This window comes from Mercenaria mercenaria, chromosome 15 (assembly GCF_021730395.1).
Source record: "Mercenaria mercenaria strain notata chromosome 15, MADL_Memer_1, whole genome shotgun sequence".
NCBI classification, from domain to species: Eukaryota; Metazoa; Mollusca; class Bivalvia; order Venerida; family Veneridae; genus Mercenaria; species Mercenaria mercenaria.
The window spans coordinates 43513160-43633263 of NC_069375.1; the positions used below are offsets into that span (position 1 = coordinate 43513160).

General features: G+C 34.1%; 4 protein-coding genes across 4 annotated transcripts; 1 reads left to right on the forward strand and 3 right to left on the reverse strand.

Moving 5' to 3' along the window:
* The first annotated feature begins 5789 nt into the window (after nt 1-5789).
* LOC123552988 (complement C1q tumor necrosis factor-related protein 3-like) lies at nt 5790-10033 on the forward strand. The gene is made up of 3 exons (XM_053525120.1): nt 5790-6114; nt 8145-8347; nt 8590-10033. Exons 1-3 carry the CDS (start codon nt 5907-5909, stop codon nt 8797-8799), a joined length of 621 nt encoding a protein of 206 aa, XP_053381095.1. The 5' UTR covers nt 5790-5906; the 3' UTR covers nt 8800-10033.
* A 192-nt stretch (nt 10034-10225) lies between these two features.
* Nucleotides 10226-38758, reverse strand: LOC123560333 (atrial natriuretic peptide receptor 1-like). Its single transcript, XM_053525119.1, has 24 exons — nt 37037-38758; nt 36675-36925; nt 30742-30862; nt 29657-29823; nt 28659-28796; nt 28156-28291; nt 27918-28009; nt 26451-26586; nt 26048-26129; nt 25658-25760; nt 25210-25272; nt 24340-24417; nt 23770-23874; nt 23051-23122; nt 22616-22760; nt 22175-22339; nt 21860-22031; nt 21429-21581; nt 21025-21148; nt 19489-19557; nt 19088-19262; nt 18643-18741; nt 17085-17176; nt 10226-11264 (listed from the first exon to the last, which is right to left on the reverse strand). Exons 1-24 carry the CDS (start codon nt 37338-37340, stop codon nt 11199-11201), a joined length of 3108 nt encoding a protein of 1035 aa, XP_053381094.1. The 5' UTR covers nt 37341-38758; the 3' UTR covers nt 10226-11198.
* Nucleotides 38759-48473: 9715 nt separating this feature from the next.
* LOC123561604 (macrophage mannose receptor 1-like) lies at nt 48474-57783 on the reverse strand. The gene is made up of 9 exons (XM_045354094.2): nt 57651-57783; nt 55265-55435; nt 54166-54387; nt 53183-53296; nt 52797-52879; nt 50633-50723; nt 49097-49184; nt 48820-48939; nt 48474-48564 (listed from the first exon to the last, which is right to left on the reverse strand). Exons 1-9 carry the CDS (start codon nt 57730-57732, stop codon nt 48534-48536), a joined length of 1002 nt encoding a protein of 333 aa, XP_045210029.2. The 5' UTR covers nt 57733-57783; the 3' UTR covers nt 48474-48533.
* A 3331-nt stretch (nt 57784-61114) lies between these two features.
* On the reverse strand, nt 61115-110176 carry LOC123560219 (atrial natriuretic peptide receptor 1-like). The gene is made up of 24 exons (XM_053524214.1): nt 109912-110176; nt 97979-98229; nt 95195-95315; nt 94814-94896; nt 92086-92223; nt 91480-91615; nt 90852-90943; nt 89604-89739; nt 85848-85923; nt 84697-84799; nt 82842-82916; nt 81854-81931; nt 79627-79731; nt 79085-79156; nt 78599-78758; nt 76091-76258; nt 73659-73824; nt 71662-71814; nt 70423-70546; nt 68907-68975; nt 68153-68327; nt 66618-66716; nt 63683-63774; nt 61115-61618 (listed from the first exon to the last, which is right to left on the reverse strand). The coding sequence occupies exons 1-24, from the start codon at nt 110174-110176 to the stop codon at nt 61547-61549; spliced, it is 3009 nt and encodes a 1002-aa protein (XP_053380189.1). The 3' UTR covers nt 61115-61546.
* Nucleotides 110177-120104: the final 9928 nt, after the last annotated feature.

A 120104-nucleotide genomic window follows, 5' to 3' on the forward strand; every position in this document is an offset into this window, starting at 1 on the left:
GGGGCGTAGTTGGCATTTTATAAATAGCAGGCCCGATGCGCCGAAGAAGCGACCTTGGTAGTGGGGTATTGGGGTATCCTCCCCACGAAAATTTGAAAAAACTAAGAGTGTCTATGGTGCGTTCTGAGCCATTCTGGCGGAATAATACCAATGCTAAGCGGGGGAGTTTAGTTCAATAAAACACACACAAAAAACGATCAAAGTTCAGTTTATGACTAAGTAATCATAACTAAGTATAACTGACCCAACATCAGTATTATCAGTTCCATATCAGTCACACTGTGAGTGATATAGTTTTTCTATTTCTTTTATTAGCATTCAGCAAAACAAAAAAAAAAACAGAATTTGTTTGTTTTGATTGGATATGGAATATATATCACATTGACAGTTGATGCAATTGATATTTTCATGAGCAGGTAGCGCGAGTTATTTATCAGTTCTCGATGTGATATTCCATATACATTCACAACAAACAAATTCTGTTTATTTTTTGCTGAATGCTAATAAAAGAAATAGCAAACCTATATCACTCACAGTGTGACTGATAAAAAATATGTTCCTGTATTTTGTTGATGGATAAAATGATGCGAATAATTAAATCACTCATGCTACGCACTCCTGATTTAATTACTAAGCATCCGAAGTTCTGATTATATTTATTCACCGATAAAATGTAGTAAATCATTATTTATTAAACAGATGCACATTTCAATAATTATTCAACTGAAAAATAAGCTGTATACGCACTTAAAGATATGCATTTTGTACTATGAAACAGATTTTACAGCACAGTCTAGACTTCTTTAATCAAAAACAATACTTTCAAACTTTAATAAACTTGAAATAGTTTATGTTTTCAATATGCATTAGATTCACGGATTATTGAAAGGCACCGAGGTGTAGGGGTAGAATTAAATCAGGTTTTTTTCCCCTTCATAATAGGGGCCGCTGATAGGCCCCTTCCCCTCAGTAAATTTCTTTTAAATCATGCAGTTTTCCACAAAAATTGACTTTACATCAGGTTTTTATTCCCCTTTGCTCAAATACCTAGCTATTCCCCCCCCCCCCCCCCCCTCCCCAACACCCCTCAAATAACCGGCCTTGGCCCCTTCCCCTCTTGGTAAAAAAATCCGTAATTACCGTCGGACTCCTAACCCGGAGGTCGCGGGTTCGAATCCCGACATTCGCAACCCCTTTTTTCGGCTCAAGTACTGTCTATTTGTCAACATTAATAAAGTTGTGGGGCGATAATTGGCGGGGCGGTGGTATACGAGCGAGAAAATAATTAAAACTACTGGTATCGGTTTTATCTTTTTAATCAAGGAATATGTAATAAATACGCTCTTATTACATGTTCAATATTGGTCAGGCGCGTATCTGGGCATACGCCTATAAGCCTGTGCGTACAATTCAAATTCGACACAAACTGTCAGCGAGAACATAACGAGCATATAAAGGAATACAGTGGGAACCGCACAGGAACGGCCGGTGGCAACACCTTCGAACGATAAATGTGTATTTTTCTTCTTTCTAAATTACACATTGCTTACAAAGCTGGGCATACTGATACTGCTTCATTTCTGTATATCATACTTATCTTCTTTGCAGTTTGCAGTTCATATGATCAGTGGCATCTGGATTATTGTGATCTATAGCGTAAAAGTGAACAAACCTTATATAGGGAGTACGGACATATCATTTGATGTTGAACATATATTGTGAATCGTTTTAAGTTTCGTATATTTTAAATGAATTCGTAATGTCATATGATCTTAATTACATATGTGTATATTGTGCATCCGTTTAGCTGAAGTTTTCTATACATGTAGAAGACATTTCGCATAGATATGTCTCACAAGAACTAAAACTTCTGTCTGCCTAAGTGACAAACTTAAGTAGAAACAAGCAAAAAATGAAAGTAAAGCAAGTGTTTTAATGCCATGGAAAACAATTATGAAGGTAAACCCTAAACAGTTTCAGAGGTTTAGTATAAAATCATCAACTGTAATTTTTACAAGTATGTGTTTATGTCTCAAAAGAACTGTCCAGCTTTTAACAGTGTTTAATGTTGGGAGGAAGACCCCGGATGTCTCCTTCGGACATAACTTTAGGCCATGAACTGATACCTGGATAAAGCCATAAATTGTTCAGAAAGCCAACCTGTAGTATGAACTGATACCTGGATAAAGCCATAAATTGTTCAGAAAGCCAACCTGATGGTTTCCTGACAATGAAAAATGAAAAAATAGACACCTCGTGCGAGGTTTCGAACATACAAAGATACAAGCGGATACAAGCTAAAGACTTTATATAAACAGTTACTTCATATAGTTGAGGTAAACATAAAGTAACAGGTTTATCTGTATTAACAGTACTATATATATAGCTAAACACAGTATAAATATTTGCTGCTATTACAAAAAATGTAGCCAATGATTTATATTTAATTGACACTAAATCTCAACATACCGGTACATGTATATTAACTAGATGTTTGGATGTTTTAGATTTAGACCACCGCTTCAGGCGGAACATTTTGCCACAAACCCCTAGTTGCGATACTCAGTCAAAAGCGAGATTCCGTTGTGCATGCAAGTTTCTACGGCAACTACCGAGCGCTCGTTTCTACAAACATACCTATATATCACTTTGCCCATTGAACCTCGGTATACTCAATTTGGGCATGTCGGAAGCTGTTTGCACAAAGGATCACCCGCCTGACTGCTATTCAAGTATCAATAAGATGTAATAAAACAGAGCAGTAGGAGAATAAAACTGATAGTCTTCCGTTATCTCGAGTTAGAAAAACGTGATTGCTTACGTGATATCGAAGACTTTATTAATGGTTGCATTAACATCTATCAATCTATATCCAGATCTGAATACAGAAGTACTTTTAGCAATTTGCGCTGTTTAAATTTGCATTTTGCCAAAATTAAATGTTTAATGACTAAAAAATGTCAAGTTTCCCGTGAGAAAACTTGAAACGTTTGCAATGTGTGCATAGATACATTAATCAAAAACTTGCCAAAATGTTGATGCAGACGCAATGCATTAAATTAAACACTGACGAAGATTTCAAATACGATTACAACAAAAGTTAAAAAAAACAAACTAGTATACCTTTAAAGTGCGAGGTATCATAAAACTTACCAAAATGCGGATGCAGACGCAATGCATTAATTAACGACGAAGATTTCAATTATGATAAAACCAAAAAAAACTAGTATACCTTTAATGTGCTAGGTAACGTTCCATTCATTGCCTATGTAATCTTGATGTTGTGGAGGATATTAAATGAATAATAAATAAATAAATAAATAAATAATCATAGTGACAGCTTTGCACACGGTTCGAATATTCGATGTTTTCACGTGTGTAGCAGTTAGATGCAGTTACCCAAACTGCCATAGTGTTAGGCCCCTTTGGCGTGAGCGGGTCTTGGCAGTTGTACAATAAAATATATCATAGAATGACACAGTGTTTCAGTGACACAAATATTTTGAAACATAACCATTTATCTACTGTTACTATTGATGTCAAATGTACGAAAACAGGGAGTATATTGTGTAGAGCAATTCACAGAACTCTGATTCTTCAACGTTCTAAGTCTCAGCCGTGGTAGAGTGATATACAATTTCATGGTCAAGTTAATTAGAACTCTTCATTATAAATAAAGTATATGAAAAATGGTTGTATTCCTCAAAATATCCTGGGCTGCTCGAGTTGCAGTTTTTGTTTTTAGACAATGTCACGATCCCTGCCATTAAGCATGAGCGGTGTGCTAATCTTTGATTTTAAATGATTATCTCCGTAATATGTAGTTAAAATGTGACAAACAAAATAGATCAACGCTGGAATATAGCAAGAGAACGCATCTCTTGCCTAAAACATTCACTAAATCTCAATTTTCTGGGAGATGGAGACCCCTCCCTCACCTACATCATACTCGCAGCATCGTAACTGTGCTGCTCATATCTAGCGTACAGTTCAAAACCATCCAGGTACGCTCCCGTTAGTGACTGATTCATTACCTCCTACAGCCTAACCCCCTTACCCTTCGATTTTTATTGCATATTTGGCATTTTTATCTTTTCACTTTCTCGGATAATCTGCAGGCCCGGGCCTGCAGTGCCTTATAGAAGCTACGCCACTGCATAGTGCTCAATAAAATCAAGCGTAACTATACTTACATTTCAACACTTACTGATGGAAGGCGAATCCAATTCTTGGCGATGTAGAATTTCAATGTCGCCGCTTTGATATGCAGTGGAACTGCCGTCTTTTTATGACGTAGACAACATTGACGTCTACTAGATCCTGTCTACACTACTTTCCGGGTATACCGTTTACAAAAAAGTCTTTACGGAAATGATCAAAATGTTAAATTTCAAATCAAAAATAAAATTTGAAAGAAATATCATCTTTCAATCTAGAACCGTAAGACGATGAATCCATATACTTTTTAAAACGCTTAAATCCGTTGCACGTTGAGCATGCGCATTTAACCTGCTCGGTTTTGCACGCTGGGCATGCGCATTTAACCTTCTCGGTTTGGCACCCTGGGCATGCGCAGGAGAACATTTATTTGCGCGGCAGCGCACGCTGCACGCTGAGCATGCGCAATAACTATTTCTCGTTTATGCACGCGTTTTTAACCGTGCAACACGTTTCACGTTTCGCCTTCAACACGCGTGTTGCTCGCGTTATCACGCAGACTCGAGGAACAAACACGCAGGCGCCAATGTACATATAATTAAACTTGTGCTATAATTGTTTATTTTGCCATTCCATTTAACAAGTAAGTGCTTTCAAATAGTAGTAAAATTACATGTGCTGATAAGCCTGAACCGCTCCCTTCATCCGTTTATACTATTTTGTTTACATGTTGTTGTTTTTTATTCTCGTTTAAAATCTAAAGCCCACTTCTTTTTATGAACAATACGACAAAAAAACAGAAAATGATGGACAATAGATGTCAACGTTAAAGCCAAGATTAACCTGTTCATCTTATCAGGCAACCTGAAACTACTTATTATTGTATTATTATGGTTGGCCTATAGTCTTCTGAAAACTGTGTTATCAGTAAATGTCAGATCAAACCTTCAATCCAATCTGGTCATCTTGACACCTGTTAAATTGTCTTAGTTATATGACATTAAGACACTTTAAAGAGTGTTAATATTCCGCATGTTTTGTTATATTGCGAAATAAAGTTCAATGAGATATACGAAACTACGATGACCCCTTCATATTTAACATCATGTAGACTATGGAACGAATGAACAGTTTCAAGACAAATACATGATTTTTATAGATAAAAGAATAAAATAAATAAAATTATATATTTAATTGATTAAGCTATGAATTATTTCAACGCAAGTCAAATCAAGCAATAAACATTCACAGTTACCATAAAGACTACATGTTTTGTGTCGCTTAAAATTGTTGCATTTCATCAAACTTTATTTAACCATGAACATCTCAACCGAAATAATGAACTATACTAAGTTTTATTGAACATATATTTTCATATCAATCCAACTCTGTTGTTCAATGAATTCACACGTAGGATTTTGAAATATTTACACGCGTTGAAATTTATGTCACATGTCTCTATATTTTTCTTGAATACTTGAAAAGAACATATGAACACTTATCAAGAAACAGCTATATTTACTTCGATGTTACTGCAAAGACATTCTTGTTGACGATTTAGATTGCTGATGCGGCGTTCCATAGTTTAACATCCGGGAAATTATATCTATATGAAGTTCAATACGCAACAACATACCCTCAGCAAATTCGGTGCAGTTCGGTTTAAATTTTGAGGCTAAAACTACAAATTTGGTAGTAAAGTGATTTAAAGTTAATATCAATCAAATTAAATTATTTCTTTAAACAAAATGTTTACTTGGGAAAAAGTTTTAGGAAAGTATTACTTAGCTTTGTATGTTGTGATACTTTTTCTGATCAATAAAGGAATATGTAATCTTGAAAATTTTGAACCTGGCCAGTGCCTCTCCAAATTCGACTACGATTATAACGTGATGCAGAAATTATGGCAATTTGTGAGAGACATTCAGGAATTGAAACAGAGGGATACATGTAGAGGTAGGTAAAATATATCCGGCTGCTTAATTACCGTGAGTGGAGCTTGGCAAATATTGTATAAAGCCTCTCTGTTTTAGACTTAAGCAAATTGTGTACATACTAAAGTTAAAACACCTTTTACATTTTACGCTCTATGAAAGCGTGCCGAACTAAGTCATATAATGCTTATTCTGTCACCTGGGTATAAGATTCTGTCCCGTTTTTATGCTAAAAGTGGTCAAATTTAATTACATTTCCTCTTTTTATTTAGTATCTTAGAGATTAATCTAAATAACAAAATACTCAAGAAAAGACCAAGATGCCTATCAGCAATGAATGTACTGTATTGTTATCAATTACTTATTTTTCAACTTTCTCCTTTTTAAATTAGTAAAAGGACATACCTTTCTAGTCATGTCCACTGGCACCAGATCAGAAAGAAAATGCCTCCGTACGTGTTATACCCTACCCCTAGGTATTCTATAAGAACCATGGTCGTGAACGGGAAAATATACTAACCCATTTCAATCGCGTATTTCATACCTAAAACACGCAGTTCAGTAAATGTGTACTATTGATATTAAACAAGCGGTAATTTATCTTCCGTTGTGTACCGGTCACATTTCTTCAATACTTCTTATCTTAGAAAAACAACGTGTAGTTTACAGTTTTTTCAAAGTACACAAAAAACTTGCTTGAACTTCCCTGGTGAAGTTCCGTTCTAGATTACAGACACACTCTGATTGGCTGATGTGAAGATGTATGTCAGTCGTCATTTTACTACACGTGTACGCTAAAATGTTTATACGCAGCATAAATGTGCAAAATGAATTAAATAAACAGAATAGATGTATACCAATGTATGATTTCAAGTTCAAAATCATATACAAGATGAATTCCATTCATCATTTCGAGTCTTATCGTAAAACTGTGAATATATTGCATTCTGTTTTAGTTTGTTTACATTTCGTTTAACATGTGCACACTGCCGTGACCTCTAGACCGGATGTTCATTAGGGGAGTTCACGCAAGTTTTTTCTGTAACGTTGACTAAAGCATAAAATATATGGAGCATCTCTGCAATATGGAATATTGAGACAATGTGACTGGTGCACGATGGAAGATAAATTATCGCTTGTTTAATATCAATAGTACACATTTACTGAACTGCGTGTTTTAGGTATGAAATACGCGATTGAAATGGGTTAGTATATTTTCCCGTTCATGACCATGGTTCTTATAGAATACCTAGGGGTAGGGTATAACACGTACGGAGGCATTTTCTTTCTGATCTGGTGCCAGTGGTCATGTCAGTACAATTTTATGTTCACTCTTGCTACTAATAGCTATCCGCATTTAACATTAATTTAATTTCAACATTTAGGCAAACTTACAAAAAAACTTTCAAAATCTGAATCTTTTCTATACCTTCAATATAGACTTTGCTGCACAAGTACGTTAGAATCTAACATGTATCAAGTCTGCTACAATAGCAGTTTATCTTGTCTAATCTTTGAATGAAACAAATAAATCCAGTGTAATTACCAAGTAAAACTTGCCCAAATTCGCCTTACAATATTAAACACTCAAACCAACTGAGACTATTATAAGTTTACTTCCAAAATAATTTGCAGAGTTTGTTTGATTCCGCAACACTCCATATACATTGTTTTTACATGTCCTATTTTTGTGTGTATTGAAGCCAAAACATCAACCACATATTTTTCAACTTCATGACAATAAACATAGAGTAGAGAGGTTAACAGAATTTATTTCTTACAGTACGCGAAGGATTTAAGCTATTGTTTATAATATACACTTATTTAAAGGCTTGCAAAAAGTGTAAAAATGTAAAAACATGGCCAGGAAACTACAAGCACATAGTTACACAGATTCGCTCACATTCAAATATTATTGTACAATTACACAAGTGTCTAATATTTGTTCTCAAAATGGGGAAGTTTGAATTGCGTTCAGCTTCTGATATGATTAAGTCAAGTATAACAACGATTTTTGTGTAAAATCTGATAATTGTGTTTCATGCATTTTAGATACCAGGCATGTAGCTTTCATGGCAGAACTGTCGGCAGATCTAGTTAATCCCTCTATCGGTACAACAATTGTTTTTGATACCGTTCATACAAATGTCGGCGATGGTTACAAACCTGGACCAGGGATATTTGTTGCTCCAGTGAATGGCACATACAATATCAATCTTGTAGCGTCTTCTAGTACAAAAGCTTCATCATCAGCTGCTGTAAGATAACAAACAAATCAAATGAAATAGTTCAAGTTAAGATTTACATTTCTGCAATGTTGAAGGTTTTCAATGGTGTAATATTTTAATTAGACTATAACCTAAATTAAAAGCATGTTCCCATTATTTTGTTTTATATGCTTAGTCAATATGATTACTAACGTATGTCTTATGTTTAGCAGTCATATCTGGCATTACCTCTTTTTGATATTCTAAACAAAAGTTTCTTTGGCTTTCAGCTTCATCTGTACATCATGCACAACGAGGTACAAATAGGCTATGTCTTCCTGGATTATAACTCTGACAAATGGCTTTTTAGATCTACCACAGCTGTTGTAGAACTAATTGCTGATGATACAGTTTTTGTTAAAGTCGGGTATAGAGAAGGAGCAGGAACAGTAAATGGCGCAGGTTTTCATACACACATCAGTGGTTTTCTGATTAATTAGGACTGTTAAAGAGCATGCGGAAGTTATTTGTTGCAACTATTAATCGCAAAATGCCATAGCATATAACTTGTATATTTACGTTTATTTACTATGTTTTTGCTTTGTTTTATACCCATATAAATCACACACTACTGAAGATTGGTTAAGAGTTGCGATGGTCTTATGTTCGCGAATATTTGCTTACGATGCCACTCGCGGATTCAAGATATTCGCCAAAATTGATCTGTATCACGTCCTAAATCACAGACACTCACGGAAACAGGATCCCGTATATTTTAGATCTGCGATCAACAGTTCACGTGAAGAAATTCAACTTAATGAAAATACAGTTTATATTGAGGTACTTCATGTTTAAAATATTTGATCTTCTTATAAATGTAGGAAGATAACTTGACACTTGTATACATAACAATATATTAATGACATACGCGGCTAAAATTTCCTTATTTAATGACAGAAATATATCTTATAAACACGGCTTAAAAGTTATTATTATATTTCTAATTAAATTTTTCTTTTCTCTGCGAATTTTCTATGTACTCATAATTATCTAATTACCATCCTATATGTATTCGTACTGTCGATGTATCCATTCTTGAATAGACAAATGAGCCGCGCGATGAGAAAAACAACATAGTGCGTTTGCGACCAGCATGAATCCTGACCAGACTGGTCTGGATCCATGCTGGTCGCAAACTCACTATGTTGGTTTTCTCATGGCGCGGCTCAGGTATAAACGGACATATAGACGTTTATGCCGAAACATTTTGTCAATGGTAGTGGTAGTTACTAGCATATAATCGGTTTGTAAACAGTATGGAATTAATTTTTATAAACTACAAAAGTGATTTTGAACAACAATATATCTGTAATTTTGCACTTGCATTCGGATGTTTGGATTTAATTTTATTTAAGAAGCTACATAAACTCGTGAGCCTTCAAGTTTGAAAATAATTTTAGAAAATTGATATTTCTAAAAAAATGAATGTGGAAAGTCTTCGGAAGTCTAGAACGCAACCAAGCGAAATAACTCGATCTGACACTCGATTTGATTGGGTCTGTTATTGTCGTATCATTTTACACCTGCCAGCCGCCGTGTTTTGTACATACACTTAAGCCAGGCGTTATTTTATAAACGTGTTTATATGAGTTTCTGTTTATCTGAGTTTCATATATTCAATTTTCATTTTTTGCTCAATATTCACATTAAACACAACAAATTGCAAGTACATTCTTTCTTTCTTTGAGATGATATTATCTAAACCTGCTTTAAAACTGAATGCTAATGACACGGTATTCTTAAAGTTAAACGCAGTTACAGAGCAGGAACGCTGGATGAGTGCAGTTTCCATACACACTTCAGCGGTTTTCTGATAAACTAAATCTAGGTTTGGCATATTAGAATGCATTCTTGTATTATTTGTCTTTGCGTGTGTTAACATCGGGGTAACATTGTATTGGTATGCTCATTACATTGGAGATATACGAGAACATCACAAAAAGGACTAATTACAGAAGTGGTTTCGTAATTATCTGGTAACTGTATTCAAGGTGCGAATAAGGAAGTATAAAACGATCCTCTGATGACCCCCTTACGATAATATCATATGCAATGTTTATACATTTAAATCTGAATCAGACAAATACTGATTTTTTACTTATTTTAATTTCTTAAATGAAATTTTCTTCTTATAATTAGGCAGCTAACAATTTAACACTATCTTAAGTGTAGTTAATCTATTTTCAACATTGTGTGTGTAGTTCATATCCACATGTACGACAGCAAATATTTTTATTGAACTCGTGACGGAAAGTAGACCTCGAATTATCACAACCAATAAATACCTCCTACTTTTCTCGGACGGTCATATTTTGTTGTAGCACTGAGATCTTCTTTGGACGGAGAGTGCATTTCTATGTACTAAATATGATCAAAATTGATCAAAGATATCAATCTAGATCAAGACTGCATCGGCCACAGAAAAAAAAAGAATTACATTATTATATCTCATGCTATTTAACTCTTTTATTGATACAAATTTAAGGATGGTGAGAAACCCTTCTTCGATTCCTTATCAATTTTTTAACTAATTGGAATAGATATTCAGATGTAAAATATCTTATTGACCTCATTTAAAAGTTTTACTATATTTAAAATAACAGATTATTAAACTCCTCAGTTTTTTAATATTTTGAAGCAGAATTAAAATTCGTCACTGATTAAAATGTTTTTATTACACAATGCCATGTATACACAAAATATATAGGTGTCATGTTTCAGAAGCGAAGATTTTACATTAATAAATAATGAAACATCGAGCTGTCAAGTTTATAAAACATATTGAGTTAAAAACTTTACTAAATATTAGTCAAAGTTCATTGTTCAGCAATTACAAGGACTAAACGTAAGCTTCGTCTATAAATTGTTCCTCCAGTAGCCAGAACGTTTGTGTTAATCCTTTTCCCTGTAAAGAGAAATATTGACGGATGAATTCACATATAAGTGCAATTACAATTAATTTCAGATCACACTATTTTGAAACATATCAAAAGTATGCTTTTTTGTATACCTTTCTCCACGCCGTTACATCACTAAAATACTGTTAAAAAGGCGTTAAACCCAAACAAATACCTTTTTTAATTGCTTATTAAATGAATGGAAAATGGTGCCAATGACTTTCTAGTGCTCGTCCGTACACAACAGGTTTTATATACGCTCTTATTGGTAATAATCATTCGGAATAGCCAAAGGTAGGGTTAGAGGTGTTATAGATGTATGAACCACCACAGAGTTCTGACAAATCCATGACTTAATACATTTGCAATATTACTGCAATAACACACGCTTTTATGACTGCCAGAGACGTTAGGTTATTAAGATGTAAGTCGTAGAACAGATATCATACATTTGATATTATATTAAGCAATGGTGGTAAACCCTCAGTCCAATTCCCGCTGGGAATACGCTTAAAATGGGTTATGGTATGTTCGGTGCTGGTGTTGCGCTAGCAATAGACGACATCGCGGTAGATGAAGTTATAGTTTTAATCAATATGACAAAATTATAAATGTTCTCAAAAAAAAGGTAAAATCCTAACGTGATTTCGGGATAACAGAGCCGATTCTTACATGACAATGCAGATATTTTACACATATGGTGTGTATACAATTTTGTGTAGAAAAACATTGATTTCTTTGCCATACCCGTTCGTAAATGTGTCATTATCAACGAAAATAAAATCAAATATACCTCGATATTATATATTCTGAAGCCCAACACTAGTACCGGAAGACACGCAACCCATTTTAAGCGTATTTCCAGCGGGAACTGGAATGCGCGTTTCCCATCCGTGTTAATGATATTTCAGGATTGATAAGATCACGCATTATCGCTCACTTTAGTTTAACCGCTTGCTTGGGCATAGTTGGAAGGGAATTACGAGAGAAAATACACTTGTAAAACCATGTTTTGAAATATGAACACATTTTTCTCTGCAAAGACGATTTTTAAAGTTTCCACTGAATACAGGTGGAAAATGTATGTGTGTTGGGGTTTGAGGGTTGGGTTGAAAGACAGTATCAAGATATGCAAGAAACTAAAAGGAATTTTGGGAGACGATGGGGGAAGCATGGGCGGAGGGGTGTAAATTAAACAAAATTGATAGATGGTCACCTGGCAGTTTTGGAGGATATATTGTTTAAAGTTTACTAAATAGCCATATACACGGTGGGGAAACCACGTGACTAACTCGGATAACGTGCACGCAAAAGTGCTAAAAATAGGCCCGCTTCAGGTATGTTTTTTTACTATAACTTTTTTGATCCGCAATTGTTTTAAACGAGATAACGTGCATAAACCTCGCAATAAAAAGCTCTTTCAGCGGATATATGTAACTTGATGAAACTCCCTCCCGTTTTTACGTAATCCTTGCCCAACCGATTCGAAAGATGCAAAATATTTTGGTAACGAACACGTCTGATCACAAGTTACGCACCTAGCACAGATTCTGCAGAGAATTTTCGCTGGAATTTAAGTTTAAAATAAAGCTTGTCATTGTCCAAAGTCCTGTACCAAATATTTAACCTGACTATTCAGGAATATTAAAGATATCGTAAGACAAAGGGTGCGGTAACGTACACGTTGCGGTTTTTCAGGAGGTGACGTACGCGTCATTTTTCCCCAGAGGGTAACGTACACGTCGATATTGTTAAAAAAGATGCAGATGCTGGGAATAGGCTGTTTTTCTTTCGGTAGGTTAGTATATACAGAAATGCTACAGTGAAAATGAATAGCAGTTGGAATTTTATGGTCTAAACGTGTATGTTATTTTGACAAGAAGACATTGTTAGCAGTTGCCATTTTAAATGTCAACTTTTCTCTCCAAATATCAAAAGTTAATTAGGTTCTGGGAATAAACCATGTAGTTCTGTCTGTCAGTAGGGTTTAATCAAATCCATATGTTCAAATCTTCTTGATGACCCGTTGAACTGTAAACATTTTTATATTGTTAAAAAGATGCTGGAATTAGTATAAATTCTAAACTATAACTCGAACGATAGCATGTTTGGTAACCATAATTTTTCTTCATTAAAACGTTACAATACAGAAAATCTTTTTGTTTAATATGACAGCATGCACTTTATTTGTATCATTGACAAACTTTTTGACCAATACAATCAACCAATAATATAAACATATTGTCGTTTAAATTATCGTGCGGGAGTAATAATTATGTTATTCTTTCTGTAGGTTAGTGACAGTTTGTTGGTCAGCTAGTTATTCATTTAGACCTCCTTACTGAAACAACATATCAGTATTGACCTACATTTTGCATATCTGAGGACTATAGCCATTCCATGGTTGATTAAATTATAAATGCTGACATATTCTGATAATATAGATCTATATAAATGCGTCAATTACATCCAAGGCTTTAAAATAACAGCCTCGGTTAAGTTTAGGTTGTTCACGCACAAAATCAAATACCTTATATATTTTGATAATTATTTCATTATTATATAATTTATTGTACAATACATGTATAAGCATTAACGAGATTATAATTAACTATTAAACTAAACTAAGCTATATTGGATTGCGATTTTACATTTGCCATTTTAAAATTAGAAAATGTCGCAAAAAATGTGAGTTTTTTTTAAAACAAGTACAGTTGACTTAGACAGTTTTTGTGTCGCCTACTACAAAGCAGCTGCGACATATAGGGATCACTTTTCCGTCGTCTGTCTGTCTGTCCGTCTGGCGACCGGCTGGCGTTCGTCACGCTTCTTGTCCGGAGTATAACTCAAGAAGTAATAAAGGTGCTAATTTGTTACTTCACACAATGATTTAACACAGTGTGAGGATGTGCAGTATCAAAGAACCATAACTCTAGGTGGTCTCATTTTTCAATTATCTCCCCTTATCTTTATAAAAAAAGACTTGCCCAGAGCCTAATTCATAACTATTTGAAGAATTGACTTTACACATTGACAGAGGAAGTGCAGTGCAGTGTGATGGTCACATTTTTAAATAATCTCCCCTTATCGTTATATAGAAAGCTTGTCTGAAGCCCAAGCCAAAATTATATAAAGGATTGACTTGATACTTTGCACATAAATAGAGGTCCAATGAAAAGAAGTACACTGACCTTATTTTTGAATACTCTCTCTTTATGTATGAAAAAAAAAACCAATGTCAAAACCACACAAAGGAGTGTCTTGATACTTGATACATTGATAGAGGTCAGTGAAGCAAAGTGCAGTGTCAAAGAACCATTACTTCAGCTGACCCCATTTTTTAATCACCTCCCTTTATGCATGAAAAGGAAAAGCAAGAAGCTTGACTGAAGCCCAAGCCAAAAACTATATGAAGGATTGATTTGATACTTTGCACATTAATACAGGTCAAAGAAAGGAAGTGCAGTGATAAGGAATCATAACTCTTACTAATTCCATTTTTAATTACCTCTCTGTATGTATAAGAAACTTGTCTGGAATCCAAGTAAAAACAATATAAAGGATTGACTGGATACTTTGCACATTAACAGAGGTCATTCTTCTTCTCTTATGTGTATTACTCTAACATTCGTCCACAGCAGGTGACATGTGCGATCTTGTTATTCATATTGAAGCGCAATAATTTTTGGACAATAAATTTACACTGCTACTATAGATCTATATATAGATACAAAGATCTATTATACTGACTTTTATTTGACATGATATACAAAATATAAACATGTCAAAAAGAAAAGTAACAAGTTTTTTTCTGTTGTTATTTTTAGACAATGGGTCGTCCAAAAAAGTTTTTCCCACAACAGGTGTAGGTTCACGCTCCACTATGTCTCTTCTCGTGCGCCTTTAAATTACTTTTTCTCCGAAAAGACATTCCGCACTCCTGGCACATATATTCATTCTCCGTGCTATAAATAGATAATAGTTTTACTGCTGTTACTCTCGGTGCAACAATGATACCTATATGCCTATTTAATACTTCTTTTTGTTTGTCTTTGATTTACGTCCTCTTTCAAAAGTCAGAATCATATGGTGCGGACAACTAAACTAACTACCGTTACTGGAAAGAACAAGTACTAGGCTTCCATCCCGCGTAAGCAACTGTCAACTTTTTCACTCAAAGATACATGGTCGGTTGCGCAAATGATGGATTTAGAGCAAAATAATTTCAAAATTTTATCATTTTACCTATTTATGTCAAATATACAAGAGCAGTAAACGTGTAATTATTTCCAAGCTAGGATGAGGACGAGTCGACGCTACTCATTTTCACTGTAGCATTTTTGTATATACTAACCTACCGAAAAAAAAGCAGTCTACTCCCAGCATCTGCATCTTTTTTAACAATATCAAAATGTATACAGTTCAGTCATTTAAAGACAAAGATGTTCTACATGCATGATAAATAGTCTTTGACGTGTACGTTACCCTCTGGGGAAAAATGACGTGAACGTCACCTCCCGAAAAACTGCAACGTGTACGTTACCGCACCCTTTGTCTTACGATATCTTTAATATTCCTGAATAGTCATATTAAATGTTTGGTACAGGACTTTGGACAATGACAATCTTTATTTTAAACCTAAATTCCAGCGAAAATTCTCTGCAGAATCTGTGCTAGGTGCGTAACTTGTGAACAGACGTGTTCGTTACCAAAATATTTTGCATCTTTCGAATCGGTTGGGCAAGGATTACGTAAAAACGGGAGGGAGTTTCATCAAGTTACATATATCCGCTGAAAGAGCTTTTTATTGCAGGGTTTATGCACGTTATCTCGTTTAAAACAATTGCGGATCAAAAAAGTTATAGTAAAAAAACATACCTGAAGCGGGCCTATTTTTAGCACTTTGCGTGCACGTTATCCGAGTTAGTCACGTGGTTTCCCCACCGTGATATAGAATACTAAAATTTAGCCCAGTCCTTAGGCAGCAATGTTTGTTAGTTTAACATGACTAGAAGGAACCCAAATGTCAGATTATTTTGAAATCGTGAAATATTTCAGACAGATTTTCAGAAGTTTCCATATTGCCTTTTCCTGCCACTTGGGGCCTTGTTTTACGAAACAAACGTATTTGAGGGAATATGGCAGACGTTTACCAAAGTAACATTTCTGTGAACTTATTTAAATATCGGGCCAGAGATATGCAGAAGACTTTTAAGTGTTTCTTTTGAATGCTATAGTAACCAGAATTCATCATGGATGACCAATATTTGAGGAAACTACAGGCACGAGAGCTGCTTTTTAGAAAAGAGCATTTCTCCCACAACTGCCTAATCATCTGAATAGTAGTATATGAGTCAACTATGCATCAAGAACTCAACTGAATTATCAGACTTTCGGCGCTTTAATTATCAAAAACAAGTTTCAAGGACAATAATGTGGAAGTGCTTGGGCCAATTTGGCTAGTTATCGAACTTGGCTGAGGAGTTATTGGAAAACTTATTTTGTTCAAGTTTGGAAAAGAACGGATGAGAAATGTTCGACAAGATTTGTGACCGACAGACAAACAGACAGATACACACGCACACACACACACACACAGAAGTAAATTAATATGTCTTCCACACCACTGTTTGGTGGGAGACATAGATATCCAAAGGAACGTTTCTGCGAAGTTTGGTAGAAGTAGCTGAGTGGTCTAGTAGAAGATTTTGTTTGAACACATTTGTGACTACGGATGACGGACGGATGGGTAAATGACAACAGAGATCTAAGCTGATGTAAACTAAAAAGATACAGGCTGACGAAACCTTCTAAAATAATATACTAACCTTCACGTTTATTGTGCCTCTCTTCTCTATTATGAAACGGCCTTGCATTTCTAAAAGATTTTTTGACTGCTCACTCATCTGAATTTTCATCGCTGTTATGTTTGAAATTTAGAAAAAAGAAACATAAAGTTACGTATTAACATTAAAAGTTATCAACAAAATGCTTGCCCACATATGTTTAAACTTAGAAGACATTATTGTAAAACCCGCCAAATTATCTATAAAACTAGCAATATTTTTCTTAATTAAAGTCTACAAGTGTGCAAAATGTTGATTTGTGAAGTCATATATGTGTATTTTGTGGGTTTTTAACATCGCACCGACACAATTATAGGTCATATGGCGACTTTCCAGCTTTGATGGTGGAGGAAGACCCCAGGTACCCCTCCGTGCATTATCTTATCACAAGCGGGCACCTGCTTAGAACCCCCGACCTTCCATGAAGAATTCAACGCCCCGGATGAAGCTCGAAGTGATTGGAAGTCAGCGACCTTAACCACCCGGCCACGTAGGCCCCGTCATATATATGTATTAATAAGCAAATATTAGTGTAAATGCAGTACTATTCATGGAAATGACAAATACATTCACTGAGATACATACAGATTAGTCAATGGGCTAGAAAAGTTTAGCATTAAACAGCGTTTTATTGTTGTCTTCCGCCTGCTGGTTGAGATCTCCGAGGGCTTATATATGTGTGCGTAAGAACGTTCGTGCGTTCATTTGTCTCAATGATAACCTGACATGCGCTGACCAAGCAAACTATCGGAAATGTTGTCACATCCCATGCAAGAGAAGTACCACAAACAATAAGGTCATAGTTTTAAGTTTAAATCAATGTCTAGTCTTGCCTGTACTGTAACTTTGACATGTTTAATACAATCTCCTTTTGTTATTTTGCAGACTTATTGCCTCCGTAAGAGACAGCCCCGGATGCAATAACTGAATACCACATTTGGGGATAAAATGTTATGACCTATCCGGACGGGACTGTTAGTATATAATACAAGCATCAATCGTTTAAATTATCAGGATTATATAGTTGATTCAATGCAACGATCATCCGCATTTCCCTTTCCAAACTGGGCGCCATAATTCATCGCTACCTGCTTTGATTTAACATAATATTGCATCCATATTGTTCGTTATAAAAGCCAGCTGATTTGTAAAAACAATTATACTCTAAGTAACAAAGGGTATAACGGGAATAAATTTAACACCACATTTAACGTTCAACCTCAAGAATTATGTCTCTTTTTAAAACTGAAACTCCTACTCATAGGAGTAAATATAATATGTAATCTGTATATCAATATTCTTTCAGCAGTCCTGGAAATATTTTTTTTTTTTTTGCATAAAGTGAACATTGTAGGTTTAACTCCCTTCCTTAGAGGAAATTAACAACATAACCTTATATTAGTCTATCACCAATTAATCTGGCTCTACAGTTCCCAAGTGCTGGTAAATATTACCATTCAATTGATATAGTAACGTTTGAAAGCCATGTTTTGCATTAAACTTAAGGGTTGTACAAACATAAAGAGAGACATTGGCAAACCTTCCCCGTTAGATTCCATCCGACTTGCAGTATTGACAGTATCGCCAAATAAACAGTATCGTGGCATCTTTCTTCCAACAACACCGGCACACACAGGTCCTGTTTTAAATATATAGTTTCTTTGCCATTTGAGTAAGAAAAAATTTCGTCTATGTGACATACTTTCTACATTGTCTCTCATTGTACTCTCTGCAATTACTCTGGCGTATCGCACATCAATAGTCAACACCTACTTCGACGATTATATCAGCACTATACAACAGTATCAGTCAATTTAAAATCGTCTTAAATTAAGTATTATTACGTTTAATAGAAACTATATTGTATTGTCATATTGTAATATCATTTGCTCTGAAAAATTAACATGAATCTGCTTTTCTTGAGTTCACACACTACATGTATAAGAAAACACATTTCTATATATTTACTTCTGACAACAACGAACCTGAATGGATGCCAATTCTCGCTTGAAGTGGTGTATCTGGCTGGTGACGAATCGTAAACTTGCGAACACTACTGAGGATATTTAATGCCATTCTAGCTATTTGACCTGCATGTTCGATACCATTCCTTTCAGGAAGCCCAGATACAACCATGTACGCGTCTCCAATCGTTTCGACCTTAATTGTAAATAAAATGTGCTTATTTATAACATTCTTTTTACTATTTACCCGTGTAAAGTTAATCGTTAACTAGTTCGTTTTTGTTTATAGAAACAATAGGACTTTTTATCAAAATGTAATATTATTTATTTCTATTATATAAAAAGCCCAGAAATTGCGTTTATTTTTTATCATTTATTGTATTTATACCAGTCTGACAGAAATATTAATGAAATACACCTACCTTGTAAACGTCATAGTGGTCAATAATCGCGTCAAAACACGTGTATAAATCATTCAAAAGGTCAACAACCTACAAATTATGCTGATCGTTTTTTACACTGGCACCAGAACAGAAAGAAAATGCCGATGTGCATGTTATACCAACCCCTAGGTATTCTATAAGAACCATGGTCATGAACGGGATAATATACTAACCAGTTTCAATCGCGCATTTCATACCTAAAACACGCAGTTCGGTAAATGTGTACTATTGATATCAAACAAGTGGTAATTTATCTTCCATTGTGTACCGGTCATATTTCTTCAATACATCTTATCTTAGAAAAACAATGCGTAGTTTATAGTTATTTTAACGTTACACAAAACACTTGCTTGAACTTCCCTGTTAAAGTTCCGTTCTAGATAACAAAACCATTCTGATTAACTAATATGAAAATGTATGTCAATCGTCATTTTACTATACGTATCCGCTAAAATGTGAAAATGCAGCATAAATGTGCAAAATGAATAAAAACCAGAACAGATGCAGACCAATGTACGCTTTCAAATTAAAGATTATATAAAAATGAATTTCATTCATCATTTCGAGTTTTATTGTAAAAATGTGATTTTGTAAGTTCTCGTTTTGTTTGTTTACATTTCGCCAAACATGTGCACACTGCCGTGACCTCTAGGCCGGATGTTCATTAGGGAAGGTCAAGCAAGTTTTTTCTGTAACGTTGACGAAAGCATAAAATATGTTGATAATCTCAGCAATATGCAATATTGAGACAATGTGACTGGTGCACGATGGAAATAAATTATCGCTAGTCCAATATACTAGGTACCCATTCACCGAACTGTGCGTTTAAGTTGTGAAATTTACGATTGAAACGGGTTAGTATATTTTCCCGTTCATGACCATGGTTCTTATAAAATACCTAGGGATAGGGTATAACATGTGCAGAGGCATTTTCTTTCTGGTCTGGCGCCAGTGGTTTTTTACACATTTTAATGAACGTATTCATTACAACATATTGTATCCATTTAATTCAACACATATCTTATCAAAGTGTACCAGCTTTACATTTGAATTTTGAAAGACGAAACAATCATTTTCAGGAAGGAAACGGCAGCAAAATCATTGAAGCCAATCTGACCAATACATAAAGGATATTACATGAGTGTCTTTTCATATTGAATTTATTAAACTAGTTGAATAAAATAATAAAATGCGAGGTTCTGTCGAGTATTTTAACAATTGTATTCAATGAGTTTAATAAATTCAATGTGGAAATACATAAATGTAGTATTCTTTTAATCACATGTAATATTTTCCTGTTGAAACATCAAACTTTCTTCTTTCTTCACCTATTATTGACTAAAATTCGCCCAACGTCTCCTATAGATAAACGACGTCAGTGTCAAAGCTTTATTACACTTAGTCCAGTGTATTTTCAAATTAATGCAATGGCTTTATTTAACTTCCACGACATCAAACATCAAACATGTGATAAAACTTATTCACAGAAAAGACATGTTAAATTTAACACTATACCTCAAAGGGTGAACTTCGTGAAGAAATTGAAGTGAACCCGACAATATCAGAGAAATAAATGGTGACAGATTCAAATGCTTCTGGACTGACAGTATTTCCTACACGTAGCTGGTTGGCTACGCTCCTGAAATACAACAATTTATAAACAAGAAATTTATTATTCCCTTTACATTGAAAATTTTATCAATGCCTAAGAAAAGTACCGACCATCCAATAAATTACTAAAATTCAAATGAATTTCTTTCTGCAAAGCCTGAAGTCATACTTAAAAGAGAATGTGTTAAAATATATCTGAATATATCCCAATAAACTTTTAAGAATTGAATCGGCCTTTATTCATGAACACATATTGTATTCAGTTCAAATTCAGTTTACAAATACGAAACACATTAATCGGGTAATACTTCGGCAAAACTTGATAAAGTAGTTCCTCTGACTTTTTCTTCTCATCAAGAAAAGCTTGAGTTCTTTCTTCTACAAGACCTTCCAGATTGTTAGCATACTGTTCCATGCGCTTCAACAAAACATCTAGAACATTTTCTGCTGGATTGATATTCCTGCCAGACATTGATGTAGTAACGAGATGTAGAGAAAACATTAATAAAAGAATAAAGGACAGATAAGAACTGATACTGGCAATAACTATTACAATCAACTGCTTACTCTTAAACGACATCTGTCTCGTTTGTTAATTACAATTTAGCGTAAGCTTTTATAATGTTATTCTTTTGTTTAACATTTGAAATTGAGAGCGTGTGTGGACCAATGAGTTGTTTCAAGAAAATGCACGATCTAATTTTATATATTAAATTGTTACTTTCCATTTCCCTGTTACCTTTTGATTTTAGCAATCTTGATAAACTTCTTGATTTCATTGAAAAGCGGACGATCTGATTGAACCTCGCTCCAACATAACTTCGCTAATACCGCTATGTCTTCGCATAGATCATATTCAGTAAACGTTGGTCTCGTCGTGTGATCGCTATTTATTATTCTTTTTATCGCATCTGTAAATTGGAAAGGTCTTTTATACGTTTTAACTTTCTTTTTATATCAAAACAATTTAAATCTAACACTGTACAAATAAACAATGATAAAGACAGAATGTAGTAAAAACTAAAATAAATGCAATATGACTTTAAAAAAGTACCGTTACATGAGGAATACCATTCCTCGTTGACATACGGCTCATTTCTTGTACACATTTCATACAGGATTATGCCAAAGCTATATACATCTCCTAACTGTGAGGACTTTCTCGGAGGGTATGCACGTACGTGCTCTGGTGCCATCCACAACATACTTGGGGAATATCCTGTCATTAAAAATGACAAATGTAAGATGATTGTTTGGTTTGGTTTTCTTTCCTTTTCTATTTCGTTTATTCCGTATTTGTTATTTTTATTCCATGTACATAAACGGAAACAATTCATCAACGATAAACTTATACTGTACTATATATTCAGTTTCAATAGTAATCGCTAACTGACTGCTTTGTAAATGTGGTGAAGTTATTAAAGCAAATATCATTTTCGTAATTAAAACTAAACCTACAAATATCTGATTTTTCGGTATAAATCAAATAATATACCGTGCTCCATTTGGCTCTCTCTATAACTGATACTCTTCAAACCAAACCCTGTGATTTTTAGAACGAAGCGACTGTCAATTACACAGTTTGAGCTTGTTAACCGTCCATGTACAACAAGTGGACTTGTATGCAAATAATGCATACCCTGAAATACGTCTAACGGCTTATAATGTCAGTACTACAAGTAATCGTAAAACATGCTCCTAAACACACCATTTATGCAAAACGGCATAAGAAGGTTTCCCAAACACAATTTTGTTAGACAAATATAAGTACATGTGTACAAATATGCATAAATATTCACAATGTTTTCATACGCTAATTTTGATATTCTTTGTAAGGACGGCAACTGTTTAGAAATGCATTGTTATTGTTCTACCGAAGGGTTTTAACGAATTTAAAAAATATAATTTTAAATTAAGACATGTGATTTACCTCTACTATATCGTTTATGAGCGAAATTCGAAAATTCCAATCCAGTTTTATGGAATCGCTTTGCAACATCTCCTGTAACGAAAAAGAATTCTAATATTTGTGATTCGTAAGGAACGTTTGTAAACATTTAATTCAGTTGCAATCAAGTCCAATTTAACTGCTTGAATACTGCCCTTCTATTTCATTGAACTAAGTATGCAAGCTGCAAAGCTATTTGATAAAAATATTGTCAAATTTGATATGAAGAAGACTAACGGATGTATAATAAAATCTCGTTTCACAAAAACTGTTCAGAAGTACAGGTTTTGAGAGTATATAGATTTTAATAACGTTAGAGTAAACGTATGGTACCATACTCTTACGAAAGACGAAAAACATTACACTATTAAAAATCAATAACCTAATTCCGTACTTTTGGTAAAACTGCTTACGATTTGGAACAGATTTCAATTCTGTGCTGTGAGCGCTGTACATGTTGTAAGGCACCATTTTTCTAAATCAATCGTCCATCAAAAAAGACAATTCTACAGCACAAAGCATTCTAACAATTGCTCTTTTGCCATTGCTATTTACTATGTAAATAACGTTAATATCAAAAATTAAAATGTTCAGATGATTTCTTGTTTACCAAATTGAACGAGTATGAATCACTTTAAGGAGCTTAGCTCTGGGTGTTTTAATTGCCATTGTACAACTTAATAAGCAACTGGACGTATTACCTGAAGACTACCTCTTGCACAATGTTCAGTTATTATGCTGATGTTGTTGATATCGGGACATATCCCAATGAGACGTGTTAGATTTGGACTTGTTACGTCACGCATCTGTAGTCAATTTAATATGAAAGGAATATGTTTTATGAACAATATATACTGTGATATATCGTATTTCAATATCAGAATTAATAAATAACTAGTATTTAATAGAACCTTGAATGCCTTCTAACTAACAACGTTTAAGGTCAGCAAAGTTGTTAAATTTACGAACATTCCTTTGAGTATTTTAAGAAGGTAAATTGATTGATGTTAAACAAAAATAACTGTTATTTCAATGGCATTTCCTTCACATTTTAATTCGATAGATACTTATAATAATGAAGAATAAAATCTGTAAAACGATCTCTTGGAAGCATAGAATGCAAACCAAAAAAAGAATAGTTATAGCAGATTCGGTTTGATTGAGTCAATTCATAAGAGGTAATAAAATGTGAAACACCTCTCACGCCCCCTAGCACCGGCCTAAATTTGTAGCATTTTTATTGTATACTTCTGGGCAAGAAATTCACTAACCTGTTTCAATTCCAACAACAGGACACGGTCCACAGTCAATGTCTTTAATTTTGGTTTTGTTATATGGACACGTGTGCCCTAAAAAGCAGCAACATGCACTCAGTGGGAAAAAAGTCCGAATACAAGCATGAAAGGCAACAAAGATACATATGTAAACAAAGCAATATTTTCTGCATCAATAGCCTTACACGTACTTAGCTGAAGCTCTCTTGTATATACATAAAAACCACAGAAGATAAACACTGAGTATAGATGTTTAATACCATTTTAGGCATTGATGACATCAGTTTGCGTACGATCAATTTTACATAAAACCCCCTTCATATCAATATTAAAACAAATCTGCGACAAGTGGTGTGCAATCACGTCCAGTGGGAATACAAATAACCTGTTGGAAAACAGCATTTTCAAACCTGATAGAATGTTGTCTAGCATAAAGGAGATAAACTATGCCATAAATCCGCAATTTGCAATGTTTAACGCTATTGCTAGTGAAAATGCTGTCAGTATTTCAGAAAAGGTAAGAATAGTCTTTATAGGAATGAGCATAGCCACCCCAGCCATAGCCACACATCGCAAAGTATGTCAACAACAGACAGGCGCTATAGTCGGAAGCAGATAGCAGACGGGCTGCTTCAAATATCCATCAACAAATATATTTATTATTCCTAAAATACGCATTTCTTTTGAGCTAACTTTTTTGATAAAAACAGTAAGTTTGTATCCAACAGAATTTGTGTAAGAATAGAATTAAAGTGGAAAAATTCATAACAGCTGACAGTCATGCCATAGCTGAGCAGAGAACATACGCCACAATGTATAATTTCGCCGCATTAAGATTCAAATAACGTCTATGTATGATAAACACACCTTATATATGCCGGTCTTCTGAATGTTTGCATCGCGGACCGAAATTGATGAGGAACCAGTCCTCTGAAAAAAAAACGTATTTCTTATATTAATCAAAACAGTCTAGCAATTGTTTAAAAATACATATCAAGCAGATACGCGATTTCAGTTGTAATATGTGAAACCTAATTCATATCAACTTGGTATGGTTACGTAGGACATTGGTTTTTAACTCACGTTAATAACTTCAATAATCTCCAGAGGTGAACAACAATACAATATAATATTAATGAAGTAAAGTCGACCAAAACTCTACTCTTATGGTTTTTCATCCATCACGTTTAACAAAATGGATTTAGTTAGAAGAATCTGTACAATATCTTCTTGCGTTTATGATAAGACAGTTTCAAGAGAAAAACTTTTTAACATATATTAAGCGATGGCGATATATTTAAAAAGAACCGTATACCTTGCTTCCAAAAGACAGGAATGACGTTAGTGTGTAAACTCTGATGTCCTCTGCCTTTATCCGCCACCACTGACTATGTAGAGCTGCTTCAATTTTTTGACGCCTGGTTATATTTGAATTATAGTTCAACACATTTTTTAAAGATAAATAGTTTGCATGTAAAACAAAAAGTGTGGAATAACTGTTTAAATTATTTATAGTTTTAAGCGAAGTAACATGAAACAGCGAGCCATAGAATCGAAGACGTAAAATGTAACGCTGAACTACCTCTTTACCAGTATATTGACTCACCGATTGACTCATTGTACATTGTAATGCAGGTCAAAATCAAGATGATCAATGTAATAAAAGCTTAAGTAATGGTGTTAAATATGAAAATGAAAAACTAACCTGTACATGACAAAACCAACCACTACAGCTATAACTATTCCGCAGCTGAGACAAATTGCCAAGACAGCAGACTCTTTCAAACCTGTTCGTAGAAATAGGGTGTCTTGTGTGAATTGACTAGATAATACTAAGTCTTATTCATATATTTGCTTCTTTATCAGAACAATCTAGCAATTAAATGAAAATGCAGTTCTTTAATTTGCTTTCTGCTATATGTACATTACATTGCCAAGATTAAACAGAAAACGCGAGGGAAGAAAAGTCACTTCTCGAAGTTAAAACATATCTAAGAACGTAGTACTCAGATATATACATATATATAATAATTAGTAGATTTGTTCTTTAACGACGATATCGAAGAGAAAAACTAGAAAACAGTTCATATACTGTCGTTTGTACTGACGGAAAGAAAGACAAAGCTCCCCCGTAAAACCGCATTCAGGCATATTTTTCGGAGGCAGACCAGACCCTGGCCAGTGTATTGAAACATTAGGGATAAACTCCAAGTTTCCTTTCCAACCTAGATATTGGCACACGACCTGAAAATAGTAAATTATTTACAAACATACTCCTTACTTTCAAAACCAATACGCATTACAAATGTCTAGTGGCCATATAGTATCTAGTAACATGTCCTCTCCTTTAAATAGCCAGTCCATAGTTTGTGTTGTATGACCAGTTTGACTGGCGGCTAATAAGCCAAAAATTATGAAAACTAATTATCGAAGCAATGTAAGACAACACTTATTGAATGGAAATATTTTTGCTATTGACCGGCAAGCCATTCAATGTTATTGCGACAATGACTTAAACAGATGTACTGTACAAATTATAGAGCTTTGCCAGTCAATATGAATATTTTTAGTATAAGGTTAAAGTATTCCTTATAAAAATGCCGATCATGTATGGATTTTATAATCAAAATTCTATAATTTTATAATATCAAAAATGGTATTAAAGTAATAAATATTTGATTCTTCGAATTAACAAAGTGCCCTAATAAATGGAAGCCGGAATTCTTCCTTTAAGCAAAGAGTTTCCGTCAAAGCCAGCAAACACAGAAATTGAGTTTCATTATTGTACGCACGTTGGCTAACGGATACATCAAAATGATATCAAAGCAATATCTATAGTCGTTTACGAATTTTATCTTAGAAATGTCTCATTAAAGATATATTTTTAGAATTATCTTCCTTATCGTTCTTATACCATGCGTGATAAGTAAAGATATTTGATTTGATTTCCACCTTTTTCTGTAGTTGTGTTAATCAGTTTTATGAGATACATCGGCTGCCTTAAGCTAATGGAAATCTCATGTATTGGGAGTGTTGCATTCCCTGTACAGCTATTACATTTGTAGACTTTGGGAGTGTTGCATTCCCTGTACAGTTATTACATTCGTAGACTGACGTAGCGTTTTATTGCCTACAGATGTATTTCATGCATGATTAGAATATATTTCATTTCAATAATGCTTAATCGTTAAATGTGCTTTTCTGTATTCGCCTTTTTAAGAGTACAGTGACTTAAACGTTGAAGGTCTTTGATTCAAAAAACGTTTTTCATTTGACATTGTCTGCCTGCAACTATTCACACATACGTTTAGAAGGATAGTGCCAATCTGTTTAACGTGTTTAACAGAACCATTCATGATAGGGTCTTTTCTACTTATTTATCAACTACTCACATGAGTTAGAGTTTACAGAAATCGATACTATCGAGGGTATCTTAACATTATCGTTGGCGTCATGATGTAAATTGTGTATAAGAGTTTCTACTCCTAATACAGAAAAATACCTTGAACGTCTTACACGTCCAATCTATACGTCTTTTAACGTCAGTAATAATTATATTTCAAGACATGACTCACGTTGAAGTCTCCTGTTTTAGGGTCCAGATCTAGAATAGAGTAATCGACAACTCTGTCACCGTTACTGTTTATAAAGAAGGGCCCACCGATACCTGCGAATGTAAAAACAAATGAACAAATATAAGAGAAACAAGAACAAATTTTTATAAAATTGCAATTTTGAAATGATACGTAGCCATAACGTTGAGGCCAGTTTCAGAACGGATTTTCGAGTCATTTTTGTGCAAAAGTACTATACCCGGAAACGTTCTGTTCCACATTCTGTTAACAATTGCTTTTCCGTCACGCGGGTCTCCATTGGCTGCCAAAGTCTCACGTAAAGCATTTGTGTAAATGATAAACGAGTCATACATACCGTATGTATACATCATCACCTAGAGGAGATAAAATTCAAAATCTACTTTCAGTTTTATTATTTTGTTTATTAGGCAAAGAATATCTGCTAAAATTGAGTAAAATAATATTTCTGTGGAATGGCAATGGAAAACAAATATAGATTTTTCGGCATATGTGTAGCTTTTATACAGATATATATATATTACTAACTAGTTAATATGTTTGTTGTTTTATTTTTACCATAATAATTCAATCATAAATTCCAACAACGCATCTGTAATTTCAAACTTGTTTCCAAGACATATTTCATGCTTAAAAGAACTGACAATTATGTAATTACAAATGTAGTAGACGAAGATAAAATATTTTTACAAACTTATGCGCTCTCAAACAATCATACTTGACCTCGTAACCTTCTTGCCATGTATAGTTATACTCAGTGTAAGCTTTTCTTTTGATTTCGTCTTCAAATCTGGTGAATTCTTTGTTTGTTGGTTTCCTAGGTCTTATCACAAGCACAGACTCATAACCTTTCCGAACTTCCTACAAATGAAAAAATGCGCATTGTAAAAGACAACAGATGTTACAAATGTTTTTTATTATGTTTTCATATTGTAAACGTCGTTTAAGATCTAGATACTTACCCTAAGCCCTCTTTTCAGAGGAGAAACAATCTGTTTATACAGTGAAATTGTTGAGTTAACACCGTTTGTCGATCAGAATCCTTTCCATATTATGTACGTGCAAATGGAAAAGTAATTTTTCTATAATTTTAGCTATACAGAATAATACAGTCATGCCCTTAACAGTTGTGAAATTTTGTTTATTGATTTTCCAATATATTTAGATATTAAGTTTCTCATACTTCGACGCACATATATAGGTAGCAGAGATTCCAGCAGTAGATATTTTGCCATATGAAATTCTATGGGTTTTAATATATATCGAATCATCTGTTCGTTGAAAATTTCACAACGAAATATCCCTCAGTGCATTTCTTGATTTGATCTTTACAGATTGTTCCTTACAAATAACTAACCACTGAAGTAATTCTATATGCCTTTTTTCATACTTAGAGGTGAAAAGCGCAAGGATTGCAGGAGATAATAGGGACCCAGTCATCGTCATCTAAGCCTACAATAAAGTTGTAGCGGAATTGTCCCCATTTATTCCATTTTTTTTTTTACACAGGATAATATTTTTTTGGCTCAAGTAACTCTTTTCCAGGGCACAATACTTTTATTATTTTTCCAGACTATCCGTTTTGACGCAGTTAACAACATGTATATCTAATATAAGAAGTGCCTTCTTTGAAGTTTGCATTTCAAGTTCCTCTGCGTATTACATGTATCAATATATTTCTCTGAACAAATACAAACCTAATACTATTTATTGTGTTTTACCTGATTTATGGTCGAAGTTTCTCTATACCAAGTGTAATCTCCAAAAGTACGAGACCCGTGTCCTTCAAACATATAAATTAAGACATACTCCCCTTCCTTAAGACCAGATCTCTGAGCAACCATGACAATTTCTCTCAAAACATCACCATGACAAAACACCAGAAACACTGCACGTAAATAAATGCATGCAGTAATTGTATATGCAATATATTCAACATTATTTAAAGATGGAAATCTTCCTACTTTAAAACTGAATTCCGATTTTCAAATTAAATGGTGGAAAACATCAGTTTTAACAGGAAATTTATCTTTTTTTTTTTTCTTAACCTCGCAGAAAAAAAAACTGTGTTCATATACGTAGTTCATGTGTAAACAAAAAGACTCCATGACTTATCCTATGGTATGTTGCACAAAACTAGGTTGACAGTTTGAAAACCAGAAGTGAAAATCAAATTATAAATGACTTATATTCCAGTTAGTAAACACTTTAATCATTTTCATGTTACTTAAATAGATGGGTGTTTATACTTTTTTTCTCTTTCTAACATTGTATCGAGATATGATTCAATGCGTTGTTTTATTTACACAAAATTTGATATATCAGGTGTTGATAAAGTTAAGGGTAAAATAAAATAAGTGTAAAATAAACAACGTTTCATATATATTATACCTACGCTGGGTATCAACGAATGCTGAACAAACATTTTGAAACCAGACTGTGACGATTATGTGTTAAATGTTCGTTTGATGAACAGAACGCAACACACAGGATAAAATAGGATCTAATACAATTCGAAGTTACAAGCTTTAACACAACTGCATACAAAATCATCAATGTGTTAATCGTTTTGAAAAAAAAAAAGTGTTATTGTGTGCAAGCCTTTATTTTAGCCATTAACATTCCATACATGTCAGAACTGTAATGAATTGGATTGTGACGGATTTAAACACAAAATCAAAATATACTTCCCAGTCTATAATGATAAATACGTAGATATAGATTACAATATAGAGCAATGCGAAAAATCATAATAAAACGTTTACTGTAAAGTTTTGTTACGAACTTGTGTATCATAGTCATTTACCTCTAGCCTGTTTTGCAGCTTTCTTGAATGCTCTTTCTAATTCTTTTCTCTGTACAGCAGCATTTGGATTAAATGAAACCGCACAGGATTTGATAAATGGGGTCTTTTGTTCAAATGTTTCCTTTAAAGAAAAAACAAATACCTGTTCTTAATCTATATCAGTTTTATTTATCCAATCGTTAACGTTTATTTGCAACACGTGACCGTACAATATATTACCATACTGGACGCACGTGCGTAAAAGAAAACCCTGTATTTTTCCGTATTTGGACGGTTCAACAGTCCCATGTTAAACATACGATAAAGCCCGAAACGCGTGAAATTGTTCCGAATGTAAATCATGTGAAGTAGGCGCTCTATGTATAGAGTTTGATTAATATACGTCTTGAAAATACAGAAAAGGCAGAAATACAAGTTTCAGTGAATTATTTCTAATTTAAACTAAAATAAAATTGATATAGAATAAAAAGATTATTTAACATTGTACTGTACAATACGAGATATATTTGGACTCATACTTTAAGTTAGCGGCCCGTCCCATATCTTTTTCTCAGGTGGGTACTCGTCCAAATATATCTCCGTATTGTACAGAACAATGTAAAAAACCAATTAATATTATTAAAATATACCAAATGCAAAAACTTTTACTAAATAGTATATATTTAGAGAATAATTATTTAATAAATTAAATTCAAATGCAGAACATCCACATCAATAATATTTCACTTAACTTAATATACTGAGCAATACAAATAATCCGCCATTTCCTATTTTGGCAATATCTTACAAAACATAATTATTAAAAGCTTTCTCTTTACGTTGTAGATTGCATGTCAACATTTCAACACCGTCAAACAATGACATTATAATATATGCATTATATGTATTTTCTGATTTAAAAACTTCAGGCCATTTTTGAAAAGTAAAAAAAAAACAACATTAGATGGCTACATTTTTCAAAATAGTGACACACATTTTGAGGAGAGAACAGCTCGTACCCCTTAAAAGAAATCGTTTCATATTTTAACTACTTTCTAGTTAAAAACATCTACAACTCTGTATCCTTATATATGATATTCATCCGTTTCTAAAAGTACTATAATTGTGCGCATTTTTTGTGACGTACGTGTATGCGCTGCTGTTGTGTACGGTGTTTGGGGTGTTTGGGGACTGTGTGTAAAGAACGTGGCTTTCCCTGTTGAATATTCAACATTGCTCCATTTCCACCCCCCCCCCCCCCCCCCCCCCCCACCAACACTCGGCCCTTTTATCTGCCCCTTACCCCTCACCTCTCTCTATATATCTCTATCTCACTTTTTGTTGTTGTGGGCCTACTTTGTGATGCATGGCTGTACGGCTGTGTTTGGGGTGCCTGCTTCCCGTCAATCTACCTTTACTTTTTTTTTTAAAGTGGGATTTGACGTAAAATAAATAAACATTAATAGTAATGAACATTTACACAGTGTTTAGCTTTACATGCATTAAGTGAATATTTTTACACAGACCATACACACTTATTTTACATCATTGAAAATATAAAATTAGTGTATCATATATCTTTAAGTAGAAAATGTTAGTAACATATTAACTGAAATACCGTTGGGAAAGGGCATTAAGCCGAAAACTAAACAAACATGTATGCAATAGTGCAGGTTTTCATATACTGCGCGATTCTGATTACCAATAATGAATCGTTATTTCAAGAAATATTGCATTGAATATTTGTCCTATATATAACATTATTCTATCATACTTAATTTAGAAAATGTGATGCATACTTGCGGTACACTTTCAGAATAAATATTATGCGCGGGTCCAGCCAATTTCACACTGGGAGGATGTCCGACCGAACCCTTACTATGACAAACTTTTGTCTTTATACACTAAATAATTTGATGTATGTTTTGTGGATGTTAGCCGTTTACAAGTACAGGGTTGTCAAAAGGATCCTTTTGGATAAGCGCATAAATATATATAGCAGCAACAGTTTGTTGAATATTTGAATAAACTAATTCTTGGACTTCGGTCGTAAACCAAATTACAGATAATGGAAATCCCAAAAGATTTCCCAAACAAGGCTGCGAATAATTATACTCTCAAACACATTTTCCAAGTAAAGCCATTTATTGCCATGTCTGAAAAACCCTTAACAAACCTTTGTAAGTTAAGTTAAATGAGCAATACTTGGGCGCAATCAGATGTATTCAGATTTTAACTATCTGCCATTTATTATCGTTCCCTTGTCTCTTTTATTACAGACACGATAGTCAAATATCACTTAGACAGTTCCTAAATAATCCAAGTGAGAAATTAAATGCTGTCTGCGTTTTATTGAATCAGATTTAATTCGCTATTCCTCCGGAGATAACCCGCTAATAGAATTTGTGTTTGCCATGTAGTAATAGGCATTCTGAAAATGCATGAACAATACTTTTACATTAGTGAAATTAATACCATATTCGTTGCTTTTAACATAAGCGGCTATCTGAAAGATCAATTTTGAACGTCATTATACTTCAAAGGAAACAAAGAATTTGTTTTAATTTTGAATAATGATATTAACCAGTAATCTAAATGTTGTATAAATCATTTTTTACGATGTTAATTCTGTAACATTTATCATTTCTTCGGTAAATATGAAAGGTCACTAAGCACATAGTAATGGATCATTTAAAAAGTGATTGATAATAAATCATACAGCACTTACAGAATGTTGGGAAAATTAGTTTCAAGCGTCAGAGCTTTGAATTTTACATAATGTTTTATGTTTATATATCATTTTATGTGATACTTATATAGTCAGATTTCAAACCACAGAATGACATTAAGTATTATAAAATAGTACTTTTGATATAAAATGTATGTATTACTACTAAATGACGATGTCTTTGAGATTTTATTATAAATCTAACAAGTTGGCTAGGGTTACGTTCAAATGGTTCTATATCAATTTCGTTATCGGTAACGTCACTTATGCTGCAAATGGTGTAGGTCGTGAGAGGTGTTGCACATTTCATTACCTTAATACCACAGTCACACATACGGCGCGGATAGCTACGTCTAGCTACGGAAAGAAACGTAGTAATCCGTATCGATCCGTACCTGAACCGTACCTTAACGTAGTAATCCGTACCAATCCGTATCAGTCCGTACAAATCCGTGCGGCTCAGGTACGGGTCGATACGGATTACTACGTTTCTATCCGTGACTAGACGTAGCTATCCACGCCGTTTGTGTGACTGGGGTATTAAATACTGAGTTTACCCAAACATACTTTTTACAGGTTTTAATTATCAATAATATTAGCAGTGGTTAAGTGATTTGTTTCGGTCGTAAAAAGTATTAAAATCCGTGTTAATTTTTTTTTCTTGTCATTTATAATATTGGGTACATTCAATTCATCCTAGTACATCGGTTAAATAGAAAGAAACCTGGAAACTTAACAGATCGCCAAACACTACAAAAATGAAAATGTTGCAGACCCGCTTTTGTTGAGCCTGTTTATAGACAGTAGTGGAAATGCATATTGTTGTCCAAGCTACCGCTGCTAGGGAGCTTGGGGGATTTTTACATTGATTATCGCGAATGTTCAACAATACTTGTGCGCAAAATCAAATGTATTTCAATTTAACAATCTGCCCTTAAATTATCACGATGGCCAAATGTCTTTGAAAAGTTTTTCCTTAATTATTAACAAGCGAATTATTAGATAGCTATTTGCTTTTTACTGAATCAGATTTAATTTGCAATTCCTCTAGAGAAAATCACTCTAATAGAAACTGTTTGCTGTGAAGTGATAAGTATCTTGAAAACCCACATAAACTAAACATTTTACATTAATGTGTTAAATGTATTGTAGATTTAAGAGAAGCATGTGTGTGAATGATGATTGAATTTCTAATCATATTATAAAACTTCTATATATTCAAGTATTACGCAGACACTGACTGTATATCCGTTGCAGATGGACAGTTTCAAGCGAAAAGGGGAAAGTGGACCTCTAATAACAACTCAAAAGAAGAACAATATCTTGCCAAGCCTTTTTCTCCGATGGGATTGATTTAAATGTAAACAATTATCCCACTGAAGGCAAGTTCTACAACAGGTGCACATACTCCTCCAAAATACCGTCACTCAAAAAGGGTATAATATGTTCACCGATCAAAAAATAGGTCATAAAACTAAAATCATATTAGAAATAAAACAAAACTTTTGACAAGTCAGTCACTTTCAAATCAAGAAACACTTTAAGATATGAGGCGATTCTAATCATGACAATGAATTATATGGGGAAGTACTTAGAAATATTTGGAAATGGAGGAATGTGACACTTAATTGTATTAATTTGGTGCACGTCAACACTCTGTCATTAATTAGGCCGATAAGTCGTTTTAACAGAAAAACATTTCAGAAATATTAATAGATGTTCTGGAAATATTTGAAAAAGAAAATGTAAAAATTGAGTTTCTGTTATTTTAGCCAGGAAAATTCCACATGCTGATGTTACATGTATGTTGTTTCTAGATGTAATAAAATGATTCAATGCAGATGGTGTTCAGCAGGTTAGATATGTATAACGATACATGTCTCGTGGGAAAATGGCCATAGGAAATATAATGTGGTGGACACTTTATTTCGGAAATGCTAAGCTACGAACTGTTGTCTTTTCTGCGAGTTTTATTGATTGGAGATCTGTTCGTTATATGAGAAATAAAATGTTCGGTTTGTTCAGATCTTAACCAAGGTAGACGTGTAAGTTTGTAGGGAGATTTTATAACTGCTACTGTTTTGCCTGTGTAAGTATCATACATATTGAGACCATTTGCATGCGCGATAATTTTCATATAGTGTGTCTATGCATCAAATTACAGCTGGAATACAGAGAGATTAGTTCGATAAATTATCCTTCACAATTTTTATAATATCTTAATGAAATTACAGTCATCTTGTAGTAAAAGTGCTCTTACACGGCACATCATTCTCCGAGTTTTGAAATATTTTTGTCAATAAAAATACAATACAGAATGTAAACATTTACAGTTTGAAACTATTGATAGCTGCACCACGGAAATGTCAATAGCTCTTTTCCTTATCATCAATTTTTGGTGATGGTGCTATATGGTCGTGTATTGTGGAATAGATGTTTCAGAAATATCTACTGACATGCTTGATTAAATTTAGATTGAATTCTATAGATGAACAATAACAACTGAGTGTCCCTTTAACGATTCTCTTTTCTATATCCCCAAGAATTAACTTGCACCACAGTAACATTTAGTTTGTCTGTCTCTCAATAGGTGTCTTCAGATTATGCCCGGATATTGAAATTTCATTTCTCCCACGATTTGTAAATGAGATCGTGTGGGGAGAGATGTGTTTTGAAAGGTTATCCCAAGATTTTCAAATCGTGGAACAAAACTTCTATGTAAAGTAGCACAGATTTCCGTGTTTGAGTGATAGCTAAAATAACACGAAATATGAATGACATTTTTAAATGTATTAAATTTCTGGACTGCTATTTTGGTGATTGTCTTTAAACCAGTGTACTTACAAAATAATTTGGAAGAGAATGTATTTTCTTCTTTTCTATATTTGCTTCATACTTTATTTATTGACAAGAGAGGCATGACATCCTTGAACTTCTTCGGAAAGTCATGCATTGTAGCCATTTCTGTACCTTTTGCCCATTTTTAGAAATTTAGCAAGCTAACGGTTAATGATGTTTTGGCTGTCAATCCTTTTAGGAGATGACCCCTGATGTTTTCTAGTTTGTTTGGACAAATGTTAAGGTCACAGCTTACATAATAACATGCCACCAAGGGGGCAAATATGTCTTAAAAACAGCTCTCGTTACTTGTGTAATGAAATGACTTTAGACTTATAAGATATTAAATGGAATGAAATATCTTATAAAATCTAAAAGAAGACATTACCTGCATGTTGTTCCCCATCATATTGTGTACAACCCTAGATTTATCGTAAATAATTGCAACATTTGTCCATCCATATTCTGTTATTAGATGAATGTATACATCCGTATGCGCGTTTACGGTCAAACCAGTTCTGGTCAGCATAGAGAACACTTGTTTGTTGCTAAGTAACTCATCGGAACCACTATAAGTAATGTGTGGAATGTTCCATGACACTGCCATTCGAGACACTGGTTCGACGGAAACCGAACAACCTGTTAACAATGTAAAAAAAGGAATATCAAATTGTTTAAATGTCAAACTAGAAAAAAATCTTGATTTTAATTAAGATGCATCAAATGTTATTGAAAAAATGTGATATTCACCTGGTCCTATAAGAACGTGAGGTTTGTATGCGCAATACATCTCAGAAAATGCTGCTCCCCACTCCATAGCAGTACAAGTGGAGACGTCAACTGGCATTATGATATAGTCAAACTTTACGTTCGTCATAAGAGTCCGCGTATGATTAATAGCAACACTTATAAGTCCATATGTACGGTTAATAGAAAAAGGAAAGTCTGCATCCACTGATCTTTCCAACAAAAGCCCAATGGTTATGTTAGTACTACATGATGGTGCTATTTTGGATACAAACAACACAACCAGTAGCTTATTCAGCATATTCATGTTTTGGTTCTATCAATTTTTCAGTCGGCATAAAATAGTTTTGATTGCAACTGAACGTCACTAACAGTTATTACTACTGATTATATGTATTGACTTCATTGAACTCTCTAACGCAATTGTCTGATTGACATCTTTGCCCACAGACATCTCATCGGAACATATGCTATACTGTAAACCTAGAAATGTTCGCGGATACTATATTTCGCGTTTTTCAAAACATGAACATTTTCGCGGATACAAATCTTCGCGGAATCATATCCATCGCGAATACCGCGAATATGAAGTCGCAAGTGAACATATTTAGTATAATAAGGTAAGTATCACTGCATAGTTGCATTTATAGTATTCTCGAAAACATTCAGTTTACCGTTCAATTATAAATGCACCCTAATCCTTTTCATCCATATAAACGGTTATTCACACCTCCAATTATTGACAGTCAGTAAATTGCTGTTATTGCACTGTCATTTGTTTGCCATTTAAATGGGCGATTAATCACACTTAGCAGAAACAAACACAATATTTTACTTACAAATAATATATCGTATTGGCTGCCGACTGCACATTGCATATATATGTCGTTCGATAGATGCATATTGTTTTTGTTTTCATCCTCTGTTTGCCTTACGGATCGATTGAAAGTGCTGTTGCTTCATAAATAAATATATTGTTAATCAATTGAAATAATGTGGATTTGTGCACTCATGTTATTCAATTACGGTACTAGAATATAAATTATTAATATCCAGGTATGTGTAAGCACAGAACCATTTTATAGCGATCTATATAAGATGAAGCTAGAATCTTTCGCGTTTTTGTTAGAACAGAGTTTTTCGCGGCTATTAAATTTCACGGAAATATACTACCCGCGAAAGGCGCTAATTTAAGAAGCGCGAAAACAATTCTAGGTTTACAGTATAATTGATAGATTTCGTCATCAGATTAAAAGCCAAGAGCAAAATTCCCTTTCAATTCTTCACTTTAATTATTCATTGAAACACTTCGTTAACAATAATAACATGGTACCTGTTGACGATAATAAATCTGATAGATCTTCGTATAGGATATTAGTGAGATTATGTAACCATTTTCGTTTTATTTCACTATCAGATTAAAACTTCCAAGTACGATAAATAGAAGCAAATGTCTTAAAAATAACACAACTAATTACACATAAATATTAACCCTGTTTTGTAATGATGTTGTATTTTAATTAATGCATCACATAGTATTTTTTACTTATTTTCTTGGCAAACGTTCAATGTGTATATGTTGATAATACTGCCTCCAAGGTCGCCATATCCAGTCAAATATGCAGTTTTATATGAGGTATTTTTAAACTGGCTAGGTTTTCTATTATTCTATTAACCTTTAGCCTGCTGGCGGCTGTTTCTGCCTTTGCGACCAGTGCTGACCAAAATTATCTGTACTGTTCGCTATTCAGTCAGTAAATATTTAGTGAACACCCCTTCGAATAACAAATAGTACTGCTCAAATTGAATGAAAGACCAGCCCATTATACAAATTTAGCAGGATAACGGTTAAACTCAGCAAAGCTACTTGAATATTGAAACAATTCGTTTAATCGCAAGTACATTTTCACTGATGTACATTCGTGTTTGTATATATTTTTATTCATATCTTTCCATTTATTTGCTTTTGATTTGTATTAGTGAAAAGTGTTTTTAACAAAAATGCTCAGTTGAAAAAATAGTAAAATAACGTTACTAAGTGTCGATGATATAAATTCTGGACACTTCTATCTGATATGATTCTTGTATTAGAAAAAAAAAACAGCAGCACGTCTTTCGTACCTTCGGTGGAATTACTATAAACCAAACAAAATATATTAACCGTTCAATTCCGTAACGATCATTCTAAATGATATCCAAATACATGTAGGCTACATGACATTGTACAGTTATTGCTCTACGTACATTTAAACTCTAGGTGATAGTCTTTTGTCTCTCGTTGTTCTGGTCAGATTTTGACAGACAATTTTTTGAAAATATCGAATCGCATATATAACAAGGCTAAAAAGAAGTTTCAAAGTTTTTAATGTATTTGCTTGTGCATTTCTTGTAGATATTACTTTGTCGGATGTGGGTATTGCATTAAAATGTTACGCTGAGGGCATTGGAATAGAATGTTACGCTGGGGGCATTTCGTAACAATATAAGGCTGGGTTCATTGCATTAAAATGTTATGCTGAAGACAAACGCAAATTTTATCAGACAGAAAACTATTGTATTTAAGAATGTTTATACGATACGCGGTCGGCACTTCTACTTGCCCGCATCATTTACATTACATTATTATACCTTAGAGGGCGCTGACGTTCATAAGGATGACTGATTTGCGCTGTTTTGAAAGTCCACCTCTGAAAATGAATTACATTGTATCCATTTAGCTTTTCCAACATTAGGACTTAAATAGTTCAATCTAATTTTGGACTAATACCGTTAGCAGGGGATATCATTTTCTTCAATTACCCTGATTCTTTGTTGTTTTAGTTGTTGTTGTTTTTTTTTTTTTTTCTTTTTTTATAAAAAACATTTATTATTTTACTCGTTGGAGTACTCGAGACAAATAAACAAACAAAAAATATAATCATAACATTGGAAATATATAAATATTAATATTTTTGTATTTAAATGTACGTAAAACACGCTTACTGAAAGAGAAGTACATACAAAAAAGAACTCATTTACACTATCATATGTTGTTTAATGACTTTTCTATTCAATAGAAGTATTCTCATATTGTATAAAATATCAGTTCAATAGATTATCCTTTATTATTACTTTTGTCAAATACAGAAATAATGTTTGTCTCTTAAGACGTTAACAGATCAGCAGGTAATTTCTGCCCAGCATCAAGATCTTCAATTCTTATATTTTACCTTGGAAAATCAATATTCAAATATGTACCATACGTAGTTGCTAAATAGTTTTCATAATTATTCCTTTAATATCGGTTACCATTTTCTGCAATTATTCGAGCAGAAAATAGTAATGCATTTTCAATTTGAAAAATATAATAATAATGATAATATTATCTATAATATCATTATTGTCATTACTATTATTACTACTGTTAACGATAATCATGAAAATAACATAGTTTGCAATAGGCAGTCTGACAAATGATTTCAACCACCTCTTCCGTGATTGTAATCATGACCGATGTGGTTACGTAGAATCGCAACGCAATAATTCAAGTTATTTCCCAGCCGCTGCAGTGTTTATATATCCTGTGTTCATTTTTCTGAAAACATTTTACCAATAAATAACATATTCTAGATATATCTTTTTTTTTATTTCCTGAAACATTTCTAGCGCAAAATTTTGCATTAAGGCTTGAAACTGCAACGAAATGCTGGGTAGCTATCACGATAATGTTTTAAACTTTCCAGCAAAGTTTTGTATTTTTCTGAAATCATAATCGCAATATATTGTTTTCCTAGACTATGCTTTTTATTTCCAGGAAATCATTAGGCTATTGAGGGAAAAAAAAATCAGAAAAGTTGGAAATATCAAGATAATTTCTGATAATATCGAAATAACTCCATTGTATCTAACTAGTAGATAGCAGTTGTGGGCACATACATAAATGTTATCGAGATAATAATGTTAACTATTGCAATAATGTTTCCTGAAAATCTTCGACTCTTTATATAATCTTTTCAGACAACTTCGGTTTATCAAGATGAAATTTTTAAGTATCGCAATAGCTACCTAGATATCTCCTGGCAGAAATATGCCACCATAGTAGTTGTCTAACATTTTTTCCTTGAAAAGCTCTGGTGTCATATATGTGCCATGATATAGCGTGGTAGCTAACGCGATTCCTCAAATATTTATTTTGATAAAACGATGTTTTCTGAATATGTTTTCAGAGAAAAATGCACAAATTTCTTGTAACGTTTACAATATTATCGTGATACATACCTAGCTATCTCATGATAGAAATTGCTATCTGTATGAAGCTCTAATAAAGCAAGAAAATATGCAATATTAACCTTTAACCTGCTGGCGGCATGTGATTTTGCCTTTGCGACCAGTGCAGACCAAGCTCAGCCTGCACATCCGTGTACTAGCCCAAATTAAATGATGGGCCAGTCCATTTTAGAAATTAAGCAGGCTAAAGGTCAATTATGAAAACATTTCACTTTCAATCACAAAGAAGTATATTGGGGATTTTCTCTCTCTTCATTTCACCTTACTGGTGATTTTAATCCGTTGACTTCAAATAAAAGTGTATTGTGTGCATAGGGGATAACGGTCTTTACCCGAATTCGGGACACGGAATATTTCTTTGCAATCAGCACTGGGATATATCCTTAACATGCATTGCCTGTGAAATTTTTAAACATATTTTAGTTTCTAACATCACGTCCTAGTTTGACAGAAATGATCTGTTCAGTCATAACCAATATTATTTCAGTTCAGATCTTATCTGTGAATCAAAATTTATAACTTTTACAAAAAAGGTCTTTGAGGATCTAGAGAATGGCCAGCACACTGACAATTATGGTAATGCACTTTGCTAACGCTTTCAAAATGTTGACCACCATATAATGATACATAAACTCCATTGGGAGACCATTTGTTAGCATCACAGAGCACAAAGTCATTGCTCAAAGACAGATCCCAAGAGTCGTTGTTGACCGCTGTCCGTCATGCACCCTACCTGTTCTCGCTGCAGTTCCTCAGGGTTCAGAAATAGGCCCTGCCACTTCCTGTTTTACCTTAACCATTTACCGACTCCATTTAAAGTACCAGTAGATTATTTGTATAAAAACACCATTGTGTGTCTTATGCACAAATTCTGCAAAACGATCTCCATTCCCTTAAAACATAGGAAAAGGACTGGTCAATAAAGTTCAACCCAGATAAATATTTGGTACTAGAGACTACTGAAAGAAACAGAAAACAAGTACTTACAGTAACATGGTTATTTCTTAACATAATTAATAAGTTAATGCAATGAACAAAATACATCGACGCAATTTTATGTATATATCTCAGTCGATCAAAGCACAAAAATATTATAACTGCTAAAGTAAAGAACTCACAAAGAATCAGCAAGAGAAATGTTAAAACAACAATCAGAAAAGTCTACGAAACAGCATATAACACCTTTATGTCCGACCAAAACTTGAATGCTGCGCTACCATCTGACATTCATCACATAAAATTCAACTAGTATAACTATCAGCAGATCGACTTGTATGGATAACTATAATCAAACAAGCAGTATCACACAAAAGAACTTAACTGGCGAACCCTTCAATATCGCAGTTTTCAAACCTCTCTCTTTCATAATATTTTATGAAATAAAGTATTATCTTGTTGAATTTTAACATAATAATATCAGACCCAAAAGGAATTTAATATATTTGCCATAATGAATCTAATATATCTGATCCCGCAATGTCCCATCCAGTATGCAAACTCTTTATTCCAACAACTACTAGTATACGTTCTTTAAATAATACAGTTTCACAAACTAGAGGACCACATTTAGCCCTAATTCGATCTGCTTGGTATTAAATTACGACATGACAATACAAAGTCACTGTTTCGGGTGCTCCAATTTTTTCGGGGAGTTGTGATCGGCAGAAATAGGACAGGATGGAATCATACTGTAGCTGGGCAAATACACTTTGCACCGATAGTATGACTTTTGAAATGACACATTGAATTGGGGAGCAGCAGTACGATTAATAAAGTGCCAAAACGGGCATTTCTAATAAATAATTATAGACATACGAGCATAGAAAATAACGGCTTTTTACCAGCATTCGGAACATGGAATTTTTATTTGCAATCAAGACTTGGATGGTCCTAGAAGACAAACAAACGATTTACTTACATTGCGATATATCAATATTAAACCCCATCCCCGGGTCTTCTCTCCCTCCGACTTCATTTATCTTTGGGTAAATTTCATGTTATCTAGAACAAAGTGCGTAATCCCATCTTAAGGAACAATAGAAGGAAATAGCATGGTTAAGTTATTGAATGAAGGGATGAAATCCTAATAAAGCCTCTGCAAGACTACTCAAGGAAATTCACCAATGTACAGCTCTAGTCATAAAAAGATATATTCAAACTATCGCTTAAAGTGGTCAAGTGCTAGTAGATGAAAGAAAGCAGTTGCTTCAATCCAGTATACAAGGAAGGCCAAAAATCCGACACTAGCAGTTATATGCCTATATCCTTAACATGCATTGCCTGTGAAATTTTTAAACATATTTTAGTTTCTAACATCACGTCCTAGTTTGACAGAAATTATCTCTTCAGTCATAACCAATATTGTTTCAGTTCAGAGCTTATCTGGAAAACAAAATTATTAACTTTTACACAAGAGGTCTTCGAGAATCTAGAGAATGGACAGTTCACTGAAAATTACGATAGAGCATTTTGCTGACGCTTTTGAAAATGTTGATAATACATAAGCTCTATTGGGAGTCCATCCGTGAGCATCAGAGAGCACAAAGTCATTGCTCAAAGGCAGGTCCCAAAGTGTCGTTGTTGACGGCTTTCCTTCATGCACTCTACCTGTTCTCGCTGCAGTTCCTAAGGGTTAAGCAATAGGCCTCTGTCTCTTCCTAATACACCTTAACCATTTACCGACTCCATTAAAAGTATCAGTAGATTATTTTCATATAACACCATTGTGTGTCTTATGCGGATATCCTAACTTGTTATACAAATTCTGCAAAATGATCTCCATTTCCTAGAAACACAGGAAAATGACTTGTCAATGAAGTTCAATCCGGGTACTAGAGACTACGTGAAGAAACAAAAAACAAATATTTACAATTACAGTTATTTCATAACATTATTATCAACTTAATACAATGAATATGATACACCGGCGAAACTTTAAGTAAAGATCCCAGTTGGTCAAAGTACTAAAATATCGTAACTGCAAAGTTAAAGAACTCATCCAGAATCAGCACGAAAAATGTCAAAACAACAATCAGAAAAGTCAAAGAAACAACATATAACACCTTTATATCCGACCAAAATTTGAATGCTGCGCTATCATCTGACATTCATCACATAAAATTCAACCAGTATAACTTTCAACAGATCGATACGTATGCAACAACTACAATCAAACAAGCAGTATCACCCAAACGAAGTTAACAGACAATCCCTTCAAAATCGCAGTTTCCAAACATCTCTCTCGTAAAATTCTACAAAAGAAAAAATTATCTTGTTGAAACTTATCATAATAATCTCATTCTCATTAGTAATTGAATATTTTTGCCATAATAAGGAATCTTACATATTTGATCCCGCAATGTCACATCCAGTATGCAAATTCTTTGTTCCAGCAATTATAGGTTCTTTCTTAGAAAAACACAGTTTCACAAACTAGAGGACCATTTTAGCCCTTATTCTTTCTCCTTGGTATCAAATTACGACATAATAATACGAAGCCACTGTCTCGGGTGCTCATATTTTATCTTGTTCAATTCAATCCGTGCTTGTATAATAAGGTTCTCATGGGCCTTCGGATCGGCAGAAATATGATAGAAAGGTATCATACTGTAGCTGGGCACATACACTTTGCACCGATCGTAAGACTTTTGAAATCACACATTGAATTGGGAAGCGCCAGTACGTTAAATATAGTGCCAAAACGGGCATTTCTGATACATAATTACATGTTCTCGTTTGCAAGGGGTTTTAATTTGTAAGTGTTAGTAATCGTTTCTTATAGCTTTGATCAATGTTTCCTATTTGTACAGTCAAGAAAATTAAAATCGCAAATTCCATTTATGTCAAATTTTTATTTTTTATACGCGAATTTTCTGTACTTTTATCATTATTCACCAAATCTGATCTAACGTGGCATTTTTGTGACATTTGAAGCATGGCCAGTGACACGTGTACATGTGAAGCTTCTTCTTAAATCCATGCCATTCAAATTCCATTGAATGCGTCTACAAAAGTCAAATGTTAAAATTTTGCATATCATGAATTACCTTTCATCGAAGCTTAATTACGACACAAGATAAATACACATTCAGATATTTCGGTATAATGATGCGTTACCAAAAATATTCCGGACAGACTGTGATATAAGGGAATTATTGCGTTACCTCAATAAATAAATGAGTCACCTACGAATGCAGGTACTTTGCAACGTAAATATCGACTCAAAGTTGTAAATTTTACGGTGTCACGACTGTAACCAATATTATTTGCATATAACAACATTGTGTGTTTAAACTTGTTACACAAATTCTGCAAAATGATCTCCATTCCTTAGATTTTTTTTGTTTTGGGTTTAACGCCGTTTTTCAACAGTATTTCAGTCATGTAACGGCGGGCAGTTAACCTAACCAGTATTCCTGGATTCTGTACCAGTACAAACCTGTTCTCCGTAAGTAACTGCCAAAATTGTCGATTAGAAATCATATTTACTTTTTAGTAACTGTGATCAGTGGTCCTAAGTTATACACCAAACAATGCCTTTATTTAAATTTGTTTTACACACAAACTGTGGAAATATATAAATACCACCTGAAACTGTATTTCCCTTTCAAGTAAATATTATGCTCAAGCGTTACACGGTTGATTTGAATATAACCGACTTTTCCAGGATTTGAATAGTTACAAATCCGTTACCATTTAATCTTCCTTCATTCAAAAAGTATTTAACGATTAACCCATACCATGCTTGACATGATAGATTCTGCCTTTGCGGCAAGTGTAGACCATGATCAGCCTGCACATCCGTGCAATCTGATCATGACCTGCACTATTCGCTATTCAGTCAATATCTTTTTGTTATGCACCCCTTTTAACAGTAATGGTACTGTCCTAATTGGAAGATGGACAAGTCCATCATAGAAATTTATCAAGGTAAGGATCAACGCCTTAGTTCGCTCAGTAATGGTGAATATTTTCATGGGGAAATGTAAAATTCAAAATTGTTGTAGTAAGAAAGATAATAAAAATGTATTGTTTGACAGTAATGGTTCTTGCACACTGTAATATTTTATTGCCACCAGATGAAATAATGTTTTATTAGTGAAAAATAACCCAGGTCAATCACTATGAGTGATAAAACTTTAACGATCTACATGTTCTTTGTGCATCAATATCTTGCATTAAAGAGGCGGAAACTGTAATGGCGCTTTCGGCTTTGTTCTTCATATTGTTTTTCTTGATTTAAATAACATTTCTCGACAAGAGTTGTAAAACGTTATGCTGCAAATAATAAAATAAAATGGAACGATATGTCGTGTGCGTCTTTGTAACGTCAGAAGACGTCTAACATAATTTTCGATCGCGTGTGTCTATTTCCAGAAGATAAGTGAAAATATCAAAATGTCTTGTAGTCTTGTAGTCTTTATTCAACTTAATTTGTGTGCGCGATAGTGCTTGTGTGTCCGTGTGTCTTGGGCGGTGTCTTACAGTGTTGTTATTTATTCTTGTCTGTTTGTTTATCTATGTGAGTTAGTTATGCCTGTGTGTATGTGCGTGCATGCGTTTGCGTATACGTATGCGTGTGCGTGTGTTTTATTTTCTTTTTTACGTGAGTGTCTGCGCTGCCGTGGTTTACTTTGTTGGGTAACTGTGATTATGGAACGTAGCATTCCCTTCTGAATATTCATCCTTATTCCATGATTCCACTTCCCGTTCACATCCCCCTTTTTACCCCTGCCTCTTCCTCTCACTTGTTCTATATTTGGCATGGAATCAGAATGTACTTTTTGGATTTTTTGAAGCAACCCGTCTATAATATGTTTTCGTTACAGCTTCTTTTTTTGAAGGCCTATTTTGCAAATGCATGGCTCTGTGACTGTGTTTGTGGTGCTCTGTGCTTCCAAGAAATCTATCCGTATCTATTATCATTTGCTTCTCGATGTGATATGTTCTATATTCACTCAAAGCAAAAATGTCTTCAAGTATTTATCAAAATATTATTTGGATAAATGAAACTGCGAAAATCTCAAAAATTCTAAAGATAGAATTATGTATTGCGCTCATTACTGCTCCTTATCGCAATCAATCTATATTCTAAGCTTGAATGCTCAGACAAGTACAGTACAAGAAGGAAATGGAGTTTTAAGTCAATGCCTTGTACAATTCGTCTTATGTTCTGCTGCGGACAAAGCGTGGAACTAATGGAAGTAGGAAACGGTGCTTAAATAAAAATATCAATGTTAGATTTATGGTTTTAGTGCTCTGCACTCCTATCCGTTAAGGCTGAACACCACTAAATCTTGTTGTTCTCTATTTCATATAAAATCCACTTACTGCATAACGGTCTTACGACATTTTCTAGCATATCAGATTTTCAGAGACTTATATTCCCATAAAGAACTATATCGCTACTTTAGAAAAACAAAAAGAAAAGGGGTTGTTAACTTTTATATAAGAAAACTACAGTTCGTTAAAATACAACCCGCTGAATTTACTACTATTCGCCTCTTTCCTATTTTTTTTACTATCATGTGATAGAAACATGCCGATTTCGATACAATGCAATGTAATACGTACTGAAACGCGGTGGAATAAAAGTAAAGACGTTGCTTTGAGAAAAGGCACTAGAAAAGGAAAAAAAATATCACTATTTATATTTGGACTTCTTGTGACCAGACCATCGGAGGCTTACATTTGTTTTGGTTGTGATCAGCCTTAATGTAAATATATTCCTTTTGTATTTGAAAGTTAAGCTGTGTACATACAAAGGGGACACTTACGGACAGAAGACTGACAGACGGTTCCATTAATTTATGTTCGGGGAGAGGGTATGGGGGGCTATGTGGAGGCTATGTGGAGAGGTGTCAGTGTTTTATAAAAATTAATTCGATGATCAGAAAGATAAGAAATAATTTAGCGTTAAAACATTTCAATTATTGCTAGGAAAATATGCAACACAAAACTTTGTTTAGTTCTGGCTTTCTATGAATAAATATTTACGATGTTTTTAGTATACCGATAATTCCATCTTAAGTTTTCTCTAAGATTTATAACCAAGCCAATGTCTCTAATTTTTTTGCAATGAAAATAACAGGTGTCGATCTAGAAGATCTTCGGGTCGCATAAATCTATTGTCTAACATAATCATTCCCTTAGATAAATTACAAATTACAGCTCATTTTAAAGTTAAGTCGTATATTCATTTTCAACAAATTGTCAGACCATAACTAAACAGTATTCATCCAACCGGACTTGGACTATATAAAGTCCTGAAAAATATAAAAAGGTAAGAAATATCACAAATTTCAACCAAACACAACGTTAATGCTGATACTATACCTATTTGTTATTATCTTTTTCATAAAAGAAATTTGCAGTTTTATCATATAAATATTACTTAACAGCTCGCCAAACAAGGCAACAGGTACTTTATAAATACATATTATTTTAACATAAAGAAAAGCTCCAACGTCTAATACTGTAAAACATAATACAATTATGCAACAAACTGTAAATATATCTACTTTTCTTGACAGATAAAGGAGAAGGCCTGGTCGCATGAAGCTGCTGTAAGTCGGTATTTGTCATATGACTTCATAGCAATACATTTGTCTTCATTCAAACTAGCAGGCATATTGTCCCATCTAGTAAAGAAAATAGAAAAATGATAATTATATGTATTGGGGTTTAATTAATCAGGGTTAAAAAAGCATTATTTTTGGCCAAGGCTTTTAAATAACAATTTACTAACAGTTTACAAAACTCATTTTCTTTATGATATAACTTTTTTTAAAGTCTCACCTCTCAAGTGACTTTGGAACTTCACTCAACCACTGTGCCTTTAATGTTTGTAACAACTTTCCACCAATCCAAAACTGGTCGACATGCCCTGAAAGGGAGAGAGACAGAGAGATATCTTTAAATGACTGACATTCGGGAAATATTTAATGGAGTAATTACAATTATTCGCCTTTGAATGTAAAATTTAACACTTTGCAGTAATTAAACACATGAGTGCTTTTTCTGATTATAATAAACATATAAACTTGTTGTTAATAAAACATTCCATTTTACCAGATCTATATAACAAATACTTCTATGAAGCTAACAAGTGCAAAACCAATACGATATGAGGAGAGATTCAAAACTGTAAGATTGCCATATGTTAGTTTTCAATAAGTTAAAAAAAAACTTGAAATTTAGCGTTAGTTTAGTACAATTATTTTGTCAATATATAATTTAAGTTAATGTCAACAAAAGACATCGTCTCATCATATTCACTCTGCATAAAAAGACATAAAAATACAAATGAGTTTCCATATTTTACAAGCGATGGATACAATATTTGAGGGAGGAAAATGACTATAAAAACAATGTAACGTTGTTATCTAGTCCTTTCGAAAGAGAGCATTTACATGATTTTGTTTTACCAACATAATTATCCTAGTACTGAAAGTAAACCGAATCTAGGAAATAAAATGTCTAGTAATTCTTAAGAAAATGAAAAAAATATATAGCTAAATGTTGCTTAAATTTTTCGAAGTAAATGCAGTAAATAAATTTATGTAAAAAAGCTTTCTAAACTACCTGCCGAATGATTATTCTAATCACATAATTATCACATAATTTCCGTAGTATCATATACGTTTAGAGTGTGTATAACATTCGGTGGACATTTATTCGGATTTATATTTGTATTATATTCGAAAAGTGCACAAAATCAATATATTTTCGAAAAGGTATTCAAACCTCTTTAAATATCAACTTGACAAAATTTACACAGTACATATCACTACAAAAATAAATAGGTAACTAACAGTTTGAAACTTGTATTACATTTAGAAGGGATCGAGTGTTTCACTTCGAGATATCCAAACTTCGAATTAAAAGGATGATTTGTTCTCGTTTATTAACGGGGCGGACTTAAAATGTTTTTGAGATAGCCAGAAGTTCGAGATAAGCAGATTCGAGATATCGTGTTTCAACTGTATAGAAAACCTATACAATCGCGAAAATGTGTTTTAAATAACAAAAGTTTACATACTAGTAGTGCTTATGGCCACAAAACCTAAAGGTCATTTATTAAGATAATAAAATGTTTTACTCATCAACATTTTGGACAAAGCTTACAGTGTAATGCATCTTATACAGTAATACGGAGGTATTTACCCTCTCAGCCATATAAAAATGCCATCAAATTGAACCACATCAATTCTTAATAATGTTTAGCATGGTTCCCTCAAACATTGAATGGTGATCCAATTTTGTAAAGTTTTGCACAGTACAAAAGGGAGTTTCAAAGATAAGACAAGAAACATTTTTAAAGTCAGTACTTACCGACAACCGCATCAAGATAATTTCGTAAAAACTGGTCTTCATTTGATGTCGTTGGAACATATAATCGACCACCTCTCGATTTGCATATGTCCTTAAAATACAGAAACTCAATGTTATTTTAGCTAAAGGTATATTAATAGAGAAGTATATTGGTCTGTGTTTGAAACAAAGCTTCCTCGGTTGATCATCAAGAAGGAATCAGTTTAAAAACCAAGATCTACAAAACACCAACATTATTATCCAGTACAAAAGGCCAACATCCAAGATTGCAAAGCTTCCACCACCTTCACCTCAGACCGTGATTGTATGACTGAAACATGAAAAACATATGCACACAATCTAACATTTATCTTTTCATATTTTAATATCTTACGAATTTGTATAATTTTCAATTTTTGTTACAGATTTTTAATACGAAAATGATAAAAGTCAATAAAAATCACCCGAACAGACCAAACAGAAATCGTCCGAAGACCGGCAGCGCGTTGGGTTGTATCTGACTTTTGGCTGCTCTTCCAGTGTCGCTGACCTACTAAACAGTCTAAATGGCGCAGGCTAGATCTCCGGCGCATTGACTCCCGACTCTTTCTTATGTATAAAAATCTCAAATCCCCACGGTAGATTACTTCATCCTCCAAACAAGGCAATTAACCCTTTATCATCCACTGTCTTACAGGTTAATCTCTGCAAGCACTGACTACTACAGATACACATTTCTAACCCAGGACTATAATCCTATGGAATATTCTTCCACCTGACATTCCATTCCTTCAAACTCTGAGCACTTAAATGTCGCTATTTGCAACATTGAACACTTCTCACCATAAACTTGCATTTCTCCCCTGTTATTATCTTTTAAATCACTAACAAATTTTTCTTTCTCTTTTATTTTGGTCCGGGTTTCTTTTGTTTTCCACTAACAATCTTTGTGGCTTAACACGCATGGAAGTGTCTACGTCCCTGTTAAGGGTTAGACAGTATTTTAAGATAGCTACCTATCATGTAGCCTTTTTGTGCCTTTATTGAAATTACAAAATCTGAGAAAAGTCTTTTCTTGCATTGAAACTGCTGGTTTTTGATATTTTCAATCTGCATATTAAGTACAACCTTTTAACGCCAAACAGTTATGGCTATCCACTGATAAATAGAAACATACGTGTTAAAGACGTTAGGCTTTAAAACAGCTTTATCGGTGCCCGGTATTTGGCTAAAATTGCCTATATGAGAATACTTTCGTGTTACTGTACGGTATAAAGGTCGGAGCAATTATGGTTTCACAAAGTGTGAATTTCTAATTAATGAAGTTGTAATAATAACAAGGCAGTCTGAAAAACAACTATATCCCCCGCCTGGATGTGTTATGGATAGTGAAATGGGTAAATAGTATTGGTTGGAAGCACTGACGTTCTTAAGTATATATTCATGTAGGACGACATCAGTGAATTTGAAAATCCTTCAATGGGTTAAGGAAATAAAGAGCAGACACAAATTTAAGGCTCGAACTTTTGACCTTGTGTTGTGACATTGAGCTTGAGCCAACATGATTGACTTTAAGTTATGCACATTGTCTTGATGAGGTTATCATTTGACCCAAGTTTCATGAAAATCCTTCGTGGGGGGGGGGGGGGGGGGGGGGGGGGGTGTTAGGAGGTGCAGAGCGGACAATAAATGGAAGGCTCAGACATTTTACCGGGAGTTGTGACCTTGACCTTGGGCCGTCATGGCTGACACATGAGTTCTGCACATCGTCTTCATGAGGTTATCATTTGACCCGTGTTTCATGAAAATCCTTTAATGTGTTTAGAATATAAAGAGCGGACACAAAGTTTTACGGACGGGCGACAGAAGGACGGACGGAAGGATGAACGGAAACCATTCCTATACCCCCTGCACCACAACCACCACCACTTGTGGCTGGTGAATACAGATGTGTATTGAATGAAGCAAATTTTTACTTTTTTGAAAAACGTTGACGTGTAAAGTATAACCTCTCTAGAGCGGCCTTCTCTTTAGCAAAAAACTCTCTATAACAACATCATCAAAATTTCCCTAAGGTGAAATATACTATAAAATTTACTTCTCCAGAACAACAACCTCTACATAACAATCAATATTTGTATCTCCCAAAGGTTGTTGCTCTACAGAGGTTCTATTTAAAACTTACGTTTGCACTGCTCCAGGATTGTCTTTCCGTAAAAACAGCAAGACAAGATTGGTAGCATTTCAGGTGTGTTGATGACGTCATATCTAGTATGAAAAATATATTATAAGCTAAATGAATTTAATGATAAAACATGATCTAAGAATCACTGTTAATGGTGATCATGCATTTTTTCAGTCAAATATCAAGGTAAAACATGAAAATGATTAAAAAATGCAACATTCAGAAGTGGTTGCTGTTACATGACACATACTATGCAAGATGCATAAATCTCAATGACAGTGGTCTGAACCTTAGCACAAAGTAGCACAAAGGATCTATAAAATGTATTTCATCTTACACATAACCCATTTATAGAGAAAGTCTTGTACTATAATTTTATATTGTACCGAAACAGAATGATCCATTTTCAACAGGTGTATAACCATGTTCACATTCTGTGCATGTCGAAAGCTGGTTATGCAAGCAAGTGTGTGTCCGACAGTTTTGAATGGTGGGGCACCCTGGAAATGGTAATATAGTCATATAAATGAAACAATGATCATGTTTACTCTTTGGCATCTGTTTAACTGTATAAGTAATAGAAAGAGCATTGAAACTCGAGGGTAAACGATTTGTACGAGGGGGCGTAGCCCCCCGAGTATAAATTGTTTACCCGAGAGTTTTAATGTTCTTTCTGTTTTGTATCATAGCCCTCTATATATGGTAGTTGTAGGCGGTCCACATTGCAATATACAGCAGTTCAGTGAGTACTAAAAATCCTTGCTTTACAAATGTGTAAACCCCAGGTAAAATAAACCAATGCTAGAGCAAAAAATCAATAAAATACACTTTGCTGTCTACTTTTCCAGACACGCTGGCATATTTTCCTATCTAACGGTGCGGTAACTAGCGTGCGGGTATTAAATACCTGCACACTTTTAGTTACCGCACCCTGTACTCGGAGTATACAAATTATCTGCACCAAATTTAATAAGAAAAAACACCGAGCTATGATACAAGTAATGCAATTCTTTGTAAATTCATGTCATTCTGTTTCAGAAGAAATAATCTTTCGACTGATTTACAATTACGCCCGCAAATTTCCTGTCCGGTTTTGTTTCCACTGCAAATCACACAGAGCTTAGTGTTCGACTAATAAAGTGTACTACATTTTGTGCGTTTTCTCTGCAGATAATTTGATAAAGTGTTGCAGGAGACAAGATGCATGGAATTTATTCTTTCTTTTCGTTACCAAAAAATATTCGTCTTGTTATATTCATGTTTAATATAAAAATGATGCAAAATATTTTAACTACTCTCGAAACTGCATAAGTGAGAAATTTGAAGATATTTTAATGCAATGTTTAGAGACTTTCCAAAATTAACAAACCTTCAGACTGACAAACAAATACAGCTTTTGTGTCACATGTTCCGTCGTCAAACCCTGCCAAACCTTTCTTGTCCCGCCACAGGCTTAAGCATCTTTGATTACCTCCGCCATTATTAGGTTCTCCAGGGTGCCACCAATTGGGACAACAATGGGCCCCGTTAACCCATTGGTAAACTCCATTATGATCATCATCACCAGCTCCTAACCAAGTGTAGTCTGCATCTATTTTCAGATGGTCTTTTTAGACGGAGTAAAATCGGTTGTCGTGATTTTACAACATTGGTATGTATACGATAATAACATCAACAACAGATGTGATACAATCATCACTGAATACTAATAATGTTTTAAATTTTCAACAAGTTTAATCTCGAAAAGTTGTCAGGAAAACAAAAAAAAAAGATGTATGCAGTCTAGATACAAATAGTTACATAATCTTTTCTATGAACTATTTTCGCTAACGCGGAATACTAGGAGTGTATGTCTCTGTAATCTTTGATGACGAAGAAGTAAATGCATAACGGTTTAATATTAGGAAAAAAGAACGACATAGATGAGATTTTAGACAAATTTAAGCAAAAGGTGTGCTATGACCATGCGTTTTACATACGAATGTGTATAAAACTTTATTGCATAATAACTGCTGCAGCAATCTCAAATATACTTGCTAAATTTCTATATATGAGCCGCGCCAAGAAAAAAAGACATGGACAGAGGCGAATAGGTATTGTCATCAAGTGGATGGTGGACACCTTGCAATAGGTGAAAAATATGAGAAAACCAACATAGTGGGTTTGCGACCAGCATGGATCCAGACCAGCCTGCGCATCCGCGCAGTCTAGTCAGGATCCATGCTGTTCGCTAATGGTTTCTCTAATTGTAGTAGGCTTTAAAAGCGAACAGCATGGATCCTGTCCAGATTGCGCGGATGCGCAGGCTGGTCTGGATCCATGCTGGTCGCAAACCCACTATGTTGGTTTTCTCATGGCACGGCTCATAAATATACTAGTAGTTTGCAATAAGAAGTTGCATTCGAAATTTTAGATAATAATGAAATGCATACTAGTTACAAATAAATTGGTTTCATATGCGAACGTACTATGTTGAATTGTGACAGATTTTATCTTATTGAACACAACTGAGGTATCAGCTATTGCAAGGTGTCCACCATCCACTTGATGACAATACCTATTCGCCTCTGTCCATGTCTTTTTTTCTTGATAAAACTTATAACAGGATCCTTCAAGACTGACAGCTCCATTCGTACAAACTACAACACAATGTTTTATTTCACTGGATATTTTTGATTTATATTTAACAATCCTATCAAACTATTGGTACTTTTATAAGACATATCGCATTATTGTTTAAACCAGCCTTCGTTGCGTTATGGGATAGCGTTAACAGTGTTTCAATATATGAAATATCAAAACATATTTCCTTTGTCATGAACCGCATATAATTCTATTAATGTATGATTTTATTCAGCAATTAATAACGCTCTATTTCTATAACTCATTGAAACAGAAATATTCTGATACACAAAGTATTATAAAGTAACGTTATTTCAAGTCCTTTTCATTTGTATGCATTTCTGAATCCGCATCTAAATCTACATCAAAATCCACGCCTGCATCAACATCTGATTCCAATTCTACTGTAACATATAAAAGTACATTTGTATCTACATCTGAATCTACATTTGAACCAACATATGTATGTACATCTTTTGTTTGTTTGTTTGTTTTGGGTTTAACGCCGTTTTTCAACAGTATTTCAGCCATTTGACGCCGGGCAGTTAACTTTACCAGTGTTCCTTGATTCTGTACCAGTACATGCCTGTTCTCCGCAAGTAACTGCCAACTTCACCAAATGAATCAGAGGTGGAGGACTAATGATTTCAGACACAATGTAGTTTATCAACTAGTCACGGAAAACATATGCCCCGCCCGAGGATCGAACTCACGACCCCGCGATCCGTAGACCAACGTTCTTACCTACTGAGCTAGGCGTGCGGGCTATGCGAATCTATGTCTGAATCTACATCTTAACACACATCTAAATCTACATCTGAATGTACATCTAAATCAAGAAGGGTGTCTTTCGAAACCTAACAAGTACAAGTAGGCCGGTTATATTACTTGAAATAATGTCTAAACCTTAAAATAATTCCAACATAAAGTTTTTATTGATGTTTTATAATCTTTAGTTACTTATGCATTACAGGGAAAAAAGTCCTCAATAGAAATCCTAGCCAAACTCTGAAAATTAGGCCTTGTCGTAAGGCAACTTACTTTAGACTTTAACTAAAGAACTGCGAATTTATCTAAAATAAAATCAATTAAACGAAATATTAGTTTAATTTCTTTATTCACGTGCATGCAATACAAAATAAGGAGTTCAAGCATTTTTATAAATAATTGCTTTAGGTGTTTAAGAATTCCGAGCTAATATTGGTGTTATCAAGTACCCACCCATCTGCAGTAACATTATGAATACATTTTTTATTTATTTGTGAATGCCTTTGAGTGTTGTATTCCTTGTTTTTGACTTTGCGATACACATGTTTAGTGTTCAATCCATTTTATCTCCGATGTGGCCGATTTAGAAATACCGTACAACCTCTCAAGCGCAGCCCTCTCTTAAGTCTCTTAACACTTCTCCATAACAACATCATCAAATTTTCCCTAAGCTGAAATATACAATTAGATTTACCTCTCCAGAACAATAACCTCTACATAACATTCAATACTTGTATTTCCCAAAGTTTGTTACTTTACAGAGGTTCGACTGTACTTATTGTATAAAGATGGTTAGAGAACTTTACAGCTGACGCTCTTCTGCTTCTTGAAAAGATTGTAAAATACCAAACGTGGCCTACCAGTACTTGCTAGAATTCTTAAAATACTATTTTTTCTGATATGAAAAGCAATCATTTACGCTACAGTTTATCAGTTGTAGAACAATACAGCATATGGAACACAGTAACGACCAAAATACATATATGAGCCGCGCCATGGGAAAACCAATATAGTGGGTATGCGACAAGCATGGATCCAGACCAGCCTGCGCATCCGCGCAGTCTTATCAGGATCCATGCTGTTCGCTAATAGTTTCTCCAATTCCAATAGGTTTTAAAGCGAACAGCATGGAGCCTGACCAGACTGCGCGGATGCGCAGGCTGGTCTGGATCCATGCTGGTCGTTAAGCCACTACGTTGGTTTTCCCATGGCACGGCTCATATGTATGTTACTGAAGAATTCTAGATGTAGATCTCAAAAATGTGACATGATATTTTTAAGGGCTTTTTTTCTGTGTTACATTTTCTTTCGTACTACTTATTCCACAACAATATGTTTTATGTTGGAACTAGTTTAATCAGAAAAGTTATAATCACCAGCCTAAAGTTACGAGATGTTAGATAATAAATAATTATTTTTAGGCTTATTTCATTATTTCAGTAACAACAATTTCATATGAAATACCTGTGACATCTCTCGATAACTTTTCTCCATAACAGGTAAAAAGAATTGACAAACTACACATAAAGTAGAATTTCTGCCACATTTTTTCTTGACCTAATATTCTTATCTCCAAATAAGTTCAACTCCATTTGGCAAATGAATGAACAAATGTTTATCTTGTTACCGGTAACATGACTGATAGATTAACATTTATAGAATATAACATGAAAGGCTGTCACACAGTTTAATTACAAAGTTCCGCAGAAATTGACAATATCTGTGGTTAAATATGTTCTGCTGTGGTTACTGGATTCATCTGGCGGGAAGTTATTTTAATTTCATCGTCACATTAAAGGGGTAAACGAGTTAGATTTAGTTCCTGTAAATCAGTTTAAACTGACCCTAGTCGTACTAAGCCACTGACCAAAGCGATATCCTTCTGTGATTCTTCTTCGTGCACGTTTTTGTATGTTTGTTACTTCTATGTTGTTATTGTTTCATTCCATAGTGTAAATGTGTATATGTGCTCATCCGCTAATACGTTTATAAATTTACACTAGCCATGTTTCCATTTGTTGTGTTGCATGAGCGATTAAATTCTTCGGACATTTCTTTTAATGTTGGATGTTAATTCTTGTTCTAGTCCTTTTTGGTATTTTCGCAAATTAAACAACGCTTTTCCTGTATTTAGCAAACTTATAAGATATCTTTCTCAGCTATGTTGTGCAGGTTAATAAATACTGTTAATTAATATGTTTACACAAGATTTGTGTAACATTCAGCAACAATGTTTATAATATTTTCATAAATGCATATAAAAATGTTTCTTCGCAGAAACCTGTGATTTGATCAATCAAGGGATGGGGATGGCGGCATGTAGCAAGTAAGGACTAAGCAGCCGGTGTAATGAAGTATTTCGACCCCCATAGAATAATGACCCTCGGTCATTATTCTATAGAAAAAGTGACCCCCCGGTCATAGTATTATGACCTCCAGATCATAGTACTATGACTCCCCCACGTGAAGTAAACTGAACCTCACGAAAAATATTGACTCCCATAAAAAAACCGACCCCCGGTCATTTGGTCAAATTTAGTGATAACTCATGTATCTAAGGCCTAATTGCTACATTTTATGCCCCCACTCGGGGGAGGGGGGCATATAGATTTGCGCTTGTCCGTCCGTCCGTCCTTCCGTTTGACCATTAGCCACAGATACCATCACTTGACACAGAAATCAGAGCATTCCGCAACGGGAAAAGGGATTCTATTTCTAGACGCTGTATCTTGGTGTATACATTTTTTTCAGGAAAATAACAATTCACAATACGTTCACAAAACACACCAGTGTCAATAATCCCTGCAAACTTCGGTATGAAGTAATTTTTCAGAAGAAAACTGCACAAGAACTGCTAGCATAGAACTTATTATTAATAGAAGTTGCAATACTTAGCATAGGCAGTAAAGTACGGTAGCGGCAACAATAGAAAGTAGTAGTAGTAGTAGTAGTAGTAAGAGGAGGAGTAGTGGCAGTGGTAGTGGCAGTTGCAGTAGCAGCAGCAGCAGCAGCAGCAGAGGAATAAGTGACAGGTGATGTACAAGACGTATTAGTGAAAGCAGGTATAGTAGTATCAGTAGTAGCAGTTGTAGTTGTAGTAGAAGAAGAAGAAGTACATGTAGTAATAGCAATAGAAGTAGCGGCACCAGTAGTAGAAGTACAATCAAAATGTTAACTATTGGCAATGGAGGGTATTAGAGTTGTAGATCTAGTAAAATTGTCCGTTAGGTTTGGTGGGGATCACTTTTTAATAGATATTATCGTCAAAAGTCTTTTTAGGAGCCGGTGTTTTATAGGGAAAGAGTAACTTTTTTAAATAGAATAATGTCCGGGAATCGATATTGTATGAGAGTTCGAATGTAGTAATTTCGGCAGTGAGTATTTTACATGGAAGAAGTCACTTTTTCTACAGAATAATAACCGGGGTCGTTATTCTATGAGATTCGAAGGGAGTCATCTTTAGGGAGTCAGTATTTTACTTGGAGGGGTCAGTTTTTCTATAGAATAATGATCGGGGGTCGTTATTCTATAGAGTTTTCAAAGGGAGTCAGTTTTTTTATAAGGGGAGTCAATATTTTACAGGAAAGGAGTCACATTTTCTATAGAATAATGACCGGGGGGTCGTTATTCTATGGGGGTCGAAATACTTCATTACACCGGCTCAAACATTTTTAGATTTCTTGCAAACTTTCTCAGCATTGTCTTGCATGTTAATCTTTTAAATTAGTACGATATATTGGATTTTTACACCATAACATGATTGAAACAATACTAATGTAGTTACTGTGTTTTTTGTTGTCCAACTTTCTGTCATTTCCCTTTTATATTTTTCTAAATTGAAGTTTGATACTTGTTATTTGAGCCGCGCCATGAGAAAATCAACATAGTGGCTTTGCGACCAGCATGGATTCAGACCAGCCTGCGCATCCGCGCAGTCTGGTCAGGATCCATGCTGTTCGCTTTCAAAGCCTATTGCAATTAGAGAAACTGTTAGCGAACAGCATGGATCCTGACCAGACTGCGCCGATGCGCAGGCTGGTCTGGATCCATGCTGGTCGCAAAGCCACTATGTTGGTTTTTTCATGGCGCGGCTCATTTATTATTTAAAAAATAAGCATGTTTGACATTGCGCGACATTGTCAAACAACTGCAAAGACCATATCAGTATAAACAGTAGATTGACAATGTATTTGATACTAAATAAATCCGAAAGATAATATAAACCTAAACAGTCTTTCCATAAAAAAGACTCCGTTTATCAGTATTTGTAGCTTGAAGAGTGTATGTGTGTGTGCGTGTGTGTTTGTGTGTGTGGGGGGGGGGGGGGTGTGCATGTGTGTGTGTGTGTGTGTGTGTGTGTTCGGGTTTAACGTCTTTTTCAACAATTTTTCAGTCATATAAACGACGGTGTCTACTTGTAGCAATGAGCACAATGCCCAACTTTATAGTGCAGCCTCACTGGAATATCGCCGTAGACACGTGGCATGAAACCCCACCCAGTCGCATTATACTGACACCGGGCTGACCAGTCCTAGCACTATCCTCTTAATGCTGAACGCCAAGCGAGAAAGCTACTAGTACCATTTTTACGTCTTTGGTATGACCCGGCCGGGGATCGAACCCACGACTTCCCGCTCTCAAAGCGGACGCTCTACCACTAGGCTACCGAGGCGGTTGTGTAGCTTGAAGAGCTAATAATTTTAGTTAACTGATCACTGTCTTGACGCTTCACCAGTTGACACAGGTAGTAACAGTAAATCTAACCATATTTATACTATAATAATGCATTATTCTAACTTAATAGTCTTACGATGTTGCATGATAGTCGGAAAAAACAATGCACTGACACAAATACAAAACATTCATTTATTGATATACGAAACAAAGGCAGTATCTTAAACAACTTGTATTTCATTCACTGAGTTGAAAAACATATAAAACGTGGGTATATTAAAACTGAAAATGCAAAACATCTATTTTACTGAATTCCGGCAACTATTTCTTGACGTATTTCACGGAAAAAATATTACTTTAAGTCACAGTGAAATGGACTTTTACCAAAAACATAAATTTAAAACAAAAACAGCTTTTTCTTTCTCTATTTCGACAATAGAAGTCACCCCGGATTTGTTTTACACGCCATTTGTGCCATGTGACGATCGAACTGTGGATAAAATGCATGTACTTTATCTGGTATTCGTTTCCTCAGGCATGTACAGAAGGGAATGGTAATTGATTTGTTTTTGTTTGTTTGTTGTTTTTGGGGTTTTTTATGTGTTTTTTTGCTACCCGCGTGAGGTACAAATTTTAACGAGAAATCCCGTACAGTGTTTTGTGTCATGCAACACGGTTTTACGTTTTCATAACATTATTGTTTCCAAATTGCTTGATATTTCGTCTATCAGCCAGAATGTTTTTGTCAATCCCTTTCCCTGAAAAAAGAATGATAAATGAACGTTATTTTCAGAACGTTCGACAAGAAAGGGTTTAGGTATGAAACAAGTTGGCATGCTAGTGCCAAAGACATGCGTTAAGAGTATTATACCTAGAATATCTTGATAGCCTTTACATTGTATTACGTTTAACATGGATGAGATATATTAAGAGACAGCTGGATTGTGTATTCATTTTACAAAATAATTAATTAATTCTATTTGCATAGTACATTCTGACTTTTTACGCTCCCTCGACATTTTTGGCGATATATTTCATACTTCTTAATACATGTTTTTTTTTAATTTCGTATGTGTTTGGACAATGTAAATAACATAAAATAGCAGCAAAATCAATTTGTGCAAAAACATCATTTTATTCATTTTTGTGAAATCTAACCAATTAAAACAAAACAAAAGTTTTTCTTTTTTTTTGTGTGTGTTTTTTTTTTAATTTGTCAAATGTCATACGTATATTTAGATATTGACTTTCAGTGATATATCATAGATATCAAAATAAATAAAAATATATTCCCAAAATATGACAGAATAAAAAAAAATATTATCTTCCTATGAAATTCGCTCGATTATAAATTGTTGACATTTTTGCTGTTGTTTTTTTTTTTGTGACTTTTCAGATCTGGATTGAGACCATAGACAAAATAAGAAAAAGACATGTCATCACTCTATATTAAAATCTTCTATGCACTACCTTTAAACTACGTGAAAAAAAAATTTAAAAAAGCAGTACTAGTAATACGTAAGATATTGTTAAATGTATTTAGGTGGTATTTGAAGTTTCGTTAAAATGCAAATGAAGAAGCGTTTGATATTTGAAATAAAATAGTTTATTTTTGAATGATAACATGGTGTAATAGCCATATTTCATATCTTGTAGCTGGATGGTAATATTTAAATAAAACTTGGTCACTTTAAAGACATTCAAAATCAAAAACTTTTCGCCCAGAGATTTTTCAGATTTTATCATTGTTTGGGGAGATAATCGGTATTGAAGTTACCATTGATGTCTATGGGAAATATATAATTTCTTTGATTATAAGAACCTGAACTTGAGTTTCGAGAAAATTTTGCGGTAGAAAGCTGCATTATATGATTTTGATACAAATATCAAAAGAAGTCTAAAATTCCCTGTAGCGAAAAGGAGAAAATCTTTTTTTAAGTTTTCAGGGGAGATAACTCATGAAATACCAAAATTATCAGGAGAGGTAATTTAAAAGAAATATTTGAGAACTTCTGTCACTATATAACTTCTCAATATGCACCTTATTTCTATCGTTTGACATTTTTTAAAGCTTACATTATCAAGTTGTATGTGCGCTTTTGGTGAAATTGAGGCCTATTACACCATGTTATCCTTAACACTCTGCAGTGCTTACATTAAAAGGAAAAAAAAATCCGTTATAATAACTCCATACCAGTCAAATCAATTCTGTACTTGATGCAGAAAACCTACCGTCTAGTCCTTTTTGCAATAATGTTCATTTATATTAATTACGCCTCTGTATCGATTTTCAAATATACATAATTTTGATACATTAATTTGAAAGATTTCCTTCGAATAACGTCATTTAATTTTGGTTTTGAAATCATCAGAATTATTGAACAGACCAGGCCGTGAGTGGTTTATCCCCTGATTAATCATTGTTCAAGTTTCAGAAGCGCAGGAATTTGACCACAAACCCGTTTGCCTGAATGGTTAAATTTCCAAGTAGTTGAACGATGAAAGGTGGTAAATCAGACGATACATCACTGGAAAGGACATCGGTTTCCATTCTTACATGCTGGTTGAAATAATTCTATATCCAAGTGTTAATGAATCTGACGTCATGCGAAAATATAATATAATAATTGGCGTAATAATGATCTCTTACAGGTCCGCGCTTCAACTGTAGTTTATCGCAAAATATACATAGTTTGGCTTTCTTCTTTATTTAACTGGCAACCCGACCGAGTCATGCTAGAATACTCAATACAATGAGTTCATCCTACATAAAATATTTAAGCGCAATTTCAATGTTTGTCTTAAACAACTAGTACTTTCACCTTTATATCAATGACACCTCTCTCTTCAGTGATGAAATTCTTGCCCAGTTCTAACAATTGTTTCGTCTGTTCGCTGATATGTATTTTCATAGCTGAAAAAAATGCAAGTGTTGATAAAACAATCGATGAATAACAATACAGAATCAAAAAAAAAATATGATAAAGGAGGAAAATGAAACGATGGTTTTATCATTGGACGTTATAAAATATCACATGTGCAGGAAGTTTCGTAAATTTATCGGTTACCTTAATTTACAGTTATAAAAACATAGCCAAACTGATCTAAATAATTACCCATTACTATTTAAAAATCAAACAGAGATGGAATTACGACTTCAAACAATTGTGTACACATGCAACAACACTCAACTGAATGGGCAAAATATGTGCATTCTAAATAATTAGCATCGGTAAATTATTAATTTAAGTCATTTCAGTATAGGAACTTACTTGAAAATACGATTCATTTGAGTTTTTCATTTAAATAAATATATTTTATGCCTTGATAATCAAATATATACGAAGAGCCTCTAGAACGCATCCATAGAAAATAAAAGAAGACTCGTTTTGACAGAGTCTGTTCATGCTCCTTTTAAGCAAGTTTACAAAAAGCCCGTCCAATTGCTTTACATGAATCGAAAACTAAGAAAAGCATTCTAAAATAAGAAAATGTTTCATACAAAGTTTGTGAAAAATAAAAATGTAAAAGATGGGAAGAATATAGGGGTAAAAAAAGAAAGTATTTAAACAAACCTAAACGCATTTCAATTAATAATATTTCATGAAAGATGCATAGATGGTTGTAAGAATAAAGAGTTTTTGTCAATGATCAAACCCTTTATGTCAAATAAATCTAAAAACAATCAGTCTTAAATACGTAGTGTTAAATGATGATGATAAAATAGTATCGGACAGTACTGATGTTGCAGAATGTTTTAATAATTGTGTGCAAATGTCGCCAAAATTTTAGTAAAGACGTCACGTTTGACAAGGGTGATCATCCAAGTATTAATAAAATCTAACTCCTTAAGTCAGTCCACAGTCCCTAAAATTATAAACAATTATAAAATATGGTTATAAACAATTGATCTCATTACATATTTTATTATTGCAACGAAAGCCACAGGTGTTGACAAAATTTCAATAAAATCACTTCAATAAGACTCACAGTCACTGGTTCCATTTTATAGAAAGTTTATAAATAGCTCTATTGATAATGGCATTTTCCCAGATCGCATAAACAAGCTAAAGGTACTCCCATTTTCAAGAAAGACGATCCCTTACAAAAATCTAGTTACAGGCCATTCAGCATTTTACAAGCACCTTCAAACATCTTTGAAACATTTTAGCTGTGCAAATGTCAGATTACTTTGAACCAATATCTAAAACAGTCTGTGTGCCTTTAGAAAAAGCCATGACTGTCAGACCTTCCTTTTGAAACTAGTTGAGAACTTGATATCTGCAATGGACACACACATGTTTGTTGCTGCTATTCTTATGGACCTGTCAAAGGCCTTTGACTGTCTTATAATATTTTACTTTGCAAACTTAAATCATATGGTCTGTCTGAAAATTCCCTTATTCTGCTAACATCCTATCCTACAAGAAGAAAATAACATGTGGCTAGGCTGAGATATTTTAAGGAGTGCACAAGGGTTTGATCCTTGGTCCCTACTTTTTACCTCATTTCAATGACATATTCTATTTCATCCAACAAGGATCCTTACATAACTACACAGACGGCAGCACCCTTTCATTTAGCGCAAGATATTTTCATACTATGATAACAGTCCTTCAAGTAATGCTCTTATTAACTGGTTTTCAATTAAATGTATGCAAGCCAGTCATGACAAGTTTCAAGCTAGAGGCCATTGGTATCAAAACACACTCTACGAAGCCTAAGCTCAGTATAAAAATGCAAATATTGAATGTGAAGACGTCGTTAAATTACTCTGTGTTAAATTTGACTTTGCTCTCACTTTACGAAATCGCATTGATAATATTAAATTTTGTGGTAAAGCAGCACAACAACTAAAAGAATAGGCAGAATTCTATGTAGATTAAGAAAACTTCAGGAAAACATCAAGCTTTATTCAATTCAAAAGCTTGATTGCACACTGGAATGGCCAGTATTGCAAATGTTGTTCAATGTGTAATCATACCTAGCAGTTTGTTCTGCTGGACCGGACGGCATTTTGCTCAACACCCTACCAGTTACTATTATGCTTGTTCTTTTATTTTGACCTTTTACATTTTGCTTTGCTTGGAAGTTTACTTTGTTTAGTTGTATACATAGATTTCCTTGTTTAGTTTTATTAGCTGTATACCATGCTTACTATTATTTAATATGTAGTATCCTGCTTGCTATAATCTGCTTTGAATGTGCTATTGACATTATTACATCTTATTTGTATGGTATGTTTTGTGTGCTACTGTGAAGGACCTGCTGTTCAGTTAACTTCGGATCTGATCTGAGGAGTTGTCTTTATTTAGCAAACTGTTATTCAGCTTTTTGCGACTGTTTCGCCCATCAGTTTATTTATTCCTGTTCATCTTAAGCTTTTCTTAGACATCTGGTCAAGAGCAGCATATCTTTCACAGGTTTAACCACATTATTTGTGTTGCTACATGCTATGTGCTATAACATTGTCTCTAATCTTACAGCTTTCTAATGATATTATCGACTGTATATCTTTGTTAATATATATATAGTCGGTTCAAAAGCGCTTGCCGCCTAGGTTGTACTGTTTCCCTGTCTTGCCGACTTGAAATTGTTTTATCTTATCTTATCATATGAGAGATAAAGAAAAGTGCTAACGCAGGACTCTACATAATAGACTCCATTACTCCAAACCAGCAAAACTAAATTACTGAGTCCAGCTTTCTTATGGTATCAACAATGATCTAGAAATATGTAGGTGTCACTGCAGCATACCTTCTCCATTAGATTCCATTCGACTCGCAGTATTTACAGTGTCGCCAAAAAGGCAATAACGAGGCATTTTCCTTCCCACAACACCGGCGCACACAGGTCCTGTAAACAATTTCAACTTCAATTTCATACTGCCATAAAATCAATACTGATTACACATAGGTGCTTGTCAGGAGCAGTTATTAGTTTAAAAGATATGTTATGTGCAGGGGGTTAAAACTATTTATAGCGTATACATATGTTGCAAAGATAAAAGATCTACAGATCTAAATTAAAACAGTAAGCATCTGTCTGCAGAGAGCATGAGTCAAGTCTACCAACAAAAATTGGTAGACTCGGACTTGAATGGACATATATTGGAAGATTGTTCCATAGCCTGATGGTCCTTGGGAAGAAGAATGTAGCATGGTAGTTGGTTTAAGAATGTTGGATTAGATAATTAAGATTTCTAGTTGGGAGGAGATGATGGTTATCCACTACTACAAGGTTGGATCTTATTTTATAGAACATAATCAGGGAGGAATGGTTTTTACGTTGTTCGAGCGTTTCCCAGTTGAGGGTATTGATCATGTCTGTGACACTACTGGTGTAACTGTAGTCATTTTTACATAACCGGCAGCTGACCTTTGGAACATTTCTACTTTATTTATTAAATATTTCTGCCAAGGACACCAGACTGTAGAACAGTACTCAACCTGGGGACGGACGTTTGTTTTACAAGCAGTTTTTGACCTGTGTGTTATTGGTTTTGACATTTCTTTTAATGAAGCGGAGGGTATTATTGGCCTTGGCTTGGAGGCGATACTTTTAATGTGTGTGGGGTGACAGTTGAGATCCTTGCTTATAGTAACACCTAAGTATTTGGACTGGTCTGCTGATTTAAGTGGGGGTATTGTGTAACCTGTAGGGGTAAAGGATAGGTTTTCTCTTCCCATGTATTCTAAGGATCTCACACTTTTCAGGATCGAACTCCATGGTCCAATCCTGTTCGCATAACTCGACCATGCTGTAAGCTTTCTGCTGAAGACTGAGATGAGATGGTGTAGTAGACGATAATGTCATCAGCGAAAAGGCGGACCCTACATTTGATACTATCGGGCAGGTCATTTATGTATGCAAGAAAGAGGCAGAGCATTGGACCGAACCCTGGGGAACCTCTGACAGAACTGGTAACCTATCTGAAGACTTGCCTTCGACAAGAACTTGTTGTGACCTTACTTAAAAATGTCAAGGTGTTTGGTCGTATACTTAATGTCATATAGAACATAAAATATGAATCTTCTAACGACACCATTACTAAGTACTATAAAACCCTATATGATTGCTAACTATTCGAGAAAGCTGAAAAGGAATATGACCAACACCTTATTGTAACTACAGATGAAACACGGTGTCTCGAATTCCATGGGATATAGTGTTTTCCCTTCGAGTTTTCGAAACGAGATTTGAAACTGTCTGCGAGATAGCCGGAATGTTGAGATAAACGGATTCAATATCGAGTTTAAACTGTAAATGTCTTACCAGAGAGGTATAACTACCTGTGTGTATCCCAATACGAGCTTTCAAACGTGTTTCAGGCTGGTGCCGTATCGTAAACTGGCGCACGTTGTGTAGTATATCAAACGACATGCGAGCTATTTGCCGTACGTGCTCGTTTCCGTTCCTTTCCGGAAGTCCAGACACCACCATGTAAGCATCACCGATCGTTTCAACCTTAATAAAGATTAAACATCTTTGTGCAGAATACTAATTTGGTTATGCAAGAAGTACGACTATATTTCATTTTTGTCTTAGATATTGATTTAATGGTAAAATATATGAAATTCTTATTACCGAGTCAAATGCAAAATGTTATTATTTTGCATGTAGCGTATTTCTAGATTAATAAAACTCAAAATTTGCAAGAAAATTATGAACACTCCGTGTCTCTGCAAAACGCAGCTTACAATAAATTCCGTCCTGATGATAACATTGTACCCTGAAGTTTTCTCCATGAGGTTTAAGTTACGCCTAACAATTTAGGTCAGGCTGTGAAGCTTAAATTAAACAAAGCTTTCACTGGGGGTAGAAGCAAGACAGGAGGGTAACCTTTTCACATGAAACGAATCTACTTCTCTTTTTAGTGATATGAGTCTAGAATGGATAGAGGCGACGTCATGTTTATAGTTAAATACATTAAGTTAGAGTAAATACATGTGACCGATACAAGTATATAAACAAACAGCAATAAAGTAGTGTTTGCGGTAGAAATTGTGCAACAAGAAATTAAATAAATAAAATCATTTTATTTACCTTATACACATTGTAATTTTCAATGATTGAGTCAAAACATGTGTACAGGTCGTTCAAAAAATCCACTATCTAAAAGAAAATACTAATATGATATTATATGCTACTTGATCACGAAAATGTTCTTATTTTTGTGTTAATTAATTGTCTATGTACATAAGGATGTAAATTTTATTATTACATGACTGTATTCTATTGTTTCTTTGATTGGCTGAAAACGGTTCGAAAAGTAATGAGTACATATCATATCAACATATCTTTGGTTATAAATAGTACGAAAATAAAAATAGATCGAAGTAGGTGCGTGGAAAACCAATATCAACCTGATTTGGTCTAAATTTATTCCTTATTTCTTTATTAAAGATACAATTGTAATAACAAGACTGACTATACATTTATTTATGTAATAAAACAATAATTTTGATTTTTTCATAGGTTGATATCAGGATTTATCAACCCTCAAAAAGTTATATTCACCGAGCCGAAGGCGACGGTGAATATAACTCTTTTTCGGGTTGATAAATCCTGATATCAACCTATGAAAAAGTCGACAATTGTATAATATTAACTTAATAAAAATACAATTTTATTTGCTATCATTATCAAATGGGACATTTTCAAATTAGTATTGCCGAAACAAAGGCATCTTAAATAAGTTAAGAAAATAAAAAATAAACTTACACCATACATTAAACAAAAGAAAAAGCAATTGACTTAAACACACACATATTTATAGTGTGACCAAACCGTGAAGGCATGTGTGAAAAAAAACATTACCGACATAAAAAATAATGAAATGTGATTAAAACAGATCTGGTGCGCCAATTATACAAATGTATATTACATTCTCCGGTATATAAGCGATTTGATTTTTTTACCTTCAGTGTATATAATTTGTAACGAAGGTTATCCTAACCATAACATTTAGTCAGTATATTATACATATTATACACTAAATGCGTGCGGACGCGCAAAAATTTGCGTATTTTTTCGCTCTGATGAAAATGGTTTTGTGACATGCGCAGAACGACTGCACCAGATCTGTAATTTCTTCTAGTTTATTCATTATTATTTGATTACGCTGCGCCGCGTAGTTTTGGCCGTTTCCGGCCAGACTAATCGATAATAGAACCAGCGAAGTTTGAATTTTTAGACCTGATATCAAATATAGGTCGATGTCTTCGTTAAGAGCTACGGAATGTCTAGGTTTTGTTTTTGACAATTAGCGCACTATACGCGTATTCGCAAAACAGATTTAGCCTTTAGCCTACTAAATTTCTAAAATGGACTGGTCAGTTTTAACATTTCGATCATTCCTACTACTGAGAGTGGTGTTCAAAGCTGATTTACTGACTGAATAGCGAATAGTGCAGACCATGATAAGGGTTTGCAGGCTGATCTTGATTTGCACTGGTCGTAAAAGAAAAATCATTTGTCTTCAGCAGGCTAAAGGTTAAATTTACATTACAAGCATTTAAATACAGGCGTTCTGATCACAACCCTTGCAAAAATGTAATACCTGAAATGGTGAACTTTTAGCGGATATTTCTGTAAACCCGACGATATCGGAGAAATATATTGTAACAGAGCTGTATGACTCGGGGCTAACAGCATTTCCTATACGCAACTGATCAGCAACACTCCTAAATGTAAAATAAGTTAAAGTTATTGTAATACTCAAAAGATGGAACGATTATGAAGATAATATTCCGGGACATGATACCTGACCTTAAAGGCGGTCAATCACACTTGTGCAACATATTCTAACATTTTTTACTTTCATTATATTATATAAAAGTTTTATTTCAGGAACAAAAGTCTGTTTCCATGTAGCTAGTTATGGTTTTTGCAATTTTTTATCATTCATAGAAGTATCCAAAAGGCTGAGTATTTCATAAACTTGCATTTCTAGTGATTTTCTGCTAAAAATACATATTTCTAAATGCAATTCCATGACAAATATGATATAACAATTATTGAAGATATCATTCATATTATTTAATTTATTAAGATGCTTATTAACACAGTTAAGAAAATCAATTTTTAATTTCTAACATGAATTAGGAACTCAGTGAACATTAATAAATGTAACGTTTTTAACACATACATAACATCAACCACCTTTAGAATGATCGATGAAATAAAAGAAAACCATAAAAGATAATAGGTAAGGGTAAATTTCTCGGCAGCACAGAGCACCACAAAGCCAGCCTCAGAGCCACGCATTTCCAAAGTAGGCCAACAACAAAAAGAAACTGCAACGGAAAAATAAAACTTGTATCTTAGTGATTAAATTAATGAAGTGGTCGTATAAAAAGCTTTTAGTAATTTGTAGATTTCCCTATACAATGTTTCTAGTGAGAAATTGTTTCAAATATTGAAAATTAATTTTTAGACAGCTTCAAAGGAATATTCACAGCTTTATTAATTATCGCCACAGCCTTCTCTACTTTTGAAGTGAACTTTGGAGGCTAAAAAGTCTATTGACCTTCTGATTCTTTGGAATCATGGAGTCCTTTCGTTATACAACGGTGCTAGTGGCTTAATGGGATCTGCAATCTTCATTACCCCTCTTGAACTGACCCGAGTCTGCTATATTTCCAATTTGGTTGAAATATAAGTTTTAAGAATCATAAATCTGTCTAAAGTTACCGGTACTAATTTAGAATGAGTTAGTTTTATATCAATCCTTTGATCTGCTGAAAGTTAAGATGATGCACAGTGTAGAAATTATTCAGAAAATGGGCAACATTATTACTTAGGCAAGACTTGGTACAATAAATCTTCGGACTTTTTCTTCTCATCGAGGAACGCTTGAGTTCTGTCTTCAACCAAGCCCTCCAAGTTGTTGGCATACTGCTCCATTCGATTTAACAACACGTCTAGAACATTTTCCGCCGGGTTCATATTTCTACAAAAAAGTAATTATGTGTACTGTACTGAAAAACCAGTAATGTATGCTAACTAGTACGCTATTAAAGATGTACATAATCTAGAGATAGATCCTTAAATTTTCAACAATAGAAAAACGTTGAATAAAGTCTAGAAATTGATTTCTAAGTCCTTGAAATAACCAAAAATAATTTTACAAATGTGAAATTATGATAGTTTTGTTGATATCAATAAGAGAAGTTTTAATATTCAATTTAAGTTTTGATTCAAAAAGAATGAAAACTCTTGCCTAAGGCTTGTATTTATGAGCAGAGATATCTGTTAAGTTTACTTCACTTGCTAGTACAAAATTGAGTGGTTTAAGACACAATATCATACATTTTTGCACAACAAAAACATTTAGGATTCATGCATATGTGTTACTTTACCCTTTAAAGCCAATTTCGTATGATTTTGGCAGCTTACTTACGGTAAAAAGTTAACTTTTAACAAGTCATTAATAAAATGAAATACCAGTAAGTATTTCATAGTGCAAATAATACAATTTTGCTTGTATGAACATGTCTCAATAGAAGCACTTTTGTAATGCAGAACAGGTAGGATTAGTAAAGTTGCAATCATATTGATCTTTATTTCCTATGCTTATATATTCACCTTTTAATCTCATAGTACGTTATTGTTGTTTTCGTGAGTTAAAAGTCATTGCGACACCGTTTGAGATAATATCATGCCTTCCAAGATTTTGATCGTCATTACCATAAATATACAGGTACAAGGGTAGAACCAACGGTTTTCCGAAAGCCAGCCGGATAGCCTGCTCACAAAAGATAATGTTTTTTCTCAAAAGCGGGATTTTGAATCTAGAGCGCTGAGATGACTTAACAGTAATGACAATTTAAAAATAACCGGAAGCTAGAGCTAAAATGTATACTGATAGACTTCAATTTATTTGTAATTTTTCAGTGTAGAGCTACATCAAAATCAGCAATGGAGCTCATGGGGGCGGCAATCTTAAGCTTATAAAGCTTCTTGTCCAATCCTATATTGTATATTTGTATACATAATTCAAAAATAAAATATATTTAAATGGAGCTCAGCATTACAATCAACGTAATCCACGAAATGAAATGACAGTTAACTTAATACACAACTAAAGTTACAGTTGATAGACTGACAATAATTTAGTCCGTGATGGAACAATTATATTTATCCGGAATGGAAATTACAATTAATAGAATAAAGTTAACTGAATCCGCAATCGAATAAGATAATGACAATCAACTTAATCCGCAATGGAAGTTACATTTAATAGAAAGAAAATTACAATTAACTTAATCCGCAACGGAAATTACAGTTAATAGAAAGACTATTAACTTAATCCGCAACGGAAATTATGACAATTAATTTTCCCACAATGGAAATTCAGTAAACAAAACGAATTAATAAACACAACTAATTGTTCGACGGTATAGATCAGTCGAACTGACACGACTTTATGACTTTCCTGTATTTATACACATTTTAAATAAATTTCAGGAACTGTATCTTTATCGAAAGGCGAATTTAACATGGGCGAACGTTTTGGCTGTTCTATTTTGGTGTTAAAAAGATCGGTTTTCTAACATTTGATTTGATTTTCTGGTACTCACAGAAAGCAAACCTTTTATTTCAATAGCCATCAACTGCAAAATGTTAATATGATAATTTGATTCAAATGTTGTTTTTATGCGTTTAGATGGGCATAAACCAAAACTGGAGTTATTACAAATCAATGCGCGGTTCATGGATTTTCAAGAAGAAAACAACATTTGATTCTTTAGACAAGTTGCACCTTCTTCCGATTCTGTTTATGAATATACCTACCTTTTCATTTTCACAGTTTTGATAACTCTTCTTATATTTGAGAATGAAGGTCTGTCTTCGGGCATTTCTAGCCAAGAGCATTTGGTCAATCTGACAACATCCGGAAGTGATTCAGACTCATCTAATGTTGGCCGAGTTCCTCCACGTTTTATTTTTTCAAGGGTATCTGTAATCAAAGAAATTTTGGATTATAAGGATCTTAAATGACTAACAATGTAAGACAGGGTTTCCAACTACCCGACTGGCCGCGTGGAATGGAACACCGACCGCTAGCGAGGTATGATATTCACGCTGTCCCGAGGGTTGGGAAAAAGCAGTCATGTAAGGTCATTTTTCTTGCCTCCCATTGATATCCTTACAGATAGCTACTGAAATATGTTTTAAAGTTAAACTGGTGGTCGAAATTTCTTTGCTGTAGCTCCAAAAGCAAGAAAGTAGGTCAGTATTTTAGGGTTAAGAATATGAAAGATGAGTATTGTAATCAGTATCAAAAGTTATAAACATGGTCCATATTTATATGCAGTACTTTCAAGAAAGTAGGTCAGTAGGTCATGACTGTGTACCAAATATAAAAGCCCTATGACCTGTGGTTTTGGACAAGAAGATTTTAAAGTTTTTCCTTTCGGTTGCGTTGGCAACCATTGGTCTGCACGGAATTCAATTCTTTGAAACTCTTTTAAAGAAGGCCACCCAAGAACCATATCTGTGAAGTTACATCAAAATTAGCCTGGTGGTTTAGGAGGAGATGTTGTTTAAAGAAAAGTGTGGACGGACGATGGACGCCGGACGACAAACTTCATGCTCAGGTGAGCTAAAATTCCCCCTAATACAATATGCGCACGTGTAGCTTATCTTCCCTAGGTACTCTCCTACCCGAATATCCCTGCCTTTCCCCGCTGTGTAGGCAATGATAGGTAGTTCTGCACTTCCGATTAATCGAAAATAACAGCAAAAACATCATTTATTATATAATACCTAGAACAAAGTCCTGTCGCTGTCATAAATGTTGCTGAGAATCTATTGACATCTAGTGTATTAGTTTAAAACAGTCAGCCTTGCTGACTTTCTTCAGGCTTATTTTCACAAAAGATATGTTTAGACGTAAAAAAAATCAAAATGATATGATATCATATCAGCTATGCAAGGACACCAACTGATATTTTGCGAATTGCGAAAAACAAAACACAATGACCTAGACATTTTACTTGGCGGCTATATTACTAAAACTAAAACCAGCTGAATGTTCAAACAGTTTCATGATACAAAACGTTTTCAAACGTGCACTATTTCCAAATAAGCCCATGATAAAAATGTCGGAAGAACCAATATTTTTTAGTCGGCCTATCACTACCCTATCTCTTTATTGTATTGGACAAAATGATGCTTTGAAAACAAAATATTGATTAATAAAATTCTCCGTTGTAGAACAAGGTTTGTTTGTATAAATATATTATTAGGTTTATTGAAATCCTCTAGAGCACAATAATATAATGTGCAAAAGCCCTTTAATTTATATTACAAAACAACAGCTCCTAAACTATATGACATTGACACGCATTCAGTTTTTCCTATACTGTATGTTTCAATACGAGTGTATTGTCCATAGTTTATATTCATGTTATAGTAGGTGTTAGAGATGTAATTTCTCGTAAACAAATTTTGTCTATACCAGCTTATAGATAATAATATATGAGCCGTTCCATGAGAAAACCAGCATAGTGGGTTTGCGACCAGCATGGATCCAGACCAGCCTGCACATCCGCGCAGTCTGGTCAGGCTCCATGCTGTTTGCTTTTAAAGCCTATTTGAATTGGAGAAACTGTTAGCGAACAGCATGGATCCTGACCAGACTGCGCGGATCCATGCTGTTCGCAAACCCACTATGTTGATTTTCTCATGGCGCGGCTCAATTATGATATATACTTCTTACGACTTCACTTTAGTGTTGCACATAATTATTTAGGACAACTTCAAAAATCCTGGTAATGGCTGTTAGTCGGTAGTCTAAGAGTTGATTCTTCATGCTTCATGATCGTTTTGATCTAATAGCGTTGTTTTTATTAGAGTTATTTTCTAGAAATGATCGCTTCTCCCTGATCAATTTCAAAAAGCTAATAGCAATGTTAACAAAATACTGAAAAAGCACCTTTTCATTGGGTCAGAATTTCGCGAATTTGAACTTTTGAGAAATTTGCGGGGGTTAATATTCGCGAAATTTTAAAAAATGGTATGCTACTTAAATTAGAATTATACTTACGGTAAATATTTACACGAGGTTTAATTTTCGCTATATTCGCTAGGCCTTAACTTTAAACCCTCGTAAAACTTTCGTCTTTTACTGTATCTATTTATCTAATCGATCTGTAAAAGATATGCTATTTAACCGGCCCTGTCAACTGAAAATATATCATGTTCAAAATAAGGTCACTTACCGTCTAACGACATATACCAGCTTTCATTGACGTAAGGCTCGTTTCTTGTGCACATTTCATACAAAATAATGGCAAAACTATAGACGTCGCCAGGTTGTGAAGATCTTCTTGGTGGATATATACGTAGATGCTCAGGAGCCATCCAGAGCAGCTCAGGCAGTGAAGAAGCTAGAAGTTAATGGTTTACATTCTAGAATTATATAAACATTTCCGATTTAACACGATTTAAGGTAATATGCGCCATCTAACGATTTTCAACGGACTGATATGAAATTTTGCCAAATTAAAATTGACGATATTTCCGATTGATTGTTTTTTTTTTTTTTTTTTTTTTTTTTTTTTTTTTTTTCAGTTTTGTGTTATTCTCCACTTTGCAGCTGTAAATCTCCAAACATGACCACTAACGTCAGTCAGTTTTTCGGCAGAGCGCAAAATGACGTACTGGACAGGTTTTTTAAATAGCGTTTTTATATACAACAAAAAACAGCATTTTCAAGTTTGTATTAAAATTAACTCACCAATGGTATATAATTTGTCAAGTTTATTTCAACGTCACATCGTAGGCAAACGATTTATGAACGCAAAACACGCAAAACTGACGTCGAGTTTCACCCAAAATTTTGCGTAAAGACGCCCATATTTAGGAAACTTTGGTAGTTTGGTATTCACGTGCTGGTGTTCCATTGAATTAAATATGCATGCATTTCAAAAACTAACACGGCGAATAAACAAATTAGACAAACTTCGAAAAAAATTACAACGTAACATTCTTTCATTTCAGAAAGAACTGTTCATACACTTTGCACAGACACTTAGGAAAAGTTGTTGTCTATAATAATAAAATCTGTCTGTTTGTTATGTATAGAACATTTCTCAAAAACATTCATCCATGAAAATAACGTCTTCGTTTTAGCATTATTGTGATATTATTTTATTATATCCACCAACAGAAACTGAATTTAAACTAATGGAAATTTACGAAATAAGTATAAAAACGTCGTCTAAAACAGTGACCCCCATTTTTCTTTTACGGAATCGATAGCGACTGAAATTTTGCACGTTTGTTCAAATTTATTAAAAAAAAACTATCCGGCAGTTTCCTAAATATGGGCGTCTTTACGCAAAATTTTGGGTGAAACTCGACGTCAGTTTTGCGTGTAACGGTGGGAAGTAAGCCTAACAAGTGTTTTAGAATTCTGTCCCAGTACAAACCTGTTCTCCGGAAGTAACTGCCAATTCTTCCACATGAAACAGACGAATGATTTTAGACACAATATCTTTTATCAAATCGTTACGGAGTAAATATCAAGGATCGAACTCACTACCCGCGATCTATGGATCTGTGCTCTCCCTGTTGATTTATGAGCTATGTGTGTGTGGGTTGGGTTAACATTTTTTATAAACAATTTAGTCGTATAAACGACGTTATCTACTTCTAGCAGTCACTGGATTCAGACTAGAAGGAAAAAATACTGTTTATGTTATAATGTATACCACAAGAACCGCGGCTATGAAGAGGTAACTGTACTAGCCCATTTCAGTAGTACGCGAAAGCTAGAATGTGTATATGTAACATAAACAAACAAATAAAACAATACGAACGTGTTCCTCATATGACTTTATGATCTGAGATGACTTTCATTCATCACTTTGAGATTCATTGTATAACTGTAAATATTTTACATTCTGTTTTAATTTGTATACATTTCGCCTAACAAGATTATACACAAGGCCATGTCGTCTAGACCGGAAGATCAATAGGAAAGTTCATCAAAGTTTTTTTCCTGTAACGTTGTCGAAAGCATAAATTATGCAGTTTCTCAGTGATATGAAATAATGAGGCAATGTGACTGGTGCAGGATAAAAGATAAATTACCACTTGGTAAATATACATACATTGTAGTACCCATTTACCGAACTACGCGTGTAAGTTGAGAATGTGTTAATGAATTGGGTTAGTACATTACCCCTTCATGACCATGGTTCACAGTAAACATTAGTGTAGGGTATAACATTCCGAGTGGCATATTCATCCTGGTCTAGCGCCAGTTGTACCAGTGAGCCAAAAGCCAAACTTTATTGTGCTGCAACACTTGAAAATCACGCCGTAGACACGTGGCATGATACCCTACCATGTCACATTAAACAGACACCGTGCTGACCAGTCATTATACTATCTTCTGAGCGTCAAACGAGCAAACTACTAGCGCCATTCGTTACGGCTTTGGATGACGTGGCCATGGAATGAACCCACGGCCTCTCGCACTCGGAGCGGTAGCTCACCAACAAGCCTACTACGGCGGTTCCATAAGCGGGAGTGCTAGTTCGAAAGAGGTCTACTGTCTGTTCAGTAATATCTACCACGACTTCTTTCAGAGCAAACATACGTATTTATGATCTAAAAGAAAAGATCAACTATAGTAGTCTACTCAGTATTGAAAACAGAGAAGACATTGCACAGAAGATTAAGTCCGGCACAACACAGATTAAGCATGATATAAAACTTACTATACGCATTTTGTTCAACACTTCTATTACTGGTTGTATTGTTTATGCTATCTAAACCAAACTCTGTGATTTTTAGGACAAATCTGCTATCAATAACACACTTTGAACTCGTCAGTCTTCCATGGGTTTGTATTGGGCTCGTGTGAAGGTAATGCATACCCTGAAATAAACCTTTCTATTTATCCCTTGCATTTCGATGAGGGAGAATAACAATTAGATACTCTTTATAGGATCACTAGATATAACACACATCGTCAAATTATGAACATATTTTCTTTTGTAACCACTACTTAAATTGATGAAGAAAACGTGTAGTTATTTAAAAAAAAATGCAAATTGTCTTTTTAAGAGTTCTGGCCACAGAAAATACACTAACAAAAATATATATAACATGATATTTGACGATATCTAAAATTTCTGAAATTCCGTTAACAATTTGTATTAAAGTAAAGATCGTTATACTATAAAAACGAGCAGGATTGCTACCTCTACAATATCATTAATCAGGGAAATCCGAAAATCCCAGTCCAGTTGAAATGACTCGTTGTGAAGAATATCCTAAAATAAAAAAAGATATTCAAATGTAAATGAAAATCACAAATTCATATCACCAGACGGCTTTAACGATTACCTTTTTAAATTTCTATAATAAAGTTGACCATCTTTCAGTTTGGACAATACCATCAACTTTTAAGACGGGTTACGTTCCCAGAAGAGATTGACTGGATGGCGAACGGTGCGAATACGGATGTAGGCTGGTCATGATGTACACTATTCGCCAAGGCGGAATCAATCGTGTACACTATGGTAGGGTAAAGGATATGTGGTCTTTTTCATTAGTAGAACTGAAACATCGCTATGTATACTACACAAATGCAAAATCAGATAAAATTGCTAAATAGCTAGAAATTAAAAAGCCACGGTCAAAATACAATAGATTCAGAAAACAATCATGTTCAAAAACTGCAAAATATTTGACTGCACTACTGCGGTCGTTGAAATACCGCTAATGTAAATGTTATTTTCACCTGTAGACTACCTCTGGAACAATGTTCAGTAAGGATACAAACATTGTCTACTTCAGGGCATATTCCAATCAGACGGGTAAGGTTTGGGCTTGTTATTTGGTGCATCTGCAAGTAAATCAAAATAAGAAAGTTTATCTTCCGAATATACTCCATGTACAAAGTAAATTAAGTTTGAGAAGCATCCCTGGCTGATTGGTATAGGTCGCTGACTTCGAATCATTTGCCCCTCGCCGCTGTGTATTCAAATGTAGAACTGTGCCATGTAAGGAAACAAGAATATTCGATGGTTTTCTCCAATTCGCCAATTCGTAATGAAAGAATGCTCGGAGGAGAACCTGGGACATACACAGCAAAAGAACAACCAGGAAAAAATCAACACAGTGCGGCATCGCCCAGGGACGGCCGGTGGCCAAATATATGGTGGGCACATAACCTCTTTCTCAGTATAAAGAGAGGGTTGAGGAAAGAAACACCTACAATAAACAAGACAAGATAATACGTATAAAATACAAAATTGGACGAAAACTAAGTTGAAAATAGCGGCACCGCCTTTGAACGGCCAGTGACCTATATAAAGGAAACTGAGTGGTTTAACTGGTTTACGGCATGCCAACCTCGCACTTATCCTATTTTCTACAAGTTATACAAAACAGTGTAAATAAAACAATTCCCCCGCTGAGAAGGCTCAAACATTTATGACAAAATGCCATATTATATAAAGAAAAACATATAAATAGGATCAATCTATGGTATAAGTAAGGTAAAATTCTAACTCTAAAACTATAACCTGTATATGCAAAAATTGCGCTGCCTGTACATAGTTTTAAAGCCTTAAACAAAGTTATGAAAGGATATCTAAGGCGAGAATATCAAACAACAAATTAACTACAACTTTCTCTAACTATTAATGTTTTCATCCACTTATTGTAATCTATTTTTTGCAGCCGATTAATTATCAAACTGGAGATGTTTAAAAATCCTCTTTTGCTTTTTAGGCTGACATCAAATTTCGAGCAAACGGCCTAAACTCAGGCATGTTTTGCCATTTCCAGATCAAATGTGATGCATATCATACGTATTGATTTACCCTCGATATAAGGAGAATAAAACAATTCCCTGACAAGTTCATGATTTTGAATATTCTTTGAGCTAGATATTAAGTATTTCATATCCGATATAACAGTTAGTAGTAGATAACCCAGAATGAAATATTCATGCATGTGTTGAAACATATGTTTGTGGTGCAGTCCCGGGTGTAGAAACGTTTGCTCATATACGAAAAGTAGATTAAGAAGTTGTTGTTAGTTAGTTTAAAACCTCGTTAATGCAATGTTTATGTTTCCAGATATTAGCCTGAAATGTGTCAACTGCATGTGAGAGAGGTTATGGGTCAAATTACTAATATGGGAATTCCAAATTATAATTGCCTGTTGTGTTTTCACTGATATACAGATATTGGAACAAAAAAATCACACCCTATAAACGACTGTACTACCCCTTTTCCTGTTGCGAACGATCAAGACAAACAACTGACAGGCCGAAGGTAAGAAATCGTCCTTTCTTTACACGATGTGCGTATTTAAGTTTAACGATAAGTCGAACATAGATTAGTGTACATGGTGAAATAATAGATGAAACAGACAAGTGATGTTTACAAAATGCTGACAAAATGTTGACTGATCACACTCACAGCATGAGAATTCAAGAAACCTAAGTACATTATAATGATCCTAATCTGCGATCCATTCTCGCCCGTACAACAAAACAACTTTTATCTGTAAGTTACTGTAATGTACAAATTTCAAAATTCGCCTACGTGCCCGTCAAAAATTTAAATAACAAACAATGTTTTTAGTTTTAAGTTTAACACCTCTCGACTTCTCCATATGTTAATTTAAAAAACTGTCATTTACATCCTAAAACAACAACGTTAAGGCTCTCTAAATAATGTAATTTGGTTTATATGTTTTCGTAGATGTCTTTCCTCATTACATTAGTGCCAGACAGGCAATCAAAACATTTCTCATTCTATAGGAGTGTCACATCAAAAGGCACGTCTCTTTAAAAGATGTCATACGTGTAACTTGGTTTATGTGTGCTCGTAGGCCAATTATGGAGACTTCGTATATTTCCTTCCTCATTACATTAATGCAAGAAAATTTCCGGTTCTATAAGAGTGCTACATAAGAAGGCATGTCTTTAAAAGTTCAGTTGAGAAAGAGCTTACCTGTTTCAGCTCTAGAAGTAATTTCCTGTCTACAGATATAGACCTGATCTTCGGCTTTCTAATATGAACTTGAGTTCCCTGCGAAACATAAATAAAGTATGCTCGTATTAACGTAAGATACATTGGGGAAAACGTCTCGCCCCTGGATCGAACTTACGAACCCGAGATCCGTAGATCTACGTTCTAAGCAGGTGGACTTCTTTAAATTTAAGAATTATTGATTCACAATGCAATCCAGGAAATTTCTGTCCGAACAATTCATTTCTTTTCTACCCTACGCTGTTCGAGACTGTAACCTTCTTACATTAGCCCTTTGCAATCTACATTTATTGCTATATAAAAGAAACCTAAATGTAACAAAACAATGCACGCAATCGTATTATTCAGTGGAAGTGTGGATACTTCGTGTGCCACGTCAGCACGCAGCAGCACAAGCGACTTCGTACTAAATTACAGTCGTTTAATTATCATCTGCTCTGAAAAGTACAAATTGCAGTCTGCTTTGCGCGTGGGAACAACTGAATATTTTTCATAGAGCTTGTCGTAACGATATCCTGAACAAATGGCACAGTTTTGAAAAAAAAATGGAAACGGGTCGTTCTGGGCAACCCAGATCGTTTTGACCAAGATATGTACTTCATACAGGTTGTTGTAACGATATCCTTATCAAATGGCATAATTTCGAAAAAAACTGGACACGGGTCGTTTTGGGCAACCGTAGTCTTTCTGATCAAGGTATCATTTTTATAGTTTCACATTTACCTTATCAGACAGTAAGAGTTTCATTGACATTTCTTTCAATACTCTTTTTTTTTCTTTCTCATTACCTTCTACTCCTCTGCAATTCTAATAACAATTCATCCAAAGTAAAAAATGATTATCGATTCCACAAATCTTTAAACTGAAACGTAAACAAAAACTTATGTGAGAAATATGCCACATGGTCACGTGATTTTTAATATTTATATCTAACGTATAAAAAACTTACACGATAGACACCCACGGTCTGGAAACAAACGGCGTGTGTTGCAAGTGACACCGATGACCTTTCGTCGCTTTCATACTGAAAATAAATGATAATCATAAAACTTACTATTATAAAGTTTTGGCAATTTCGGTCTACCTTCACTCGTATGATCAGAAGATGTTAAAGGCAAATTAGTGATTAACATCTCAACAATCACGTAATCTTTCGTGACTCGTATCATGAATAAATAGACATTCTAACACGATCAGATTCATTTTCCAATTAAACAAAGAAGGCTGAAAACAGTGAATTATTATACAACAATTCATTTTTCTAACGTAGAATTATTACGTCATAGCGTCAAACGGCATAGCGGCGCGCTGGAAAATAAACCAAGTGAAAACGTGCAAATAGTTAACGAATGCCGTCAAGGATGTACTCTAAAATCCTTGGTAACGTGTTAGAATCGAAATAATATATCTTATTTTGTCATCTGATGCGTATTATTATACCACCACTTGGACAGCGCCCTCGTGGTATTTTTCCTTCGCATCTAAACTCCAAACAAAGATTAATTCAGCGACAAATCACTAAATAAGATATATTATTTCTTAAACAGCCCTATGGATGAACCATTGACCTAACAATGCACAGGCCAAAACCATGAGGAAAAATAAAATACGTAATCCTAATAACTCAACCTAATGCATTGTCCAAGACGGCTTTTTTTGCGTTAGAAATGTTTTTAGTATCAAACTTTATATCAACGAATTTGCAATTTTTTAAATAAGTGCGGCACATTACGTTCTGGTTATGTATTATAAAAGGATGTGAACATGTATACTAAAAAGCCCTAGAAAAGATAGAAAAATCAGCAAATATAGCGAAGTTCGTTCACTTCTTCGTCCCTGCTAAATAATTTTAATCAAAGAGAACTGTGGACGGTGTAAAGACATTGAGAAAATGTGTACTTGCATTAATTATTATCTATTGTTTTGTCACAAAGTATCTGACTTTGGAAGACCTCCCGCGTTTTGTAATATTCAAATCCGATATCCCTACGCCCCAGATTACTAGTAGTCAGCCATCACACGCTAAGGACACCACGTTATAAATAAAGTTATTCTTATGTTCAAATAATTAAAAACGTTCAGTGTAATACAATCTGGGCTACATTCAACGAAAATTAGATGATTTAACATGCCTTTCATTAATGAATCAGGAAATGAGACCAGCACATGCAATCTGCATACAGTTTCAATGATGATATCGTTCATGCACAAATGGCTAGTTTCAAAAGTAACTCAAATACAAGTTCTTACTTTATTTGGTTGTATTTCAAAGCAGAAGTACATTTCTTGAGTTTTATTGGAAAACGGGATAAGCTTTATCGGAAAACGGGTTGTTATTTTCAAAATTAACTTAATTGCTGCTCGTTAACTGCTATTTCAAAGTACATTCCTAAAGTGTTGCCGAGAAGCGTTTTTGCAGTACGCCTAATGAGGATGATGATATGTGTTTAAAAAAATCAGTGTGAATTATGCCAAAGGTCTACATATTCTAGTAGGTTCTTCGTGACTAAGTACTTGATGCCGCTGAACACCTCTGCATATCTTGTACTAACTAGGTGCTAGTCCTAAAACTAATTTAGTTATAGAGATAAAGCAAAAAGACGAGCTCTCTTGCATCCGTCCGCAGATGTGTTGTTGTGGGCTACTGGACGAAAAGAAGGGATCTGAAACGCGCAAATACGAAAAGGCACCATACTAGTAGTCATTGTGCCATTGACGGCTGGTTTGAAACGCAGGCTTTTGTACCAGCACGAAGCATGCAGAAGTCAGTGACCTTATTATTATAAAAGTAAATCTTAACATACCTTTCTCCGACTTGAGAAGAAAGATGAATGTGTCTGCATGGCAATGTCTTCCAAGGTAATACGCCACCAGTTACTGTGAATTTCAGCCTCTGCTTTCTGGCGCCTTTTTGAAAATCATATTAACAAAAGAGTATTAACTTACTTTACACGTTTTTACAAACAATTTACTATATACTAAATGTCTCAACAAGAGTATTAGCGGAAGTCTGAAAATATTTTAGTAAAATTTGTTACAGTACACAATATGGATATATATACCTGTATACGAAGATACCGCCTATGATGACTAGTAAAATAACAGAACTTAGACATATTGCGACGATTGCCGACTGTGGTAGGCCTGTAAAACAAATAAATTGAAAGGAACTATTTTCCTATCCAACTGTCCTGAATATAGGCGTTGAAATATATGTAATACAAGCACTTCGGCAATAATTGTAATTCTCTTTCCAATGACATTAATTTTAATAATTCTAAAATAGAATAATTCTGTGTTTTAGATTTGGCAAAAATGTGTATGTCATACAGTCCTATACCATACACATGATGCTTTTTAATAGTTCTTCCTATTTATTGAACTGACTTGCTGATCAATACGTAAAAACAAACGTGGCATCTTTATAAAAAATGGTAACATAAAATCATGCATTTACACAACTCAGTGCCATAATTTCATATTAAAATTTTGGTTAAATGAAAAATAGATACATGGACATAAATGCCATGCATGTGTGAATGATCTGTTTGTACTGAGATAAAAACCGTACATACATAATTAATGTATGATTAAACACAGTATGAATATGTACTTCCACGAAAAACACTAATAGTTGTTTCAATAAATGAATGATATACTACCTGACATTCCATTTGAATGCAGTTATTCATAGTTTTAGATATTTGTTGACTCAGAGGACTTTTCTTCCTAATTTGAAAATGAGCAATAATATATCTTTAAGTGTACAGAAAGTATGTTTTCAACAGATAGAAAATGCTAACACCTGGTATAATCATATTAAATACGCCATTTTGTACGTAACAAGGGCCAGTTTAATGTAGTGTAGAGGTATATGTACATCCGAAGAAAACCGAATTGCTTAACGGGAGAACGTAATCACCGATACCGCCGAGTGTCATTAGTGGTCCATTACCTTAGCATACCAGTTGCCTTTGAGCTATGAGACTGGCGTACAATGTCATGTGGATTCAATGTTATAATTTCTGTTCCTTTGAGATAATATATTTCGATAGATTATCCCTTAGGCTGATGCTAAGTAGCTTTAGGGATGTTGCATTTTATTAACTGTTATTTTGCTTCGTTGAATTTTATGCTTCAAATGGAATTTCTTACAAAATTAATTGAATGATTAATTATATAAGTGTCGCGTGTCGGTCAAGAAGCATAACAAAGTTCTTTGACCCAGTACTCTTATCATTATTTGTTGTGTTTATTTTTAGGTATTGAGTATTTTCATTCTCGTTTTATAAAAGAAATCAGCTTAAACCGGAAAGTTGGTTCATGTTCCTCTATTCAACAAGTTTGTACTCTACTTGTACCCATATTAATTTCTGTCGGTTTTATGATCAGTTCGTATTCAACAAGCGACAAAAACGAAATTGATATGTGGTAATTCTTACACCATGAACACTATCCCTGTATTCAATTTCTGATATATGAAGCAATACTTCCGCTCATTAATTTCACTCCTGTGCTCACTTGCCACAGAAAATTAAAATTACAATACATTGCTTACTTAATGAAAACATAAGATTTCAGCCTATTCATATTCGACTTTAGAAATATCATTTAATATTCATTGACTCATCCCGGTAACAAAAGCGTATATACAGGTGCAGCAAGGGAGTCCAGACACAATCGAGCTTTGACTCATCGAAAGTGCGACAAAGTCATTTCAAAATCTTTTCAAAATAATATTCAAAATGTTACATAAACTTTTAAAAAGTTATAAATTTCAAAATATACAGATTAAAAGTTTTTAAAACGGAAGACCTCAGATATCCCACTTTTGAACTTTACCTAGTTTCCCTACAGATAAACATTCTGACAAATATTCATGATGATTAAGTTGAAAAAGCGGCCTCTACAGTGTTAACAATTTGACCTAATTACCTCGATTTTTCCCAAATGACCCAGTACAAATTCATCCTAGATTTCAAACAGACAAACATTGAAACCAAGTCTTATCAAGACTATATAGACAATGTGACCTTTTGATTGTTAGAAATATCTTTCTTTGATCTGACCTAGTTTTTGACATAGTTAACACAGTTTCGAAGTTGGCCTAGACTTCATAGACAAACATTCTGACACAGTTTTAAAAAGAAATATGGTCTTTAGACTGTTAACAAGGTTTTATATAGGATCTGACCTAATGACTAGTTTTTGAACGCAGGTTGTCCAGTTTTGGCATTTGCTTCGATTTAATAAAAACAACAACTCTGATATTTTCTAAGAAGATCATATTGAAAATATGGCCTCTAGAGTGTTAACAAGATTTTTGTATCATTCAATCTATTGATTTACTTTTTGACCTCTGGTAATCCAGTTTTAAACTTGACCTAAATTACAAAGACAAACATTCTGACAACATTTTACGAAGAAACAGAAAATGTGACGTGAAAAAGAGAGAAAAATCAGACAAACTAGAAAAATGGGTCAAGATTGCCATAGGTCCTTGCCCTGAGTAACACACCGTAACAGCTTTCAGAAGATTGGAGCAAAAATGTTACCGCGTGAGTGTAAACATTTTTTTCTTTTGATTTGACTTAGCAATCTAGTCTTAAACCTTAAGTGACCAAGATTCAAAATAATCCAAGACTGATAATATTCTGACCAAGTTTTATGAAGATTGAATAAAATATGTTGTCCTAGGGTGTAAACATGCCTTTTCTTTGATTTGACCTGTTGACCTAGTTTTTGACCCCAAGTGACCCGGATAAAAGCTTGTCTGAGATTTTTCCGAGAAAAACATTCTGATCACGTTTCATGCACATCAAATGAAAAATGACCCATATTCGACCTTGATTTCATCACATATTCAGTCAAAAATGCAGCCCTTATGGCACATGCATAGTTTTTCTTTGTTTTGACCGTTTGACCTAGGTTTTGACCAAAAATGACCCATATACTTCTGACCATTTCTCAGTTTCAAATTTAAAATTATTTGCTAAAGCCAGCCCACATAAAGGTTATGACCTCCCTCCCTTTCAGCCATTAACAGAATATGAAAGTTTACATGAGCAACATCTTTATCTGACAGATGGCGGGAGATGAAAAAAAATCTCTAATCAGCATTTAGATAAAGAAAAGAAATAAAATCTGCCTTTTCTATAAACACTCTAGATTTACTCCATAAATGGTAATTCACTTTCAGGTTTAACCTTCAAAATTTTGAGCGCAGTACTTCCACTGTTAGAACAATGATTGTTCACATATTCTACATTTGTTCCACACAATTATCAAGAGTAATCCCCTGCATCGCTGTATTGCACACATTACAGTAATTAGCTAGGCATGTTTGTGTAAACCACTTGAAAGCTGTAGATAAAAGTGATTTATATCTAGTTCCCAAAACACTGGGTTGACCCACTAAGCTAGTAGGTTATTTGACTCACTTCAATATTGACCTACTTCAAACAAATGAGTAGTAACTGTATAATTTGAAATTGCTACAGTAAAAATACATAGCTATTATAACCAGATCAGTATTTTTGGTATACTGAAATAGTACTTCATAAAATTACAAGGTTTGATTACTCTGGTGTATCTATATTATAAAATGGAGTATTCTGGTCACTGTGATAAGCTGATCTAAAAATTGCCAGGATATTTAGTCACTAGATGTATATAAAATATGGATATCAGAGCCAGTAGTTTCAAATTTCAATTTCCAGGAGATGTAAATGTAAAAGCAAATATTCAAACATTGATTGTGTTGTACACATACTGATAATGTTATAACTTTAAGGGATTCAACAATTCTATGGAATATGTTTCAAAGAATTGTATAAGTAAGCTTAACTATTTCCGCATTCAAATATTTAGTACATGAACTGTTAATTCCTGTGTACCATTGCTCCGATACTGATACAAAAGCAAAGTTAAGTTTAAACTTCTTAACTTCCTCATATCATGTAAATTATTATTATTTCAACAATGGAAAATATGTGTAGATACCCTAGTACATGGTCTTTTTAATTTGTGGTTGAATATTTACTACAGTTGATTCAGAATTGAAAACTAGTTGTTCCTGTATATACATAAACACACGTGGTTCTGTTTACTGGAGATAAAGTATCAGTGTTATCACCCATCATTTGTCAGATAAGCCCAGCTTGCTCTCAAATACGCTTAATGTCTTTACCACCGCTATATCAAAACTGAAGTAATCACAGCTTCAGATGATTACTTAAAATGTTGAAGAAGTTATTAGTTAACCGTGTGGTCAGAAAAATGTACATTCATACGTTATGTATGTTGTTCCACATACAGGTCTATAACCATTTGCAGATGGACGTCAAAAATAAAAATGTGCCTTAAATAAAAAATAATGCACATTGCTGTGCATTGCGGACCTTGTTACGTACAGAGATAATACTAATATTTCACTCTTTTCTTCATAATGACAGTTCACGGCATTCATTTCACACGCTTATTGGATAACTTACTTGACTGTACCCTATGTATGTCATCCGTACCATTATGTGTTGTCCGACTAACCTTTTTAGCAAACTATATGCCAATAAAGTAATTACAATTATACATAAATATATACTGTACACATTCGTAATTAATCGGCTGAAATATGAAATATAACACACTTTGAGCTTCCAGAAATCAATGTGATGTTGTTGTTAGTGTATGTTTCCACGTATAAAACACTTACGAAATGTTACGCACAGTTCTCCAGTAAAACCACAAGCTGGAATGTTTGGAGGTGCGGTTCCAGATTGCGGCCAATGTATAGAGACATTCGGGATGAACTCAAACTTCCTAGTCCACCCAAGGTACTGGGCGACTATCTGAAAAAAAAAATGACTTGTACATATTAAAAACGACATGAAAATACAGATGACTTAAAATACGCTTTGAAAATTGTTTCATTTATTTACAGTAATGTAGACAAAAAAAAATTCAGATTTTATATTTCAATTTAATAGACAAGCTTCTTTAGATGCATGCTTTCCTTTGGATATAACTCGGTCAGCTTTGAAATGACTACTGAAAAGCCATCAGGACTCGTGCATTTGGAAACTATATTTTTTGTTTGTTTGTAGGTCACACAGCAGTAAATACCATTTAATTAATATTCTATATAAAACTGACATTTTGTCAAGAGCTACCAAACATAGCTAGACCCATTTCTGAGAACAAATCCTTACCTCATTTTAAAAAGTTATGATAAAAATGATAAAATGAAGGAAAAATGGAGATCATTTATCTTCTAAGACAGATTTCTCTTGTTACATTTACTTACTGTAAAATCACATCAAAATCACACTGCTGTGACCTGGACGTACTTCTCATACTAAAATTAAGTTTCACTTCACCAAATGCAACCTCCGCTTCCATTTTTTCTACCAAAATGTCAAAATACATACGTAATGAAATATAAACAGAAACCAGCTTTAATTTAGACCTCAGTGGCCATGTCAAGTGAAAAATTGGTGTTTAAAAACATGTCCGCCATGACGCGACCAGATGGCTCCCACGCTGGTTCCTTTATTATAGTTAGGCCTGTATGTAAGCTTATTTATAGTCGCCACTGGTAACCTTATATGGGCGACTCCTCCAGAAGACTGTTAATAATGTTAGTGGGAGGATAGTACAAGATACCGAAGACGCTCCAATACCAGAAACTTCCATGGTTCATATATGTGCCAGGTATGAAACACTCATACACGTGACTCTAATCCCATTGTTAGTAATTTATAGTTGGAGAAGCTGCGGCTCTTACTAACGCCCTCTGGTTTCGTAGTTACACAGTGTTAACACTAAACCAATGCTACCGCTCTGAATTTATTTCTTGTACATTATGACCTTATTAGTTCATGAATTTGACAGAAACCAACACTAAGACCGAACTAGCGACAAGACCGGAACCTACAAACTGTATAATAGAAAGACCATTTACCTGAAACTCTCCTGTGTCGGGATCAAGATCAAGCAAAGTAAAGTCTGTATCCCTGTCGCCATTTTCATTCACGAAAACTGGACCACCAATACCTTTAGGAATTTGCATTAAAAGATAACCAAAAAAGAAGCATAACAACAATATAACACAACTCTTGGGCTTATATACCGTAACTATACATATAAATCACTACATATGCCTGTTACATAAACATTGAAAAAAGTATGTAGGGAAAATGATCTAAAAGGTAACTGTAATTAAATAAGTAAGGCAGCAATTGCGTTATTTTTACATTTTTGTTCTCTTTTATTCAGAAACTTTTAAGTTGCATAGCATATCAAAAGCTTAATTTCTATTTGCATGTAGCAAGTGCATATACAATACGTACGTGCAAAAGAATTGTTGCCGGCTTTTACATTTTAGTCTTTATTCTCCAAACCAGCTACAATTACTATACACTTCTTGCGTTTGCGTATTCCTACGAGTCACTTGGTCAGTCCGAAGTTTCTAGAACGAGTAATTTGGTCAGTCAAAAGTTTCTAGAAGAGTATTTTGGTCAGTTCAAAGTTTCTAGAACTGGTAACTTTGTCAGTCGGAAGGTTCTAGAAAATGCTAATTTAATTTTTACCTGGAAATGTTCTGTTCCACATCCTTTTGACGACTTTGGCGCCATCTCGTGGGTCTTCTCCGGCAGACAATGTCTCGTTCAGCGCATGCGCATAAAGGATAAATGAGTCATAGTGGCCAATATTATAAATGTTTACCTAGAACACAACACAGTTTTAAATAGAGTATATTATACTAAAGCCTCACCAAACGTATATTACCAACATAAATATTGTCATGACCGAGAGAAATAAAAAAAAACATGACAAAAGTAAAAAAAAAATGAAATAACTGGTGATATGTTTCTATTTCAGGCCGCTTACCATAAAAGATACAGTATGTTCAGAACCTTCTTCAAAGAACGAAGAAGGGCAAGCATTCTCGAATAATTTCCCACATGACAATGACAACTGTATTTAGCCTAATGTGATGACACATCATTTCTTTATGTTACCACTCATCCAGCATATAGCTACTCCGCTTATTGTATTTTGATTTGACTTCCAAGTACATAAAATAAATATGGTTGGCTTTCTGGAATCTCTAGAAAAGTCTGAACGTTCTTGCTTAAATAGTTGTTTTGTGTAATGAAAGATATTGTAAATATCAAAGAAACGTAAAACTGTACCTCATGATCCTCTCTCCACGTGTAGTTATACTCTGTTAGTGCTCTATCCTTCACGTCCTGTTCGAACTCAAAGAATTCTTGAGTGGTAGGTCGACGAGGTCGAATTACCATTACAGACTGATAAGCCAAACGGGCTTCCTGAAATATATATTTTCTTAATCACGACATTACATAAATGTCATGACATTGTTTACGTACCTTTGTTCAGGAAATTCGTTTTTTTTCTATTAAGGTTGGTTTTACATTGAAGAGAAAAGGTCTTCTCACCAAATAATTTGCCAAATTGATCTGTTAATTATTCCAAATGCTATAAAAAAATTAAAATCTCTAATTTCTACTATTTAATACTGCAAAGTTTTATTGACATTAAAACTTTCATATACCAAATACTTTACGTTCCGTTTAAAAATATGTCACTGCCTCAATTGGGAACAGATCCAACTTCTACTCATATCATATTTAAAAAGAGCTGTCTAATGAAAAGAGATCCCAACAAAAATGAGCAAAACATTAAATGCTTTCAATGGAGGCAAACTTTAATAACAAAATCAAAATTTCTCATACAAAATGAACAAAGCTTTGAAGCATTTTCAGTTGTTTCTATACAGAGTTGGCCTGTACCCTAGCGGCCATCTTATGACTTCTTATTTATTCACATAAGTAAGTGATTATTTTGAAAATTTCCATTATATCCAATTAATATTTGTACACAAATTGGGGTTTAACGGTTAGCCCTTTTAATCCCTATACGTAATTGTCACGATATAGGATATTGAAACGGGGAGAAAATATATAGGCAGCCGGGTAGCTCAGCCGGTAGATAATTAGAACGGTATTCGAGGCCTCTGGTTCGAGGCACGGTCTGTCTGCACATTTTTCTCATCCTGTGACATTTGGCACCCAACGTGGGGCCGTGACGACATTACTCTGGTTAGTCTCCGACGCCTGTAATTGTTTGATTTATAAAGTGCCAGCTGAAATTCGAGGACGAAAATAGTGGGGAAATATGTCACGGTATAGAACTTGAATATTGAAACGTGGAGAAAATGTGTAGGCGATCAGGTAGCGCAGTCAGTAGATTACCGGAACGGTATTCCGAGGCCGCGGGTTCGAGTCTCGGTTTTGATTCACATTTTTCTCACCTTGTGACAAAATGAACTAGTGTATATCCATCTTATGCCCCTACCATCGTCCCCATTGGTTTGTGTCTATAGATAGGATTTGGAATTTGCATAATTGTTATGCCCCTTTATGTATTTTCATTTATTTCGTAATGATAGGGGACGATTTCGGGATATTGCCAATATTACCTGACTTACTGGCAAAAGTCAATAGACCTAATTTACGTATGGATATGTGGATGGCAGTAGTGGACACTAACAGGCAGTTTTGTCCTGTTAAGATAATTAAGTGGATAACAAGCAGTTTTGTCACTTGCCAGATAATATTAACTGATTAAGTGATATTTTACGACATATTTCGAGATAAATAAGTGGATATGTGGTTGGCAGAAATATGCCACCGTACAAAACAGCAGTTTTGTGCTAGAATTCATATATGAATTATGAATCAGTAATAAAAATCGTGACGTCATCATGATGAAATAGCATTATACCTTCTTGTCAACCTTTGAACAAATATTCTTTACTCTCTTTATTGAAACATGACAAATAAACAAATTTTAATGGTTTTCCATTATCTTATCACGCCAAGAATAAAATGTGTTTCATTCAAAATACATATCTTTCTATCCTGACCTTTCTATTAACACACTGTCTGTTATGTGAATATTTCAGAATGTAATACATGGATAATGCATGTTTTTTTTGTTGTTGTTTTTTTTTTTTTTTTTTTTTGGTGGGGGGGGGGGGTTTACTTGGTTTTTTTTTTTGTTTTATCAAGTCTGCAAAATCCAAAGAAATCAGACCTAAGTTAACGAATCACGCATATATAAAAAGATGTGTCAGTAGTACATGCTAGTTTTAATACACAGTTTCATCCTGATAGTTTTTAACTAGAATGTGTGGGCAGGAATAATTTGACTGTTTTTTTTTTTTTGGGGTGGGTGGGGGGTTGTTACGCCATTTTCCAACAGTATTTTAATGGCAGTTAACCTAACCAGTGTTCATGTATTCTGTACCAGTACAAACCTGTTCTCCACAACTAACTGCCAACTCCCCAAACATGAATCAGAGGTGGAAGACGAATTATTTCAGGCACATTGTCTTTTATCAAATCGTCAAGGAGAACATATGCCATGTCCGGGGATCGAACTCATGACTGCGCTAACCCTTCTAAGCCAAGCGAGCAAGTGCGGGTAGGAATAAAAACATGGACATCGTATGCTATTATATATAGTACATAGGGAACTGAAGTCTAAATATTGTATTTAGAGAAATAATTGATACTTGGTAGTTAATTGTGCAAATGGTAAAGACAGTTATTTACGGTGGCGGTTATGCTATGCATCATTTTTGCGGTTTATTAAAGTCAGTTTGATTATCCAAATATATTTATTTGAAATTAGGTGCATCTGTACAAAGACAAGTGCTCACAATAACCTATAGAATCTGAGGTCGTTGTATACAGTTGAAAAAATACCATAGTTAATATTAAGAGAAAACATGCAATGCGCACTTTACAATGAAGAACTATTCACCATATCTAAGCTGTCGCCTCTGCGCCATGTGTACTTTCCAACGTGTAGTTCGAAATAAAATATGAATACGTATTCCTCGCCTGCCAGGACAGAGTTCCGAGCTTGTAGAACCATTCGTCGCAAAACATCACCGAGACAAGATACTACAAAGACTGTAACATAATATTATTAGTAACATGTTAGTGTTATGTATAATTGTGATATACAGAGGCAAGTAAAACCAAACTATTGTTACATAAAAAATATATATTCCATCCCAAGGCAACCTGAAACTGATAATTTTCGTAGTTGGTTACGGGAAAACTTTCAGGAAATCAATTCAAAGCGGTCGTACTATCTTGTGACTTTTAGATACCTGGTTATGCACTATAAAAGATATGCATTTAAACAACAAAATGTATTATATTTTTTATCAGCAGATATACTTAATATAAAGCAAAATTATCAAACCTCTTGCTTTTGTAGCAGCTCGGTTAATTGCCTTTGATAGTTCTGCTGCCAGATTCTCCGAATGACCATTAAAAGGCACTGGATAGGATTTAATATGAGGAGCTTCTTCGGCAAAACTGCGCTGCAAGTAAAACACCTGCAGCTCGTAAGTATTAACCTTTAACTTTATTAGCTTTTAAATCTCTAGAATGGACCTGTCTATCATTCAGTTTCGGCAGTATCATTTTTTATTCGATGTGTTCACAGAAAATTTACTGACTAAATAGCGAACAGTGCCGACCATGACCAGCCAGATCTTGGTCTGCACTGGTCGCAAGGCAGAATCACAGGTCGCAAGCAGGATAAAAGTTAATCAAACTGAAATCAAGAACAGCATATCATGAACATTCCAAATTCGAGATCGCATCCTCTTACTTCTGGAAGAGAAGCATTTCCAGTGCAGATATTTAGTAACCATAATGTGATCACACATGTCGTAATATTGCTTAGTGGACTTTTACTAACAATTGTTTTCTTTGTTTGAATACTCTAAAATATTATTGATTTAATATTATACAATGAAAAAATAAATAATTGTTTCTTTTTTGTGTTAAAACATCTGCAAACTTTTCGAGGGATCTGTCGTTGCCAAGGTATTTATGACGTTCTGAAAAAATAAATCAAAGAGACAAAAAATGCAAAGTATGAATTCTAATGTCTAAAATAGCTTGTATATGATTTATTCACTTACATTTGGACAGTTTTGCAGACGTCTGTAGAATATGATAGAAACGTTACGGTCGTTTTCTGCAATATACATCTTCCAAAGAAATCGCAGGGTTACCATGAAACTATGAATAGTGTGAGATAATTCATGTACGTCCGGATATTGTACTAGTCAAACAGCAGCTATTGTATACGAAGATAACCCTGACTGAAGGAAGGGACGAAAGGAGGAGATTGATGGATCGAAGGAGGAGGATTGCAGAAGGGATTGAATGAGGGGACTGGAGGAGGAGATTGAAAGCCTGAAGGAGCGGGATTGAAGGAGGGACTGCAGAAGGGGACTGAAAAAGAGGATTCAAGGATTGTAGGAGCGGGATTAAATGAAGTATTGAAGGAGGGGACTGAAGGAGGGGATCTGCGGATTGAATGAGGAGAATTGAAGAGGAGAGAGGGTGGGTTAAAGGGTTGAAGGAAGTGATTGAAGGAATGATTGGAGGAGGAGACCGAACAAGCATACCACTGACGCGCAATTATTTTGCAATGACCTGTGATATGCAGGCTCCATAACCTCAGATCCCCTTTCTAAATTCCAGTTTGTTTATTTCTGCCCATTGTTTTTTCGTTTGGGGCAAACCCATTCCTTTATCTGGAGACCAAACACCGCTTTTCATGGAATTACACGCCACAACCCGTGTATCATTGAAGGTTCCATGTTTGCCGCCGTTTGAATACATATGCGGATGTCTCTAAATTGCTTTTTGTACTTTTAGCATCTATAAATGTTGAGTTCTGCTCAACCCGGGGCTAGAGGGCGTGGACGGTAGCATGCATTTCCACTACCGTCCATGAACAGGTTCAATCAAACCGAGCCTGCAACATTTTCGTTTTTGTCGTGTTGAGCGACCTGTGAAGTTTCCACTTTTTTATTTTTTTGTATATTAAGAAATTTCATTTTCTTAGCCCATTATTGATCTTATGAGTTTTAATATTCATTATAGGTGTATATCTTGAAGCAATTTTTTCTGTATGTGCACATGCTTGTTATATTGCTTTCAGTTTTTAGTATTTATATGGCATATGGCCATACGTTTGTTCGTCTTTAGCTGGTATTTCAAATCAGCCTAAAATATTTTAATGATACGTTAGCTTTAATATATGGTATAACCTACTAAAAATGCCATTGTACGTGTTATACCCTAATCATAGGTAGACTCCCAAGGAATACTTAGAGAACCATGGTATTCATAAAAAAAATAAACACTTAAATAGTGTATTTCCGCTTTTGCGAGCGTACAATTGGTAATTTTACTAATTTATCTTACATTATGCACCAGTCACATTTTCTAAATGCTTCTTCCGCATATTTTATTTTTTCGTTAACGTCAAAGCAAGGCTGCAACACCTTCTATTCAGAACTTCTGGCTCTGATGACAAGAATGTGTGCACCGTGTCTACAGGCGAAAAGTTAACACATTTTAAAATAGAATATGCAGTATGCTCTATTATACATAAAAAAGCTCGAAATTAATAAAGAAAGTTGTATAAGAAATGATTCTGCACGTGAAATCATACAGTGGTACACATTTTTCTGGTTTATTTAATCTAAAAATCACATTGCACAGTCATGTTGCATAATTTATACAGATTTTAGCATATACGTGTGTCGTGTAGTTTGAACGACACTTGACATAATTACATCAGATTATGAGAATACATGTTGTCGTCTGGACCGGAAATGGACTAAAGATGTCAACGCATGTTTTTTTGTTTGTTTCTTTTTTATAGACATAGTCATAATTATAAAATACCCACAATTTTCTACGATCAGAAGTGGCAAGTATACTTTCCTTTTGGGCCGCATTGTTCTTATTTCATGTGTGTACCATGCCGGTAAGGTATATTACATACAATTGCATTTTCTTTCATGTCTGGTGCCACTGACCTTAACTATGAAACGTTTCAAGCGTTTTTGTTATTTGTGTTTAATATACAATAATGATGTTTTTACTCGTTTAGGTATTACACTTTCAATGTGCATTTTTGTACTTTAATTCCATTATCTTAATATAAATATTTTACCTGAAGGCTGGTACCAACAAGGTTAGGTAGGTACGTGTTTGAATCGTATATATTAGCAATGTATGTCCACTCAAATGCATTGAAAACCTCGATATAGAACGTGGCAAATAAGTTCATGGTAAAGGACAGTCGGGATAACATGGAAAACTCGTGCTTGTCGCCTAAAGATTCGTCGGTGCCGACGTAAGTGATATGAGGGATATTCCATGACGCCGCCATTCGTGACACTGTCTGTACTGACGGAGTGCAACCTGTAATTGCAAACAAACATATTACTGTTTTTAGCAATTTTATAAAAGCCCGTCACAGAATATCAGTCTTTATCTGTTGTCATTGATGGCGCTTATACATGAGTTTCATAAAACAATGAGAAATACAAGTCTTTAGTGAAAAACTGATAGTGACATATATTAGTCTATCCACACTTTGTTTCTATAAGCATACAGACACTTAATAGGAAAAATGCGCGAAAAGAAAGTGTAGTCCTATAATGGCGGATTCAAATATTCCTCTGATATGTTGCTCTGTAGAGCTCTTTCCCTTATTTTCTTTGCATTTTCTTTGCTGAAATCACGTGACAAATAATTATATGCTTGACATGTAGGTAGCATTTTCATAATGAAATAATAACTTGACAGAATCTATCATGTAAAGTAATCACCACTACAATTTGGTGTCTCATTTTTAGCTGATTTTGCAGTTTATTTTTCTGGAATCAAACATGACCCCCACTTCTCTTTTGATTTTTATTTAGCACTGAAAATGTTCTTTAAGAAAATATAAGTTACAGATATCTAAAATGGGTCCTGATGTGTGCTGCGGCCATTGGAAATATATCAGTTTTATATAGAATAAAGAAGAACAGCTATTTAGTGTGATGTAACCTAGCTAAGACTGTGTCACAGTTATTTATCTATGTTTTAAAACAATACCGAAAAGAGATTGACTGAATAAGTTAGCAGATGGAGTGGTACAATTAAGAAATCAGGAAGGGCTTAAATTGTCCACATGCCGCCTGCAATACATACATGTCGCCTGCAATACACTTAAAAAGTATGTATTGTACATGTGTTATCAGAATAATTTTCAAGAAGGATATGTGGGGGCAAAAGTACTTCACTAGTTTGCTGCGGGTCTTTAAAGAACTTGAGGACATTGAGAGACGTAACAGGAAAAAAAGAAATTTCTGAATATATATAGACATAGGTATAACACTGAGAACCCTATTTTTAGACTGTAGGTAGTAAACGCCATTCCAGCTATTATATCAAAAAGATATTCAATGCCCAATTCTTACTAAAATATTTTATCTTTAGATATTTAGTACGAATGTAGAAAATCCCCATCAAATGTATCAACACAGAAATGATAATAAAAAAATATATTTATGGCACGACAATCATTTGTACTGGACAGCCGAAAATATGATATTTTTCCTGAATGACTTTAAGAATATATGTGGTAGCCTAGTGCTAAATGTGTCCATTTTTGTCTTCTAGGTCAGCGAAATAACAAAAGTAGATTTCTTTTTGATATTTTGTATCCTACTGTAATTTAGCTTTTCTGGTCGTTAATAAGCCATTTTGAAAATAATGATTTAATGCCTTCATCTAAACTACATTTCGTGATTTCATTGTCCATATCAAGAAGATTAGCTTCAGTTCTCTCAAGCATTGGGAATATGATAAACGAAAATAATTGAATATTTTCTAAATGACTTTAACACTATCTGAGATAGCCTAGTGGTTAGGATATCGACCGCTTAACCCAAGAGTCGTGAGTTCGAACCCCAATGGGATTACATCCATTCCTTCTTATATGCCATCAGTTCCGGCTTTTCCGGAATTTCGGCTCAAGAGGTTTAAATTTCAAAATAAGTAATCGGATTTCACTACAATGGACCTTGAATTAATTAGTATTAACTAAAAACAAAATTATCAAATACTAGGATTTGTTTACATCCACGAATATAGCATCTTTTCCACGTATTTTTGAAAGTTAAAATACCGTTGTTACATTTTGCATTTCATCTTTACTCAAGTCTGATATATATGTTATTATTAAGAATTCCCTGTTTGTCTGTGCCTGATTTCTTTGTATCACATATTTCATTTTCTATAAGTTTTGACGTGAAGGTTTAATCAATACGGGACTTCCACTTATTACATATAAAAGTAAATTACCACAAAATAGAAAACATTGAGATTCCACAAGTCGCTCAACACGACAAAAACGAAAATCTTACAGGCTCGGTTTGATTGAGCCTGCTCATAGACAGTAGTGGATACGATGCTACCGCCCACGCCCTCTAAAGACTGATTTCATTTTAATTTCAGTTTCAGTAGTTTATTAACACCTACGTCTATTAGGGGTCCGTCAGACAGTGTTTAAGTTTATGAAGGGTCCATCCACCCTTTCGGACACGGAATAGCATTTAGCTATGTAGAGTATAGACCCTTCGTCTACAAGGGGTGCAATATTTTCTATTTATGACTTGACGAAACTCGTTATAACTCTTCTATTCACAATAATCTTTTGTTCATAGTATATTTTCTTGTTATAATATTTATCCTCTGCGTGCATTTTACTGGTATGTAGCGGCCTTCATTTTTCTCTGTATGATTTTTAATCGACCGATATTACTCGAAAGTGCAACGCGGGAAGTAGCGTGGCTGCAATTTCTGCAGAAACAGTCCCCACTCTACTGACTGTCCATAACCGACACTCAGATGACATTCATAAAATTAAATCAGTATATTGCTACGTAAATCCCTTTTTTCCGCTGAAAAATTAGTGATCATATTGATTATATTTTCCCATCGGCATATTGTTTCAACATACCATCAATGAATAATGTATTCAAGTATCATACACACACCAGTTAAAACTCGGTATCTCAAACTCCAAGGGATCCAACGCTTTACTACAAGATAAACAAATTCCAATTTAAAAAAGACATTATGTACACGTGTCTTCGGACGGGACTTGAATAGATTTAATGTCTTCGAGATTAGTAGATTTTGATATAAGCGAGTTCGTGATGTCGTGTTTAAACTGTATTTGCTTTTTTCAAGAAAATTGCATTATTGTCTTTAATACTGCAAACATTGCGTTTACAGTAGATAGAATTTCTTTTGTCTACAGATGCTTTCGTCAGAATTGATAATCTTGAAAGTGCTCATGCCTGTTCTAAGCATAATGATGGAATGAACAACAGGATATTTTTGGTCGCTTTCTGGCTTTGATTTCTCTGCAACCTTGTTTTTTATTTCTCATACCAAGTAACATCATTTGGCCCAAAAGTGATTAATATGCCACGTATAGCGCTATGCTGTCTCATTAACAGTTTCACAGATGTGGAACAGATTTACTTTTTAGAATTATTTCCTGTAATATGAGGCCGTTCATTGTAAATGTTTACAGCTTTACATGTGCTTTCTCGAATAATGAAATAACTTAGTTTGTTTTTGGTCGTAAAGCTATTTTAATTGCTTTCATTGCAAAAGTTCTGATTTATAGAATGGAAGAGATTTTGCAATGTCAAGACCGCTTTAACCTTACAGATTTGAGGCAGAAATTACCAAGACATTAATAAATATGTGATTCAATTTCAGATATACGTGTGGTTTTATGTCAATCGCGCACATCAAGCGTATTGTAACGGAATCCTGTTTTGTGCACATATTCTGAGGATTGTTAATACTTTCTGCATTGACTATGTTCATGTAAAAGTAACATATTTTGTTCATTTCGAACAGAAGTGAATATCGGCAATTCGGAAAATGTATGTATTTTTTAATACTATCGCAAGGAAATTGCCTTTCACAATGCCGTAAAATATGTTTCCATAAACACAATACTCTTAAAAGCATTTAAATAATATAATTGCCTTTCTGTCTAAATACATACAGCAGTCCGCTTTCTATTTATAAATGTTCTCAATCACCATTAATCGCTCTGGTGCTTCTGATATATATGTATATAAATATCAAATAGTGTTATTAAATCCTGTATGAAAATATTAAACAGATAAGAAATATAAATAGATGTTTATTACTTGAACGAACATTTTCATTTATTTCAAAGTCCTTTAACGGATTGTTTCACGTTCTTAACTCTAGACTTTTGCACTAAATGTGCGAATGTGTTGGCGTGTTATTCGTGTGCACATCCTAGTGCTTTGGTAGGTGGTTTGGGAATGTTGTGTTTTTGTGTTGTGGAATTCATCCTTAGAATTGCTGTTATTTGAGACACAGGGGGCAAAATGCTAATCAAATATATGATTGAAATATTAGATTTACATTAATGTTAAAACAGCCGATCAATTATCAATTCCGTTTTCATGGAAGCAAATTACAGCTTTCCATGTCATAACGTAAAGAAATCAAACAGTGGGGATTATGCTTGGGGTTGTATTTATGACAAAGTGTATAATTTAGCCGCTTACTTCTCTTAATTCATGTATAGCATTAAAAATGACTTGCATTTTTATACTGTAAATTACCATTTTTGACTCAAAGTTACTGCATAGATCAAAGGTATGAAACTTTCAGAACGATCATCATTTGTTTAGCGTTATTAAAGACTTTGAAGAAGCCATTGAATACGGCATTAGAAGATTTGAAGGAAAATGAACATTTATACAGAACAGATTATAATAATTCTCGTATCCATTCATGCATACAATCAACATTTGTATATTAAGAATTTGTACACGTATTTTTGTATAACGGAATATACAATGCAATATATGTATACGATCTTACTTTGAGTAAGAATGCGTACACGTAGTTTCATGGGTAATGGAATATACAGTATAATAGATGTAACTTGCAGCATGTGAACAAAACACTTACAGCAATACTCAACAGTCAAACTTTCTATTCGTTTCAAAATATGATACTCAACTATACAGCACCTCACAATCAAATTGAATTTTATAAATCATTAACCATTAGTTATATCTGGAGAAGTACTAGACGTGCAGCTATAAATAAGTACTTTTAGGGGGTGGAAATCTTCCATCAGGAATTTAAACACCGGTGTCCTTTACCAGGCAGTTTCTCTTTTTTGCTTGTTGGAAATCAAATTGAAAGCTTTCAGAGTGCTTACTTACCAACATACATCATAGTCATACGTCTTGGTCAAGGTGGAACTTAGATTATACATATAATTTATAGTCTTTGAAAGTTTGAACCTAAAAAATGATGAACTTCATCTCGACTGACTCGAATGCTTTGAAAAAGAGAGAAGGGTTGACATATAAAAACAATATATTGTCATCTTCGTCGGGGAAAATTATGATCATTAGACGCCTAATAATGTTGTTTAATATATAGAAACAATGACATGTATCAAATAGCTGCGTTCCCAAAACACGGCCTTTCAAAACTAAACTCCACCGCAGAGTAGTATATATTTATCTGTAAAAGATATACACACACAAATAAAATATGGACAAAGTGAAAACAAAATTGACAGTGTGAACCAAGCAATCATATTAAGGAATTTAAGGAATAGAAGATCTAGCTTTTATAACTGACAGGTGTACAGGAACACAGATGAACAAACAGCCAAGGACAAAATAAAATGATCTGTTAGTTTTATATCTCTAACATGAGAAAAAATATCTATGTTGTTAAATTATTGACATAATCAACTATTTGCAACTGACAGAAGGTCTGACAGTTGGACGTGTTAATGGACAAAAGAAGAAAGTAGAATCTTAATCGTACTGTACACATTACCTTTAACCTACTAACCAAATATCATGAAAACATCTCTAAAACTTATACTTTTTTAATTATCGCAGAATCTACATTTTCTCATATTTCGAACCAGCTGTAACCACATTTGCTGCCATAGCAAACAAAATAAAGGTTATGCATATCCTACATATTTCCATCTATCCATGTATCAAGTTTCATGACCAAAAAAAATGTCTTGTATTTATTACGTTAAGGCAGAATTCATTATTTGCAATTTACAAACAGACAGATAGACAGTCAAACGGAAAATGAATAATATATAAGAGGACGAAATTATTCTCAATACCACAAAAGCAACAATATAAATAGACATGTATAGTCTGCATATTGCCTTCCCTCCATGTACCAAGTTTTATGAAAGAATATGTGTTGTATTGAAAAGTTATCGTAGAACCCCTCTGTGACGGACTAATAATGTGTGCATGCGCGCACAATATGTAAACCACAGAAGTATATAATATATATATAAAATTATAAAATGACTTCACACGCTCGCTTAGTTTTTCTTAAATTTTAATATAGAAGTCACAAACTAGTTTCGCCGTGAATGGCTCATCAGTGTGTCTAAATATATAACAATAAGAGAAAGGGAATTAATTCAATAGAAATGACGTTGACGTCAAGGAAACAAGGGACGTAATTTCGACGTCAAACAGGGGAGTTAATGACGTTATAATGTTATTTATCAATCCGTATCATGTGAAATGTTCCGCATGTTTAATTTCGGTTTAAAACAGTCAATAAAGTATTTTTCTTTTGTTAATCTAGCTGATAAACTGTTAGTTTTCATTTTATAAAATGGGAATATTGTAAATTTTGGCTCTGTTGTACAGCAAAAGTCTATATGGCTACTGACAGGTAATTGTCTTACCGACGGGTCTCTAATTTGTTGAGAATGAATTGTTCTTCTAGTTCTTAATTTGTCTCCGGTTTGACCTATGTAATATTCATGGCAGCCATTACACGTCATAACATAAATTACATTTTTCACATCACAGGACATATTTTCATTCACGTAAAATATTTTCCCATTAAAGTTAAATGAATTAGATTCTTCTATTTGTTTACATAGGTTACAGTTAGGTCTATTGCACTTGTAAACCCTGTTGTTTCTTTGTATATTTAATTCAGAAAATTTTGCTCTAGTTAATAGATTTTTTTCAAATTTGGTGGCTGTCTTTTGCTCCTAATGATAGTATTGGCTCTTAATAATTCGTTCATAATTGAGTCAGCCTCTAAAATTGATATATTGTTTTTGAGAACGTTAAACATCTCTTTATTATTTGGGTTGAATGTAGATACATAGGGTATGATTTCGTTTAGATCTTTTTCAACTGGTCTGAGGAGAGTTTCTCTTGGTAAGCTGTTAGCTAGTTCAATTCCTTTTTTTATTGTACTCTTTGGGTAATTTCGTTTCATTAATGAAACATATAGTTCTTTAAGTCTTCGAGTCTTAAGTTTGGAATCTGATACGATGGTACAAATGCGTCTTGCCAAATTATAAGGGATGCTTCTTTTTGTGTGCTTTGGGTGGCATGAATGAAAGTTAACGTATTGTTTAGTATCAGTTTCTTTGAAATATATATCTGTACTAATGTCAGTGTCGTTTTCGATGACCAATATGTCAAGAAATGGTAATGTTTGGTTACTTGAGAACATCTGCCACACTTAATTTACCCATCATACAAAACTTTTTTACTATGATACAACAATTAAGTAAAATAAGAAATGACTTTTCAGATCGGTCGTAGAAATGTAGCGGTGTGCGTTACCATGGCAACGGTTGATGAAACTGGTCAAGTTCGAAAATTGAAATTTAAAAAATGGTTTTAAACTAAAACTACTGAATATTTTTATATTTTTAGTGAAAGTTGATACACTGTATTATTGCAACAGTGCCCATCACTTTGATTGGACATGATAGAAATTACTATCTCAATGGCCAAGATATGGGGCGCACGTGCAAAATTACATAGTTGGCACATGCATAATTATTGAACTGTTTTGTAAGAATTTCTACATTAAAATTAGACGTATAGCCATATTCTATGTTAATGCTATTTTTATGCTAAAATCTCTATTTCATCTGACAGAAAGGAATATCATTTTAAATTTGTTTCTCAGTCCTTTGTCTTTTCTTTCACATTTGATCACAACACACTTAATTAAAATATTTACTGGCGACTTTAAAACGAAAATATTTATTTCAGAGGATGCAGCTTCATTTGTATAGATCAGGTGTATATTTTCTTGTATTTTGATGGATGTTGCAAAATTATCACTTACTGTCTAAAATCATTTTACTTGTAACAGTGTTATCGCTTATTGTAATAAAACAGTAAAATAGAGCGTAAATCGCATGCCTATTATTTCAAAGTACAGTTTCCACTGAAATAAACTGATAATTAGTTATTTATTTGAAAAAAAAACATAGCCAATGTACTACAACGTTACCTTACTGAGGCATTCTACTGGAGAGTTTTAAAATGTAATTCAGATTACCTGTCTTTTTTATGAAACAAGAAAACAAGAATGACAATCTAACAGACAAAACTGCATTTAAAATTTCAGTTCTTGTACAGCAAGAAGGGCTTGTAAAAATTAATAATTTACATCTAAATCTGTGCTGAACGTACCTTTTCAAATAATTATCAGATTTGGTTTAATTTGGTATAACTTTTGAAAAAATCAATGCGTTGAAAGCTACTGAAAAGAGCACATACAGCAACTGCTCTTTCGGCACCAATCCAAGTGTTTGAACGTGTAATTTGAACCCGTTCGGTTAGGAAATGTCTAGTTTTATTCAATTTGGTGGGATGCGTACACCTGCACATGCTGCAAACGATTGCCAAGAATGTACGGTCAAATTTGCTAAATAATAATAATGTTTTGCGTAATATTTATTTTTGGTGGGGGTGGTGGTCACTTATTGTTACTTTGATGATATACCAACTTTCAAGAATTATCATTACCATTGGTATGTTACCAAGTACATTTTATATTTTGTCTAAAGCCCGGATGGAAAACTCAAAGGAATATACGATGTTTTTGAAAGAGTATGTCTGTATTTGCAGCTTTTCTGATATATTCTCATGAAAATTAAACAGTAATGGTCTAAAATTATCTTGCTTTCTAACGTATGTTTTGGAATATTCCCAAATACTTTTTTGATATAACCGCGAAAGCTTACGTTTTCAATGCGTTTTCACTGCGATTTAGTGTATGAAACGATCTGATGTGTTTTCGCAAGATGCCTATGCTGTTTAAGCAGAACTGTATGAACAACGGCGGTAAATCATTAAAAAACTTACGTTCCCATTACATTTAAGCACACATCGAACTTTTTTGTGCATAGTCCGATGTCTGTCTTTTACCCCAGTCACAGATACGGCGCGGAAAGCTACGTCTAGCCACGGATAAAAACGTAGTAATCCGTATCGACCCGTATTGCAACGTACCTCAGACGTACCTTAATGTAGTAAGCCGTATCAATTCGTACCAATTCGTACGGCTCAGGTACGGATCGATACGGGTTACTACGTTTCTATCCGTAGCTCGACGTAGCTATTTGCGCCGTATGTGTGACTGTGGTATTTCTGTGTAGTGATTTTTACTTAAACATCTTCTCCTCTTTATCCATTTTGTGGAAATGGACGTGACTTTGATGTTCCTTGAATGGTCCTCTGCGAATATTGTTCACAGAATTTCATTACATACGAATGGAAAACAAAAGGAAATCTTTAGAAATCCTCCCCTCCAAAAAGCGCAAGGCCCAAAGCTTATATTTAGCAGATATTTTGTCTAGTCGTCCTTAACCAAGTTTGTTCAAATCATGCATCTGGTGTCAATCTTGTCAAAACGAACATATCTAACTGTCTTTAAAAACTTAAGTTTCTGAAGGCGTTGAAATGTCCGAATATATGGCCCTTTCAGGCAGTCCTTTTTCGCAATTCAGTTATATCAATAAGCTAAATACTGTTTTGTAGAGAATTATAAATGTTTTATATATTGTTCAATTTTTTTGTAAAACAACACTTTCGTTCTATGAATTTTATTGTTTGATTTTGTTTTCTTAAAATATAGGGCTAACCATTAAGGCCAGAAAGACCGCATCGAAAATTTAAGTGTCATATGATATTTGAAAAATAATAAATATGTTCCTATATTTTATCAGTTGATAAAATATGGGCAGAAGTTTGGATGCGTATTAATTAAATCACAAGTGCGTAGCACTCTTAATTATTCGCATCCAAATGACTGCCCATGTTATATTAATTGATAAAATTATTGGAACATATTTATTATTTCGATTCTAACACCGCAAATAATTAGCATTTTACAGTACTACATTTTCAGCGTAATACGTCATTCGGGTTATATGCCGTTACAATTTACCCCCTATAGTTGGAAAGTGTTGCATAGCCAATGGAACGTATAAATATTTGTTTCTTTTTTTATCAGAATTTTGAGAAGTATTTAATATCAATTAGTAATCTAACAGCTCGCAAACTAATTTTGAACAGAATCATCAAATTAGGCGAGCTGACCCTGTGTTACCAGTTACGAGCTTAACTTTTATATGACGCCACATCATTATGACGTCATGCTTTATGTCATACATTTATGACATCGCCGCTGAATCATAATTGAGCTAATTGAATTCGCTCGTAGAGATCAAAACGTGTTTAACGGTTCTACACATAAGTCAGTATGACTTTGTATCATATTTATGTTTTTGAAATGCTGTTTTCAACCGTTCGGCTTTTAAATAGTTCGTATGTAATGGAACTGAAGAAGAATCCCTTATGTCACGTAGGGGGGTGAAATGTAACAGCCAACCATATTTTATCGTAGATTCATGTTTAGGCAATTTCGCTATATATTTATATGGCAATTGCTGCGAATCGTGTTAGAATGCATAATAAAGCATATCGAGGGTTCAACGCAATAAGGGCGTATCTACATATAATAATTATATGTAGATATGCCCTTATTGCGTTGAACCCTCGATATTTGTTACATTAATTTGATAAAATAATTGTCGCAGCTATACTCGTATTGCTTCACTCATTTTGAGTCCGTGATAATATATCATGTACTAGTATTAGATTTAGTTGTGTTTGTTTATGTCTCATGTATTTGTATGAGCTTTAAAATAGAAAGAGTAAACATTCGTAGCTTAATATACGTTTTCTGAAATACTGAACTAAACTAGATGTTAGTAATAACACGTTCGCACATGCCTCCGTAATTGCTTCTATAACCATAGTATGTTTTAATTGGTGATGGGATTTTCAATTATGAGAATATTATATTTGTCACAACCTTTTTTCAAATTGTAGACAAAGAAATTAGAAATAAAACATATCTAAATACAATTTCAGGTCTCACCTGGTGTTTTCAAACATACATTATAATTAATTCAAGTGTTTTAAAGGACAGTCCGTATGTTGGGTATATAAATGGAAAATTGCAATTTCTACTCTGTAGTAACCCTTCTGATGAAATATTGAAACCCAGTCATCAAATGTGATGCATACATTCGTTGCACTTATATATGTGTGTTTTGTATATGTTATATATATCAGTGAGTTTTTACATGATAATGTTCTTTCCATATGTTTGGATGTATTAAAAATCGTGACATAAAATGAAATTTAAAGATACCTTTGAAACATGCGAACGTACAGAAAGCACATTATCATGTAAAAACTCAATTATAGTTTACGATTTATCGTTACAAGACATAATCATGTCTAGTTCGCACCAAAACCATATATTTTTCCATTGTAATGATAAAAACTTTCTTTTTTCTGAATAGTTTTTGTACATATTATATTTTTGGTCTTGATTTTGGATTGGATTGGCCAAATTCTTATACTATTTTTTTTTTTGTTTTTTTAATGTGTATTCAAGACGCTCTTAAATCTTAAAAGATGCGGTTTCAACTGAAAAAAATAAAACATGCTGACATATTACAACATGTGCTCAGATTTCTTTTTCGCTTTTTGTTAGCGATCAATTTTACTTGTCATCAATATAGGTCATAAGATTCCATAGATTATTTGATAGAAATGAATCCAATTTTTATATAACATGTTAGCCAACATAGGATATTTGGTAATTTGCTTTCTAACTTTAAAAATCTGAACATTTTTTACTTACCTGGCCCTATCACAGCGTGAGGCCTATACTTGTGGTACATCTCTGAAAAAAGCGCTCCCCATTTTGTCGCTACACATGTCGGAACATCGCATGGCATTATAACGTACTCCAAATGAGCAGCATCTTTCAACATATGACGAGTTTTGTTAATTGCTATGTCAATTAAACCCTTCGTCCTGTTAATAGAGAACGGAAAATCCAAAACAGCCGACCGCTCAGCCAGGACCCCTATAGTTATATTTACACAGCATGCTCGTTCTGTCATAACAGCACAAAATAATGCTATTAACAAAGACCGCACCATAATTAACTCCGAGAACAATTGTTTTGTCAAAGTCAGGAGACGACTTCACCACTATTTTGTTCAAAATGGAATTAAGTTTAATGTAACGTTGAACTTTATATGCGTGCATTCAAACGTTTCTTCCAAGTGAGGCCAATGTATTGGATTTACAAATGTACTAATGATTTTTAATATAGACAAAATGGCTGACAGATATTGGAATACGCATTGCAACTACGATACATCGAGGACTTGTCACCAAAGTAGTGCCCGCTAATGAAAGAATATACTTGACAATACTTGACTGACGGTTTTGTGACTCCTCAAAAGGTAACGAACAATTTACCTTTTCAAGCAGCCCATAAGCAATAACCACTGGTGCAATTGTCGGTTGTTTAATTGAAAAGTTGTGCTAGATATTTTAAGAGATTCTTCTGGCTTTGCTTCCAAGAACGGTGTGACACTCCTATGTTTGTGAGTTTCCTTTTGCCAGTACATAGACCGCATTTCTACTCAATTCAAACGATAACACTTTTATCGTAAGTTCTATCAAAAAAATCTTATTATATCAACAAACATTTCAAGCAGCTAATATTAATTACTTAATATCTAATATTTTACGTATTTCTATCGGTCTTGAACTATAGGTTTAGTTGTCCAAAACTTGCGAATAAGTAATTCTACATCAAGTATGCTTTGACAACTTTCTTTTTATGGATATGTCATTAACAATTTTCTTAAGCTTCTCAAACATGGCATTTATGACTCTTTCAAATGTTTCATCAGAAGTGGCAATGGTCGTATCACTTTGAAACAAAAAAAGCATGTTTATAAGTGTTCATTACTTCAACAGTTGATCAATACGCTTTCCTCTTCGATCGTATTATGAAAAGATCACGTTGGTGGCTCCATGAATGTTGGTTTTTAAATCCCCCATGGGCCTGATGGTTTAATGTGTTCTCTTGTCTTGCATCGTGTTTCGTCGTACTATAACAGTTCCTGTTGCTGAACTTGTTGCTCTAGCTTCAGTAAAGCATTTAGTTCAGTTCCATTGTATTTGCTGTATGTTGCTTCATACATTATATTTGTGTTTTTACAATGTGCTCCTGTGTTACACTTGACTCTGACTGTCTACTAATAAAGGAACATGACGAGGTTTAGTGCCATACATCCAGCTCCAACTCTCAAATGTAGGTATGGTCATGTTTTCTTTCATGCATGTTTATGGCTGTTTTGTTCCCTCTGTGTTCAAAGTCGATTTGTTCATCTGTGTATGTTTTGTATGCACGTTTTCCGTTGATGTAGTGTAGGAAGCTTCGTCTTGGTGTATGCATTCTTTGCATGCGTTTTTCATTTCGATTGTAGGGATAATACACGTTTGTTTATGTGTGTGTAAATGCCTGCAGAAGCCCGCGGATTCGGTCTCGGTCACAAAGATATCCCAATGGCTTTTGCAGACCTTAATTCACTGAAAACCTGTATTGTCGCTATTCTTGCATAAAACATTACACGACTACCAAATGAATTGTTTCCATATGTGATTACTTTACGATTCCGGTACAATTTTTGATTACCAATCTGTTGTTCCTAGAAACAGTAAGCATATTTTAAATACATGTATCCATAACAAGGGCTCAAACATCAACAACGCTACTAAAAGTCCATACTGAAGGTTTCTAAGCGTTTTTTAATCTCTGTATAACAAATGAGACATTACCAATAGTTTTTATATTACTTAAACATTTGGTAAACAGGAGCACAATTTCAAGAATAATAACTTAAAATTCGAGTTGTTTTGAGTACGAACGCATTTGGAGTGCGGATGAGTAAGCTGGCAACCTGACAACAGTTAAAGGTAAATAGGCATGAATTAAAGCGAATGCGCATATCAACGATAAAAACTTTATAACAAGAAAATCAAAAGATTCTGATTAAATTCGTTAAAATTGCAATGGAAGCTACTAGTATTATATTAACATCGAAAAACTTTCCCTACACAAAAAACAGCTACGATCTTAGAACAATTAAACATAGTTTGTGAACAGTTGTAATTCTTTCTTACAGAAGGATCAGGTAACAGCATCAGTGACACGCACACATACATAATGTAAAGGCTAATAATGCCTTTATTTAAAATGTGGCTGCCAATTGTTTCGTTAGAACATAAAGTATATTAGTTTCGTATTACATCATTTTAACGTAATAGTTATCTCTAATATTTGTCAAACGTTTCATTATTAATAAGCAAAAGCACTAAAAGTTATTATCAGTATTAACAACAGCGCTTTTCTAACCATATGATTTTGCATAACTTCTATTTGGTTAGCTTTTTGATCTGTTTTTAACATAAAATTTAGTTTTATGGAATGGAAGCTACTAGTACATTGACATCCCAAAACTTAACTCCCTTAACAAAATACAGCTATGAACTAAGCACAATTAAATATTGTTTTTGAACAGTTGTATTTCTAAGAGAAGGATTGGGTAACAGCATCAGAGTCTACATCAGCTGACTTTTTTCTTTCAAGTTCACATGCAGAATCATTTTATATATACATTTGTAATATGATGAAATCTTTGTGGAGGAAGGAAGACATAAACAAAAGGTAAAAGAGTATTTGTCAGAGAGCATGAGAATTTTAAAAATAGATTAGAAAACCAATTTAAGAACCCTTCCCTCAATTTTGATTAATTACAACCATAGTTCAAATAAGACAGAGACGAACACATGTATGGTTAACACAAAATTGAAAACGAATGGTCTCTGGGCAAACTGATGATTTTCAAGCTAAAGATAAGTAAAATTAACATACTTGCATATAAAGGAGAATGACTTAAACTAAAAACAAATTACTAAATTTGTTTATACATACTTTAAGACAGAAAGAGATATTCTTAAAATCATAATTATAATGTTTCAGGAAACATTGATGATGTAAATTGAGATCAAAACAAAAGAATGTTATTTAATAATTATTTCCTTCAATATCATGTTGGGTATTTGCTGTACAACGGTTAAACTTTAACATTTCAATGTTGTTAATATGCAGATACTGTGTATGTTCTTTTCATTTTACAGTTGCTTTGCAAAGGCCATTTCTAATTCATTTTAAAAACAACAGTTGTTATTTGAAAGACATTTTTCACTTAAAAACTAGAAAATATATTGTGTATGTTCATCCATATTATTCAATTGACGCAACGTTAATTAAACGTCACTTTTTACTGACGGATATGTTTAATAAATCATTAATCAAAAAATAAATGGATGGTAACTGATATTCTATCAAACATAAGTTTATCGTGAAAATATACACTTGGCAAAATATTTCGAGCCGTTCTTCCGTTAATTAAGACCGATTTAAAAACTCATTTCAAAAACTCATCTAAATATATTGTAAATTACCTCGCAAAAAAAAATATTTTCAATCGCACAACGATGATTACCAAGTGTGCATAAGTTTGTCGGTAACGACAAGACGGTGATGGACTGATTACACCAAACAGGATGTAAGTAATCAGTGCTACGTGTGAAATAGTCCAAACTTTAGTTCCATTCTGTTCATGAAATCTCATATAATGAGTCTTATGAGGATGTGGCAGCTATATTTTGGCTTAATTTTATTGCTTATTGTATTGAAAAAAAGATCTAGACCATTTTCGTTGTGAATTTCTAGGATTTAGTTTTATTCATTGAGAAAATATCTACATACGCGTAATTGCTAATTTAAACGGCTATTTTCATTGGAGAATTTTCAGAGGGTGATTTTTTAGAACAGAATATAGTTCTTATATGTAATATAACATGTCAATATTTCTTTTATTTTTGTCAGAAGACATTTCAAAATGTTATTACTATACTAAATGAACACTGAGATGCTCTAAAGTACTGAAAATTAGGTATCTATATTTCAATGTTTATACGAAATAAAGAAGGAACTGAATTGGTTTTGTGTAACCTGATTCACTTGTTAGTTTTTGGGTCACAATCTTTACAATAAATACTTGTAAGCCAGTCCAGACATGAAGATATTTTATCAGCGTTGGTGTTATTATTTTATCTCATACTGTGTCACATTTGATATCTTTAGAAACAGGTGTTGTGACGAAAGAAATTTTATTTGGGCAAGTGAGTCTTAACTAAGGACGAGTTGACTATACTGGTTACTAGTTCTACAGGGAGAGCGGTGAAAACAAATTTACACACCTGCATCAAATCTTAATTCTTGCACTATCATTTTTTGTTATCATTCAATGAAAGTGATTTTGATCCTACACACCCTTACGCAAAAGGTCGAAGAGATGTAACCATGCTGCAAACGTACCCATTTGCGGGAAGTATTCGTAGGATATTCGGAAATATCGACAGCATAGATCGCAGCCAAGTATTATAATAGCAGACTCGGTTTGATTGAGTCTGTTCATGAGAGATAATAAACTGTGCAACATCCCTTATTTCCAAGTCTTACTTATTCCACTTATCGGCATTAATGGCTAACTTTATAGTGTTTTTGTAGTGAGAAATTGGTTGAGTTACACAATCAGAAAGTAAAAACACAAAACACAATTATTTTGTTTTCAAACCTATTGTTCATAATGATATAGAATTCAAATCGTTGTTCTAAATAATTTCGTGTTTCAGTTTCAAGGCTAGATTTAGTTTCACTTTCAATTAACAACAGCAATGATAAGATATCAATACAGCAACTACATAAACAATATAGCATGAACAACCAATAAATTTTGATTTACGTATATATTACAATAAAACAAAAAGTAAATGAAGATACTAGAATTAATGACACATAAACATAATTCCGATAATTTTAATGGCCGCCATTTTTACGGTAAAGCCCAAAGGTAGTTGACAGAAGTCCTCTGACTAGTTCAATGAATATACCTTAAGACATGCCTTAGATATATATTGTAAAATATATTTTAAAATTAAACAGTAATGGACTTAAATTATCTTGTTATCTAACATATGTTTTAGAATATTCCAAATTACTTTTGATATAACCTCAAAAGCTTACGTTTTCAATGCGTTTTCAATGCGATTTAGTGTATGAAACGACATGATGTGTTTTCGCAAGATGACCATGTTGTTTAAGTAGAACTGTATGAACAAAGGCGGCAAGCCATTAAGCTTCCAATTATATTTAAGCACACATCGAACTTTGTTTTGCGCAAAGTCTAATGTCTGTCTTTCTGTGTAGTCATTTTTACTTAATCAAAACATCTTCTCCTCTTGATCCATTTTGTGGCAATGGACTTGATTTTGGATGTTCATTGAATGGTCTTCGGCGAAAATTGTTCACAGAATTTTATTACACACGGAATGGAAACCAAACGGAAAATCTTTAAAAACCCTCCCCACCAAAAACCACAAGGTCCAAAGCTTAGATGTTTGGCAGATATTTTGTCTAGTCTTCCTAAACCAAGTTTGTTCAAATCAAGCATTTGGTGTCAGACTTGTCAAAACAAAGATATGTAAGAGTTCTTTCAAAAATTTAGTTTTTAAAGGCGATGAACTGGCCGAAAGTATGGCCCTTTCAGTCAGTCCTTTTTCGCAATTCAATGAACAATTATATCAATAAGCTAAATACTGTTTTGTAGAGTAATATAAATGTTTTATATATTGTTCAAATTTCTTGTAAAACAACCCTTTCTTTCTATGAATTTGTATTGTTTGATTGTTTTCTTAAAATATGGGGCTAACTATTAAAGCCAAAAAGACCGCATCGAAAATTAAAGTTTCTTATAGTTATGCATATTTGTTAAATTAATTTGATAAAATAGTTTTCGCAGCTATACTCATTTTGCTTCTTTTATTAGAGTACGTGATAATATATCGTGTATTAGTTTTAGTTATTTTAGTATTTGTCTCATGTACATGCGCGGATCTAGCTTATTTTGTCAGAGGGGGTCCGACACCCTTCCCCCCCCCCCCACCCGCCCTTATTACCCCTTATTTTCAGTTTTATGTGCTAGCCTGTTAAATTTGGGGAAAATGATAAAATCAAGTTTTCTTCAAGGTAGAATTCTTAGTTTCTTTAAGATAATTAATATAAATATGAAATATGTCGGGGTCGTATGAAGCAGCCGCATATACTTTGAATGCGGTCTTTATATTGTCTTTTTCGAAAAAAAAAATTTCTTTCCTTCTTCTCTTCTTTCCTTTTTTTAAGGATTTTCCAGACCCCGGTCACGCCCCCCCCCCCACCCCCCATCCCCCACCCTCTGGATCCGTGCATACATGTATTTGCAAATATGCAAACTGAGATTTGTAAAAGAAGGAGTAAACCCTTGAACCTTTGTATCTTAATATACGTTTTCTGGAATACTGAACTAAACTAAATTTTTGTAATAACACGTTCGCAATGCAACCTTAATTGTTTCTATTGTTTCTATAACCAAAGCTTTTATTGATACGGGAGGAGATTTTCAATTATGAGAATATTTGTCACAACCATTTTTCAAAATTGTAACAGAGAAATTAGAAATAAAACGAATCTAAATATAATTTAAGTTCTAACCTGGTGTTTTCAAACATACATTATAATTAATTCAAATAATTTGAGGGACAGTCCGGGCGTTGGGTATATAAATGAAAAACTGCAATCTCTACTTTGTAGTAACTCCTCTGATAAAATATTGAAACCCAATGATCAAATGTGATGCATACATTCGTTGAACTTATATATGTGCGTGTTGTATATGTTATATATATGAGTTTTTACATGATAATGTGCTTTCGGTATGTTTGGATGTATTACAAATCGTGAAATAAACGGAAAAAAATACCTTTGAAACATGAAAACGTACAGAAAGCACATTATCATGTAAACACAAATAATAATTTTTCAATTTATCTTTACAAAACATTATCATGTCTAGTTCACAACCAAAACCATATATCTTTCCATTGTAATGATAAAAACGTTTTCTTTTTTTCTAAATAGTTTTTGCATAAGTATATTTTTGGTCAAAGTCTTGATTTTTGATTGGATTGGCCAAATTCTTATATTAGTTCTCTTATTGTTGCTGTTCTTTTAATGTGTATTCAAAGTGCTCTTAAATTTTAAAATTAAGAAATAAAATATGCTGACATAGTACTCATATTTCCTTTTCGCTTTTTGTCAGCGATAAATTTTACTTGTCATCAATATCGTAAGATTGCATAGATTTTTTGATAAAACTGAATCCAAATATTTTGATATAACATGTTTACTTACATAGAATATTTGGTAAAGACCCTTCCATAATTTACTCCGTGAACAATTGTTTTGTCAAAGTCAGGAGACGACTTTTCACCACTATTTTGTTCAAAACGGAATTACGTTTTATGTAACGTTTCTCTTCATATGCGTACATTCAAACGTTTTTTCAAAGTGAGGCCAATGTATTGGACTTACAAATGTACAAATGTTTTTTATAAAGACAAAAGACTGACAGATATTGGAATATGAATCGCAAGTACGATATATTGAGGACTGGTGCCCGCCAATGATAGAATATACTGGACAAAATTTAAAGGACGGTTTTTGTGACTCATCAAAAGGTAACGAACAATTTACCTTTTCAGGCAGCCCATAAGCAGTAACCACTGGCTGCAATTGACGATTATTTGATTGAAAAGATGTGCAATTTATTTTAAGAGATTCTTCTGGCTTTGCTTCTAACAACGGTATAGGACTCCTTTGTCTGTGAGTTTCCTTTTGCCAGTATTTAAACCGTATTTCTTTCATTGTAATTTCTATCAAAACATCTTAGTATACCAACATACATTTCGAGCAGCCAATAATTTAATATTTTACTTATCTATATCGGTCTTTAACTATAGGTTCAAATGTCCAAAACAAATATGCTTTTACAACCTTCTCTTTATGGAGATGTTATTAACCATTTTCTTGAACTTCTCACAAATGACATTTACGACTATTTCAAACGTTTCATCAGAAGTGCCAATGGTCCTATTACTTGGACATATACAACATGTTTATATGTGTTCATTACTTTAACAGTTGATCAATACGCTTTCCTTTTTGATCGTATTATGAAAGATCAAGTTGGCTTTTAGATCTTCAAAGGGACGATTCCTGTTGCTGAACTTGCTGTCCTAGCATAATACATGTATGTAAAGCATTTAGTTCAGTTCCATTGGATTCGCAATGTGTTTCTGTGTTGCACTTGACTCTGTTTGTCCAGTAATAACGGCCAAATTTCCAGTTTCAGCTCTCAAATGTAGGCATGGTCCTGTTTGCTCTCGTGTGAAAAAATACCAGTAGTAGAACAATACAGAATATGGAACACAGTAACGACGAAAATACATATAAGTACGTTACTTCAGAATTCAAGATGCAGATCTCACAAAAGTGACATGATATTTTTAGGGGTTTTTTTCTATGTTACATTTTCTTTCATACTACTTGTTTTTAACAAAATATTTTATGTTGGAATTAGTTTAACCAGAAAAGTTAAAATTACCAGCCTAAAAGTACGCATGTTAGCACTATATATTTATTCAAGCTTATTTCTTAATTTCAGTACAACAATTTCATATGAATTTAAAGTTGTGACATTCTATCGAATACTTGCCCAAAACAGGTTAAAAACATTGACAAACTATGATAAAGTAGAATTCCTGCCACATTTTCGTGACTTAAATTCCAGTAAGGTCACACAATGAGTGTATATTTATCATGTTACGTATCACGACTGACAGTCCCAGATGGACAACATGAAAGGCTATCACACAGTTTAATTACAAATTTACGCAGAAATTGACAATATATGTAACTGTGGATACTGAAAATATCTGCCGGAAAGTAATTTACACCGTCCATTGACGATGTTTAGGATTCGATTTAGTCCAGTAAATCAGTTTCAAACTGCAAAGTCTGGTATTTTGCAAACTGACCAAAGCGGGATTCTACTGAGTAATTCTGCGTTCGCGTTTTTGTTGTTTGTTGCTTCTTTGATAATTTAATTGTTTCATTGATGTGCAATGTGTATTTGTACTCTTGCCGCCGATACGTTTATAAATTTACATGCATGTTCTTATTTTGCGTTGTTTGAGGCGATAATAAGTTTCTATGAATAGATATTTTTTATGTTGGATGTTTTCTTATTGTTAAGTCCTCTTTTGTTTTTCCGGCCCAATGCCGGTATGTATTCACATTTACATTGTTTCACTGTACTTCTGTAAACAGTGATAAAAAATGTCATATGATTGGTGGATAAAAAATCCACAGGGTTCGAAGGATAGATAATATTTAAGTGGTGTAGGTTCTCTGACTAATTACTTAAGGAAACGTACAGTCCGTTGCTAAGTAATAGGTAAGGGAGATCTAGAAGCACAGACGCACAAACATCGCCACAACGAAGAACTGTACGAAACTATACAGAAGTGCTCAAAACAACACAGACTTTATTTAAACAAAGGGAAGGGTGAGAAGGGGAGGGGGGGTTAGAAAGTAGAACAAGATGATACACAAGTGAATGTACGTCTATCACGTCCCAGCTACCACAGCAGCGCATCAGTAAAGACAACAACACACAAATTACTGAACAACAGGCAAGTAAGTTATAACACACGAGGCACGCTCAGCACACGCGCACAAGCCACCAGGTAACGCAAGCAGGGGAAAAAACAACAATAAGGCACCACCTGAGGATTCCGGCAGCCAAAATTAAGGTGGACACAATAACTTACTCATAGTAAAAGTAGAGGGGGTGCTAAAGCAAGGGAGCGCAAATGCAAGGGGAAAGGATAGGAGGGAGCGATAGGGGGGAAAAAAGAGGAAAGAACGGCTAAAACAAACAAGACAACATATGCAACACAAAATAGAAGGCGGACAGAAAATAGGGGCACCGCCTTGGAACGGTCAATAACTTATATAAAAGGAAA

Coding starts and splice junctions, on each gene's coding strand:
- LOC123552988 (XM_053525120.1), top strand. CDS start 5,907: ATGTTTACTTGGGAAAAAGTTTTAGGAAAGTATTACTTAGCTTTGTAT. Junction 6,115..8,144: donor ACAGAGGGATACATGTAGAG/GTAGGTAAAATA, acceptor CATGCATTTTAG/ATACCAGGCATGTAGCTTTC. Junction 8,348..8,589: donor CAAAAGCTTCATCATCAGCT/GCTGTAAGATAA, acceptor TTTGGCTTTCAG/CTTCATCTGTACATCATGCA.
- LOC123560333 (XM_053525119.1), bottom strand. CDS start 37,340: ATGAATATGCTGAATAAGCTACTGGTTGTGTTGTTTGTATCCAAAATA. Junction 26,587..27,917: donor CTAAAACAGGAGACTTCAAC/GTGAGTCATGTC, acceptor TACTATTTTCAG/GTCGTGTGCCAATATCTAGG. Junction 19,263..19,488: donor ACCACTATGACGTTTACAAG/GTAGGTGTATTT, acceptor TTTACAATTAAG/GTCGAAACGATTGGAGACGC.
- LOC123561604 (XM_045354094.2), bottom strand. CDS start 57,732: ATGTGGCAGAAATTCTACTTTATGTGTAGTTTGTCAATTCTTTTTACC. Junction 54,388..55,264: donor ATCTGTCACAATTCAACATA/GTACGTTCGCAT, acceptor ATCTGAAAATAG/ATGCAGACTACACTTGGTTA. Junction 53,297..54,165: donor ATTTGTTTGTCAGTCTGAAG/GTTTGTTAATTT, acceptor TACCATTTCCAG/GGTGCCCCACCATTCAAAAC.
- LOC123560219 (XM_053524214.1), bottom strand. CDS start 110,176: ATGACAGAACGAGCATGCTGTGTAAATATAACTATAGGGGTCCTGGCT. Junction 78,759..79,084: donor TGATTAATGATATTGTAGAG/GTAGCAATCCTG, acceptor GGTTTATTTCAG/GGTATGCATTACCTTCACAC. Junction 66,717..68,152: donor TCGTATTGGGATACACACAG/GTAGTTATACCT, acceptor AATTGTTTACAG/GACCTGTGTGCGCCGGTGTT.